This window comes from Thermothielavioides terrestris, chromosome 3 (assembly GCF_000226115.1).
Source record: "Thermothielavioides terrestris NRRL 8126 chromosome 3, complete sequence".
In the NCBI taxonomy this organism is placed as follows: domain Eukaryota; kingdom Fungi; phylum Ascomycota; class Sordariomycetes; order Sordariales; family Chaetomiaceae; genus Thermothielavioides; species Thermothielavioides terrestris.
Window position 1 is genome coordinate 3,367,209 of NC_016459.1, and position 134,987 is coordinate 3,502,195.

At 47.1% G+C, this 134,987-nt stretch overlaps 29 protein-coding genes across 29 annotated transcripts in view; 16 read left to right on the top strand and 13 right to left on the bottom strand.

The window, feature by feature from the left end:
- Positions 1-12,169: 12,169 nt before the first annotated feature.
- Positions 12,170-15,222, top strand: THITE_117524 (uncharacterized protein; the record flags this gene model as incomplete). Its single annotated transcript, XM_003654506.1, has 6 exons — positions 12,170-12,220; positions 12,495-12,572; positions 12,629-12,751; positions 12,818-13,330; positions 13,512-13,597; positions 13,680-15,222. The coding sequence occupies 6 exons, from the start codon at positions 12,170-12,172 to the stop codon at positions 15,220-15,222; spliced, it is 2,394 nt and encodes a 797-aa protein (XP_003654554.1).
- A 1,687-nt stretch (positions 15,223-16,909) lies between these two features.
- Positions 16,910-17,991, top strand: THITE_2170708 (uncharacterized protein). The gene has a single exon (XM_003654507.1). The coding sequence runs from the start codon at positions 17,030-17,032 to the stop codon at positions 17,465-17,467; it is 438 nt and encodes a 145-aa protein (XP_003654555.1). The 5' UTR covers positions 16,910-17,029; the 3' UTR covers positions 17,468-17,991.
- Positions 17,992-19,463: 1,472 nt separating this feature from the next.
- Positions 19,464-20,025, bottom strand: THITE_2022876 (uncharacterized protein; the record flags this gene model as incomplete). The annotated part of the gene is made up of 2 exons (XM_003654508.1): positions 19,464-19,654; positions 19,776-20,025. Coding segments are annotated over 2 exons (441 nt in total), but the record flags the coding sequence as incomplete, so codon positions are not given.
- A 2,343-nt stretch (positions 20,026-22,368) lies between these two features.
- THITE_2117644 (uncharacterized protein) lies at positions 22,369-24,657 on the top strand. The gene is made up of 9 exons (XM_003654509.1): positions 22,369-22,606; positions 22,721-22,931; positions 23,033-23,139; positions 23,216-23,375; positions 23,431-23,543; positions 23,601-23,784; positions 23,837-23,998; positions 24,074-24,263; positions 24,339-24,657. The coding sequence occupies exons 2-9, from the start codon at positions 22,737-22,739 to the stop codon at positions 24,449-24,451; spliced, it is 1,224 nt and encodes a 407-aa protein (XP_003654557.1). The 5' UTR covers positions 22,369-22,606; positions 22,721-22,736; the 3' UTR covers positions 24,452-24,657.
- Positions 24,658-25,465: 808 nt separating this feature from the next.
- THITE_2117649 (glycoside hydrolase family 10 protein) lies at positions 25,466-27,121 on the top strand. Its single transcript, XM_003654510.1, has one exon. It carries the CDS (start codon positions 25,628-25,630, stop codon positions 26,813-26,815), a length of 1,188 nt encoding a protein of 395 aa, XP_003654558.1. The 5' UTR covers positions 25,466-25,627; the 3' UTR covers positions 26,816-27,121.
- A 1,182-nt stretch (positions 27,122-28,303) lies between these two features.
- THITE_2051428 (uncharacterized protein) lies at positions 28,304-29,383 on the bottom strand (the record flags this gene model as incomplete). Its single annotated transcript, XM_003654511.1, has 1 exon — positions 28,304-29,383. One exon carries the CDS (start codon positions 29,381-29,383, stop codon positions 28,304-28,306), a length of 1,080 nt encoding a protein of 359 aa, XP_003654559.1.
- A 535-nt stretch (positions 29,384-29,918) lies between these two features.
- THITE_2050675 (uncharacterized protein) lies at positions 29,919-31,052 on the bottom strand (the record flags this gene model as incomplete). Its single annotated transcript, XM_003654512.1, has 1 exon — positions 29,919-31,052. One exon carries the CDS (start codon positions 31,050-31,052, stop codon positions 29,919-29,921), a length of 1,134 nt encoding a protein of 377 aa, XP_003654560.1.
- A 721-nt stretch (positions 31,053-31,773) lies between these two features.
- Positions 31,774-33,027, top strand: THITE_2050626 (uncharacterized protein; the record flags this gene model as incomplete). Its single annotated transcript, XM_003654513.1, has 2 exons — positions 31,774-32,084; positions 32,157-33,027. The coding sequence occupies 2 exons, from the start codon at positions 31,774-31,776 to the stop codon at positions 33,025-33,027; spliced, it is 1,182 nt and encodes a 393-aa protein (XP_003654561.1).
- A 134-nt stretch (positions 33,028-33,161) lies between these two features.
- THITE_160123 (uncharacterized protein) lies at positions 33,162-33,504 on the bottom strand (the record flags this gene model as incomplete). The annotated part of the gene is made up of 2 exons (XM_003654514.1): positions 33,162-33,291; positions 33,359-33,504. 2 exons carry the CDS (start codon positions 33,502-33,504, stop codon positions 33,162-33,164), a joined length of 276 nt encoding a protein of 91 aa, XP_003654562.1.
- Positions 33,505-34,589: 1,085 nt separating this feature from the next.
- Positions 34,590-36,155, top strand: THITE_2117654 (uncharacterized protein). The gene is made up of 4 exons (XM_003654515.1): positions 34,590-34,942; positions 35,012-35,352; positions 35,416-35,942; positions 35,999-36,155. The coding sequence occupies exons 1-4, from the start codon at positions 34,668-34,670 to the stop codon at positions 36,008-36,010; spliced, it is 1,155 nt and encodes a 384-aa protein (XP_003654563.1). The 5' UTR covers positions 34,590-34,667; the 3' UTR covers positions 36,011-36,155.
- Positions 36,156-37,367: 1,212 nt separating this feature from the next.
- Positions 37,368-39,129, top strand: THITE_2117656 (uncharacterized protein). Its single transcript, XM_003654516.1, has 5 exons — positions 37,368-38,028; positions 38,092-38,188; positions 38,251-38,453; positions 38,550-38,953; positions 39,050-39,129. Exons 1-5 carry the CDS (start codon positions 37,682-37,684, stop codon positions 39,079-39,081), a joined length of 1,083 nt encoding a protein of 360 aa, XP_003654564.1. The 5' UTR covers positions 37,368-37,681; the 3' UTR covers positions 39,082-39,129.
- A 294-nt stretch (positions 39,130-39,423) lies between these two features.
- Positions 39,424-43,031, bottom strand: THITE_2117659 (uncharacterized protein). Its single transcript, XM_003654517.1, has 3 exons — positions 40,565-43,031; positions 40,256-40,515; positions 39,424-40,193 (listed from the first exon to the last, which is right to left on the bottom strand). Exons 1-3 carry the CDS (start codon positions 42,748-42,750, stop codon positions 39,592-39,594), a joined length of 3,048 nt encoding a protein of 1,015 aa, XP_003654565.1. The 5' UTR covers positions 42,751-43,031; the 3' UTR covers positions 39,424-39,591.
- A 1,084-nt stretch (positions 43,032-44,115) lies between these two features.
- THITE_2117664 (uncharacterized protein) lies at positions 44,116-46,106 on the top strand. Its single transcript, XM_003654518.1, has 2 exons — positions 44,116-44,464; positions 44,567-46,106. The coding sequence occupies exons 1-2, from the start codon at positions 44,295-44,297 to the stop codon at positions 45,975-45,977; spliced, it is 1,581 nt and encodes a 526-aa protein (XP_003654566.1). The 5' UTR covers positions 44,116-44,294; the 3' UTR covers positions 45,978-46,106.
- A 97-nt stretch (positions 46,107-46,203) lies between these two features.
- THITE_2117667 (uncharacterized protein) lies at positions 46,204-48,006 on the bottom strand. The gene is made up of 3 exons (XM_003654519.1): positions 47,256-48,006; positions 46,740-47,190; positions 46,204-46,662 (listed from the first exon to the last, which is right to left on the bottom strand). Exons 1-3 carry the CDS (start codon positions 47,897-47,899, stop codon positions 46,441-46,443), a joined length of 1,317 nt encoding a protein of 438 aa, XP_003654567.1. The 5' UTR covers positions 47,900-48,006; the 3' UTR covers positions 46,204-46,440.
- Positions 48,007-48,314: 308 nt separating this feature from the next.
- THITE_2117669 (uncharacterized protein) lies at positions 48,315-49,127 on the top strand. The gene is made up of 4 exons (XM_003654520.1): positions 48,315-48,546; positions 48,600-48,670; positions 48,729-48,853; positions 48,923-49,127. Exons 1-4 carry the CDS (start codon positions 48,486-48,488, stop codon positions 49,038-49,040), a joined length of 375 nt encoding a protein of 124 aa, XP_003654568.1. The 5' UTR covers positions 48,315-48,485; the 3' UTR covers positions 49,041-49,127.
- An 86-nt stretch (positions 49,128-49,213) lies between these two features.
- Positions 49,214-49,949, bottom strand: THITE_2089728 (uncharacterized protein; the record flags this gene model as incomplete). Its single annotated transcript, XM_003654521.1, has 2 exons — positions 49,214-49,839; positions 49,928-49,949. The coding sequence occupies 2 exons, from the start codon at positions 49,947-49,949 to the stop codon at positions 49,214-49,216; spliced, it is 648 nt and encodes a 215-aa protein (XP_003654569.1).
- Positions 49,950-50,720: 771 nt separating this feature from the next.
- On the top strand, positions 50,721-53,143 carry THITE_2117672 (uncharacterized protein). Its single transcript, XM_003654522.1, has 3 exons — positions 50,721-51,133; positions 51,214-52,577; positions 52,647-53,143. The coding sequence occupies exons 1-3, from the start codon at positions 50,996-50,998 to the stop codon at positions 52,828-52,830; spliced, it is 1,686 nt and encodes a 561-aa protein (XP_003654570.1). The 5' UTR covers positions 50,721-50,995; the 3' UTR covers positions 52,831-53,143.
- A 332-nt stretch (positions 53,144-53,475) lies between these two features.
- On the bottom strand, positions 53,476-54,447 carry THITE_52270 (uncharacterized protein; the record flags this gene model as incomplete). Its single annotated transcript, XM_003654523.1, has 4 exons — positions 53,476-53,690; positions 53,783-53,941; positions 54,192-54,328; positions 54,377-54,447. The coding sequence occupies 4 exons, from the start codon at positions 54,445-54,447 to the stop codon at positions 53,476-53,478; spliced, it is 582 nt and encodes a 193-aa protein (XP_003654571.1).
- Positions 54,448-55,302: 855 nt separating this feature from the next.
- Positions 55,303-59,122, top strand: THITE_125079 (uncharacterized protein; the record flags this gene model as incomplete). Its single annotated transcript, XM_003654524.1, has 3 exons — positions 55,303-57,960; positions 58,000-58,838; positions 58,978-59,122. 3 exons carry the CDS (start codon positions 55,303-55,305, stop codon positions 59,120-59,122), a joined length of 3,642 nt encoding a protein of 1,213 aa, XP_003654572.1.
- Positions 59,123-72,407: 13,285 nt separating this feature from the next.
- Positions 72,408-75,172, bottom strand: THITE_2117674 (uncharacterized protein). The gene is made up of 5 exons (XM_003654525.1): positions 74,624-75,172; positions 73,500-74,568; positions 73,364-73,448; positions 73,216-73,301; positions 72,408-73,155 (listed from the first exon to the last, which is right to left on the bottom strand). Exons 1-5 carry the CDS (start codon positions 75,013-75,015, stop codon positions 72,502-72,504), a joined length of 2,286 nt encoding a protein of 761 aa, XP_003654573.1. The 5' UTR covers positions 75,016-75,172; the 3' UTR covers positions 72,408-72,501.
- Positions 75,173-76,433: 1,261 nt separating this feature from the next.
- Positions 76,434-79,201, top strand: THITE_2089733 (uncharacterized protein; the record flags this gene model as incomplete). Its single annotated transcript, XM_003654526.1, has 7 exons — positions 76,434-76,450; positions 76,529-76,756; positions 76,851-76,908; positions 77,099-77,173; positions 78,608-78,755; positions 78,822-78,950; positions 79,041-79,201. The coding sequence occupies 7 exons, from the start codon at positions 76,434-76,436 to the stop codon at positions 79,199-79,201; spliced, it is 816 nt and encodes a 271-aa protein (XP_003654574.1).
- A 490-nt stretch (positions 79,202-79,691) lies between these two features.
- THITE_2117683 (uncharacterized protein) lies at positions 79,692-83,094 on the top strand. The gene is made up of 11 exons (XM_003654527.1): positions 79,692-80,004; positions 80,057-80,190; positions 80,254-80,412; positions 80,491-80,913; positions 80,987-81,162; positions 81,224-81,685; positions 81,754-81,971; positions 82,047-82,228; positions 82,296-82,413; positions 82,464-82,550; positions 82,609-83,094. Exons 1-11 carry the CDS (start codon positions 79,758-79,760, stop codon positions 82,800-82,802), a joined length of 2,400 nt encoding a protein of 799 aa, XP_003654575.1. The 5' UTR covers positions 79,692-79,757; the 3' UTR covers positions 82,803-83,094.
- A 319-nt stretch (positions 83,095-83,413) lies between these two features.
- THITE_2145439 (uncharacterized protein) lies at positions 83,414-84,517 on the bottom strand (the record flags this gene model as incomplete). Its single annotated transcript, XM_003654528.1, has 2 exons — positions 83,414-83,531; positions 83,640-84,517. 2 exons carry the CDS (start codon positions 84,515-84,517, stop codon positions 83,414-83,416), a joined length of 996 nt encoding a protein of 331 aa, XP_003654576.1.
- A 20,916-nt stretch (positions 84,518-105,433) lies between these two features.
- Positions 105,434-106,910, top strand: THITE_2117688 (uncharacterized protein). Its single transcript, XM_003654529.1, has 2 exons — positions 105,434-106,379; positions 106,446-106,910. Exons 1-2 carry the CDS (start codon positions 105,707-105,709, stop codon positions 106,616-106,618), a joined length of 846 nt encoding a protein of 281 aa, XP_003654577.1. The 5' UTR covers positions 105,434-105,706; the 3' UTR covers positions 106,619-106,910.
- Positions 106,911-107,401: 491 nt separating this feature from the next.
- Positions 107,402-108,426, bottom strand: THITE_125074 (uncharacterized protein; the record flags this gene model as incomplete). Its single annotated transcript, XM_003654530.1, has 4 exons — positions 107,402-107,574; positions 107,656-107,930; positions 108,009-108,323; positions 108,365-108,426. 4 exons carry the CDS (start codon positions 108,424-108,426, stop codon positions 107,402-107,404), a joined length of 825 nt encoding a protein of 274 aa, XP_003654578.1.
- Positions 108,427-122,252: 13,826 nt separating this feature from the next.
- Positions 122,253-122,489, bottom strand: THITE_2050392 (uncharacterized protein; the record flags this gene model as incomplete). The annotated part of the gene is made up of 2 exons (XM_003654531.1): positions 122,253-122,357; positions 122,403-122,489. Coding segments are annotated over 2 exons (192 nt in total), but the record flags the coding sequence as incomplete, so codon positions are not given.
- A 2,732-nt stretch (positions 122,490-125,221) lies between these two features.
- Positions 125,222-125,611, bottom strand: THITE_2015448 (uncharacterized protein; the record flags this gene model as incomplete). Its single annotated transcript, XM_003654532.1, is given in 3 exon segments — positions 125,222-125,343; positions 125,399-125,424; positions 125,436-125,611. Coding segments are annotated over 3 exon segments (324 nt in total), but the record flags the coding sequence as incomplete, so codon positions are not given.
- A 7,407-nt stretch (positions 125,612-133,018) lies between these two features.
- Positions 133,019-134,301, top strand: THITE_2150998 (uncharacterized protein). Its single transcript, XM_003654533.1, has 4 exons — positions 133,019-133,311; positions 133,341-133,650; positions 133,937-133,992; positions 134,091-134,301. Exons 1-4 carry the CDS (start codon positions 133,204-133,206, stop codon positions 134,103-134,105), a joined length of 489 nt encoding a protein of 162 aa, XP_003654581.1. The 5' UTR covers positions 133,019-133,203; the 3' UTR covers positions 134,106-134,301.
- Positions 134,302-134,893: 592 nt separating this feature from the next.
- THITE_160100 (uncharacterized protein) overlaps positions 134,894-134,987 on the top strand; it is a gene marked incomplete at both ends in the record, with an annotated part of 1,660 nt that continues 1,566 nt past the window's right edge. Inside the window, one exon of the mRNA XM_003654534.1 lies at positions 134,894-134,987. This exon is cut by the window's right edge and continues 226 nt beyond it. Coding sequence (XP_003654582.1) covers positions 134,894-134,987 — 94 coding nt within the window.

The following is a 134,987-nucleotide window of genomic DNA, read 5'->3' on the forward strand; positions in this document are numbered from 1 at the left end:
ATTATAAGCGAGGTTATATTATAAGCCGATAGCCACACCTTCTTCGGGGATTGGGTATATAGTCTAAATAGTGGCCAGCTATATAGGTTAGTAAAGCTATACCGGCTAGTAAGGCTAGTTGACCAAATACATAGGTCCTTACTAACATAGGTCTAGGCCAATATACGATACAACTAGTATAGCTATAGCTAACTATACTAGAGATATTTATATAAGTCGGTCGACTAGCGAGGCCTAGGTTGGCTAGGCCTACCTATAGTAGTCCTCTGTTACTATACACTATCTTAGTATACGTTGTAGGCTATTTAGCGTTAAATTGTCGAGGCCTAGAATAGTAGGCTAAGGTTAACTAGGTGCTATTCTAGCGTATAGGCGATCTATAGCTTCTTAATAGACTTGTCGAGATACCTAGGAATTAGTCTTTATAGAGCAAGCTACAGATTAGCCTTCGAAATATATAATATAGGCATCTATCTTATATATAGTTTAGTTTAGCTCTTTTATATTCGTCTAGATCACTTTAGCTATTCGAGCTATTAGTATATCCATTAGCTAGATCTAACTATATTCTAGGCAGTCGATACGTCGATCTATATACTCTATTGTCTACTTATTTCAACTAAGTCTTATAGACTTCGAGGTTGTTACACACAACTATAGCAAGGGCACCTATGACCATACCGCGGTCAGGGGTGACGAGCGTTCCCTTAAAAAGGGGAACCTTGCCTATAACCCCTTTATAGAATAGCAGACTATATCAATATACTTTTATAATATATACTAGTGTTCAGGAGTGCCGCCTTATTAGCTAACGAGGCTAAGAGGCATTGATCTTTCTCACCTTTATACGTTTACCGCTAGATGGTCACCGAGTACTATTTACGTATAATAAGTAGTGCCTACTAACGATTCGAACCTATTCGCTTCCTATCGAAGGGAGCTAAGTTTAGATTAGGAGATATTACGAGTTACGCCTAGCAAGTTATATAGAGCAACGCCTAAAGCAGATAATACTCCTTTATAAAGGAGTAAACTTCGGAGTATATAATCTATAACGAACTAGTTTATAACCTAGCTACTATTATTCTAATACTAAGCACTTATAAGGAGTTAGAAGCTAGATAGATTTAAGCCTTATAAACGCCAATGTCTATAGGGATATACAATAGACATTTAAGTTTATTAAAGACTTCGAGGTTACCTACAACGTCTAGTAGGTAACCGCTATTAATCCCTAAGAACTCTAATACCTAGAAGCTATAGTATTACTCGAAGAGGCACTAGAAGAAGACGTCTATACCCAATAGTATATCGAAACATTGTATATTGTAGAGTATTCTCTCTCTTAGATATTCGACAATTATATTCTTTATATCTACCTTATAACTATTAGATATAAAGTCTAAGTAGCTGTTAGTAAGAACCTTATCCTAGACCCTAGGATCGAAGACGTTGCTTTAGAGACTGAGGACTCAACCTAAGAAACGCTAGAGACTTTAGTACTAGAGAGTTAGGGACCGCTAAAGACCCTAAAGCCTTAGGGGACTAACGATTAGTAACTAGGACTAGCTATACTACTAGAAACATTAGTAAGAACTAGATATAATCCAACTAAGAACTAGCTAGCAACTCTACTAAGTTTAATCTTTTAGGAGCAACTAGAAATCTAAAATATATTAACTATTCCTTAATAGGGATATAAAACCTATATTGTTAATAGCTACAATCTCAATAGATACTACTAAGGACTATAAAGAGGATTGTAGAATCTATTACTTTAGAATCGACAACCTAAAGAGGAAGACCTATTATCTCTAATAGCTTAGCTAATCAACGTTTTCAACTAGATTCCCTAGCTACCGCTATAGACGCCTAGCCAACTATCCTAGTACCTATCTAGGCTTCCTTAACTAAGTATAGTTATTTAGAACCTTAGAATAGAATATATAGATAGTTTGATCGATTCTAATGTCTCTTTACTATTCTAAGAGATGCTGAGCCTACTATATAGACAAGTAGCTAGACCCTCTAGACAAGGAGCTAGACCCTTTAGACAAGTAGCTAGAGCTATAGATATCTAAGCCGCTTTCGCTATATAGGACTTTCTTACCTAGATAGCTAGAATGATAGAGAACCTAAACATTATAATCGAAAGGGCGAACAAGGCTATAGGTATAGAAGACTATTAGCCTAAAACCAAGGACGGAAGTACTATATCTTTACAACTATCTATACCTATATCGAAATAAAAGATTTAGGACACCAATCTCTTCTAGCTAAATATAGAGAACGAGGCTAAAGAACCCTAGGACCTATAGTATAATAAATAGCAACTATACTATAGGGACGTTAACCTTTAGATTAAATAGGTAGATTAGGTCATTAGATACTATTTAGCGAGAGAAAAGACCCTATATATAGAGATATAGACCCTACTTCGAGGATTAGCGCTATAATAGTATAAATAGTAGCTCTCTACTATAGAAAAGACAGTATTGACTATATCTATAAAAGTATAGACTAAACATTTAAAAAAGGAGTTCGGTACTAAGAGATATAAAGTAGAGAAATAGCTAAATAAAAACCAATATACTATAAAAAACAACTACGAAGATAAGCTAGTCTAGAAATTCGCTATAGAATACTTTAAATATATATATATTTAGGGAGATACTACTAAAGAGCAATATCTAATATATCTATATAATTGTCTCTATCTAGAACTTCGCTAGCTATACTTTAAACTAGATATAACTATAGAGATAGATATATTCTTTAGTATTCTTAATACTAAAGTATATATCGTTAGAGATAAGCTCTGCTAGGACGTCGCCGAAGGCTATATTATTGGCTATAGTCCTATTGCCAACAACGTAGATATAGAGTACAACGACGAAGGACGAGGAGACGACTAGGAAGATAGTAGAGCCTTCTAAATAAAAAGAGGTAGAAAAGGATATTATAATCTTTAAAGAAGAGATAAGGATAAACCTTAGTGACTTAGAAATAATTAGTATAGAAATAGTAACTAAGTACAACTATTTAGTGACTAAAACTTCTATAGTATAACTAGATATAGAAGAGGATACTAACTATTTAATAATTATAGAGGAGGACTTAGACTATTCAATGGCTAGAGAAGAGGCGACAACGGCAACTAGGGAAGACCGCCTTGACCTCGACGACTCTAACGGATTCGGATATATATATATAAGAAGCAGTTTAAAGATAGTATCTTCTTATACTATAGTAAGATTATAGTAATAGAAGACGACGAAGACGTTAACCTTTACTATAAAATGCTAAAGAAGACTAAGTATATTCTTGTCGACGAATACAATATCGAAGCTAAGGACAAGGAATTAAAAGACGAGGAAGTCGACAATTCTTATTACTTATATTACACCTTTCGCTAGCTTAGACTAAGCTAGAACAAACTACTATAACAACTTCTATAGATTTAGCAATGTACCGCCTATAGCAAAGTCTTTGTAATATATTATAAGCTTTTTAAGTATATAGCCAACGATAGCGATAAAGATAAGTATAAACCTATATAACCTTGAATAGACCGTTAGTACAACCTTAGTAACAACGAAGATAAGCTTAATAGTAAGGATATAAACTTTATACTAACCGAAGGACAGATTATAGAAGTATAGCTATATATACCGCTATTAAAAGCATTGGATAAGCAAGCTATATACCTTATAATTAACATTAGTATAAACCTAAGCGAGCTAGGCACTAAAGTTTACTTCGATATAGATAGCAATACTAACCTCGTTGATAAGGAGTTCATCTCCAAGTAGGCTAAGAACCTACGTTAGATTAATATAAAGCTATACTTTATTAAAGGCGTTGGAGCCTATACCAAAGTTAAGAAGTAAGTTGAGTTTGACTTCTATATCTAAGGAATCGTCTATAATACCAATGTAGACGGTCACTTCACTATAATAGCCAACGTTATTAAAGGTTTAGAAGCGAAACTATTGATTAGAACTAACTTTATACTCTATAATAGAGTAAAGATTAACCTTAATACGTCTATCTATTACTTCTAGTCCATCTATAATATAAAGGTAAGGGTATATATAAAATGGAAAAGAACAATCTAGAAGATGAAAGTCGTAAACACTATAATAGTCGTACCTATAATGGAATACCTAATTAAGACTATATTCAAGTATATAGATACTAATAACGACAATCTAGGTAGCTAGAAATATAAGCTCTACTTCGCTTTATACGTCGAGGGTATACTGGATATCGTTATAGACGTAAAAAGCGTATATTAGGCCGTTATAAGGAACAACACTGTTTACCTAATTACTATTGTCGAAGGACAGTGTATTAGACACCTTCTTTAATATAGCCTAGAGGAGGATATCTAGACGATAGTATAGAACCTTATATAGTAGACCTAGGATAATATTATAGACGACAAATATATATAGATAACGACGATTATATAATAGGAGTCTAGCGATAAAGAACCGATAACAAAGACACTAATAGAGAATAAGTATAAGCTACCTACTAAGTAGGAGTTCTATACACTATCTTATAGTATCGAGAAACTAGACGACATCCTATATATTAAGTTAGTAGCAAAGGTGAACATCTATAGTAGGGACAAACGGTATATAAAAGAGATAAAGGCATTGCTAGACAAGTATAACGTCTTCTATAACTATAGCATTGTCCCTATACCAAAGGATTAGAAGATAAGAATTTTACTTATCGACGGATACTAGAATTAGCTTAAGCCTATTTAGATTTACTCGCTAAACACTAAAGACTAAGCGATCGTCGACGAAGAATATAATAAACTATATATATAAAGAAAGATAGACTTTATAGACTAGCTAACCCCTATCGTTTACCTAGTCTTTATAGTCTATTATATAGTTGCTAGAAAAACAAAAGGCAGAGCTATAGTAGACCTCTAGCCCTTAAATATATTGGTAGTACCAGATATATACCCGTTGCCTAACTAAGACGACATTATAAATATAATGATAGGCAATACAATCTTTATAGTATTCGACACTTCTAGATTCTTCTTTTAACTTCTAGTCGTAGAAGAATACTATAACTATATAGTAGTCATTAGTCCTAGAGGTTTAGAACGTTTAAACATTATATTAATAGGATTTAAAAACTTACTAGCTTTTATATAGTACTTTATAGACCGTTTATTCTATAAGTATAAGCACTTTATATATACCTATATCGACGATATTATTATCGCTAATAAGAATATAAAGGAGTACCTCAAGTACATTGAGATAGTTCTCGATATTCTTGACAAGGTATATATTTATATTTCAGTAGAAAAATCCTTCGTAGCCTACCTATCAATGAAACTGCTTAGCTATATAGTCAATGGCGAAGGAGTAGCTAAGACGGACAATAGGATCGCTATATTTAAGAAACTTAAGTTCCCTAATACCCTCGAGACTTTAGAGCAATACCTTAGTATAGTCGAATAGCTATATAAGGGTATCCTATAGTATATAGCGAAAGTATAGCCTCTATAGGATTGTAAAACTAAGCTCTTTACCTAAGGGAGAGTAAGTAGAGACCTTCCTATCGCTAAATCGAAGAACGCTAGGAAAGTATTTACTTTGAACGTTAAATTCGAGCCTATACTAATAGAACTAAAGTCCTTTAAGTTACTATAGGAATATCTATATAAGTAGTACTTCCTATATCATTATTGTTTTAACAAACTACTGTTTATCAAGCTTAATATAAATAACAAGGGATATAGAGTAATTGTCTTTCAACTCTATTGCGAATAGGACAATACTAGTATCCTTAGCTAAGATATTCTAAATAGCGAGATCTAGCCTATTATATTCTTGTCTCGCCTAACTTCCAACGTAGAAAGGAAATATAGGAGTATAGAAGTAGAAGTCGCCACTGTCGTATAGGCAGTTAGGAAGCTCTAAAAAATAGTATAGTCAAACTAATACCCTATAAATATTCTAATAGACTATATAGTAACTAAAGGCATTGTAAAATATATATCTCTTACTACTATAGACCTTATAAAGGCTAACCTAAAGCTCGCCAACGCTATAAACTAGCTATCTTAGTTCGACCTCAACATTTTCTATATACTAAGAAAGCTCAACGTTGTACTAGACGCTCTATTATACCTACTGACCTTCGAGGAGGACGCCCCTAACGAAACCTAAAATACTACCAACGAACTAGAGGACATTTAGTCCATTATTTAGATCGATACTAAGGAATACTACGCTATAGACACTAGTACCTTTAAACTAGTTATCAATAATAAGTTTAAAGCTAAGCTAACTATAGTTTATCCTAACAACTGCTAGTACAATAAGATTATTAGGAGTCTTTATAATATAGAAGAATAAGCTAAGAAGATCGCTAAGTAGAGAGAACGTAAAGAGTAAGAAGAAAAGTTACGAAGAAAGCAGTACTAAAAGCTATAGCTTAGACCCTATAAACTAAAGGATAGTCTCCTCTACTACGTCGACTATAAAGGAACGAGGAAGCTTTATATCCCTAGTAGCTATATTAAGGACATTTTTGCCATTGTATACGACAATACTTACCACTTTAGGATAGACAATATAATAGCGAACCTCTTAGCATTTACGTTTAACTAAAAGCATTAGATAGTATATAAATACGTTTAGCACTATCCTATATATAGAGAGAACTAGACTTTAAGAGAACTAAAGCCTAGAGACCTTTAGCCAATTTAGATATCGCTATAGCCTTTCTATACTATTACTATAGATTTTATTGTCGGTTTACCTACTATACCTTCTAAAAGGATACTATAGTCAATGAAAAAGTACCTAATCCTCAACGCTATATACACTATTATCTATAAGTTTAGTAAGAAGAAGCTTCTTATAGCTAGAAACGATAAAATGTTAGTAGAGGAATAGGCTATTATAATTTTTAGAGTACTAACGTATATAGATTAAGGACTTCTAATATAAATCATTAGCAACCGAGATACTAAGTTCACCTCTAACCTATAGAAGGAAATCTTTTGTATCCTAGGCGTTAGCCTCCTTTTCTCGATAGCCTATTATCCCTAGATAGACGATTAGTTAAAGAGGATAAACCAAACAATAGAAATCATTATCTATATAGAAGCTATAGAAAAACTAGGAACGCTATAGCCTCTACTTCTCTCTACGTTGTAGTACAACTTTAATAATATGTTTGTAGTCACTATCGGAAGATCGTTAAACAAATTAATATATAGCTTTAAACTACACTCTATCTTAGATATACTTTACTATAAGAAGGGTACTATTGCCTTTACTAAAGCTATCAATGTCCTAAGACAGTAGTATTAAAAAGAAGTAGTAGAACAGATCGATTATATAGGCGCTATTACAAAGATATATTACAACAATAAGTATATACCTACCGAGTTCAAAGTAGGAGATACCGTTTACCTATAATTGTATAATAGATACCATCTTCTAGGAAAGCTTAAACGAAAGTGGTCGCTATAGCGGGCAAGACTATTTAAGATTGTCTATAAAATCAATAAGAACGCCTATAAGCTTAACTTCCTAGCTAGTTGGAAAGTCTATCCTATAGTTTTAGTTTCCTAGTTATAGAAACTAGATTAAGGGAAAGACCTCTTTAACTATAATATAGAGCCCCCTAGCCCTATAATCGTTAACGGAGATAAGTATTAGGAAATCGAGAGAATTATATAACGACGTATTATCTAAAAGAACTAAAGACCTAAGGTCAAGTATCTAGTATAATAGAAAGGATTTACCGTTAAAGACGACTAGTAGATCCTATATATCTAGCTTATTAACGATACTAAGGAACTTGTTAAAGAGTATAAAGAGATATATCCTATCGACTAGGAGAAGGAACACTGTAATAAGGGTATCGCTACTAAGGAATAGAAGGAAGTAAAGGAGATTCCTTGATCCTAGAAACGAGTTGTCGTCGAGCTACTATAGAGGAAGGGTAGCGACTACTAATAGCTATACTATTATTGACTTTCCCTTTCCTTCTTTCCTATTTCCCTTTTTTCCTTTTATTCGTTTATACTTTCCTTATTAGAATACATTTACTTTAGTATATCTATTACCGCTATATTGCTATTAGATGTATAAGCGTTGTCCTCTATCTTATAGATCTTCTAGTTTTTCCTCTCTTTACCTTTTACTTAGATATCACCAACGCTTTTAGTTATAAAACTATAGTTATTTAGTTCGTTAAGCACTTTGCTTATCCTAGTTTTCCTATATATAGATTTACTATTGACTTTAACCTATAAATGGTTAGGGAAAGCCATCTTATCGCTATAAAGGCATAGGGCTTCGAGCCTCAAGGGTATAATGTTCTATTCTCTAGCTGCTACTAGATAGTAATATTGTTTATTGGCTATAGGTACTATACTATTATTTTTATTTACTTCTAAAATAGCTTAATGTAGGCTACTATAATTTCCTTTCTCTTTATATATCAACTTCAATGTATCTATCTTCTTTAACAATTCCTTATTGCAATCATTTATATTCGCTATACGATCGATCGTTAGACCTTTTTATCACTGAGCTATATACATTTATATAAGCTACTATTAGTCGATATATATTTACACTATATTTGTAAATTGAGATAATTCGCTATATATTCTCGTAGTACCTATATTAACGATAGAGGCGACTATATAGTCGATTCTCTTAGCTCGCTAACGTTATCGAATAGCGAAGTGCTCGAGTACAATTATATCGATATTATAGAGGGAGATACTCGACTAGTCTTCGTTGTTTATAAGATGTCTCCCTATATAAGAAAGACGCCTACTAAAGGCTATACTACCAATATCTAGAAGAGGGAGAGCGCCCAACTCGTAGCTAAGTAAATAGGAGGAGTAAAGAAAATCGACAATATGCCTAACGTTCCTTTATATATCTTAGGAGCTTCTACGTCCTACTAAGCTATTACTAAAGACGTCGCTACTAGAACTACTTATAACAACGAAATAATAGCTATTAAAGAAGCTAATATAGCTAAAGTAATCTAAAACAGCTTAGAGACTGCTTATAAAAAGCGATAGTAGAATGTTACTATAGACCTTATTATAGTGTCCAACAACGAATAGGAAGTCTATAAGGACTATAACAAAGCGTTAGACAACGACACTATATAAGAGCATTTAGAAACTCTCTTAACTTATAAGTATATAGAAGGGGAGTAGCCCCTACAATGTACACTAGGGATCAAGTATCTAGAAACTAGTAACGTCTCCTCTACTAGCGTATAGCGCTAGGAAGTCTAGTAAGCTCTATATATTGTATTAGAAGATAAGGCTACTACAACTAACGACGACCTAGACGTCTCTAACGACGATAGTACTAATTACATTAATAATAAAGAGGATATAGCGACTAAGCTATATTATATCCTAGAGCTTTAGGAAACCTATATATTATATAGGTACTCTCAGCGTCTAACTAGAGCTATAAACAAGTATATCGCTACTATAAGCAAAGCACTTGCTTATATATATATAGATTTTAGTTATAATAACGAATATATAGCTAAGCTAGCGATACAATTCACTAGGTTCTACTATATAGTCCTAAAGAAGGATTTCAGTAATAAGCCTACTAGCTTTATATATAACTTATATATTTAGAGGATCAAAGGCACGATTAAAAGAGTCTTTAAAGAGTTCTAAAAGACAGATATAGTTATAGTAAGCTATATATCGACTATAATAAAAATCTTTGTATTACATTATATCTCGCCTAAAGGCGAGGGCAACCCTTTTATAAACGTGATATTAGTAGAGCTTGGACTAGCCTATTACAACAACGCTTAAGCTATAGATATAGCGAGTAGTACTAGCTATACGATTACTACGAATAATAATACTATTAAATCTCTACAAATAGATATAAAAGTAGTATAAACGCTAACTAAGGATCTACTCCAATTTGCCTAGAAGTACTAAGTCTATATTAAAGAAGTCGAAAAAACTATAGTAGAATTAGCAAAGTTCATTAGTATATCAAAAGTAAATAGCAAAGCTAGTAACCTAGATCCTAGTAGTCTTACCTTCTAGGGCGACCTTAATAATATATACTATCATTGGATAGTAAAGATTAGCGACTTATAGCTAGTGTACGATAAGACCGTGATAGATCTCTGTTATAAAAACAACGCTCTTCTAAAGAAGATCGACCTCGCTATTTAAACGACAATAAACTTATACAATAGCATTTATATAGGACTGGCATAGCGTATATAAGACGTTGAGCGCTATTTAGTAGCTATCGAGACCTAAGCTACTACAATAGATTTACCTACTATAAAGGCAGCTATTACAAAATAAGCTAGAATATCCATTTAGACTACTAGCTACTATAAAGCAGTACCTAAGATCGTTTACGCTATAACTATAACTACAATGTATATTGTTAAAGCTATATAGTTACCTATATAGAAGATACTAAGCAAGACACCTATAGCCAAAGCTACGCTATTGGTTGTACTAGCAACGCTAGCTAAGACGCTATAAAGTCAGTATAATAACGATACCTAATCGACATTAGAAGCTAAAATTGTCGAGGTTATAGGCAATAAGCGCTAAAGAAAAGTAATAATCGACGACAAGGTATAGAAGACGCTAATACATCCTCCTAAGAAAGTTAAGAAGATACTTATATCCATTGAATATAGAGTAGCTACAAAGACGTCGAAGGCAGCTAGGGACGACCTATATACTAGCAATAGCACCGTCGACCTAGACAAGTAGAACAAATGAACAAGTAAATTACAACGGAGAACCTTACTATAGACCGGAATAACAGATATAGAAATCCTATATAGGGTATAATATAGATTAGTTTTCTTCCTTTTTATATACTCCTTTATCCTATATTAAGTTCTATAATGATGGCGAGGACGCCATCTTTTTCTTCTTATCCCTAGGCACTTATCACATATAACTATAGCAAAGGCACCTATAACCGTACCGTGGTCAAGGGTGACGAGCATTCCCTTAAAAAAGGGAACCTCGCCTATAACCCCTTTGTAGAATAGTAGACTGTATCAATATACTTTTGTAACATATACTAGTGTTTAGGAGTACCGCCTTATCAGCTGACGAGGCTAAGAGGCATTGATCTTTCTCACCCTCACACGTTTACCGCTAGATGGTCACTGAGCACTATTTGCGTATAACAGAGGTCGATGCTTCATCATTAGGATAGCCGTCTTTATCTTTATCAAATTCCTTAGACAAATTTTACCTAGTAACAAAGGATATCTTAGCTTTCTATAGATTACGGTCGAGGGTAGTAGAGTCTTAGGTATTATAAAGGCTACAATTCAAATTAGCTAGAAGGACTAGGTATTTGGCCTAGGTATACTAGGTATTATAGGCCTTAGCTACCTAGTATTCCCTACTAAGATTACGCTCCTTAACTTACTCTATTAGAGGTATAGTCAAAGCTATAGAGGATCGAGCCATTGCTAATAGGTTCAGTTTAAGAAAGTCACTTAGTATACTCGACGTATCTTTCAAAGGATTCTATAGCCTAGAGGGCTTTTCTAGGCCTTTCGCTACTTTAGGAGGTATATTTTCTACGTTAGCCAACGTAACCAATAGACCAACTAAGCATTAGTATAGTAAAGTAGATATAGATCGGAACAAAGTAGCCACTAGCTATATAGAACACAGTAATAGCTTAGGATACTAGCTATATACTAGCTAGGGGACTCTATAGCATCGAGGGTGTCACTAAGTATAAGTAGGATATAAGCCCTAACGAGCCTTAGATTAGGAGGGTATAGAGTTACTAAGATATAGCCTTCTAGACCGTATAGAATATAGGGGCTATAGCGCTCAACGAGAAAGAGGGGAGGGTATAGTAGCCGTCGAAATCCTTATTGGACCCAACTGCTTAGTAGAGATAGTTGCAGTTGACTTCTATATAGTATATAGAGGCCTCCTATAGGTAAGCCGTCGCGATTTGCGGATACTCGAATAGTTCGATTCAAATAGATTCGATCGATCAAATAGATTGAATAAGATAGCGGTTAGCACGATCGTAAGTCGCAGCTACCATTTGATACAGTAGCACGCAAAATGCAATATATAGGAAGATTAATAGTAAGTGTGATAATGGATTCTAAGTGGGGAGGCTCCTACCACTACCAAGATATTCTTGGCAATGTGTGTAGGGCGTATAAGCCATGCAGGGCAAACCCTGTATAGAGCAACCCTAACCCAGAGCCTGACCCAGATGGGGTCATCATCTATTTATATACACAGGAGCATCCGGTATCACTCGCCATTGTCCAGACGTGAGTCGCGCTCTCATGGCATTTCTTGCCACGTTCCAGAAACTGACAACTTAACTCGGCCGTGTAGACGTCTACAAACGCTGAATCACTCGACAATTGGTCGAGTTGCCGTCGCTCAAGCTGCTTTACTACCCGCCTTACAGGCTGCGTCGTTCCAAGTGCAATCATATATTCAGACCAGTTCCATTGAACACGAGACCACTCGACACGTTGTTAAGGAGGTACGGCACTTGCGCCCATCACTTAACCACTGCACTGTACATTGACAATTTGATAGTCCTCGGACCTCGTCCGGAAGGATATCCATGCCCTTGGTGCGGCCCAGCAGGCTTTGGTTCAAAGCTCCAACGAGCACACGGTTATACTCCAGGCCCTCCTCCACGCAATGACTAGGATACAGGTGGGTGTATGCGTAGGACTCTTTTCTTTTCACGTCCGCCTCGCTAACTACCTATCGCCACTTTAGACACCGCCGGAGACGGAGCCTTGTACGAGTGCCGTCAGAAACTGCAATGCCCGGCACTCCGCCGTGCCCACTGTATCCGATGACCCCGTCGACATGGAGAGGATCGAACGGGCTCGATATCACCACCAGGTGGTAGCCGAACACTCCTGGTCTTTTAGTGCTGGAGACACCCCCTCAACCCTCCCCTCCGGCTTGGTGGCGTGGCATGGCACTTCCGCGAGGGTTAAACTGCAGCGAAAACGCCACGAAAAGACACTCCGAGCAAAAGTCCGAGCGTGGGTCACACTCTTTGGGCCAAAGGTGGTTGAGTTCGAGTTTGCGGTTCGCCTTCGATCCATGGCTTGGCTGTCGCCATTGGTGCAGTGCCGCGTCGTCGCGGCCAACGTAAGGTCGCAATTCTCCCCAATCTTCCAAGCCTGCAAATACGGAGACCTCAAGCGCATCAAGCTACTGTTGGAGAGCGGCGAAGCCAGCATCAACGACAGAAACATCATTGGTGACGGGCTATTATGGGTGAGTGCTAGGGTTTTCTTTCCTTCTCGACCTAGTAACACGCTAAGAGCTTTACCGCTGGCCCCGACAGAGCCAGCGCCTGGCTCTCCTTCTTGGAATTGCCACCTCGTCCACACATCATCGGCGATGTCTCAGAGCATATTAACATTTGACTCTCTAGTATGCTGTTCAGTGCCATCAGGAACCCCGGCCGACCCTGAGCAGTCCGGCGTCGACAGTCGTGCAGTACCTCCTAGACTGCGGCTGCGATCCTAACCTCGAGTCCAGGTAAGTTTCAGCACTGAATGCAGATCGGCTGCGCACTAAGTCATTAGCGGACTTGCATCTCTGATTTTCTCCCGTTTTATAGGCCCGCTCTGAACCTCGCTCTGCGGAGTGGGCAGGTTCAAGTTGCTCGGGCGCTGATCCGGGGTGGCGCTGACCTATACTCAGCGGTTCATCCCCCTCCGCATGATATGCTCGGCGCTCCCAACGAGGGGATCCTCCGAGCCGAAATAAACCTGCTCAATAGCGAGGACTATTGGCAGTGGCAAGTGCCCCTTTCTGAAACGAGCACGCTGGATGAGTGGTTGAATCTGTTAGCGGCTGCCAGTGACGCGGGAAGTATGGAATATGTAATGAAGGCCGTTGACGTTCTGAGATTCCCGATTTCTTTGTCAAAGATTGCTGCCTACAGGGCGGTTACAAAGGCTAACATCGAGACGCTGGCCATCCTCCTGCGTCTCCGTGCGGAGGATGGCATCTCCCGAGCATCCATCGAGCTTGACTTGTTTCAACGCGTCATAGAGAGAGGCAGACTCTTCATGATGCACTATTTTCTATTTCGCGCAGCGGATGAGACGGGAAGAAAGGAAACGAGCCTCGTCTCGCACACCACGTGGTCAATCCTTTGGACGAGGCTTTTGGGGGACTGCAATTGGGAATTTCAGGAGGTGGAGGGTATTCTGCTTCATTTTCTACTGCACACCGGGACTGATATGACGGGGATACGTGATAAGTTCTCATTGTTTGCCACTCTCTCGCTGTACCGGAGGGCACCTAGGTGGCTTGACCAGTTATTTCCACACGAGATGCTCAACGGCCTCGACGCAGCTCAGGTGTGGAGCCTGTGCCGTCTCGGCGAGTTGTTCTGGAACTACCCTGAGCCGAACCACATCGTCCACCCCAGCCTCGCCGGCGAGTTGAAGGAGGCTCGATCAGTAGTCAAGATGGACTGGTCACTCCGAGGGTTCGTCAGCAAGGAGCCCTATATTGACCCGGACTTCGAACTGGGACCCCGCTATCGGTATTTAGACGAGGAGAGCGATGGATCACTGTCATCAAAACCGTGGCTCCTTGAAACGGAGCGAATCAGCCAGCCTTTCGACAACAGAGCTTCACTCAATGCCACCGACGTTATCCACGGCTGTCCTAACGTGGACGCGATCAAGGCAGCGGCTAGGCGCTCGGAGGGCAGGAGATATTTTCTGCGCTATAATACGGGCCGGAATCCTCCTCCCCTCAGGGAGTACCCTCATGTGCCGGACGAGATCCTGTTCAATGACAGCACACTATTCTACGACAACATCTCCACCGAGCAGGGCAGGCAACAGCTGTCCAGGTATCCACTGAGCCGGGCTCTGTGCAACGCCCTGCAGCTCGCCGGATACCGTGCAGACATGGACGCCGACGGGGACATCTGGTTTGAGGATGATGACGGAGACCGTTACTACGACGCAAGGGAATACCAGCCCGGCCCTGATCAAGATGATGACGTGGTGGAGAACTGCCCTGTCTGCCAGAACCCGGATAAATACGGGCTGGGGTTCATTATCCGTCGCGCTAAGATGGGAGAGGCGTTCGTTGACGAGTTCAGGGCGAGGAGGAAGGAGGGAAAGTATGCGACTCTCTGAATTTGCCGTTCGCTCATGCCTGGCGTTCGGCGTACTATGTTATGACGCACTCGGGCTCTCTGGGATTCGCAATGATATGCTACTTACGTTGACCTGGCACCAGTGGCGTTCCGCCAGCGATTGTAGAAGCTTGAGAGTCGGGCTGTTTGTGTCATGGTAAGCCAGCTACCTCGGTCCCGCATACAGCGAGTGCCTCCGTAGCACGGAAACTGCCAGGTCTAAGTAGGTCGGTGACGATGATGTACTCCACTGGTGAGAATGGAAAGTTGGTGGGAGAACACGAGATTACGATGGCCTAGTAAGCCGGGCAAGCAGCGGAAATCCGGCAGGGTGCTGTCCGGGCAGTCATAGCCCATCGCGATGCGCGAGAGCGTGCTCCAGAAGAAATGCAAACCGCCCAGTTCATCAAATTATGAGAAAGGGAGGTACTTATCGCCGTCATCGTCAAGTCTCGCGAAGAACTCGACTTCAGCGGCGTAGAGACCGCAAATATGGAGTCGGAGTGGACTGGATAGGCACCGGAATCCCGAGCCTGAATCGACTGAGTCGTTCAAACGTCAGAGCTGGGGCGCCATCTCGGCAACTCCTTCCTGGTTGGAGGACAGACTGGAGCCGTTTGCCTACCAGGCCCTACGGTTTGCGGGTCTTCGACCCGAGTTACTGAGAGGTAGAGCTCTCTGCATACTCTCGGAGCTGGCGACGTCGCCGCAAAGCACCAGCCGTGGCTGATGAGGGTTGAAGCCGAGTCAGGCATGCTCCTCCAGTCGGAGCTCAGAAAAGCTGTCGCTTCGCCTGTGCAACTGACATTTCTTAATGAGCTCACAATGGCGTGGCGGTTCCTCTACACAAATTGCTGTCAGCAGGAGTAAGCCTCCAACTGTTCGTGAACCACAATTGGTCTGCCAAGACCGGCCGATCCTCCGTTGGGAGCCGCTCCGACCGCCGTCGGCTCGCCTGCTCGGCCATCAGTGGCAGAACACGGCCCACCGCGGTACCGCGGTGAACATTTCAATTGGGGGCCGGGGATGACACGGAGAGTCTTCGCCCCGCCATGTCAGCCGCCGCGGGGTATGTGGATCTTTTGGCTGGCGTTTCTGGATTCCCGAGCACTTGGGCTGACGGGCCAAGAAGACGATGCTAAAAATAAATTTCCCTCGTATTTGGCAAAGCCCGTGGGCTGACGGGTGGGAGCCGAGCTTGCGGTGAGAGAGGATGTTCGTGTCCAAGGTGGCCCTTGCCCTCCACGTGTATAGCCACAGGGAGGACTCATGCTTGGGTCTTTAGATCTTTTGCCGTGATAGGCTGGACGGCGTCCTCATTACGTACGGGGCTGTGGTTGAGCCAATGGTGCACCTGCGGGACGAGTTGGCCCCTCTGAAAGCCAAGCCGCGTAGTCTGAGTCTTTCAGTTGTTCTTTGCTCGTGTTACCCAGTGATTGTCGTGTCGTGACCAGATTTGGTACTTCGGTGGTGCTGACTTCTTCGTATCAAGCTCCAGTAGCGGCGAACTCACGAATCGGGACCAGCCTCATGGCAATGCTGCTGGCAGCGGCCTGGCATGCGGACTGTGCCGAAGCAGGCGCAGACTCAGCCTTGAAGCGCCTGACTGTGTGAGCATCATTGCCGAAGCCCAGGTATAAGATGGCTTGATGTTCGCGCCTCTGAAACCTCGGTCTTTGGATCATCATCGCAACATTCAGCACTTGCATCACAACATCCAAGCCAACTCGACAACATCACAAAACCCAACAAGCAAAAGTCAACCCCACCAGTCAGCTTGCACCGGCAACCTCCAATCCACATTCAAAATGAAGTACATCACCGCCGCCCTCGCCCTGGCCGCCTCGGTCCTCGCCGCTCCCGCCGAGAAGCGCGACACCTGCCAGTTCGGCACGTACCGGTGCACGACGCCTAACACGGGCATCGAGATCTGCGACATCCAGGGCAACTGGGAGCTGGTCGGGCCCTGCCCGGACGGCACGTCCTGCAACGACCTGCCGCAGAACGGGTTCGACCTGCCCTTCTGCACCGCCAACACCACCGCCACCAACACCGTCAAGGCCCGCAACGGCCGCGGCCCGAGCCCCGGCGACAAGTGCGACACGCCCGGCAAGTATCAGTGCTTCGGCGCCTACGCGATCCAGGTCTGCGACACGCAGAACAAGCTCGAGTTCGTCGGCAACTGCCCCGAGAAGTCGCACTGCGACTACATCAACAACATTCCCTACTGCGTGGCCAGCGTCTGAGCGGCGTTCTGGATTGGGTTTGGGGGATCTGGATGAATGACCTGCATATGACTGTTCTGGGACCGCATGGGATGGAAGGAGCATAGATTGTTTGGTTCTTTTCTTGTCACTCCTTTTGGGCATAGCGGGTTCATTTGTAATCTTGGCTTTGGCGTCCACGACAGATTAATGACGGTCAATATGAGCTTGGATTAGGTCCAACTTTTGAGTTCAAAGTACCTTCGCATCCATGGATAAACTCCTTTGCGTCTCGCATAAGTCCGGGGCATTGAGATGTCTTGATGGCGTGCCCAGCCCCCCATTAGGGCATCAGCTTCTTAAAACGAAGCTTCGATAACGATCTTTTAAATGTGCACGATGTACACGGAGCTAGCCACGAAGGAGCGCTTTGCTTCATTTATCGGACTTTTTCTTCCAATATTTATTTCACTATCTTCATGTCTTCATGGAGAGATTTGGCCGCAGCACCTGGCCATGACTTGGCATCAAGCTTGTGTCGGAGGCCCAAGAGCCACGATGCCACGGTTACGACTACATCAGGCGCTTAAAGACCTTACGAGCTGGAAGATAGAGGTGGAGAAAGCGTGGACGTCGTGGTTCAGGGGACCCACCCTCCTTGTTGTTGGACAACCTGTAGGCTGGTCTCTCTGTAGCACAACGAAGGCAGTGTCACCAACGTGACGTCATGCGCACTTCTCGGGTATTTTGGGTATCGTGAACTATGGGGGGACAACATTCAAATGTTTGATTGAACCCTTTGAAAACGACCTCAGTCCATAAATAGACGTGTGTCCTGCCTTCCCGTCATCGTCATCGGCCCCGCCGCCGCCGCCGCCGCCAGCGCAACGCGCTCGGCACTGAAGAAGAGCGGCTGAAAGGCTTGAATTGATTGACCGACTCCCGGTGGGTTGGTGGGATGGTTGCTTGACTGCCTGAACCAGCCAATGGTGGCCTGAAATCCCCATTCTCCACTGTAGCCCACCGTGCCTTCCAACAGCACCCGATCGCCGCGTTGTCCCGGGAAAACCCGAATCAAACAGCGCGCCCTGAGTTGTTGAAGCCATCCAAATCCGACTGCAACACTGATCAGGTCCGTTGACTTTTTTGGGAAAACAAAGTCGATTCGACAAAAGCGGCGCCAAAGCAGGCAGTTTTCGTGGGCGGTGAGGATCAGAAGCAAGGCTCGCAACAACTCAAATCCAGCCAACTCAACTCAATCAAATCCAATCCAACGCAATTTAACTCAATTCGGCCATGTTGGCAATCAAATATGGGCCTGGATTTGAGTTGTTTGGATTGTCTATTTGCCAAGACTTCACATTACCTGGCACCTCGCAAGATGCCTCCCAGCCCAGAGTACCTAGTCAGCCACCACAGCCACCACCAACAGCCCTGTTTTGCCCCACTCTCGAGGCGTAGCGATGCTCTCGCAAGCCACGGAGCAACTGATATGGCGAATGTGGTGTGTTCAATCTGTGTGGTGTGTGTATCTACAGGAAGAAAAGAAGGAAAAACTCTGCATGCAGGATGATCCATCAGGGGGGGTTGTCTGGAGAGCACGGGCCACATACAGTGGGCCCTGCAACAGATGTAAACGGAGCCAGTCATTTAAACGCATCATAGCACAACGACAAGGAGGTCTACGTAGCACTGGGCACTCTCGATTCTATTGTACTTTCAAGCGATTTAACTATTCCATGCGCCATCGAGAGTTGGGGAGCTGGGTAGGCAAATCACAAGTCAACTCAAATGTCACTTCGATATATACAATTCAACTCAAATAGAGCCGTGTATTTTTTTTTTTTTTTTATTTTTCTAACTTTTAACTTTTTTTTTTCTGGTTGCGACCCTTGATCAGATGTCTTCGCCCCGTTGCCTGTTCAACGAGTTAGCTCTTCCCTCATCGGCACCTGGGGTGGGGGAGGGGGGGGGGAAGGGGGGCAGTCTCGGAGCCCACAAAGAGCTACGCGGACTCATGATCGGAAGAAAGGAACTCGGGATTGACGAACCAGCTCTGGATCAGCCGGGACAGATATTCCAGCAAGACGATGATGGTCTCGCGGGTCGTCCACGGGCGCGTCGACAGCAGGTCGCAGGTCATTTCCCTGCGGATCGCTTCGCGCAGGAGGTACGTGTCGTCCGCCATCACCCGGACGACGAACTCCTTGTAGTGGTCGATGGTTCGCCCTGGCCGCACGTGGTCAGCGCATGTGCAGATGTTGCAACCACCCCGGTGTTGGCCCCGTGGCGGTGGGGACATTGAGGGAGGGAGGGAGGAGAGGGGAGAGGAGAAAAGGAAAAAACTCACACTTGCTCTTGTCCGGAGGCATGGCGAACCTGGAGCTGTGCTCCCACATGATCTTGACCCTCTCCTCGACCGATCGGCGAAGGTCGACGAAATCCTCGAATCGGCGGATGTCGACGGCGAAGGCGGGGTAGCGAGGGCGGCAGTCCCGGACGAAAATGGCGAAGTGGTCGCGGGAGAGGGAGCGTTCCCAGATCTCAAACTTTTCGACGCTGGAGAAGCCCAGCAAATAGGCCATCTCCAGGCTGCGGCGCTCCCAACCGTCAAAGGTGGCGAGGACTCTTCCAGACAGGGTGTTGCGAGTGGAATTTCGCTGTGTTCTGTCGTAGGAAGATGGGAAGACTCGCTCCAACGCAGTGTCCGGCGTTGAACTGCGAGATGTTTGGTCGTCGTTGGAAGGTCGGAAGACTTGTTGCAAAAACATGGTTCCCCGGTTGGTGAGGTCCTTGAGAGATTGAAAGATTCGTCCGAACATAATGTTTTGGGTTGAGTTATGAGACGGGTTTGGTTGTTGGAAGATGGAAAGACCCGGTAAAACACTCTCTTCTACGTTGAGCTTCGATGTGCTTGGTTGTTGGAAGACGGAGAAGGGAAATCTTCGCGGGCGATGCGTCCCCTTTTATTTATACCTCGGGGCGCGGACGCGGGACTGTTTCAGCTCTGGCGACGCTCGATGCTGCAGCGTCAATTCCATCTTTTCTCCGTCATTCGTGACGCTGAATGCATATGCGATGCAAGAGACGATCCCATGAAGAGGACAGTGCATCTAGGTTTTCCGTCGCGGTGGCAAAACCAACTGTGGAAAATGCAGCCATCGTGCATCAAGTTTGCTGCAGAGCGTACTATCGCCCGCGCGTAGACGGAGTGGCAATCTGGCATACATGATATATTCGTCATATCTGGTCCATGTTAGCTGGCGCGCGTTGCGGCGATATGTTTACGCCATCCCCTGTGTCATCGGCCGGGGCATGCAGCTGCACCCGCTGCAATAGCACCGACGCATGCGTAGCTTTTGCCTCGCGGTATGCTTTCAAAACTTCCAGCTTTTCAAGATCACGGGACCCCTGGGGCGGTTCGCTGGGCAACGAGTGCATCTTGGCCAGCAATGACGCCGGACTGACACCGGACCAGTCTGGCTATGGGAATTTGGGCTGTGGCGGTACAGATATTTAAGTAATCAGGGATAAACATTGTAGATATTCCGGAGCGAAGAGAACATTTTGGCTAGAACCGGAGCTAACGTGTTGGTTGAGGTCCAACGTCTCACCCTCTGAGTTGAAGAACGGCAGAGTGCCTGAGCCAGAATCTGCATGGAACCATTACGGAACCCGAAACAATAGCCAATAACCTGGAGGTGGCTCAGCTCAGGACGCAAGAACCGGACCCTCGCTCAACCACCTCCGTCTGTACTCAGGCGCAGTTGGCGAGTGACCCAGGAGTCCCAATGGCCCAGGCTAGGCGTTCCGACGACGGCATGTTGCCTAGTTGAGTGCACGCCACTGGGTGCTCAATGAAGACGATTGGCTATGGGGCTGTCGGCTGGGATAGATAAAACGCACCAGCTGTGAACCAGTTTACAGCAGGCTTCTTGAAGCTCTAGTTTGTATCAGTTTTTGTCATCGTTGGGATATATGTACAGAGTGGTTGTCTTGCTCTCGTCGGTGGACCGGGGCTTGTCATGGCGTCCTCGGAAGTTCCATCTTGAGCGTGGCTCAATGGATGTCTTCCACAACCTCGCGCATCACTCAACGTCATAAATAAGGATTCCAATATGATGGGCTGCCTGTAAGCAGTGAACGCGGTGCAAGCCAAGCAAGCCGTGAGGAAGCACGAAAGAGAACTTCCATCTGGACTTTAGGGCAGAATTCAAACTACATTGTTAACACACGAAGCCACAAGGCCATGGACATTGCCTACTACCAGCAGGCTTTGTACGTGAGTGCGTTTCAGCAGGCCGCCGGAGCTTCTAGGTAATTTTGTTGGTCTTTTCGTTCATAGTTTGTTTTGACTCTGTTGCGCAACACAACAACAGCCCCACGCAAATCGAAATATCATACGGCGTAGTGTATGTCTAGGGACATCCGTTGTAGGGGCCGTCTCATGGTACCTCTAGGACGTTCTTTAAGTGACCGCTTGCAATCTTTCAAAAAGAGACCTCATGGCGTCCCTCGCAAGAGCGCTGAGCGTTAATAGTTCTTATATATGCTGCGAGTGTTTCAAGGCTTCTGTTCACTCTTCTCCGCGGAAACGCGGCTTCGCCGGCAAAGGAGCACAGCTCCATCACGAGATTCCTGGAAGAACTCGGAGAGGTCTGATTAGAGTTGGCGTGGCAACTGATGAAGCGGGGGAATCAGCCCACTCCTGCAGCTTCCCCAGAGGAAACGGGGTGTCACGAGCAAGAAGGCAAGCAACGAACCGAAGAGCTGGAAATGCATTGCGAGACTGGTGATTGGAGAATTGCATTCCCGGAGGGTCCACCAACGCCCCTTTTTGGCAAACGAGCGAGCGCTCCTCGAAAGCGAAGCTCCAGACCTCCGAGGACCGTGGAACAAGCGGTTGGACCGCGCCATGATGGAGTCGTGACGTGACTAAGGGACGGATCCAAAATGCCCCGCAAGTCGGGGCCGATAGATAGATCGCACCCTATTTAGACGGCCGTGATGATTAACCTTCCGGAAGCATTTCGCTTCACACCTGCCACGTGGAACAGAAGAACAGAATTTATACGAGCCACATCATCCCGCCGCTCACAAAGGACCAAGCTGCACAACCTTCTAGCCAGGTTGTAACTCCTCCCTTCCAGTACCACCTGCCTGCAGATCCAGCAGCACGATGTCCGCAGCTCCCATCCTCCGTCTCTCCTGCCCCTCCGCCCTCCCATCCTCCTCCTCATTCACTACCCCCTTCCTCCGGCGCACTAGAACACTCACAGTTTTCCGCGCCCTCAGCACCACGTCGCGCACCATGGCTTCCGCCTCCAGCGAGATGCCCAGCTTCCCGTTCGCGCGGGCGTCCGGCCTGGACCCGCCGGCCGAGTTTGCGCGCCTGCGCAAGACCGACCCCGTCTCCAAGGTCAAGCTGTACGACGGCTCGGCCGCCTGGCTGGTCACCAAGTACCGCGACTTGTGCCAGGTCGCCACGGATCCGCGGCTGTCGAAGGTGCGTTGCCTCTTCTCTCCAAGTTGCGTTGGGTTGGGTGTCGGGGCGTATAATGGATCAGTGGCTGACTGTGGGTGCTGGGGGGGTTGGTTGGGTAACAGGAACGCAGACGGCCCGGATTCCCCGAGTTTAGTGACGGCGGCAAGCAGGCGGCGAAGCAGCGGCCGACGTTTGTGGATATGGACCCGCCGGAGCACATGAGGCATAGGTGAGATACAGGAATAGGGACGAGGGTTGCGTGGGTTTGTGCTGGCCGGTTGCTGACGGCGCTGGCTTGTGGACAGGAGCATGGTCGAGTCGTGGTTTACCCCTGAGAAGGTCAAGTCGATGCGGCCGTACATCGACAAGACGGTCAACGACCTGCTGGAGCGGCTCAAGGCGAAGGGATGCGCCAACGGGCCGGTCGATCTGGTCGAGGAGTTTGCGCTGCCCGTTCCGTCATATGTACGTTTGTCCGTTGTCCCCAAGCGGATGAGCGGAGAGCTGACAGCGCCCTCAGATTATCTACACCATCTTGGGTGTGCCGTTTGAGGACCTCGAATTCCTGACGCGGCAGAATGCGATCCGCACCAACGGAAGCTCGACTGCTCGAGAGGCGTCCGCGGCCGCGGAGTAAGTCACCCAGAGCAGGATGCAAGACGTGAGGGATATACTGACGGCTGCCGGTAGTGAGCTGCTCCGCTATCTCACCCGGCTCGCCGAGCAGCGTGCCAAGGAGCCTAAGGACGACCTGGTCAGCCAGTTGATGATTGAGCAAGTGAAGAAGGGGAACCTCGAGCAGGCCGATGCTGTGCAGATGGCTTTCCTCCTGCTGGTTGCTGGTAATGCCACGATGGTAAACATGATTGCGCTGGTACGTGCCTCAGCCGGCCTCAGCCATTTTCAATCCACTAACGTCGGTACAGGGCGCCGTAACCCTGGCGCAGCATCCCGAGCAGATGGCCGAGCTGAAGGCCGATCCAGCGAAGTGGGCCCCGGCATTTGTGGAGGAGCTGTGCCGATACCACACGGCGTCGGCCATGGCCATCAAGCGCACCGCCAAGGAGGATCTCGAGATCGGCGGGAAGGTAAGTCTGTTGTGCTAGCGCAGTCACTGTCCCATCCTAGTTAGTAACCGACACTTGACTGACCTTTCCTGGCAGCTCATCAAGGCGCACGAGGGCATCATCGCATCCAACCAGTCTGCCAACCGCGATGAGGAAATCTTCGAGGACCCAGACACCTTCAACATGCATCGCAAGTGGCCCAAGGAGGATCCGCTGGGCTTCGGCTTCGGCGACCACCGTTGCATCGCCGAGCACCTGGCCAAAGCCGAGCTGACGAGCGTGTTCAGTAAGCCAAACCCAACTCGAAGGCGTGCCTTGAGTGTGAAAAGCGTGATGGTAGCTGACCGCTGTGAACCATTAGCACACCTCTACAGCAAGCTGCCCAACCTGAAGCTGGCCACGTCGATCAATGATATTCAATACTCCCCGCTGGATCGGGATGTCGGCATCGAGAAGCTTCTAGTGACGTTCTAATAGACTGTGGGACGGCCTGGTTGAGTAGGAACTGTGGCTGAAACCGGAGATTAGTACACTGGCTCCCGATCAGGGTCGCCTGCTGTTTGCTTGCGTAGTTTCGGGGCTGCTTTTCTCAGTAGGCATCTAGGTCTAGCAATACTCCACTCTCAACATGTGCAACATCTGCTGCGAGATCGGCTCGGTCAACTTGCACCTACGACTTCCTACGGACAGTGCTGTGTGTGGGGCAAGTTAGGACACCAACTATCCCGACCAACAGCACCACGTTCACGCTATATTTAACGTATGCTTGGAAGCAAGCGTGTACTCGTATCGCTACCGGCGTTCAATCCCGGAGCTGGACGGTCAGAGAAGGGACCTGTGAGTGGATCAGGTGTCCCAGGTCGCTGGGTTGCACGAAACAACTCTGCATGGACCAAACCCGGGTTCCAAGCGATGGCCGATTGCCTGCACTTTCGGCTAAATAGATTAACGTTTCATCGCCCCAGTCTACTTACTCACAAGCATCCTTGGACATCGCTCCTGAAGCCAACGTCCTGAGGGGAAACTTCGCTCGAGCATACACACAGGACACCCCAGCTGCTGATAGAGCTGACCGAGGTAAGTTCTAGTGTGATGATGCTCAGACATACCATGACCGTTTTTCGGAAGCGTACCTTGGAGGGAGGTGATTTCGCCGAATCCGGTGTCACAGCATCCAGTTACATTCAAAGCTAAACCGGGTTCTTGGATCTCGGAGCTTCCAAGCCAGCTCCGTTGCAAAAGGAGATGTCGGTTCAGCTGCGGAGCGTATCAGGCAAGGCTTCGCGCTGGATGTCACTTCGGCCATTTTAGGCCCATCCCAAACGACATGGCCGGCCCTTTGAGGAGGAGAGACACCTCCACGAGCTCTTTGCGCCCCAATAGAAAGGCACGTCTTCCCTCCCAATACTACGTAAAACGGCAACATCAAAAAATGCCAAGAATCCAGGACCTTTGGGTCGAACGGTGTCCCAACTCTCGAATCAGGAAACCCGGAGATCATGAGGACCGATGTTGTGAAGGCTGGAACAGGTAGGAGGAATACCGGAGCTCCATAATCCAGATATAAAAAAGGGGCTACGGAGTGTCGACTTTTCCAGGACCGAGAGCTCGCCAGCGCCATCCTGCCACTCGTCCTGCAGCTTTGAAGTCATGGCCCTCAAATCGCTCCTGTTGACCTCGCTGGCAACGGCCGGCCTTGTGGTCGCCGATGGCCTCAACGTCCGGGCTAAGGCCGCTGGGAAGAAGTATTTTGGCACTGAGATCAGCACGACCGTCATGAACGACGCGAACGCCAACAACATCGCCAAGAACTCGCAGGACTTCGGCCAGTACACATGCGAGAACGAGATGAAGTTCGACGCGCTCGAGCCGTCCCGCGGCACCTTCAACTACGCCAATGCGGACCGGATAGTGGCCCAGGCGCAAGCCAACGGCATGCTCATGCGCTGCCACAACCTCGTCTGGCACAACCAAGTGCCGTCGTGGGTGACCAATGGCCACTTCGACAACGCGACGCTGATCAGCATCATGAAGAACCACATCGCCAACGTGGTGGGCCACTACAAGGGCAAGTGCTACGCCTGGGATGTGGTCAACGAGGCCCTGAACGAGGACGGCACGTACCGCACGTCGGGCTCCGTCTGGGGCTCGACCATCGGCCCGGCCTACATCCCGATCGCCTTCGCGGCGGCGGCGGAGGCCGACCCAGACGCGAAGCTCTACTACAACGACTACAACTGCGACCGCGCTGGCGCCAAGGCCACGGGCGCGCAGAACCTGATCAAGATGGTCAAGCAGTACGGCGCGCCGATCCACGGCTTCGGCATGCAGGGCCACCTGACGACGGGACAGGTGGGCTCGGCGTCGCAGTACGTGAGCAACATGCAGGCGTTCGCGGCGCTCGGCGTCGAGGTGGCCTTCACGGAGCTGGACATCGCGACGCCGTCCAGCAACCCCAACTTCCAGCAGCAGGCGACCGACTACGCGACCATCGTGTCGGCGTGCAAGCAGGTCGACGCCTGCGTCGGAATCACCACCTGGGGCTTCACCGACAAATACACCTGGATCAGCAACTCGGACCCGCTGCCCTGGGACTCCAACCTGCAGAAGAAGCCGGCGTACACCGCGATCCTGAACGCCTGGGGCTCGTCGCCGCCGCCTTCGACGACGACGACCACGGCCGCGACGACCACAACGCCGCCGAGCGGGGGTGGCGGCAACGGATGCACCGCGCCGCACTGGGCCCAGTGCGGTGGCATCGGCTACTCGGGCTGCACCACCTGCGAGGCTCCCTACACGTGCAAGTACTCCAACGACTGGTACTCTCAGTGCTTGTAATGGGTGGATGAACCGCGCGAATTGTAGGGTGGCAGTCCAAGGGTAGGGGTCCGAGGCATCACTGCGAGGCGAGGCTCGGTGCAGTTCGTCCGACTCGCCAACATCCTTTCTTTCTACCTTCCAAGTACATAGCTATCTAGGTACATAACTTTGTCCCAATCTACTGTTGACTCTGAGTTCGTCTTGAGGCAGAAGTGTCAGAGTCAAGGCAGTGCCGAGAGAAACAACGCCTCTCATTGGGGCGCATCACGCCCTCATGGGTACCACAATTATCGACGGTTATTAACGTAGCATCCCGAAGTCGTTGTCATGGGCATGGGTGCGGGCGGAACAGGCGCGGATGCAACAATGCCTTGCCGTACCCCATGCTGCTGGGTCTCCGACTGCCCGGTTTTGGAGATGTCCTCTCATTTCGACACAAGGACGCACTTGGCCCCTTGTACTGTGATCCATAATTTGTATCCATGTACGTGGTTTCCTCTATGATGCCTTCAGCCGAGCAATCTGATGCTCCGATTTTACCCTTGGGGGGTTCAGGCTAGAGGAACTGAGCATTTCCGCTGAGCTGCGGATTTATATACGATAGACAGTCAAGTTAACTCTAATTACATCCCATCTTTCTCCAATGATGCCCGTATAACTTTCGTCCAAGCTCATTAACCTCCTAGCCCACCTACGCTGCACCTCCCACCCGTCCTACCAATACATGCCAGCCTACTACACCAACAGCGCCTTCAGCGCATCAGCTAGCGTACGAGTCGGCGCAGCGAGCTCAAGCACCTGCTTGCTCGTGGTAGATACCGTGCACTTCCCTTCTTCGGTAGTGTCCAGGGCATCCTTGACAGGCATGATGACGTTCCTCGACTCCAGCGCAGCCGCACCCGCGGCCTCGAGGAACGATAAGTCTCAGAGCTGCTGCGCTCCGGGGCTCTGGGGTTTGCCAGTCCCGGCCCGGAACGCCTCACTTGTTGTCAGAACGCTAGTGACCCAGCTCAGTGATCTGAGAGTCTTAACAGATTGGAGATATGGTTCCAACGGTTTGAGCTGAGCACTCGTTTCGCTCCATACACTCGTCACTTTTCCACCTCGATGCGCCTAGGACCTATGAGTGGGTATCAACATTTGTCTTCGTGATCATGCGGCCAGAAACATCCACCGCCGTGCATGGCTCTCCAGCAAGAAAATGTAAAAGAAACCAAGCGTGCTAAGATGTACCCCAATCCACGGTAGATCGTCAACAGTCCCGCTTTGACTGACGCTGGTGGCTCAGCATCTGGTGCACACTGGCCGTCAAGCCCTCCGGCTTGGGCCTTTCAACAAAGGCGCAGCGAGGATCATGAGACATCCATGGTGGCAAGGCAACCGTCACCCTCCACCCGTCGCCGTTGCTTGGCTGAACAACACAGCATATCCCGTGCTACACTTGTTGACTCCAAACCAGCGCCGAGACGTAGCTCTCCACCGCCGGATCTACCTACCCAGACCAGATCACTCCAGAAACTCCCGCACCCTCTCCTCGCACCACTCAAAGCACTCGCGCGCCTGGCCGGTACCGCCCTCCTCCTCCCCCCGCAACGCGAGCAGCAGATCCTTGCGCGGCGCGGGGTGCCAGCGCCCGTCGCAGATGGCGTACCGGCCGGCCGCCGCATCCGCCAGCGTGACCGAATCGGAGCAGCCCATGAACAGGTTCGTCTCGGCGCCGTGCACGGGGTGGCGCAGCGTGGGCCGCAGGAGCCAGACCACCAGCGCCGGCGTATGCCGCCAGATGCTGGTGTTGTAGTTGCCCGGGTTGCCGGCGATGTGCAGCACCGCGCCCCCGCCGCTGCCGCCGTCGCCGTCGTCGCCGTTCTCGTCGTCTCCGTCGGGCTGCCGCCGCGCGAACTCAGCCGCCACGAACCAATTCGCCGCCTTGGACGCGCTGTAGATCGCGAACGGGCGCATGCGCGTGGCGGTGGCGGCCGGATCGCGCAGGAAGTCGCGGCGGACGCCGCCCTTGGGAGAGAACATGTCCACGGCGAGCGAGGCGGACCACACGACGCGGACGCTGCCGGGGGCGGATTGCTTAGCTGTTTTGGAGAGGATCGGGCTGAGCAGCCGCGCCAGCAGGAAGGGCCCGATGATGTTGGTGCCGAAGTGGTATTCGTGGCCCTGGCGGGTGGGCGGTGCCTTCTTGCGCGCGCCCGTGCCGGCGTTGTTGAACAGGACGTCGAGGCGCCCGTCCGGGCCCTCAAGCTTGAGGAATTCCTGCGCGGCGGCCTTGACGGAGGCCAGGTCGCTCAGGTCCATGGATATGAAGGCCAAGCTGCCTCGCTGCTTCTCCGCATGACCGCGCCGGTCGTAGAACGCCTTGATGCGGGCGATCGCGTCGTCGGCGTGCTCTTTCGAGCGCGTGAGGATGTAGACTTTACCGCCGGCACCGTAGAGGATACGGGCTAGCTCGTATCCGATGCCGGACGAGCCGCCGGTTACGATGAACACTTTGCCGCTCTGGCTCGGCAGGTTGGCCTCGGTGATTGGGGCGCCGTGGCGTGGCGGGAACCATTGCGTCCAGGTTGCATAGAACGGCATCTTGCGAGCGGGATGCGATCATACGTGGAGTGGTGTGTCTTCCGCTTGGAGCCAAGCAGGAATCAACATCCAGCTGGTCTTCCCCAGCCCCAACCTGAGCGGTCGAAAGCGGTGCGGGGCGGGGGAAGGCTCGGACCGCGAGGGTGCAGGTTTGGGTGCCGAATGTGACCTAGAGAATCCTGCAGGGTGGACGAGCCGTTCAAGCCCCTGGCCGCCGTGGGGACGCATCGCCAAAAACCCCCCTTGTGAAGGTGTGGGCAACCCCACTCCGAATCCGACGACCACATGGATCCTGCAGCAGATTCGGCGTGAATGGTTCGCTAACGAGTCAACGAGGACAGACACTGCGCCGGAGTGCATTAGCGTCGACATGCGCGCTTGTGCTCGTTCTAACTTGTTCTCGGAGGCCCACGCAAGCCATGAACGGATCCTTCGGAACTCAACCAAGGTAAGGTAGGTCTCTCAGAGAACGAAGTTCTTGACATCACAAGCGTAGCCGTTATCTGGAACGCCTCCGACCTCCGTGACCGAAATGTTACTTGCCCTCGGCAATCTCCAACACCGCCTTTTGGAATTCCACGTGCAGCGCTAGGATGGGAGGATACATAGGGGGGAGAATTTGACAGAAAACCGTGCCGTAGGTGCCGGCCTCGTGGTCCATGAACCAGATGACACCTGGAAGACCGGCCCAGTACGTAGTGCCTTTCTTGCTTCGCCCTTCCTGATCGCTCAGGGTCACCATGCCGGCAAATGAAAAGGTCTTCCTGACGGTAGACGGGATGCCGAGCGCTAGGAACTCTGTGTTCTGAGCCGAGCTGTCTAGGTAATCGTTGAAGGCTTGCTCGGTCGTCGAATTGAGCTGCGGGCGGAACAGCTCCGCGTACGAGTCTGGCTTCATCAGCCGGCCGTCGCGACGAAAGACGGCCGAGAGGAAAGTGTAAAACGCCGCGGGCGAAATGAAGATGCCGGCCCCACCGAGACAGTCGGTTGCTCCAAGCCGGATATCGAAGTCGGAGACGTCGGTAGCCGGGGGCTTCCCTTCGTCGCTGAGAGTGCTCATATCCGCTAGCCGGTCCTTCATATTTTCCTTCTTCTCGGGAAAGAAAGACACGTCGTTCTCGATGCCTAGCGGCTCCCAAATGTGCTGGCGCATGAACTCCTCGAGGGTTATGCCCGTAGCAATCTCCACTGCCTTGCCGGCCCAGTCGTGACCCGCGCCGTAGGCGAACCCGGTTCCCGGGGTAAAGACGAGAGGCACGGCCAACTTGTCTGCTACGGTCCGCCCGCCCCAGGGCTCTTCACCGCGCGAGGCGCGCCATTTCTCGAGCAGCGGGTTGAACCACTCATACTCATGGCCCGACGTGTGCGAAAGGAGCATTCGAAGTGTGATCGGGGTGTCGTTGGGAGCGAAGGTGGCCTGGTTAGTCCTATCATCGAAGCCGCTGATAATGCCGTACCGGCCCATCTCGGGAAACATGGGTCTGACATCTTGGTCTAGATCCAGTTTCCCCTGTTCCACGCATTGCACGACGGCCACGGAGGTCATAAGCTTTGTCATCGACGCGATAATGCAGATGGTCGAGTCCGTGAACGGCAGGTCCCGGCCCTCCTTCATGCTAGCCTTGCCAATCGACTTGGAATACAGCAGGTTTCCTGAGCAATGAATCATCAACACAAAGCTCATCAAGGCTCTGACACGTGGTGCTGACCATTTTTGTCTCCTGCGAATATGGAGACGCCGGGTAGGAGCCCCGAGGCAACAGCGTCCCCATAGAGCTTGTCAATCTTGTGCGCCATGACAACTTGTGCTGATTGGAACCTGGAGACTAACGCCTTAAGATCGGGCGTTTCGACGGGTGCGTCGCTTTCGGGAGGGAAAGGAAAGGTTCGGTCGTTCGGGAGGCTCCGCGACGTGAGTTCTTGTACCCCACGCAAATGCGCCCTGGCCGGCGACGACGGAGAGCCCAAGAACGATACACGGTGCGGAGCAGACCAACGTGCATTTCCTGTGCCGTATTCGTACATCGACGCTGCAGAGTACTGTGCAAGCAGCACATAACCATCCTACAATCTTGCGCTGTCGCAGAGAGTGACGTGCTCGGTAAGGTGAAAAGAGACATAATCCGTACCGCATAGCAACACTACTCTATTCGAATTGACTAGGCAGGAAAGGCTGCGAGGGACGAAAATGACCATGGGGTTCGAAGTACCCCTGGGGGAAATATTTGCTGTGTAACCAGAGACGGGGTGATAGCATTGGGACCCCGAGTTCCCCAACCCCGAGTGTCGCCACCAGTTTTTCGGACATCACATCAAAACCGACTCTCCGGTGACCCAGTGTCTAACGCAACACAAAACGACCGCCGTGCATACACAAGTTGCCAAACAGTATGGGACGCACCAAGCCATCATCCGGCCTCCCGCCAGCCGCATTCCGCAAGGACGCGCGGGCGAAGAAGGCCAAAGCCACCATCAACAAGGTGATCCCCGCGCTGCTGTCTGCCCACCCGCGGGCGCGCGAAGGGATCAACCGCTCCGAACTCATCACGCCCGACCTTTTGCCTCCGAGACCCCTCAAACCCGCACCCACACGCCCGGGCCCCGACACCCCGGCCCGCAACCCGCCGGTGCCACGCATCACCCTCCGCATCACCGACACCCTCACAGCCGCGCACTCCCTTCTCCGCATCGCCACCCCGCCGTCCCCCACCCCAGCCCCCACTCCCACTCCCACCATCACCCCCAACCCCAACCCCAATACCCACACCAGCAGCGCCCGCCGCCCCGCCCGCTACCTGGGCCTGGACCTGGACCTCACCAACCGCCGCGCCCGCGTCGCCATCCTCAACATGGCCTCCCCGCTCTGCCCCGGCGGCGGCTTCCTCCGCGGCGCCGCCAGCCAGGAGGAGTCGCTGTGCATGCGCACCACGCTGCTGCCCGCGCTGCGCGACGCCTTCTACCGCCTGCCCGAGCTGGGCGCCGTGTACACGCCCGACGTGCTGGTTTTTCGGGCTGCGGGGGAGGGCGGTGGGGAGGGGGGTGGCGGTGGTGGTGGTGGTGATGATGGTGGTGAGGGTCACGGTGATGGTGGTGGTGGTGGCGGGGAGCTGGCTAAGCGGGATCGCTGGTTTGTGGACTGTGTTAGTGCGGCCATGTTGCGGTTGCCTGAGGTGGAGGTGGATGAGGATGGCCGGGCGAAGGCGTATGCGAGTGGGAAGGATCGGGTGCTGGTGCGGCGGAAGATGGAGTTGGTGATGAGGGTCTTTCAGGCGAAGGGGGCGAAGCGGGTTGTCTTGGGCGCGTGGGGCTGCGGTGCGTATGGGAATCCCGTGGGCGAGGTGGCTGCTGCGTGGAGGGAGGTGTTGTTGGGTTCGAAGAGGGGCGCGAAGGCTGACGCGGGCGCTGGCTGGGAGGGGATTGAGGAGATTGTGTTTGCCATCAAGGATGCGAGTCTGGCAGAACGGTTTGCCGAGGCATTCGGTGATGGTTTGGTGAGGGAGCAAGAAGAAGGTGATGCGGCGCCCGAAAACGAGGAGGAAGAGGAGGATCCTGAGACTGCGCGAGTCAAGGCGCTGCAAGACAAGACCAAGGAGACAGAGCTGTCTGCCGAGCAAGCAAAGTCTCCTCAGCTCATATGCGGCTGAACAGAAGAAGCTGTCTGTTACACGATGCCCAGATATCTAACCGCCAAATACCATGGAGTTCAAACTATGTGGCCTAACGCGTCCGACTAAGCAAAACAAAATTACTCCTTGACTCCGAGTCCACCCTCCCCAACTTAACACGCGTTTCCGTTTCTGTCAATGTGCTTGGTGGTGACGTGATTCCCATTGCGGTCTTTGTACTCGACAGTCAAGTGCTCAGGAGCATTCGGGTCGCTCCCGCCAGTGTGCCACGTGTTCCCACCGCTGTGAACTAGTTAACAGTGGTTCTCATGGTCGATGCTCAAGCGAAAGGACCTGTGCCGAAACCTACACATGAGCCGGGGTGCATCGGACTACAGCACTCGACAAATCTCTGGTGTCCTGCTGCGAGTAGGCAATGACGGCTTCCTCGGCAGAACGGGTTCTTTTGAGTTCATCCGTGAAGGCGACATCGTTGACATCAGTTATCGGCGCCATCTGTGCTTCGAACAAGCCAGTTGAAGGAGATACGATCGGCGAGGAAAGAAGGACGGAACGGGCTGTGATGGGAAGAGCGAACGAGAATCAAGAGTCGCAAAACAGGAGAAATGGAGATTTATATAATCGTCCTGCACGATGAGAGCGTTCGAGTATGATGCTCGAGACGCCTGATGCACAGCCGCTGTTGGTAAGGTAGGTAACCTCAGGTCATGCCTCCCTCGGCGCGTCCTGGCGTGCATGATGCATCCCTACCCAGGGAGTTGAAACCTAAACGATCGACTAGTTGCCTTCATCTGCAAGGCAAGAGGTCATGCACGAGACGCTCCCCAGGTCTCGGCCCAAAAGCGCAGCCTCCCTTCGTGACGACAGCCGCCCACCAGCGCCTAGGCGCCTACAAACCCCTGCCTCGTCGCGTCTCGCGAAAGACGAGGGAACAGCCATGCAGTGCGCTCCAATCAATTTTGGTCGCCTTAGGCGGCTAACATCCACGCTAACCCTGCTTCTTAGTGCAGGGCCCGTTGAAAATGCGGCGTTCCCAAAAGCGGGGGACGAGGCACCTAGTTTTTCCGCCCGTATCTTTCAAAAAGGGTATGCATGTTAGGCTGATTCGCCGTACCCGCCTACCCGGCGGGTCGTCGTTAAAGAGGTCCCGCCAAGACTAATTTCGGAGACTGCCGCTTACAAGTATTTACAATCGCCATAGGGTAAGCGGGGCCGCAACGACTTCGAGCAACATCAACAACGAACAATCGCAAAGACTCGTCGCAACAATTTTATACAACTTCACAAAACCTCAACCAAATCGAAAAAAAAAAGAAAACCAAGGTAACCTATACCCTAACTATAACCCGTATCCTAACTATACCCCGAACCCTAACCAACGGGGAGCTAGCGCTACCCCCTATACCCCTAGCGAACTAACCGCTTAAACGCCTTGGCGATAGTGTAAACGCCTTGGCGATCGGGGTTGTGTAAAAACGTTGTAAAAACATTGCCGACAATTGGCCGAAATTAGTCTTGGCGGGACCTCTTTAACGTCTACCATTCGGCGGCTGCTGATTGTGCAGCTTCGAAATTGGCAGCGTCGAACTTGGCAGTCTCAACTTGAAAGGCCGATTGGATCTGTCCGAAATTCCACCAGCTTCTCCACCACCTTCGATATGGCGCCCACCGGGACCGACGATCATCATGCTCCTGTCGCTCCGGAGAAGGATCCGTCTCCCGAACATGCTGCTGCTCACGGAGATGGGACGGCCGAAACGTCCCGTGACCAAACGGGCATCAAAGACATCGAAGAGGGCAGTCGCGCATATCGACCTGGTGGATTCCATCCGGTTTACATTGGAGACGTGTACGCCAGTCGATACAAGATTTTGAACAAGATCGGATACGGGGCCTACTCGACTGTTTGGTTGGTCAGGGACCTGTCTAAGCCGTGAGTCAACAGCTGCCTTTAAACCGCTGTTCTCCTGAGGATGCTAATCTTTGCCGAATTCGTTTGCAGTGATGATGATGAGCACAAATTCCGCGCTCTCAAGGTGCTCAGTGCTGAGGCTTACAGCCCCGACAAGCCCATCTTTGAGAGGGAGATCCTCACTCATCTACGCGACGGAGACCGTCGTCAGCTCGGCTACCGCTACGTTTGCCACCTCGTTGACGATTTTGAGCACAATGGCCCCAACGGTACCCACGTCTGCCTTGTGTTTGAGCTCATGGGGGAAACGCTGCGAAGCTTCGGCGCCTGGTTCAAAGAAAGCATGATCCCGTACCCGGTCATGCGCAGGTTCGCCATCCAGCTGCTCCTGGCCCTTGATTTTGCTCATGAGCATAACGTCATCCACACAGGTGGGCTTTGATCAGTCCTTTACGCTTTTTTTCCTGACGCCTTTTGACCATTGGCTGCGGCAGATATCAAGCCGGATAATATCTTTGTCAAGTTCCGGGATCCTTCCCTCATCGAGTCAAAGTACCTCGCTAGCGTCCCCGTTCCACAGCAGAACAAAGCGGAAGAGAGGTATTCTCCGATCCCGTCCCGGCCACTCCGCTACTTCTACTTCAATGAGGAAGACTCGCGGCGCGTCGTCGAATTTGACATTGCCCTGGGAGACTGGGGTGTCTCGAGCTGGATCACGCATCACCTAACCGAGCGCATCCAGCCAGTGGCTCTCCGGGCCCCCGAGGTCCTGATCGGGGCCCCCTGGGACCAGAGTACTGACTTGTGGAACCTCGGTGCTCTGCTTCTCGAGCTCTACCGCGCTGTGCGCATGTTTGACGGCAGAGTCCCCCCCGACGGACATTACGAAGTCAAGCAACACATAGCCGAAATCGTGGACCTTTTTGGGCCGTTTCCGAAAGAGCTGCTGGAAAAGGGGAACCAGGAAATCGTCAAAGACATCTTTGATGAGGACGGAAAGCCCAGGGGCTTTCAGCCACTGGTTCGCCCACCCCTCGCATCAGAAGCCTTCATGCCCAAGCTCAATGAGGAGGCCAGGGCCGAGTTTGATTCCTTTCTCAGGACTATGATGAAGATCAATCCTGCGGAACGCCCCTCAACGGAGGACCTGTTGAGGCACCCTTGGTTGGCCGCGATGCGGTAAGCCCCGAGTCAAAATTCGGACAGAAAGGGTGGGTCTTGGGGGTCTTGGGAATGAGCCCGGGTCAGCGAGCGCAGAGACATGCATCAAGCTTGGTGCTTCCTGCGGCGGAGGGAGAATTAAGCCGCTATGGCCGGATGTCAGAATCCAGGTTCGTCTGCGGGGAGAAGGAAAAGGGCTAGGTGCTTTTTCACTCTGCTACTGAGCTGTCCATGTCGTCGGGAATGAGTACAGGATGAGCTTTCTCGTAATCAGGGCAGACGACCAGGAACCAGACGCTGAGCCGAGCTGCCACCAATGAGTCCACCCGCCACATTCCACTGCAATATCCGACTCCTCCCACCCCCATTCTTCTGGTCTATGACAAAGCGACGAGCACGGTGCTGCAGATCGACCCGGACAACTCTGAAGCTTCCAACCCGGCACTACCTCGGGAGCTTGGCATCGGCGTCTGTCTCTTGCCCTCTCCCCCCCACCCCGCCCCCTACCCCCGGTAGTCCGCCAAAGCATGGAAGCCGGCGGCGGCGATCGACTTCAGTGTTGATCCCGGGAGCCCTAGCCACCTCCGGAACTTCTTTTACGACGAGGATTGATGGATGAACGACCACAGTGCTGGCCAAGGGTGGCCAAGGCTCAAGAGCGATGATGGAGGGGGGGAGGCAAGACGCTCATGAACCTGGGCGAGCACTATAGCTAGATAGTGATCCTTTCACCCGCTCCTGTCTAGCCCGTCTCACAGATTAATTCCCCAACGCGTATGGCTGGCTTCCGCAGCTCGGGCGCGACACAACCCTCGTCGCATTCCAGGTCTACCCGGAGCAAAGTGCCACGACGCACGCTTCGCCACGAGGAGTAGGGATCGTGGAATGTTCGATGCAATGGAAACATGCTGGCTGAAAGTCAGCGACTCACGGGATCAGAATCTCCGGCGCCAACTAGCTCTTAGGGTTGCTCACCTTGTATGGGGATGCAATCCAGATGGTGTCCTCGTCCATATTATTACCCTGGGTCTGTCAAACCACCCCCTGACAGGTCAAAATGTCAGCTCGCCACCCGGACGCTGTTGCTCGGTGTTTATTTCATGGAGCCGTCCTATCACGGATCTGCCGCACTATTTACACGTACAAGGCCGCAGCCCCCATGACGTCGCGCCGGCATTTTTACCTGCCCGATGCGGACTGTGCCGTCGCGGTGGCCATATCATCCCCCCTACCCGTTGTATTTACCCCACCGAATCCCAAGCAAGCTTGGCCACCGCTCCAATGACTCCGATAGGCCATAGTGGGAAGCAACAATATCCAAATGGATATTGTCCATGTACCGCCCACTGTTCTCATGAACTCGGCATTTCAGCCATCCGTGCCACGACGGCAGTTGACGCCGAAAGGGGGAAACTCTGGGGGCGCCCCGTGGGGTCGGATGCGTGTCCTCCTGGCTGTATAAGACGAAGCCACGGTCGCATCCTAAGCCTCGACCGCCAGCTGCTAGTTGTCCTCCTGCTGCCTTCCTACCGTTACATCCCTGGCCCCGTCTGAGCGTTACTGCCATTCCCCCGAGAGAGCAGCACTCGAGAACTCACAATGAAGTGGACTACTCAGTCTGCGATCCTCGCCCTCTCGGCTCTTGCCGAGGCAGCGCCCCAGTTCGGCTTCGGCGGCGGCGTGACCATGCTGCGGTTCGGCTGCCCCCAAGTCGTCATCGACCGGATAGACCCCTTGGTCAACCCGGGGCAGCTGCCGTCGCCGCACGTTCACCAGGTCGTCGGCGGCAACGCGTTCAACGTCACCATGCCCACCGACGACGTCTCCAAGCATGCCACCTGCACCACCTGCCAGTTCGCCGACGACTTCTCCAACTACTGGACCGCGAACGTCTTCTTCAAGGCTCGCAACGGGAGCTACAAGCGCGTTCCCCAGGGTGGCGCTGCGTACGTGGCCTGGCATTCCGAAGCAGTTTGCATCTTGGAGATCCCATGCTGACCATTTCACAGTTACCAGTTCAACGACAGGTTCTCCACGCAGATTGGCGGAGGCATCCTGATCTACTACGTTTCGGCCCAGCCGGGCAAGATCACCGCCTTCAAGCCAGTCCGTCAGAGCTCCGTCCGCTGTCCGCTCTGCCGCCGCAGATAACTGACCATACCATCTAGGGTTTCCGCATGCTCGTCGGCGACCCGAACATGCGCTCGCGCCCCGACACCAAGCTGAAGCGCCAGATCTGCTACCGCTGCTACACGGGCCCCAACTTCGGCGGTGACACGGGTGCGCCCTGCATGGACGACAACGTCGACAGCGAGGCCTTCCCCAACAAGGTCTGCCCCGGCGGCATCCGCTCCAACATTCTCTTCCCGACGTAAGATCCTCCTCTCCTCTCGCAGTCTCATTCCCGTATCCCCCCCAATCCCAAAATCCTCCTCTCAAAACTAACCAACCTCCCCACGTCACACAGCTGCTGGGACGGCAAGAACCTGGACACGCCGAACCACCAAGACCACGTGGCCTACCCAACCACCGGGCCGGCCAACTTCCTGAGCCTGGGCGGCAACTGCCCGTCGACGCACCCGGTGCGGATCCCGCAGCTGATGTACGAGGTCGTGTGGGACACGACCGGGTTCAACAACAAGGACGAGTGGCCCGAGGACGGGTCGCAGCCGTTCGTGCTGAGCACGGGCGACCCGACGGGCCTGGGCCAGCACGCCGACTACGTGTTCGGCTGGCGCGACAACGCGCTGCAGAAGGCCATGGACACCAGCGGCTGCATGGGCGCCTCGTGCGCCAACCTCGCCCGCCAGGACATCAACACCGCCAAGTCCTGCACCGTGCGCCAGACCGTGCGGGAGGACTACAATGTTTGTAAGTACTCACCCTTCCTCGTTCTGCTTCGGTCCTTCTCTTTCTCTTTTTTTCCCCGGAGGGGACAAGGCTTTGGCTGACGAGTTGGTGTCGTAGGGCTCGAGAAGCTCCCGGGCATGAACATGTAAAGGGGCTGGCTCGCCGGAGAGCTGGCAGGACACGAGTGAGCGGGAGTGGAAGGGAGGTAATTGGTGTCGCACATGTACGTCTTTCACCGCTGCTCATCAACCGAAATCCAGACCTTCCTTCCGACAGGACGGGCGGAGGTGTGGAAAGCCCTGGTCGTGGTGCCGGAGAGGGCATGCTAGGGAAAGAACTTTATTCACTTCCCAAGAGGTGTCGTTATTGTTGCCCCTGACAAGTTGTTCGCAAGCTATACAGTTTGGTAGTCTATAGCATGGCTGTAAGAAAGAGACCATCATCAGTATCGTGAGCTGTTGCGCGTGGAAATCGTAGGGTAGGAATGCTGGAGCAAGGGAACAGATACGTGGACATGATCTATTTGCACCTGCACTGTGTTACTCTTGATCTTTCTGCCAGCGGCAAGGTCCGAGCCCCGCCTCATCCCACCTCAACTTCCCTGGGCGTCAAACCGGCACGCACCATGGCTGGGCCGCACCTGGAGTTACAGGTGCTTGTCAACGGTTTGGAAACCCCCGGAACTGACCTGCCAAATTCGAGTCAACCTGGAACACGTCCTCGCCCAAGAGAGACAGGCTTGCTTCCCAGGGGCTTCTTTCATATTGAGGGGCGAAAGTGTTAAAGTCCACTGGCGGTCCCGAGCTGAAGAAGTGGCCATCCGCGAATCCCGAATCATCTGCGTGTGATGTGTGCGCGACCTCGGGCGTGAAGCCCGGGGTCGGGAAGTTGACATGAGGGAAGCTCTGGCCCATCGAAACCGCGGCTTGGGCTGGTTGGTATGAAGTAGACTGCGCCAACGTGTACGTGACGGAGGATGGAGTCTCCGGCATAAAACTCATCGAGGCCACCGAGGCTTCCCGCGTAAGCAGCTCGCTGCCTTGCGTCTGCCACAGCCGGAATGCCTTTTGAAGAGCGTCCTCGATGATCCGCGGTATTGCCTCCATCGGCAGTCCTTCGTGCGCTTGGAGGTGACGTCCGGCATGCTCTTCGGCTGTCCTGGTGAAGAGACCGGGCATTTGTGTCAAGAGGAAGTGTTGGAAGTTTAGGCTGACGTGAGGCTCGGAGGCCGCCGGAGCAAGATCCTCTGCAGGCTCAGGGTCTGAACTAGAATCAGCGGGCGGCTCCCCATCAACCGGCTTAGGACTTGACAAAAGAACATACAAGGGGAGGGGATGTCCTCATTGGGAAAGAGGATCTGGTATATGTCCCTCCATTTCTCTTCGTCTGTCTGACGCCGCGTTGTGTGCTTCCTGGACTTGAGTTGCTTCTCCTGGTACGTCGTAATGTCTCCGGGGTGGACCACGTCCAGAACCTCGCAGCCCACGACGGACATCTCATGTTCAGCAAGCGCCTTGGCATCGCTAAAAGTCTGCTTGCACCTTGGACAGTGCGTCTTGTAATGTCGGCGATACAGATGCTCCCTGCTCTCCTGATTAGCCTTGGCCAAACCAGGTGGTGGTCAACACGCACTTCAACCTCGAGATCGTCGACCACGATCTAATCGTGCATACTTCATGGGCGTGAACGTTGTACTTGTGGGGATCATGCTTCCGGAAGGGACACGCGAATCTCTTCGCAGACCCCGAACTGCGTTTAGACAGCGAGGATGGCGGCCGGCATCCGTCGCCCTCCTCCTCCTCCTCCTCGTCTTCATCCCCGTGACCAAGCGAACGTGCATTGGGACGCAGGCCCTGGCCGAATCCATGGCGCGACGGTGCGGGTTTGCGTACCTTTCCTGAAGAGTCGTGGTATTGCGAAGAGTCGATGCCCCTGCTTCCCACGCATTGTCTGATCAGCGTATCCCAGTCGTGGTTGTATCGGGTCCAAAGCCGCAGCATGCCTCGATCCAGAGCCTGTTGGAAGGAAGACCTCCATTTCTTGGTCGCAGTTGGGATGTCGCCAAACCCCGGCCAGGAATCGGGCTCTGAAAAGCTGTCGTCTGACATCTGTTCGCTGGTGCTATCGTCCAATCGTTGGGAGCCATCCCCAGTGCGAGTGGACAGGGTGCTTGAGCTTGCGTGTGGTCTGACCGATGATGCTGTGGCCGGACTTAGAACTGATAGCCCCCTCGAGTCACCTCTCGGCGAAGGGGGTTCAGGGGGTGTCCTAGAGACACACGCATACTGCTTGGCTGCCAGCGTGGCCGAGATAAGAGGGGAAGGGGCGTCGACAAAAGGCACTCGTGGCATCGCGTTTCCTGGCCGGTCTATATCCGGAAAGAGGCCAGCATGACGAGAAGTCGCCAGGTTCCGGGCGCTTTCAATACGGCGAAGGGCGCTCTTCTTTGGGGGGAGGGTTGCCTGAGGGTCCGCGGCATCGCGTGGTTCGGGCCCCGCAGAAGTCAGTGGCAATCGTGGTGGCTGCGGAGTCTCCCTTCCTGCTACTGGAGCAGCTCTGGACGTTGGGTTACCAGCGCCCATTGCCTGGGTCGTGTGCAGGCGGGAGGATGCGTGAAGCAAAGGAATCTGCGGGCTCAGAATTCGGGGAGGCGCTGTAGGTGGCCGAAGCGGGGCAGGCAAGGGCGAAATGGGGGAAACAACATCGTCCTCTGCTTGAACCGAGGCGGGTCGCAAATCCGGAGAAAGCTGGGGAGGGCTCTGGCTGAGGCTCTGCAATCTCGGCTCCACCGTCCGTAAGTGAAGTTTGCTGATGAGGCTACTGACGTTGCCCTCTGGTCTGACATGAGCGCTGCGGAAGGCCACGGCCGCCACTTCCTCAGCGTTCCTGGTTCCTGTCGCAAAGAACTCAAGTAGATTCTGCAAAGAGGAGGAGGACTCGGTGGCATCGTCCGCCCGGCCTGTCGTATTTGGGTCCCAGAAAAGGCGCAGCTTCGTGCCCCGTGCTTGCTCCTCCTGGTTGATCAAGGCTCTCCAGGCTGCTTCCAGCCGGGGCTGATGAAGCAGTCCATCAATGACACGGGTGTGCTGCCACTCCGACTTCTCTTTGCCCTCATCGTAGTGCCTGCCGACGTGCTCCAGGTAGTCGTTGCGGGACGGGATGGAGGCCGCGCAGAACCCACAGCCCCATGCGCTTCGGATGGGAGAGTACTGAACGCGGTTGGAGGAACCCGTGGCAGGGTCGAGGCCGTGTTCACTCTTGAGATGCTCGGCCAACAGCGCAGGCCGCGGGAAGTGGGCTGCGCAGCTCCGGCATGGGTATCGTTCCCGTCGGTCATGGAACTCGAGCTCGTGGAGCTTCCACTCCGTCTTCGAGTCGAAAGCTGCTTCGCAGAAGGTACACCAATAGCGAGGGCGCTGCGGAAAGCTGCCTTTGCGGTGCTCCTGATGCAAGGGACTCGTAGCGGAGACAGGAGACTCAATTGACGACTGACGGGCCGAGTACCGTGTCGAGGCGGACGCTGTTGATGCTCTGACCGAAAAGATGCTAGGAGCGACCGAATCCCTGCTACCGGCCGTCGAGGCAAGCGAGGCCCACGAGTCCCGGATCATGCCATCTTCAGGCCCCAGTTCCGGCAGGTGGGCATCGAGTACGGTGGCTTTGGCCACTGCGGACATGGAAACTTGAGCAGGAGGAACGCCGGCGGCACCGGCTCGGTTGACGGCGGCTCCTGAGTCCTGAGCACTGGTGTGGGCCGTTGTCATGTCATTGACCGGAGTTGGAGCACCAGGTCGGCCGAGCGGATGTCGCGAGTCCATGACGAATGAAGAGTCGAACGGGGCCAACGTCTCCAGCGCCGAGTTGTCCAGAGGGCTTTGGAAACTGCGATCCAGACCCAAAACGCCGAGAGCAAGGGGTTCGAGGCGGGCTTATCAAGGGAGCAACTGCGGCGCGTCCCGCTGCGCGGCCGCCAAGAGGCCAATCCAACGTCGCGCAAGGGATGCACCGAGCCAGGCGTTCAAGCCGGCAGTCTCGCGACAGTCTTGGTGTAACAGTGGGCGGCCGAGGCGTGATTGTGCGTCGATGATGACCCGGCCAAAAGGTTCAACGTGGCCATTCGCGCCATCGTTTGCGGTTGTTGGTTATATGACGTAGAGAAAGATGGTGTCCTGGACAAGGCTGCCAGGGGTCGGTGAGGGCTCGCTCATCGCAGCTGCGCACAACGTCTTGGGAAAAAGATTGGCCTTTGCCTATCGCGGAACGGCTGACCGATCAGAGTAGGAAAGGTGCCGAACCACTGGTAAGTGTTTCAAGCGTCCTTTGGCCTGCTGATTGGCCGGACGTGCCATTTCACCAATTACAGCCAATTACAGCAGCATCCATGTTGCCAGCCTGTCGCTGGCTGACCGTTCGCCATAGGGGAAGGAATTCTCCTTTTTCGTGCTTTGGGGTCATCTTAAGCCCCGGTTTGGGTTGCACCTCGGCCCACGCCTTGGCACTCCGGCGCGCCGGAAACCGAATGTTGGGATCGTCAGCTCGATGCTTCCGAGCAGGGGAGCAGGGGGCAGGACCGAGAAGGACGGGCCAGCTTTCCGAGATGGTGTCGAGGCCAGCGGCGTATCCGGACGCAGAGACAAACATGGGTCAGACAAAACTCATCCCGTCGCGGAAGGGCCGGAACAAGTGCAAAGCGGCCGCAAAGGGCGTTCGGCTGTCGTTGAGCGACGATTCGGTGGGCTGCATCAACGGGCATCGTTGGACCTTGGAGGCCATTCGAGGTAGCAACGGGCATTGTTGGACCTCGGAGGCCCTTCGAGGTAGAGAAGAACCGCACATGAGGTGGGCGCAGAACGATTGGCGATCGGGGCCCGGCAGCCGAGCATCACGGCCAATGACAGCATCCTTAAGCACACGCATTACGGTGATGCGGCAGGGACTTGAGTGGTAGGGCTGAAACTTGGTCTGGCGAAAGCCGATCTGAACTCTGGAGCCACGGCACGCTGCATGACGGGCCCACGGAGCGGCCGCTGCCACTTCCCAGCTCGGTTGGTCCGAGGTTTCGGATGATGACTGCTGCCGACAAATGAAAATGGTCACACACGTGACCGAGGCCCCACCAAGTGAGGAAAGGCTCGTTAATGGGCCTCGACTGACCTCTGCCAAGCCATTCGCACCGCGCATGGCTCGTGCGCAAACCTGAGCTTGCCGGAAAAATTTCCCAACCTGAACTCGAAGGGCACGGGAAAAAAAAGTATCGCCTGTGGAAGCAAGTTGTTGCGCAGGCTCGACAACACGCCGCCAGCGCCTCGGCCAACTCAATTCGCCGCCCTCTCCGTGCTTGATCCAGCGACTGGCCGAAAAAATGGTGGTGGTCAACTATCTGCTCTTTGAGAGCGCCGTCGGCTTTTCGCTGTTCGAGGTCGTGCACCAGGCCGATACCGTCGGCCTGGAGCTGCCCGAGGTCAAGGATGCGATGAAAAGCCTCGACAAGTTTGGCAAGATGGTGCATTTGCGTAGTTTCAACCCGTGGACGTGAGTACATGGAACCTCAACTGCCAGCGGACGCGCCGATGCGGGCTTCCCTCCCGGCAGCGTCCCGGTGGACGTCCACCTCAACTAATAACTCTCCCTTAGCTCTGCCGCCCATGGCTTGGAAGCGATCAACCTCATCTCCGAGGGTATCATGCCCGAGCATCTCAAAAACACCCTCGAACTCAACCTGCCGCAGACCAGCGGAAAGAAGAGCAAGATCGTGCTGGGAGTTGCCGACAAGAGGCTAGCCGGCGAGATTACCGCGAACTTCCCCGGCGTTCAGTGCGAGGCTGCCGACACCTCCGAGGTCGTTGCGGCGCTCCTGCGTGGCATTCGTCTCCACGCCAACAAGCTGCTCAAAGGTCTCCAAGATGGCGACATCAAGCGCGCACAGCTCGGTCTCGGCCACGCCTATTCCCGCGCCAAGGTCAAGTTCAGCGTCCACAAGAACGACAACCACATCATCCAGGGTATCGCTACCCTCGATGCTCTTGACAAGGGCATCAATCAGGGCGCGATGCGTGTGAGGGAGTGGTATGGCTGGCACTTCCCCGAGCTCATCCGGATCGTGTCCGACAACAGCACCTACGTCAAGCTCGTTCTGGCTGTCGGCGACAAGAGGACACTCACCGACGAAAGCGTGGACGATCTCGCAAACGTTCTCAACCAGGACCTGGACAAGGCTCAGGCCATCGTTCAAGCTGCCAAAGTCTCCATGGGACAGGACATTAGCGAGACCGACCTAGCAATGGTGAGGGACCTTGCGTCCAATGTCTCCAAGATGGCCGAATACAGACGCATCCTCGCCGAGTCACTCGACAAGAAGATGGGCGTCGTCGCCCCCAACCTTCAGGTCATCCTAGGCACCTCTGTTGCGGCTCGCCTCATCTCGCACGCCGGTTCCCTGACCAATCTCGCCAAGTACCCCGCCTCGACCCTCCAGATCCTCGGCGCCGAGAAGGCCCTCTTCCGGGCGCTCAAGACCAAGGGCGCGACGCCCAAGTACGGCCTGCTTTACCAAAGCTCCTTCATTGGGCGTGCCGGCCCCAAGGTCAAGGGCCGCATCTCGAGGTACCTGGCCAACAAGTGCTCCATTGCCAGCCGCATCGACAACTTCTCGGAACATCCGACGAAGCGATTCGGCGAGGTCATGCGTGAGCAGTTGGAGCAACGGCTCGAGTGGTACGCCAAGGGCACGAAGCCGATGAGGAACACCGAGGCGATGGAGAAGGCTATCAAGGCAGTCCTTGCGGATGGTGACGACATGGACATCGACGACGAAATGATCGACCACCCACACCCCAAGGAGGCGAAGGACAAGAAGGAGAAGGAAGGCAAGGAGGAGAAGAAGGAAAAGAAGGAGAAGGAGGGCAAGGAGGAGAAGAAGGGAAAAAAGGAGAAAAAGGATAAGAAGCGCAAGAGCGTTGGCGGGGAGGACGTCGAGATGGTGGACGTCAATGGTGACGGCTCGCATAAGAAGAAGAAGAAGAGAAAGTCGGGGGCAGCCGAGTAGTCGGCCCACCGTCTTTGTCTTGGGTATTCTTGGCACATTTTTTGCTCGGTCTTTGCTCTACTTTCCTCGGAGTTCTTATGCGGGTTCGGGGTCGGGCAAATGGAGTTATTGGGTTGTGGGCTTAGATGCCTTATTTTCCAATGGGATGTATCATACCATGGCACAGAATCGGAAAGATGGCTATGGCAGAATCTGCCTGATCTTGACTTCCCTTTGCCCGCGCAGGGCAGACTCTATGGCCCTGCCGAACAGGGAACATGCATTGCGAAGGAGGCTCAAGATCACCCTGTCTTATCATCGTGCTCAATCTGCAAGAGGACCCGGAAGGTCCTATCCGTGCCATACGCCAAGCCGTTGGATCTCTACTGAACGCCACACGCCAACACTTAATGACCTCGTGTGCGAGAAGCCCTCGTTTCTCGCGAAAACCAACCAGCTCCCAGCGCTCCATCGCTTCAGGCAATCACGCCCCTTCACTGCCAAATTCTCTTGTCCACTCCTCGTTCTTCTCGAGGTCCACTTGCGACACAGTGGGCCGACTCGCCTTGATGGCCCTGATGAAGTCCTTCTTCTCCACCACCGGCTCGAGCAGCTCTTCTGACGACACCATCTCCCAGGTCATCTCCTCCGCCTGAGGGTCGCCCGGCGAGCATGGTGTGACCTTCGGCTTGCCGTCGACCATTACCTAACAGATCCCCATAGTTAGTACGTACAGCAAGGAGATCATATGAAGGGGGCAAAGGGCGGCGGCGCCCGGCATACCCTCTTGAAGTGCGTTGCTTGCTGGATCTTGCGCACGGGCTGCATCAGCGCGTCCTGCACCACGATGCTGATGTCCGACCCGGAGTAGCCTTCGGCCGCGCGGGCCAGCTCGCGGAAGTCCTCGGGCCGGAGCGCCGTCTTGGTGTCGCCGACCGCGAGCTTGAACATGGTCGTGCGGGCGGCGAGGTCGGGCAGGCCGATGTGCACGCGCCGCTGGAAGCGCCGCCGGATGGCCGCGTCCAGCTGCCAGGGGATGTTGGTCGCGCCGAGGATCAGCACGCCCTTGGTGTCCTTGCCGACGCCGTCCATCTGCACGAGCATCTCCGTCTTTATTCGCCGCGACGCTTCCGACTCGCCTTCCCCGCGCGGCCCGCACAGCGCGTCGATCTCGTCGATGAAGATGATCGACGGCTTGTTCTCGCGCGCCATGGCGAAGAGTTGGCGGACTAGCCTGTCGGGAGCGCTTCGTCAGCAGGGCTGCCGATGACGTTGAAGCGGGCGGATATTGCTGCCTACCTTTCGCTCTCGCCCATCCACTTGCTCACCAGATCCGAGCTACTCACGCTGAAGAACGTGCTCTTCGCCTCTGTCGCGACGGCCTTGGCCAGATAACTCTTGCCTGTTCCTGGCGGTCCGTACAGCAAGATACCCTTCCACGGCTGCCTCTTGCCATGGAACAGGTGGGGGAACTTGATCGGCAGCAGAACCGCCTCCTTGAGCGCCTCCTTCGCTCCCTCCAGCCCAGCAACGTCGTCCCATCTAACGTTGGGCCGCTCCTGCAAGATGGCGCCCGCGAGCGCATTGCGCAGCTTCTTGCTGTCCTCATCGAGCGAGTCTCCGCCGTCCTCGCCCGCCTCCTTCCCTTTCCCTGTGCCGCCGGTCGTGGTGCCGTTAACACCCACCATCCCAGGCTTTTTGCGCTTCGCTTCGGCGTCGGCGAGGTGCGCTTTGAGCTTCTCGGCGCGGTCCATGTACTCTCCTGTCTTGGCGCGGATCATCTCCTTGGACTTTGGGTTCTTCTCCCATTTTAGGGCTAGCATGAAGAGTTCGAGGGATTGGTAGTAGAGCTGGTAGGCTTTCTCGTACTGGGCGGCATTGTCGGCGTCGATGGCTAGGCGGACCTGCTTGATTGCGCGGTCGAGGAAGTCTGTGTTCGACATGGCGGGCGAGTTTCGTCAGGCGCGCGGGGGCTTGGTCGAGTGATCGCGAATTGCGGAGTTGTTTAGGTGCAGGTTGCCACAGAGGAGATTCAACACCCGTCCGTGGCAATCGGCGAGAAGGGCCGGGGAGCAGGAAAGAATGCTGACGCCGGCCGGACGAATCTTGAATTCGCGTGGCGCGTGGCCGGGGTTTTAAAGTCAGGCCGGGCGGACAATGTTTAGTTCGCCTCGAGGACGTTGTTTCCAGAGCTGGGAAGCCAACCAGATGTCAGCGCTGGGAATGGTTGCTGGCCAGGGAGCCAAGCATGCAGTTAGGACGCGGGGCCCACGGATGGCGGGGCCTCGGCTCGGTGTTAGCAAATTGTATGCGAACCCATACTCAACGATAACAAGCGAAAGCTCCGGGCAGGCTCCCAGAAAATCGACAACTTGACTGTCGCTTCTGGACCAGGCCGAACTCACCACAACAGTTGCTGCCTAAATCGGGTCAAGACTGGGCAAAGCCTGAATTCTGAGCGGCGTGTTCAGCTGACGAAGTTTCTCATCTTTTGACTATTGCAGCCACATTACCACATCACTCGGTATAATGGCCGACATCCAAGCCAAGCTGCAAACTCTCTCTGAGGAGTTCACCAAACTCCAACAAGGTACTGCTTCTCCCGGAAGATGCTGCTGCCTCCCTGCTGACCAGGCCTCCTAGACCTCCAAGACGCAGTTCAGTCGAGACAAAGGCTTGAAGCCCAGAAACAGGAGAATCTGGGAGTTCAAAAGGTTCGCCCTTTACCACGTCAAACACTGTTGAAGTTGCATGACTGAACGTACTTCAAAGGAGTTCGTCAAGTTAAAGGAAGGCGAGACCATCTACAAGCTTATCGGCCCTGTGCTACTTAAGCAGGAGAAGACCGAGGCTGAGAGCACCGTCAAGGGGCGGTTAGAGTTCATCGACAAGGAGATGTGAGCTTTAGCATTGCACCCCTCCTCTCGCCTCGAAGTAGAACCTGCTAACTCGTTGCTTATCTGAAGCTCTCGGCTGGAGAAACATATTAAGGAGACGCAAGGCAAGATCGAGAAGAAGAAGGGCGATATCATCCAGGCGCAGACCAGCGCTCAAGCTGCGGGAGCACAGGCGGCCAATGCCTAATGATAGGGTGGCCTCGCCTCAGCGTCGCCTCAGCCAGCCCGCTGACGGAACGATGCGTTGATAGAGCCACAGCTGGCTTAACGATAATAAAAGATACCCCCAACGCCACGCTATGCTCTAAGAAGAATGGAGATGATGACGCTATTCGTACAGATACGTGTCCACCAACCATCTCAGTTCAACGTCATTATCGTGAAACCCCACGGCAGCCCCATGTTCTTGCAAGGCCGGTCGCTCACCCAAGCGACAGCATCGCTCAAGAGATCCTCCCCTGCGTTGCTTAGAGGCAGGCGGTCACGGCGGACGACCTCCTGTTCCTCGATAGCGGCCATCACAAAGTCGACGATGGAGCTTTTGGTGTAGCAGGAGCTGAACAGCGAACTGCCGCCGATCTTCTCAAGCATCAACCGTCGGTGCTCGCTCTCGGCAAACCGCTGCAGCTCCCGAGAAAAGATCGCATCAGACAGCACCGAGCCAACGGAGCTCAGACGCCGGAAGAGCAAAGTCATGCCTGCCACGGCCTGCACGAACAGACAGGACTTGTCGTGGTCGTCGAGTCCCGCGAGAATCCTCACCGTCCTTTCCGTGACGAAGGCGAGAGAGGTCGTGTCGAAGATGGCGCTCAGAATCCTCTCCAGGGCAGAAGACTGGGCAAGGATGCCGTCGGGGTCGTACAGGTTGAAGATGGCCCGGATCTTGGAGAAACATTCGCTCAGAAGACTGAAGAGACAAGCCTCTGCTGGGATGGCTACCCTGCCTAGGTCCAGGCTGAGGCAGTCTATGGAAGCCTCAATGCTTGCTGGAGGGAGTTAGCTCAATGGTCTGAGCAGGCTTGGGTGCCGAAAGTGCGCAATCACCTTGGCATCTGAGGCGTCCGGAGCTCGTACGCGATTGATGGGCCGAAGGCATTTTCTGGAAGGCAAAGCACAAACGTTTAACTACGGAGAGGCAGAAAACGGAGTCCAAGTTTCACAGGGGAACGAGGGGAGAGAGCGAAGGTGGTGGCTAAGAAAGCTGTATCAGGCGATGTTATACCCAGCCGCCCCGGGCCACCTGACCGCCTCGTGATCAGAACAAGGGAAGGCTGAGATCTGGGCCAGGACTCGTGGCATGGCGTGGTTTGTGCCATTCGGGGACCAGGGTGAGAGGCACCCATGACCCGGTTCATCCCGAGTAAAGCCATCTCAGCAAATCAACAGACTGAAGCAGGTCCATCAATGTTTGCCAGCCGTGGTAGCAGGACAGGGAGAGGCGAGATTTGTGTTTCTGGGAGCCCTGCCCACGATTCCGATTCATCGCGGCAGGCAAGGAGCAACAACGAACAACACACCGCAACTATCCGAACGTTACAGGCACAGGTACACAGGGATGTCAGTGTGCGTTGTCGGGTGTGGACGGGACAAGGACTGTATGTGCAAATGTAGATACAGCATGTTCCCTAGATATCTTTCCTCTTCTGCATGATGAGAGACGGTGATGTGGTCACCAGCCTGAACCGGGATCGCGTAGGATTTCAGACGTAAGCTTTCTGCTTCCAGACAAGTAAAATTTTTGGCGTGTTCTCTCGAGAGTTCGGGCGGCTCAGGCGGAGTGACGCAAACCAGTGGCTGACTCAGCTGCCCCGCGTAACCATTCACCTCGCAGCGCGTCCGGGAAGCAACGCGGCAGGCATCCGTGCGATAGCGGGGTCAGATGCCACCTGCCGTTGTTACGCGGCCAGCAACAAGGCAACTTTCTGCACATGCTTCGTTCGTCAATTCTCCAAGGTGTGCCTGTGCACACGGATGATTTGGTGCTCCAGGCAGCCACTCTACCTACCGTCTCTGCTCTGAAGTTCGCGATGACCGCGACCACTCTCCGGTGCACTGTGCGGTAGCCTTTCATCCGATCACAGCTCCTTCCCGCGCGATCACTTCCTCACCTGCTCGTTCTGCCGCTCGCCTTCAGATTACAAGATGAACAGCACCGACTTGAGCCTGGGCAGCAGGCCCATGAGCGCAAAAGAGCTGACAGAGAAGGCGAAGGCATTTGACTGGAACCCGCGCATAGGCTTCAAGTACTGGGCTCGCGCCGCCGAAACCATTCATCATGAGGTTCGCTCTTTCCCCGGGAATCAACAGCTGCCATCCCCCACACCTCAGTTCATACCTGAGCTAATCTTTGGCTTCCCCAGGGTCAAGTCTACTTGCGCGAAGCAAACATTCCCCAGGCGTACCTCGTTCTCTATCGCTACTCCGTCCTTGTTCTGGATTACCTTCCCAAACATCCCGAAGCTAAGGAACCCGAGGCAAAGAAAGCCGTCCGCCCACTACGGAAGCGCCTCCCCCGGGTAATCGGGATTCTGGAGGCGCTGCGACCGGACATTGATGAGATGCACCAGAGATGGGTTGAGATCTCTAAGGTTGGTGCCTCGGACGCACCACATCACATACCGACCTCGCCCTACGCACGACATGCTGCGAACGACCCGGCTCTGGCCTGGAACTACGCCTCGCCGGCGAACATACTCGACGCGAGCGACTATCAAGATCTCGCCGTCGATCTGGCCAGAAAGGAAATGCGCAGGCGGAGGCGCGAAGCCGCTTCGCCAGAAGAGGACATAGCACGAAAGCGCCCCACGTATCTGGGAGACAAGGACGCCGCAAACGGGAGGCACGCGACGCAATACATGGACGATGATGAGCTTCGGAGACAAATGGAGGAAACACGGCGTCAATTAGATCGAGCACACGATTATAGAAGCCGAGAACCCGATGACGTTGGAGATGTTGTTCAGCCTTCCACCTACTACTACCCATCGATCAGCAGATCCTCGCCACTGCACTACGAGCGTCCACCTTCGCGCGACTACGAGCGTCCAATTTCGCGCGGACGCGTAGAAGGCCCGAGACCACTGCCGCCCCGACCGCCCAAAGAACCTCGAGCCGATCGGTCCCCTGTCAGGCCGACACCGCGACCGCGACCGGAGAGGGAGGAGGAGTATCTTGAGCGATCCGCCTCCCCGCTGCCGCCGCCACCTCGGCCGGAGAAGGAGCCGTTGCCTTCCGAGTTGCTCCAAGATCTTGGACCAGGACCTGATGGCGCACCTGTCCCCCCTCCGAAAGCCCCAACTGAGGTCCCCAGGCCAAAGAGAATCACCTTCCGGCCCGCCGCCTATCTCGAGAACGGTGACCCCATCCGACCCGTCTTCTTACCAAGCGCATTGCGGCAGCGGTTCTTGCGGATCGCGGAGGACAACACCCGCCAAGGGCTCGAGATGTGCGGCATGCTCTGCGGCACCACGGTCAACAACGCGCTCTTCATCTCGCACCTGGTCATCCCCGAGCAGAGATCCACGTCTGACACATGCGAGACGGAGAACGAGTCGGCCATGCTCGATTTCTGCATCGAAAACGACCTGATCGTCATCGGCTGGATCCACACCCACCCGACCCAGACCTGTTTCATGAGCTCTCGCGACCTGCACACCCAGGCCGGCTACCAGGTGATGATGCCCGAGAGCATCGCCATCGTGTGCGCGCCGCGCCACGAGCCCTCGTGAGTTCCCGCTCCCTCCTCGAGGCCTGTTCGTGTCCGTCTAGCCACTAACACTAACCTTCCGTCTAGATGGGGCATCTTCCGTCTGACCAACCCGCCCGGCCTCCCGCACATCCTCTCCTGCCAGCGGACCGAGACCTTCCACAGCCACTCGGTCGACAACCTCTACGTCGAGGCAGGGCACCCGCAGGGCCACGTTTATGAGTCGAAGACCCTCGAGTTCGAAGTGTGCGACCTGCGGCCGGGGCATTAGCGTCGCTTCGACGAGGACGATGCTGCGGTAGCAGACCCCGCCCCGCTTCCGCCGCCTGCACGGTTTTTGCTGAGCGGCTGGTGGGCGGGAGCGGCTGATTTTTTTTTGGACCGCTGGAATTTGCACTTGCGAATCGATGCTTATATTCCGCGTGGAGTCATGAGGCCCTTGGTTGTGGTGTTCTTTGCGATGTGGTTGCTGTTTCGGGGCTGATGGTGTGACTCCTTGCGGTGGAACCTCGCGAACAAAGCTGCATGGCGATGGCGTCTGGGTCATACTTGGGAGATTAGGGCTGGGGGTCCTGCTTGCATTTACTTGCTTTGTTTTTACACTCTCGGCCACAGAAATCTGGGGTTGATCGCTTTTCATTTAATTCTTTTGCGCTCCGTTCGGACGCCTGGGATGGGGGAAGAGTCATGGATGCCAACGGCAGCTACTCCAACCTTGCAAGGGAAGACAAAACCCGCGAATGATTAGCTGTAATCTAGCGCAAGCATTAGTGGGTTAAAGGCATGCAACTGTCCTCACGCATCGGGTCCCTCGGCTGTGGCGTGCGTGCTGTCGAGATATATCCCTAGTTCTTTGCTCTCGCCACAGTCTTCTGGAGCATCTAATTCTACTGATGCTAGCTTCTCTTCCCGTTGATCATGCCCGCTCTCCAGTTAGAGCCAGGTTCTTCGATCCCTTGCCGCCAGCGAGCCCATCCAGGTACTTGGACGTCACGTCTCCCAGCACTGAACCGCCGTAGGTCTTGCCGATGATCATTCCCATCAGCTCGGCGTGGGTGATGATTCCCAGCCGGACGGCGTCGTGGATCTGGTCGTACAAGCCGTGCTGGGTGACGCCGCGGCGGATGCGCTCTGCAAATCAAAAGGTGGTCGGACGTGTCAGCCGCTAGTTGAGGGCCGCTGGGTACGGTATGCATTGCCCTTGACCGGAGAATGCAACGTACTCTTCATCACTGTGTCCCGACCCTTGTACAGCTTGATGTCGTACCGCTGCAGCGACGAGGAGGCGTACTTGGTTTTGAGGCTGACCGGGTGGCCGAGACTGGTGATTCTGTAGTCGAGTCCGCCCTTCACGCTCTCGAAGTTGAAGTATCTCGGCAGTTCTGTGTTTTGACGGGGGTGGTCAGGTTCCGTTCATCTTTGGATACTTTAGAGATGACGACATGGGGATCAAGGGAACAAAATCATTGCCTTCGCCCTGCTCGGCTTTGGCTTTGTTCACGACTTCAAGGCCAATCGCTGCAGCGTCGATCTTGGCCTCTTGCAGCGTGGTGCGGATAGCATCGTCGTCCTCTTCTTGGTGTTAGCAAACCCCTGATAATCATGACCCGGCCGAAGGGGGACAAGACGGACTGTACACCACGATGCCGTGTTCGAATCTCGACACTCCCGAGTAGCAAATGAGGTAGAACGAGTCGACAAAGCCCACCAGCCGAACCTTGCCAGCCCATCGCTTGCCGTTGATCATGATGTCCCAGGGGTGGATGTCACTGTGCCGTGTAAGCCCTCTCTTCTCAACTGCTGGTGCATCCACCTACTAATCGCATTCGACACTCTTTTGGTTGACCGATCGACCATGCACTTGGAGAACTCGGTGGTACGAAGCCATCGCGTTATCAGAACCAAGCTGACCAGGGGAAAGGGGGCTGCCAGAGGGCACAGAACTGTGATACCGCCACGGATGCTGGACTGCGTGTCGGCGAGGGGAAAGTGAGAGTCTGCTGGGCCTGAAACGTTGATCAAGGGTCAAGAGCAAAGTTTACAGATCAGCCGAAGAGACCGGCTGCGTGCTTTCCTGCTTGATGCTCGCGGCTCATCGGCACCTGGGCTCTCTTGCCAGCGCCTGCTCCTGAGCTAGCCACGTCGCAAACCGCGGAAACGCTGAATTTCCATTGCTTGGGAGGTTTTCAAGTGCAATCTCACGCGGGCGTAAGGCGTCAACGCCATTCCGAATCCAGTAGTTGACATACGCTGCGCCCTTGAGTCATTGGGTCAGGCCTTGCACGATGGCAGCTGAAAAACCACCGTGGAGAGGGGCATGGCCCAATGGCTGGTAGAACAAAAACACCGATCGCCGTCGGTGATATGCCAGCTGCGGACTTGCAGTGCGCTAGGGAGGCTGTACATTATTTGGTTTGTGTGATGGTATGTACTGCGTTGGAGGCATTGGGAGCCTACACTCGGCCCAACCGCTTCGGGCGTCAACACGGATCCCCCGTGTGCCAGGCGGCGACTCAACATTGCTTGATAACACCTTTTGACTGCTGAACTTGTCTTCCTCTTGAACTGCAGTTCTCTTGATGGTTGACGACTCGGCGCCCCTGAACCATCTCTGAGTGACTCTTGATTCTCCAAAGACACACTTCCATTTTTTTTTATTGCTGTTCTTTGACACTGCAGCAACATGGCCTTCCCCTTGGGCGCCATCAAGGCGCAGAGCAATGTGCTTGGCAAAGCGTTTGAGATGCTGGAGGAGAAAGATGTGACGCCTGCCATGCTCGCCAAGGTCTTCAAGGACATCGGCGAGAGTCCACAGAAGCTCCAATCCCTGTTGAAGCTCTTTTTTGTGCCTTGGGTCAAGCCGGAGTTTGTGCCTGACCAGGACAATGCCGTCGCCGGCTTATCGGACGTCGAGTTCCTGGGAACTGCCGACCTCCCTGCGGACCAAATGCCCTTTCGCATGTTCGACGTCGAAACTGGCAACCTCGTGGAGTTCCCGGCCATCGGCGTGCGGGGCCAGTATTGCATGCTGTCTCACCGGTGGAAGGGAGAAGAGTTCACGCTCAGCTACATCAAAGATGCGCGCGCAAAGGAGCTCGAGCGCGCCAGGGAGGCCACCCGAGACGGTCGCGGTGCAGAGGACTCCAGCAGAAAGAGCGACATGGAGTTGGTCTTGGAGCAATGCAAGCTCGACCTTGAGGAACAGGAGCGTTTGATACGAGAACTCGGCGTCAAGGACGGAGTGGCCCACGCGGGCCAGGATGTCGACATCGGCGGCCTTCTTGACCGCCGTCTTCAGGCCCAGGCTGCTGAAAACAGACTCGGATGGGCAATTGAAGCCGAACATTCGGCTAGATCCAAGCTGCATTTTGCCCGGATGGAGTGCAAGTTATTCAGCGACCTCCTCGCAGAGATGCGGGAACAAGTTGAGGAGAAGATGGAGCAGCACCTGGGCAAGAATGCAGTGGATCTTTCCACCGAGCCGCTATCGCGGAACGATGTCGGCAGCGACGTCGTCAAGATGGCTCAGACCGCACTCGAGCGGGCCCTGGCGAAGAGTCAGGCCGCGCAGACGGCGCACAACCAAGCGGAGGTCGACATCGAGTTCTTCCGGAAACATCGTCACCTGCGAGATGCGCTCGACGAGCTGGTTCGCCGCATCCAAAGATGGAAATCGGCCATCAAGATCCAGCGGGCAATCCAGCATGCGGACCACATCTTCAAGACCAAACTTTTCCACCGGCGGGAGCGATGCTACTTGTGGACGGACACGTGCTGCATCGACAAGACCAACGGCGACGAGACCTCCCAATCGCTGTCCCTGATGGGCGACTGGTACGCCAAAGCCGAGTACACGCTGGTGCTGCTGGACACTCCCTCCAACGCTTTGGACGCCGTGCAGGATTGGCGTTGTTTCGAGGCTGGGAGGTGCGCACCCGAGGTGGCCGGTCCGCAGCAGTCGATGGCAAACATCGCGGACTTTGCGGCCATCAAGGGGTCCGGGTTGGAGTGGTCCACACGGGCTTGGACGCTCCAGGAGCTGGTGATGAGCAAGACGACTTTCTATGCCAACTCCAACTGGGAACCCCTGAGCCGACCGGTGGAGAACCTGGGATACTTTTACTACCTGATCCCTTTCATCTCTTTGCACACCCGGGGGGACAGCGGGAACATCTTCATGCCATCGACCGCCGCCCACAACTTGCAAGGATTCTTGGACGCTGCCAGTCTAAAGACCATCCTGGGCGAGCACGAGGTTGCGAGGGTGGCGCAACGGCTCCAACAGCCCACGGAAAGGAAGGAAACCGCAGGCGATGGAACCGAAAATATCGAGAGGGCCATCCAGCTCATCGCTCTCCTCCAGGGCCTCGGGGTTAACATTCCCGGCGACCTCACCACGGAGACGGCGACATCCGAGCTGGCTCGGGCGGTCTACCTCGCCTCGGCAGACTTGACTCAGGGCGAGATAAGGGACAATGAGAACGGCCAGCTGCTTCTCAGACTGATAGAAACCCTCCTTCTCCGATTGAAGGAATACCTCCCAGAACCAGACATCGCGTTGCTCCGTGCGCACCTCAGTGAGGAGGGCAGGAAGGAAGAAGTCGCACAGCACGCGATCAACCTCGTCCTTCAGTGTCTGGTCGCGGAGACTCGGGAACTCGTCCTCGCTGACCGGAAGTACGTCGCCGAGTTCGGGCAGATCCAACAGCTCGAGGCCTGGCAGACAGGAACGTGCAGAACCGGCTTCCCAGCCCAGAGCGTTTTGGAAGTGTCGGGAAGTCGGTATGCTACGGTTCCGACCGACAGAGCGTACGCGCTGATGGGCATCCTGGACGTCCGCTTCCGCACCTTTCCAGCGGAGGGCTACACCAAAGCGCTGTCTCGACTGCTCGATGAGGTGGTCATTACCCGCAACGACGTCTCGGTGTTCAACTGGACCGGGATGGAGATGGGCAGTCCGATCCGCGGGAGGTCGATGTATCCCGTCTCGCACACGGCCTACGGGAACCAGGAGGATCGGAGCAGACGGTACAATCTCCTCCTCTCCGCCAAGGTCCAGGACAACATGGACGAGGTGTTGGCGACCTACAACAGCGTCATTCAAACACTGCGCAGCGCCATCAAGCTCGCCAAGGAAAAGGAGCACAAGAGCCTTCCCTTGAGATGGATTGAGCGGATCGTGCAGCTAATCCAGTTCAACACCTACAAAGAGCTCAAGCCGCAGCTGGATGCCTTTGGCAAGATCATCGGGTACGTCCGAGAGCTCTGCATAAAGGAGCAGAGGGAGAGAGAAGAGCGGGCCGCGCGGAAAAAGGAGGGGGCGCAGGAGCCAGGAGGTGCGGGCTCTGCCTCATCTTCTGGGCCCTCCGGCAGCGGGTCATCCCGTTTCAAGCTGCCTTCAGTGGCATCGACGCGGCAGAACACTTCCTTCAGTCTGAAGGAGAAAAAGGTCTCTTTAACACGGCCCTCTCTGGGCGCGGGGGGCGAGGCTTCGGAAACCTCTGCCAAGAAGACATCGAAAACTTCGCTTGGAAGTACCATGAAAAAAGCCTCCTTCGGGCTCTCCAGGAAGGGCTCCAACCCCGTCGAGAACGAGCCAGTTGAAGAGCTCCCGGATCCAGAGCCTGCGGATGTCTCCCCCGCTCCGCCACCGCCCTACGAGGAGGCCGCGACTCTGCCAGCGCAGCCGTCATGGCACGCCCTCGATCGCGCAGTGATGGATTACCTGTCCAGCCCAACAGAGCAGCGCATTAAGCAGAAACTTCCTCCGGAGATCGAATCCATCACCGTCGAGCAATCCATCGACGCGTCTGACGGCGGCCCTCCCAGCGATACCTTCAAACCCCAACAACCCTTACTCCAGCAGCAGCACAACCAAGACACCATCTCGCCCAACCCCATCATCGTCACCAACTCGGGCATCGAAGGCCTCTTGGACATCCAGCGCGTCATCGTGACCATGATCGACGCGGACAAGCTGCGGCGGCAGATCGCGGCGGCCCCCGGCCCGGACGCGCGCATCTCCGGGTGGTGCTCCATCAGCACGGGCTTCGCGCGCGTCGTGACCAGCTTCGCGTGCGCGCGGCGCATCCTCGAGCAGGAGCTCGACGTGATCGAGTCGATCGAGGCGCGCGTGCTGCACGAGCAGGACCGCGACGCGGGCGAGAAGCGCTTCGAGAGGCTGCGCAAGGACCTGACTGTAAAGACCACCGCCAGCACCGCCGGCGCCGGCGGCCCGGGTGGTGGGACGGGGACCCAGCCGGGTAAGCCGGCCACGGAGTCGAAGAAGGGGAAAGGCGCTGGCGGCGCGGAGCAGAAGGAGGAGGTGGTGGCGGTGGCTCAGAACCCGGCCGACGACGAAGGTGAGAGCAACACGGCCGAGGAACGCCACGTCAGCCGGATGATCGATTTCATCCAGGAGCCGCAGCTCGAGCTGGTCGCGGGCGAGTGGGTGCTGGCGCGTTTCTCGGGCGCGCCGGGCGCCAACTGGTTCCTCTGCCATCTGGAGCTGGGTCCCGGGCGCGGGCAGTTCTACGGGCACCGCATCGCCACCGGCGCCATAAACTTCCACGAGGCGGCCCCCGAGCCGGGCTTGGTCAATGCCTGGCAGACGTACATGGATCGGAAGAAGCGCAAGATGTGCTATATCCTGAGGGATTATATCACGAGCAGGGCAATGAATAGGGAAGGGGAGGAGAAGTTGATCGCGGGGAGTGAACTGGCGAGGCAGGGCTTGGATATAGCTGCGAAAGGAGTGGGATCCGTCCTGGGAGGCAAGCCGTCAGGGGGGCCGGCGGGAGAGAAAGAAGGCGAGCATGATGCAAAGGGTGCTGACGAGGAGAGTGATGATTCGGACGATGAGAAGGGAAAATCAGACCATCCCCTAGCAAAGGTCCTGGAGCATGGCAAGTTGGCTGCCAAGGCACTCGGCGAGTTCACGCTTCTGGCTGCCATGGAGAAGTTCCTCGAGATGCGGGCCGACCACCTGGACAAGACTCTGGCGACCGCGGTGCTCAAGCGGACGCCAAAGAGCCTGCGGGCGGCAGTGGAGAACATGAACGACAACAGGAACTTCCTGCCGGCCATGTTCCATTCGGCGACGAGGGTGCACATGTTTTGAGGATACGGGGCGGGCCGGGATTCATGGCACAGTGAGCTTGAAAATTGCAAGAACAAGGAATCAAGGTAGTTAGGCAAATGGGAGGACCTAGCTAAAGTAGACCGAATAATTACACAGTTACACACTGTCACGTCAGGGGTAGGGGGCTCAGAGCTTGGCATAGCGCACTAGCCATAGTTTCCCCACTCCTGGGTATATATATACCATACTCTGTTCAGTCTTTAGCTCTCTTTTGTACTGGAACAACGTACTCTCTTTGCATTCCAATGCTCTACTATAATCCTACCGTTGTATCTATACCTCGCAGCTCGCTATAGTATATTAGTTATAAGCCTAGACGCTCTATAATTGTATATAGCTAGTAACCTATAGTAAGCTCTCTCTCACTCTCTCCTTTTCTTATACCCTATATCTCAATATAATAACCACTAAGAGCAGCTCAACTATTATACTCTAGTCCTATATAGATTAGACTAAGTAGTTTATAGAGCTTAAGCATATAGCTATAAGCAATAGCATCTAGGACGAATATAATCTAGATACTCCTAACAAGCCTTAGAATAAACGACTAAAAGTTCCTTTAGAGGATAAAGCAGTCGAAAAGCTTTATAAAAAGTATACTAAGGAATTAGATATTCTTATAGGCTAAGCCCTAGCTTCTACTAAATAAGAGGTTACTACTAAGCTTAAAGCTATATATAAGGAATATCTTATACTCTTAGCTATCTAGGAGAGTAAAAGAAAGTTATATTCCCCTAGAGCCTAACCTAGCCGACCACTCTCGACCACCCAATGGCGCTATGACTATACAGATCCTATCGTCGAATACTCAGGGCAGCAAAGAGGCGATTAAGTTCCTGCTTAAGGAGTCCGATTTCGATATCCTAGCTATCCAAGAACTGTGGATCAACCCATTTACTAAGTCGACCTACTGCCCTCGAAGCTCCCGATACTACTTGGCCTACAAGCCTAAGGCCTAGGCAGCCCTATATATCACCAAGCGCTATAGGGTTAGCCAATGGGACTATAGTATAGAGGATCTCTAGTGCTAGGTCCGGCTAGAGCAGGGCCTTAAGGTCTAGTCGGTCTACAACCCTCTAGACTCTAAGGAGGTGCTAGGCAGGCTCCTGTAGCTGCCTGCCTCTATAGTGCCTATAGTCCTAGCGGGGGACTTCAACTTCTACCACCCCTATTGGGACCAGTATAGCTAGCTAGATCGAAGGGCTAACGAGCTGCTTAATCTAGCTATCTAGTAGGATCTTGAGCTCTATACGCCCTATAAAGCTATAACTTAGGCCCCCTAAGGCCGTTGGCTAGCTCGGCTATCGACTATTGACTATATTTAGGCCTCTATAGGCCTATAAAGCACCTACTATAGCCTAGATACTATAGGGCGGTCTAACCACTACCTCTAGGCCTTCGAAGCCCTAGTGTCTAGGCCTAGAGGGTACTAGGATCGCTATCCAATAGGGTAGGCCTAGGGTATAATGCGGAAGGACGAGGTAGAAGCCGAAGCGAAGACCTTGCCTATTACAATAGGGCTTACCTTAGATGAGCTTGCTAAATAGGCTATAACGGCCTAAGGCTTATAGGAAGCCTTCGACAAGTTAATAGCTGAGATATAGGCTATTGCAAACTATACTACCTCCTAGAAGCGGCTCTACTAAGGCTTCTAAGCCCTATAGTAGTCCCTAGAGATCTAAGATCTTCGAAAGTAAGCTAGGCAGGCTAAGAGAGCCTATAAGGCAGTTCTCACCCCTGAACACTAGACAAGCTACAATAGGGCCACTAAGGCGTTGTCGAGGGCTATTAAGGCCTCTAAAATAGCCAACTAGAGGGCTACTCTCTAGGAGGCTAGCGACAACTAGGCTCTGCTATAGAGGCTAGAAAAGTGGGCTTAGCTTAAGAGCTATGCCCCTATCGACCCCCCTAAGCTCCTAGCCCTCTAAGTAGCCTAGGGGGCCCCTAGCCTAACCACCTTCGAGGCCAAGGCCTAAGCCCTTATAGACTAGTTTTTCCTAAACCTACCTATCGACCTCTCTGATATCTAGGACCCTAGCCTTGCCTAGGACTAGCCTAGCTAGTTTACTATCGAATAGAAGGTAATACCTAAGGACATTAGCCGAGCCCTATAAGGCATTGCTTTATAGAAGGCCCTAGGAGAAGACCTCCTACCTACTAGCTAGCTCAAGGCCTGTGGCTAACCACTGGCCTAGATCCTAGCTATATTGGCCACTAGATATTTATAGGTAGGGTAGTTCCCCCTACGTTTCAAAGTAGCTAAAACGGTAGTACTATAGAAGCCTAGCAAGCCTCTAGCAGCCTACTAGACCCTCGCTAGCTATAGGCTTATCGCTCTATTGCCTACTATTAGCAAGGTTATAAAGGAAGTAGTAGCGAAGAGGGTTGTAGAGGCTGCTAAAGCCAACGGCCTACTCTCTAAAGAACAAATAGGCAATAGAGCCTATAGGTCTATAGAGCTAGCAATATAGCTAGTAGTAGCCTAGGTCTAAGAGGCCTAGAGGCAACGAGCAGCGGCCTCGCTTCTATAGCTCGATATCTCTAGGGCCTTCGATATAGTCAACTATCCTAGGCTCCTAGCTACCCTTTCAGACCTTAGCTACCTAAGGTAGCTAGTCTTATAGACTAAGGCTTAGCTAACCGACCGATTAGCTATCCTCTATTTCGATAGGAAGGCTATAGGGCCTATCCCAATAGTGGTAGGGGTCCCCTAAAGCTCCTCTCTATCCCTAGTGTAATTCCTACTCTATATTAGTACCTTATATAGAGTACTAAAAGAGAGGTACCTATATCTAGGCTTAGTAGGGTTTACTAACGATACTAACCTACTTGCCTTCAGTAGAACCCTAGAAGCTAACGTTTAGTAGTTGGAAAAAGCCTAGGATATATGCCTATAGTAGGCTAAAACCTAGGGTATAGCCTTTATAGCTAAAAAAAGCGAACTAGTGCACTTTAACAAAGGCTATCGGCAATAGGCTATCCTAGTGCATATAGCTCTACTATAGGGGGGGGGGGGAACTAGGCCTATATAGCTTACCTAGTTGGCTAGGTTCCTAGGAGCTTAGCTAGACTAGAGGTTACAGTGGGGGGCCTATAGAACGGCTATAGAGTGTAAGCTATAAACCTAGGAGTACGCTCTAACTAGGATTACTATAAAGACTAAAGGCCCTAGCCTAGCCTAGGCTAGGGAAATCTATATTAAGTGTATACGTAGTGCTATAGCCTATAGTGCCTCTATTGCCTATACTCCTACCCCCCTCTAGGGCTAGCCCTAAGGCATTGCTAAGAGCCTAGCTAAGGCCTAGAACTATAGCCTTCGAGTAGTCACTAGGGCCTACTAGGCTATACCTACCTATACCTTCGAGACCAAAGCCTAGGTCCCCCCTCTAGACCTATACTTTAATAAAAGGCTAGTAGACTTTAAGAGGCGAATTCGACAACCGGTCTTTACAGAGGGCCAAAGGCCTATCGACATTATAAATAGGGCTTGCCTTAAGCTCTATAAAAGGTTTAGAAAGCCTAGAGGCTAGAGGAGGCCCTAGAGGGTATAGGGGCTGTAAAAGCTTACAACAGTAGAAAAGCAAGCACTAGCGGCGCTATAGTGGGCTAATTGTAGGCCTACTAGGCAGGCGCTCAGAGAGGCCTAGGAGGAGCGGTGGAAGCAAAGGGTTTAGGTGTAGGGTAGGAAGCCTAGGAGGCTAGTCGACTAGGACCCCTCTAATTACCTCTTTACCAATAGGGCCTTAGCCTAGCATTAAGGCCTAACTAAGGCCTAGAGCTCTCTACTAACCTAGGCTAGGGTAGGGGCTATAGGCCTCCGAGGCTTCCTTTTTAAGGCCTAGGTCCTAGACGTCAATACCCCCCTCTACGCCTATGGTGAAAGTATAGAAACGGTGGAGCACTTAGTAGTCTAGTATAGGTATCCCCCAAGGCCTAGACCCTAGGCACTATAGGCTATACGGACCTACTTAGACCTCTACTACGTACTGTATAGTAGAGGAGCCTAGGCCTACAAGCTTATAAAGGGGGTAGTTAACTAGCTTCTATAGTTAGGCTAGCTTCTAGAGTATAGGCTAGCCGCAAGGCTAGACCTTGCTTAGGAGCCTAGCCTAGGCTAACCCTAGGCTACTGGGCCTACTTAGGTCGGCTACTCTTTTTCCCTTTTCCTTATAGTATTGGGACTCAGACTTAGACTCGTTCGTTTTGTTTTTCCTTGATTTTAAAGGTCGGATATATTAATATATAACAATATAAATAACTAATACTAAGCATTTTCTAATAAACCCCCTTTTTCTAAAGGTTCTTTAACAATATAACTACTGCAGTACTATAACTTATACTTTGGCAGTTGTAGATAGCTAACAACAGCTATTGATAACTGATAACAACTGTTAAAGGCTGTTGACCTTAACGTTTGACAGCGACTAAGAGCAAATCTAGATAAATGGGTCTGAGCTGTCGGAGATCCGAGTTTAAGCCGTTAGATCCGAGTTAAGCCGTTAGATCCGAACAACGTTGGATCTAAACGTTTATATCCAAACGTTATACTCTGGATCTAAACGTTATACTCTTATAACTTAACCGAATATAGCTAATTCGATCCCGATAGGATACTCGGATCTAGCTCTAAGCGTTCGTAACTACGTTGGAGCATTCGGAGTATTCAGAGCATTCGAGTAACCTAAACAAAGCTGAAGATACGTACTACAGTTCTTCGTCTATATAGTAATGCAATGCCTCCTGGCTTTGCGAGATAGAACCTATTGTTGAATAGATCCTTTTGCAAGTTGAACTCGCAGCCTCTGTTTTTTCAATCTATTTTTGCATATACTATAATCACCACCTGTGCTACGCTATCTCTGTGACGAAGCACACTAGTACTAGGGTCCAAAGACCTTATATCCTTGCGATCAACCTCCTTGTTCCGAACCATCCTCCTGCCCTCCAGTGCCAACCTTCTCCTCTAGCATAACAACAATCTGTCTCTTTGACAGGATATAGGTTTTTCATCTGGCCTTTGGGGCACGGTTTTCCTATATATAAGCGGTAGAAGGACTGGCGAGCCCTAGCTAAGGGTATATCGGGGTAGGAAATAATAATAATAAAAAGCTTATATACAACTAGTATATTAAGAAGATTATAAAGAAGTATAGTCTCTCTAATATTATAAGCGTTCTAGATATCCCTCTTCTTATAAAGGAGCTTTGTAAGTTCGAAGGAGAGGCGTCCCTTAAGTAGATCAAACTATACTAAGAGCTTATAGGCTTAATCCTCTACTCTATAGTTATAATCCGACTAGACATCACATTTATAGCTATGAAGCTTTCCTAGTTCCTTATAAATCTAGGACTAGAGTATTTTTTTTATTATTATTATTATTTCCTACCCCGATATGCCCTTGGCCAAGGCTCGCTAGTCCTTCTACCGCTTATATATAAGAAAACTATACTCCGAGGGCTGGATAAAAAACCTGTATCCGACCTTTAGAATTAAGGAAAAACAAAACGAACGAACAAGTCTGAGTCCTAATACTATAAGGAAAAGGGAAAAAGAGTAGCCGACCTAAGTAGGCCCAATAGCCTAGGGTTAGCCTAGGCTAGGCTCCTAAGCAAGGTCTAGCCTTGTAGCTAGCCTATACTCTAGAAGCTAGCCTAACTATAGAAGCTAGTTAACTACCCCCTTTACAAGCTTGTAGGCCTAGGCTCCTCTACTATACAGTACGTAGTAGAGGTCTAGGTAGATCCGTATAGCCTATAGTGCCTAGGGTCTAGGCCTTGGGGGATACCTATACTAGACTACTAAGTGCTCCACTGTTTCTATACTTTCACCGTAGACGTAGAGGGGGGTATTGACGTCTAGGACCTAGGCCTTAAAAAGGAAGCCTTGGAGGCCTATAGCCCCTACCCTAGCCTAGGTTAGTAGAGAGCTCTAGGCCTTAGTTAGGCCTTAATGCTAGGCTAAGGCCCTATTGGTAAAGAGGTAATTAGGGGGGTCCTAGTCGACTAGCCTCCTAGGCTTCCTACCCTACACCTAAACCCTTTGCTTCCACCGCTCCTCCTAGGCCTCTCTGAGCGCCTGCCTAGTAGGCCTACAATTAGCCTACTATAGCGCCGCTAGTGCTTACTTTTCTACTGTTGTAAGCTTTTACGGCCCCTATACCCTCTAGGGCCCCCTCTAGCCTCTAGGCTTTCTAAACCTTTTATAGAGCTTAAGGCAAGCCCTGTTTATAATGTCGATAGGCCTTTGGCCCTCTGTAAAGACCGGTTGTCGAATTCGCCTCTTAAAGTCTACTAGCCTTTTATTAAAGTATAGGTCTAGAGGGGGGACCTAGGCTTTGGTCTCGAGGGTATAGGTAGGTATAGCCTAGTAGGCCTTAGTGACTACTCGAAGGCTACGGTTCTAGGCCTTAGCTAGGCTCTTAGCAATGCCTTAGGGCTAGCCCTAGAGGGGGGTAGGAGTATAGGCAGTGGAGGCACTATAGGCTATAGTACTATATATACACTTAGTATAGATTTCCCTAGCCTAGGCTAGGCTAGGGCCTTTAGTCTTTATAGTAATCCTAGTTAGAGCGTACTCCTAGGTTTATAGCTTATACTCTATAGCCGTTCTATAGGCCCCTCACTATAACCTCTAGTCTAGCTAAGCTCCTAGGAACCTAGCCAACTAGGTAAGCTATATAGGCCTAGTTCCCCCCCCCCCTATAGTAGAGCTATGTGCACTAGGATAGCCTATTGCCGATAGCCTTTGTTAAAGTGTACTAGTTCGCTTTTTTTAGCTACAATGGCTATGTCCTAGGTTTTAGCCCACTATAAGTATATATCCTAAGCTTTTTCCAACTACTAAACGTTGGATTCTAGGGTTCTACTAAAGGTAAGTAGGTTAGTATCGTTAGTAAACCCTACTAAGCCTAGATATAGGTACCTCTCTTTTAGTACTCTATATAGGGTGCTAATATAGAGTAGGAATTGCACTAGGGATAGAGGGGAGCCTTAGGGGACCCTTGCCACTATTGGGATAGGCCCTATAGCCTTCCTATCGAAATAGAGGATAGCTAATCAGTCGGTTAGCTAAGCCTTAGTCTATAAGACTAGCTACCTTAGGTAGCTAAGGTCTGAAAGGGTGGCTAGGAGCCTAGGATAGTTGACTATATCGAAGGCCCTAGAGATATCGAGCTATAGGAGCGAGGCCGCTGCCCATTGCCTCTAGGCCTCTTAGACCTAGGCTACTACTAGCCGTATTGCTAGCTCTATAGACCTATAGACTCTATTGCCCATTTGTTCTTTAGAGAGTAGGCCATTAGCTTTAGCAGCCTTTACAACCCTTTTCGCTACTACTTCCTTTATAACCTTACTAATAGTAGGCAATAGAGCGATAGGCCTATAGCTAGTAGGGGTTTAGTAGGCTACTAGAGGCTTGCTAGGCTTCTATAGCACTACCGTTTTAGCTACTTTAAAGTGTAGGGGGAACTACCCCACTTATAGGCATCTAGTGGCCAATATAGCTAGGATCTAGGCTAGCGGTTGGCTATAGGCCTTAAGTAGGCCAGTGGGTAGAAGGTCTTCTCCTAGGGCCTTCTATATAGTAGTGCCCTACAAGGCTTAGCTAATATCTTTAGATGTCACCCTCTGTTCGATAATAAACTAGCTAAGCTAGTCCTAGGCAAGGCTAGGGTCTTGAATATCAGAGGGGTCGATGGGTAGGTTTAGGAAAAACTAGTCTACAAAGGCTTAGGCCTTAGCCTCGAAAGTGGTTAGGCTAGGGGCCCCCTAGGCCACTTGGAGGGCTAGGAGCTTAGGGGGGTCGACAAGGGTATAGCTCTTAAGCTAGGCCCACTTTTCTAGCCTCTATAGCAGAGCCTAGTTGTCACTAGCCTCCTAGAGGGTAGCCCTCTAGTTAACTGTTTTAGAGGCCTTAATAGCCTTCGATAGCGCCTTAGTAGCCCTGTTGTAGCTTATTTGGTATTTAGGGGTAGAGACTGCCTTATAGGCCTTCTTAGCTTGCCTAGCCTGTTTTCAAAGGTCTTAGATCTCTAGGGACTACTATAGGGCTTAGAAGCCTTAGTAAGGCTATTTCTAAGGGGTAGTATAGTTTATAATAGCCTATAGCTCGGCTATTAACTTATCGAAGGCCTCCTATAGGCCTTAGGCCATTGTAGCCTACTTAGTAAGCTCACTTGAGGCAAGCCCTATTGTAATAGGTAGGGTCTTCGCTTTAGCTTCTACCTTGTCCTTCCGCATTATACCCTAGGCCTACCCTATTAGATAGCTATCTTAGTACCCTCTAAGCCTAGATACTAGGGCTTCAAGGGCCTAGGGGTAGTGGTCGGACCGCCCCCTAGTGTTTAGGCTATAGTAGGTGCCTTATAGGCCTATAGAGGCCTAAATATAGTCAATGGTCGATGGCCAAGCTAGCCAATAGCCTTAGAGGGCCTAAGTTATAGCTCTATAGGGCGTATAGAGCTTAAGATCCTACTAGATAGCTAGATTAAATAGCTTATTAGCCCTTTGATCTAGCCGGCTATACTAGTCCCAACAGGGGTAGTAGAGGTTGAAGTCCCCCGCTAGGACTATAGGCACTGTAGGAGCAGGCAGCTATAGGAGCCTACCTAGCACCTCCTTAGAGTCTAGAGGGTTATAAACCGACTAGACTTCAAGGCTTTGCTCTAGCCGGACCTAGCACTAGAGATCCTCTATACTATAGTCCCATTGGCTAACCCTATAGCGCTTAGTGATATATAAGGCTGCCTAGGCCTTAGGCTTATAGACCAAGTAGTATCGGGAGCTTTGAGGGCAGTAGGTCGACTTAGTAAACGGGTTGATCTACGGTTCTTAGATAGCTAGGATATCGAAATCGGACTCCTTAAGTAGGGACTTAATCGCCTCTTTGCTACCCTAGGTATTCTACAATAGGATCTATATAGTTATAGCGCTATTAAGCGGTCGAAAGTAGTCGGCTAGGTTAGGCTCTAGGCCTCTAGTTGGCTAGGTGGTTAGCTAGGTGGCTAGCTAGGCTAGCTAGTCTAAAAAGCGAAGCCCTAGGTGGGAATCGAACTTGCGAAGTTGTAGTTGAGCTAGCGCTATATTGGGTCCTAAGCTATATCCTAGGTTACAACTGCTATACCGCTAGGCCTACTGTAGAGCCGTTTTAATAGCTGGGCTAAGCTAGGGCTATTAGGTTCAACTAGGTCGAGGGCAAAGATTCGACTATTATCTTGAGATTGGTAACTAGGCCTAGTAGCTAGGGCCTAGGCAAAGGTCTAGAGTCGGTAGGCGTAGGCCTCCTAGGCCTTAGCTTTGACCTAGACCTAGGCTAGGCAGCCTCTATCCTAGGCCGAGTGCTTTCCCCTATAGGCTAGGCAATAGGGTAGCCGAAGGCCTTTGCAAGTAGGGCAGTCTGTTTTAGCCTACCCACCTTCCTAGCTATAGGCCTTAGTTCTATAGCTAGGGCATAGGGCTTCCTTGCGGCAATAGCGTTGGATATACCCCCACTTCCAATATTTAAAGCACTAGGTAGGGTTTAAGGTTGGCTAGTATAGCTCGTAGTCGAATAGCTAGGCCCTCTAAAGCAGGCCTTCTTCGTAAGCCTTTGTAGCCTCAGATTGGTTAGCCAAGGCAATAAGGATTGTAGCCCTAGTATAGCTCTTGGCCACTAGAAGCCTGAATTTGACCTTGTCAACGCTTTAGAGGCTAATCTCTTATTGGAAAGTAGCCTCTAAGACCCCTTCTAGGTCTTTACAGTGCACCCCTTTAACTAGGATTATAAAGGTCCTTATAGCCTCTCGAGCCTATAGGCTAAAGGCCTTTGGGACCCACTTTTCCCGGTTGGCCAAATACTATTCCTTAGTAGCTAGGTCCTTAAAAGTTAGAATAATATCTCTACTAGGGAGCTTCTAGGCTGCTATAGCCCCATTAGACCTTTCTAAAGCTTGGTTAACGGCTTAGATCACCTAGGCTAGGGTCCTCTTAGCTAGTTCAGCTAGTATACCGGCCCTATATATCGTAAGCTCTCTAGCAGCCTTGGGTAGGACTACCTTTTAGGGGGCAACAGAGTCCCCTAGAGGGGCTCCCACGGCTATATCAGCCTAGGTTCGGGCCTATATCTTCTATAAGTTGGTTTCTACAATGGCCTTTTTAACCTCTTCAGCTATAAGCTTCTATAGGCCTTGTTCAAGCAGGTTCGTAGGCCCTAAGGCAGGGCCTTCGGCTTGACCGCTAGCCTAGTAAGCCTCCTTTAGCTTACTTATAATACCCTAGGCCTAGGCCTTTGCTTCGGCTAGTACTAGGGCTAGCAGGCTACTCTAGAGGCTCTAAATTTCCTTCTAGGCCTAGTGGGCCTTTGGCTAGGCCTATATGGTTGGGGGGGGGCTAGCCTAGGCTAGCCTTCCTTCTTTAGGCGTTATAGGGGTGGGGTTGTTGGCGCCTATCGCTTAGCGGCTATAAACGGCGTTGCTAGCCGTTAGGTGTCGGCCTAGTGGGGCAGGTAGGTTACGTGAGGGCGAAAAGTCTGACCGCTAGTCGGCCGTTGCTAGATTGCCCTGTTTCCCACTACCTCCCACACTTGCGCAATGGACTGTGCGCAGTGGTGGTTGGCACGGCTGGATAGGGCTCGGCAAGAGCTTTCGAACGGTGGTGGTTTTGAAGAGTTTGCTAGCATTGCAGCTAGGATGCAAGTAAGTAGAAAGAAGAGAAAGGTTAGGACTAGAGTATATTAAAGCGGTAAAACGAGTTATTTAGTATCTATATACTATACGCTTCCTTAGCATATAGTATAGGGGTTAGAGCGTTTACTAAATGCTCTAGATTATATCTAACGTATTATATAGCGATAATCTAGATATACAACGCTCTTTATAGAGCTATATTATAATGCTTTTTAGAGGGTTAATCTCCTAGAAGGCTATATAGCAAAATATCGTTACTATATCTTCTACTAAAGCGGAGTTAAAAGCTTTGTCGTTTACTATAGCTAAGATAATTACTTTGAAGCGCTTGTTCAAGGACCTTACGTTCAAGATTAGAGAGCTCTAGAAGATCTTCTATAACAATTAGTAAACAATTCGCCTTATAGTAGAAGAGTATATAAAGATCAATACTCGTCTATACTATATAGATATCTATAATATATAGCTTCGCTAAGAGTATTAAAACAAGTAGTTCGATATACTCTACTTCTCTACTATATAAATATCTATAGACGGTTTAGCGAAATAGCTCTTAAAGTAGAAGTTTAAGCATTTCTATACTCTATTAAACCTTTAAAATATATATTAGGTAAGAAAAAAGCAAGGAAGTTAACTATCTTCTTTATAAAGACTATCTACTACTACTGTTCTATACTCTTGCCCTATATATTCTAGTAATTAATAAGCTCCATTATCGCTACCTTTCCCTAAAGCTAAAGGATCCTTGCCTATATCTCTAACTACTCTATTAGCTCTATTGTCTATACAATGACCTGCTCTAGCTCCTAGTTATTAACTAATTTATTACTCTCTACCGACTTAAAGAGCACCTTCTACACCTTACTCTCTATTAACGCTATAGGTATAAAACTAAGGGAGTTATCTAGGGCTCTACCCTAGGCGACTATAGGGACCTCCTATATCTACTCCTATACCTACTACTAAGGCTACTACTCTATTAGCTCTACTATCTCTATATCCTTTTACTCTCCCTTCTCCTTAACCTTTTAAAGATCGTTTAAAAGTATACAAAGTATAGGGCAAATCTTCTTTATAGCCTATCTAGTGTTAGATAGGGGGTATAGAGTAGCGGATAGTAGAGACTTACCTTCTAGTCAAGGTTGTTGATAGCTATAGTCAAAGCTTATACCTTCTCTATAGTAGTAGGTAGGATCGGCTTATAGCTATAGTTGAAGCATTTATAGTATTAGCAATATACGCTATAGCTATTATAGTTATAGTAGATTCTATTATAAAAGCCTATAAAAGTAGCGTATATCTAACCTAGGTATAGAATCTTATACTCTATAGTCATTTATAGCGTATAACTAGGGGATATATTAGAGCGATATAGCAGTGAGCTAGAAGGAAGAGTATATAACTTATTTAACTAGGGGACTACGACGTTGGTTAGAAGAAGGTGTAGTAGGCTCTTTAGAAGCGGTATACAAGGTGGTAGGCTCTACTATAAGCTCTTTAGCGTTGTTACCCTCCTTTAAAGGAGTAGGCGAAGATATAGGCGATTTGTCTAAGAAGATATTAAAGTATAGAGGTATAGTAGTCTTATACGCTCTAGGGAGCTAGGAATAGTAATAGTAGTAGTAGCTACTATATATATAAACAAGAGGATATATATAGGAAAAAGGAAGCTTAAGCTCCTATAGGTAGGAATTTATACTTGCCCCTAGATCTAAGCGCTCTAATTAGCTAGAATCGCACTTTAGAGTTTCTTATAGCCTTGTACAACCTACTTCTATACAACCTACTATTTACAAGGTTTTCCTATATTCTAGTTTTTTTTTTTATAGTTCAGTTGTTCAACTGATATATATTTAGGCGCTCTATTAAACAACTAGGGGGTATGTTATATCAGGGGTAGGGGGCTTAGAGCTTGGTATAGCGTACTGGCCATGGTTTCCCCACTCCTAGGTATATATATACCACGCTCTGTTCAGTCTTTAGCTCTCTTTTGTACTGGAACAACGCACTCTCTTTGCATTCCGATGCTCTACTACGATCCCACCGTTGCATCCACACCTCGCAGCTCGCTGTAGCGTGTCACACACCATATGCAGCACCACTCACAGACACCTCGAGGCCGTCGTGCAACCTTGGAATCGTCACAGCCTCGCCGCAACCCCCTCCCCCCGTAGATCCTCACACAGCCCCATGGCGATCCAGTCCGCAATGGCCATAGTCGTCACCATCGGATTCACCCCGCTGGCGCTCGGGAACACGCTCGCATCCGCCACATACAGCCCCTTGGTCCCCCACACCCTGCCCCTGGAATCCACCACGCCATCCTTGGCGCGCGCGCTCATCCGGCACGAGCCCATCTGGTGCGCCGACGCAAACGGCGTGACGGGCGGCTTGTTGCCCAGCGCCCTTACCCCGGCCAGCCATCTCTCGAACTCCTTGGCCTCCTCCCCCTGCTCTCCGTCCGCATTCTCCGGGGTACTCCCTTCCCCGCTCCTCCTCCTGGCCGCCGAGCGGATGAAGGGCGGGCACCCGGCGATGGACGGGTGGATCTCGCGCGCGCCGTGCGCGTGCAGGATGCGGCACAGCTCGAGCACGCCGCGCAGGTTGTGCGCGCGGTCGAAGTCGGAGGGGGTGTAAGCGACGCGCGGCGCGCCGGTGGAGGGGTCGCGGTGGACGGACCCCGAGTCGCGGTCGCGGCAGATCGCGATGAAGGTGTTCAGGTGCCGGTAGTGCGCGGCGCGGAGCTTGTATTCGATACCGGTGGTCCAGGGAAGGAAGGGGAGGCAGAAGGAGGGCTGTGGCGAAGGTTAGATAGATCATAGGGTGGGGCGGGAAGGGGAGGCGGGTGGACGCACCATCATCGTCATGGCCTCGAGTTTGACTCCGTGGCCCTTGGAATCGAGATTCTCGAATGAGGTCACTACCGACGTGAGGGAGCCGCCTGGATGAGGGGAGTGAGAGAGTCAGCAGTGGAGAGCAAGACGCAGGCAATATGCTACGCACCTTCCCATGGCCGAACATCCTCATCAAAGATCCCAGACACGAAGTTTGTCGGGTGGAGGTGCAGATTCTTGCCAATATGGGGATTCTGCCGGCGGTTAGTGTGACACAGGGAATGAGGTGGCTCAAGTGCTCTCACCTTCAACCCGCTGTTCAGCAGAACGACAGGGCTCCAAAGGGTGCCGCAGCTGATGACGACCTTCTTTGCCCTGACAATGACTTCCACCTTCTCGCCCTCTCTGGACGTCCACACGCCCTTGACGCCCGTCGCCACTTTTGCACCCTTCTTCTGCTCAAACAGCACCTTCTCCACTTTCATCCCCTCCGCAAACTTGACCCCCTGTCTCGCGGCCTCCGGGAACCAGCCATTCACCGGCCCCATCTTCTCGCCCCTCCAGCATCCCAGCGCACAATACCCATCATCGTGCTCCTTGCCGCCACAGTTCTGCGGCACAGCCTTCGCCTGGTACCCCAGCTTCCGCGCGCCCTCCAGCAGCACCCGGTTGGCATGATTGGGGGGCACTTCGGCGACGCCCATGACGTGGCAGACGCGATCCAGACAGGCCTGGAACTCGTCGCTCTCGAAGAAGGGCAGGCCGCGCTCGCGCGCCCACTCGGCGCGCACGAAGTCCTGCGTCTGCAGGCTGGCGCTCCAGTTGATGGTGCCGCCGCCGCCGAAGCAGGCGCCCGCGGTGACGGTCATGGACCCGTCGTCCGTCTCGATCACGCCGCCGGCCTCGAACAGCGTCGCCAGCCCGGCCGCCTGCGACAGCGGGAAGTGCCGCGCGTCCACGTGCCGGCCCTTCTCGAGCACGAGCACGGACAGCGCAGGCCCGAACTCGCGCGCCAGTCGGTGCGCAACCACGCCGGCGCCGCAGCCGGAGCCGACGATGGCGACGTCGGTGGTGACTTCTACGGGTGTTTTGCGGGAGTTGGAGGAGGGGTGGAATTGGAGGAAGGTGAAAGGGTGGGAGGTGGAGGTGGCGGCCCAGGCGGTAGGCACCGCCGGGAAGCCGGTGAGGACGGGGAAGGCGGCGCTGCTGCGGATGTAGACCAGCTTGCCGACCGTGCTCAGGCTTTTGAAGAGGGATCTGAGCGCCCAGAGGGGGGAGGTGCTCCAGCTGCGGAGGATCTTGAGCCGGTCGGTTATGGGGAGGGCGGGCAGTGGTTTCGCGTGTGAGGTGAGCAGGAGACTGCCTGGACGGGTGCTGCCAGGAGGTCAGCGGGAGTGAGAAAGAGGAGGCGGCGCAAGGGTGATACTACTTGAGGATGGACAGCAGGACTCGCATATCGCGCTGTTTGCTGGGTGGGAGGTTGCTGAGCACGCATTTGAGAACCTGGGTGAACAGGGGGTTGTCCGATGGTCGCTCGGCAAGGTACGCCTCGAGCGTATCGGATGGGTGGTCGAGAGGGGAGACGGCGTTCCTCAGCTTGATCGCCGCCTCGGAATACTGGCCGCTGGGAAGATAGAAAACTGATGGGTCGTGGTTGGGCTTGCTGGGCTGGGACGCGTCTTCCATACGGATAGCGGGTATCACGGCGTCCATGACAGCCATGAGTACCTTCCACTGACTCTCACTCAAGAATTCCACTGCGTCGGGGAGGTCGACGGGCACTGGCGCCGTGAGCGGCGCGACTTCGGTTGTCGTCGACATCTTGTCCTTGGTTCACCGTCCAGAGATGGGACCATGTCAAGACATTGAGAAGACGGGAGTCAGCGGCGTCCAGCGGCTGCAGACGTACATGCACTTATTAGAAGGGGGCTAGTCAGGACGATAAATAACACGTCCTGTACCCCAGCGTTTCCCCCTGGTCCCGTGAAAGAGCTGGGGTTGATCCGATGTGGGGTTGCTCCCGTCAGGATCATTACCCTGTGCGGCATGGTATCCGAGCCTTGGTTTCCCCCGCAACATCCAGCCCCTGTGCCTCGGGTTGATTCCGGACAGTGCGGACACCAAGCCCATTCAAAACACAGAATTGCGGGGTTGACCGCCGTGAAAACCGAGCTCATGCATGGGAACTACCCAGGAGCGAACTGTCAGGAGCTGTGACACGTGCCGCAGGCACAAGATGGGGTCGGCAAGAAGAGTTACGGCCGTAACACCCCTTATTATACGAACGGATGGCCCCTGAACAAATTGCTGGCATCTTCTTTTGAATCCAAGCTACGTGAAATATCTTGCTCACCTACAACGACGTACGGCTCTCTAGCCGCCTTCTCAACCCTCAGGATACTTAAATGCCGCATAGCTCACCACATTCCGGCGTTACCCTCATACTGATTTGCCAGATTGGCTTCCTCGCCCCGCTTGCCGCCTTCGGCAGGTGGGCTGTGAGGGCGGAACTGGAGAACTGGAAAGGAGATAGGACAGTTGGGTGAGACTCGATCGGATTCGATCTTGTAAGTCGAGAGTTGAAGAGCAGGCCCAGCTTCCGGGAAATGAGCCCAATTGACTTGGCAGTGGCAGACGCATGGCGCAGTCTTGTCCCCAGGCCCAATTCGGCGTGGCGCTGGGGTTTTCAGCTGTGATTGGGCCGGTGGATAGAGAAGAGTAGTGGACGGTAATGCTCCGTCGAGGGAGACACAAGATAACCAAATCCTTCGTTGGGGCGGCACTCCTTCTTCACGAGCGTGAGTTGGCTCAACAGCGCAGCGGGCCCGGCTTCGCACGTTGGGGACTGCATGATTTCTTAAGTAGGTGCCTCAGAGGTCAGCCCACCGGCCCGCTCCGCTCTTCACAATATTCGGATTCACGCTAGCGCCCTTTCCCAAGAGAGTCGCGCTATCGATTATAGCCTTTCATCTCATATTCGGCGCCCTCGCTGATTCGACGCCTTGTTCTGGATACTGAGACAAGTTCGACTCACTATTGACCTGATCCCTTCATCTGGCTAGTCCATGAGCATTAACCTCGGTGCCCACTGTGGCATGGCTCCCCGATATATCTTCATCGTTCCTCCTCACATATACGACAATAGTCTTCGCCGTCAAAGCGTTTGCGCCAAGGCGGAATATCTTGTGCCACTGACAGGTGTTGCACCATTCAGTGTGTCAACTCGCGTCTTAGTGGCCATGGCCACGCGCCGGAAGTACGACGGTTCCTCATCGATGCGCTCGCACGTACCCTTCGCAAGACGCTTCTGAACGCGTATCTCGCACTGGGACAGTGAGATCGTCGTCGTCACGGGCGCCAGCAGCGGCATCGGCGCGCACATCGTCCATGGCCTGCTCGCGCGCAACCGGTGTGCCATCGTCGTCATTATCTGCGTCGCGTTGCTCGCCTGGACCCTGCCCGCCAGCGCGCTTGGCGCCAACCCGCGCTACTACCCGACCGGCCCTAGCCAGCTCGACGCGATCCGCGCCCTGTCCGCGCTCTCGCGCGCGTGTGGGTCGAGGTGGGGCATCCGACCGTACTGTACTGGTCAACAACGCCGGCCCGGTGCGCGGCTTCTCGGTGGTGGAGGGTTTATACGCCGACGTTATGGCGAGGCTTAAGACGAACCCGATCGCGCCGTTCCTGCTGGTCAAGGAGTTCCTGCCAGAAATGGTGCGTAATGACCACTGCCACATGGTCGGCCTGTGCTCGACCAGCGAGCTCATGCCGCTGCCCAACATTGCCGACTACATAGCTAGCCAAGCTAGGGGTCTAGGCGCTATCCAAGGGCCTAGGCATAAAAGCTGCGCTACTGGCACTGTACAACGTTCTTCACGCCAGGCTGACGAACAGTGTCTTCAAGTTCATCTGCACGCCGATGGTCCGCGGGAACCTATCGCAGCCGCAGTTTCTGGCGCCCATCCTCCACCTCAAGACAGTAAGCAAGGCGATCGTAGGTACGCTATATGGCGGAGACGGTGGTGTCATCTATCTGGCCAGTATTGTAAAGCAGATTGCGATGCTTGTAAGTGACTTCAAGCTCTGTTTCCGAATACCTCCCTCTTAGCAACATACGGTACTGATAGTCAACGCACCGAGTGGTTTATCCAGCTTGCTATTAGAAACGCAACGGGCTCAACTGATTGTAGAGTTGAAGGGACGCCAGCACATTGATGAGACGGGCGGGATCTATCCAGTCACTAAAGCATACTGTATCCCTTGGGAGACGTTTTGCAAGCTCATCTGATGGGAATTCGAGAATCTGAGTGACGCTAGCGGACAGAGCTTGCTCTCACCTACGCACACGCCGACACCTCGGACCCTAAATGAACAGCAATAACCCGGCTTCCCCCGCATTTTCTTGTTCGCTACCGGGCCGCTCTCGAGGTGGCGCATACCTGTCACTGTGCCCAAGACAGGGTTGCTCTTAACACAGCCTGACTACCGGCCCAGAGGTAATTCCGTGATCTGGTAAGCCGAGGCAGGAAGACCAGACCGAGGAGGAAGGGATAATACGGCGTCGTCCACCTGCGTTCAGACCGCGTTTCTAATGTATTGGAACCTCGAAACCCGACCGCCGCGACGTGATTCATGGTAGGCATGGACGCATGATACCCGGAGACTGACCTGTCGTAGCTTTACTACCGAAATGTCGGTTCTCACGAACTTGATCCAGTTAAAAGGCAGACAACTGTAAACGAGAACCACCTGTCAACAGAGCTCTACCGTATCTCGACTGATACGGGCATCGTCTTTGGCGGTAAGCCATCATTGAAGCGAAGCTTCAATGACGAGTCTTGCGCTAAGTACTGTGTACACAATGTAAGCAAAGTCAGAAGCTTTGCTTCATTTACCAGGCAAATCCTCCAGAGTTTTTCGGGGAGCGATTGGATACCATAGTTCGCTAGACTATATTAGGACCAAGCTTTCCCTTTTTCGGCCGTCTCCAACACAGTGTCAATCCTATATCTATATAAAGGAGGTAGTATCTACCTTCTAAAGTTGTTGACGACTTTTTATATATATTGGAATATCAATTCCGCCTTGACTTCTCTTGGAGATGTAGTGTAGTAGGTATTGTCGAGGGTAGCGATGACGTCATAATATTTGTGGCGTTGTGGCTGAGCCACCGCAAACCAGTTTGACCACCGTAAGCCAGTTCGACCACCGTAAGTAGGTTCAACTACTGCAGCAAGCAGGTTCAACCACTGCAAGCTAGTCGACTACCGCAAGCCAGCTCAACCACCTAGGTTAAGTAGCTAGGGCTCGGGTTAACGGTTAGGGTTACCCTTTTTTTTTTTTTTTTTTTTTTTTTTTTTTTTTTTTTTTTTTTTTTTTTTTTTTTTTTTTTGACGGTCGTCGGCTACAGTAGGCCGCGGGTGGCGATCGCATCGGCCTCGGCCCTATCGAGCTTCGCTTCACCACTTACTGGGGCGTGGCACAGTCAAGGGTCTTGTATGTCCTCAATCCTGAGATAACCGATGCCGATGGTCCTGTCTGTAGGGGCAAACCGTCCTCCTGTATGTATAGTGGGAGCTTCTGCAACCCGATGAATGATGAGACTGATCCAAGCTTTACCTGCCCAGACGTCGAGGGCGAGTCCATCCGTAGCCACCTGGTCGATGTCCGAGTAGGCGTTCCGCTCTACATGGACATCCAGACCACCGACGTGAAGATCTGCCCGCCGACCGAGGGCATCTACGTCGAGATATGGAGTAAACATTTCCGCAGAGTTCAGACCGAGCACGCCATCTCTTGTCCGCTGACATAGGCCTTCAAACGCGAGACGCTACCGGAGTGTACAGTGGTGCCATTAGCTCAAGATGTGGCAACCCTGGCGACAAGGGCAACCTCAACAAGGCTTTTTTACTGGGTACTCAGAAGGGAAGGCGACCAGGTCGTCACCATCAACCCCAAGCTGTCCGGCTTCTCGCAGATGTTTCCCGGTAAGTTCTCCACCGCTTGACAGCCCGGCTTCAAGCCGTCGCCGACCATGATGCCTGTTGCGAAGGTCACTGGGTGAACGTAGGGCTCTCAACGGCGGCGGAAACCCTGCATTTAAGTGGAACAAATAGTCGCTTGAATGAGGGTACGTGGACGAGCCAGATGTCCAGAATAGGAAATGCACAGCTCCTCTGTCAATGACAGCCGTGAGCACTTGCCCTACGCCATTCCTTTCTGTACATGTCGCCGTAGTATTCTTCCCTGCCCGGTTACCTAAGAAGACAATCCTTCGAGCGAGTTAGGAAGGTAGTTGAGCCAACAGCGAAGTCGAGATAAGAAGGGAGGGCAGGTCGCACGAAGCGGACCGATTCTAAGACACAACGGATTCCCCCATTGGCCGGATAACGTGAACGCCATAGCAGGGGAACCTGCACGCCATCACAATTTTGGACGCAAACCTCGGAGATCCGCAGACGCCATCATTCCCTATTTCTGGCGCTTATTCGTGCTTGGCGATCTCTTGGTTTTCTTGGTACAGTCTAGCTGCCATACGATCGAGCACGTCCTATTCGGCACCCATGGACACGATACACCCTGCCGAGCCCAAAGCTCTCGGGTTCCAGCACACCGCTGCCGCGGCGGACTGCGAGCTTGAAAAGAACGCGGCGGTGTCGCCGGCCGGAACCGACATCGAGGCGGTTGCTTCGTCCAACGAGGGTGACGCCGGGGCAGAGCACGACAAGACACCCCTTCGTCGGCCAGACGAGACCGAGCTGACACCGAATGAGGCCTTCAAATGGAACGTGGATGGCGACCAATCTCCTTGTAAGTCCCTCCTTAGACGGCCGGGCTGACAGAATGTGGCTAACAAGGCCAGTCCCGGAGGTGGCGGCCTGTGTCCCGAACACAGATGATCCCACTATGAAGTGTAACACAGCACGAGCGTGGATACTCACCACCGTGTTTGTGGTACTGTTCTCGGGCGTCAACCAATTCTTCAGTCTGCGTTATGTTAGTTCTCCGTCTGAGCCAAGATTGAAGACTCAAGGCTAACCCGGGCAATACCGAACCTAGCCGTCGCTCTCCATTGGCTATGTGGTTGCACAGCTTCTTGTCTACCCCATCGGCAAAGCATGGGAGCGCCTCCCTCGGTGGCGTGTTCCTCTTGGCCGCTTCAGCTTCGACATCAACCCGGGCCCCTTCACTGTGAAGGAGCATGCCTTGATCGTGATCGTGAGCTGAATCCCACTTCCCCTGGCTGCTACTTGCCGCACCTTCACTCTGTGGTCTGACCAAATTGCACCTAATTAGTGTGTTAGCATCAGCGCAACCACCCCCGGGGGTGCTTATGCTGCTGGCTCCCTCGTCGCCATCACCAGCCCTGTCTTCTGGAACCGCGACTTTGGCGCAGGGTTCTCCTTTCTCTACTTGCTGACGACACAGATGATCGGGTTTGGCCTTGCTGGGCTGTGCCGACGGTGGCTGGTGTATCCTGCCGCGCTTATCTGGCCGTCGTCGTTGTCTTCCACGGTCTTGTTCCGCACCCTCCACGAGCCACAAGACCACTCTCCCGCAAACGGGTGGACGCTTACGCGATACCGCTTCTTTGCTTACTTTACCATCTTTGCCTTCGTCCTCTTCTGGTTCCCGGATTATATCTGGACGAGTCTCGGCACCTTCGCTTTTATTACCTGGATCGTACCGCACAACCAGAAAGTCAATGCTCTCTTTGGGGTGAGTGCGCCAATGAGTCCTCGAAAACTCGACGCTACACATGAGACTGGAAGTCTGAACACTTTCCGGGCAGATGAACTCGGGACTTGGCCTGCTGCCCATCAGCATCGACTGGACTCAGATCAACTACGCTGGATTCCCGCTGATGACACCGTTCTATATTACCTGCAACGCCTTCGCTGTGGTCGTGCTCTTCTACTTCATCCTGGCGCCCATCTTGTACTACACTAATGCGTGGCAGAGTGCCTAGTAAGTTCTCCAGCCTGGACTCCGCCCCGAGCGCGCACTGCTAACGACATGCCTCGCGCAGTCTTCCTCTCCTGTCGTCCAACACATTTGACAACACCGGGAAGGTGTACAACATATCCCGCGTGGTCGACTCCAACCTGCGCTTCGATTTGGCGAAGTACCAAGCATACTCACCTATGTACATATCCACATCGTACTCACTCACGTATGCGCTCTCGTTCGCTGCGGTTACCGCCATCATCGTCCACACATACCTTTACAACGGCGCCGAGATCTGGGCGAAGTTCAAAGACGCACGCCACGGCGGGGAAGACATCCACAAGCGGCTGATGCGCAGTTACAAGGAGGTCCCAGACTGGTGGTACCTGGCGCTTACCGTCGTCGTTCTCGGGCTCGGCATCCTAACCGTGAGATACTGGGACACGGGCCTGCCAGTGTGGGGCTTCATCGTCGTCTGCTTTGGCATCGGCGTCGTAATGATCATCCCGGAAGGCATCTTGGAAGGCACCACTAATCAGAGAATGTGAGCTCAGCCCGATCCAGCCGAGATACGCAGCTGTTCCCCTCGCTGACGAAGAATTACACACGCAGATTCCTCAACATCATCACCGAGCTCATCGCCGGATACGCCTGGCCTGGCAACGCAATTGCCAACATGCTTGTCAAGTGCTACGGGTACAACTCCGTTAAGCACGGGATGGACTTTGCCCAGGACTTGAAGCTGGGCCAGTACATGAAGATCCCCCCACGTGTCTTGTTTGTGGGACAGATCTACGCGACGATTCTGGCGACCATGACACAAGTCGGTGGTGAGTGCCCCCAGCCCTGCCGAGACAACGGTGACCGTGACGTGACGTGCTTGGCAAACTGAAACTCGGCCGCAGTGCTGCGTTGGATGCTGGGACATATCGAGGGTCTTTGCGAACCGACGAATACCAACAGGTTCACCTGCGCCGGTGCGCGCGTTTACTATAACGCGAGCCTAATCTGGGGCACAATCGGGCCGCAGCGCATGTTCCAGCTTGGGCAGGTCTACAACGCGACCGTCTACTTTTTCATCATAGGGGTAAGTCTAATTATCCATCCTACCGCCGGCGAACGCGAGCTCAGCTGATGATGCATGTCCCGCATAGCCTGTCGTCACCGTGCTCGTGTACATGCTGTACCGCCGGTACCCTAACAGCTGGATCCGATATGTCAACGTCCCGATCTTTTTCAACGCCGCCGGCAACATACCACCTGCCAACACCAGTAAGCCAGGACCTCCCGACATCCAACCCGCCAATGCTAACTCCTTGCAGCTCAATACTCCCTCTGGTTCATCTTCGGGTTCCTGTTCAACTATCTAATCCGGAAGCGGGCTTTTGCCTGGTGGAAACGATACAACTGTGAGTTCAGCTCCTGATCAATGATTTGCTCTTTCACCTTGCTAAGTGATCTCCGCAGACCTGCTCCAAGCCGCGATGGACACGGGGACGGCCCTGGCAACGATCATCATCTTCTTTTGCCTCAGTTACACCAACACCACGCTGAAGTGGTGGGGTAACACTGTTGGGTCAAACACAGATGACGCGAATTCGGTGCCGTGGCTTAAGGTCCCCGAAGGAGGCCATTTTGGCCCGGGCCCGGGAGAGTTTTGAAGAGACAGCGTTTGTTTGGGGAGGGACCTATCCTTAGGGAGAGGCAGAGTGGCTGTGAGGCACTCAACACACGTTAGGCTACACCCCGTAGCTCTAGCATCTAGCAATAGTGTTTAACGTAGCATGAAGTGCTTTACCTGTTCGTCCCTTATAACGTACGGAGAAGGGGAAAAATACTCGCTACGGAATGTCTTTGAAGAGACGGCCTTTTACCGTACCCCCTGGCTTCCCATACCGTACCAGGTAACCGCACCCACACATAACTCTCCCTCGATTCCACAGTCGGGCTCTCTCGCTCTCCGGCTCCAGGGCTCCCAGGCATTGGAATTGGCTGAATCGTTCAAAAAGACAATAAAATCTCGAGAGCTGGATTTCGCAGTCTGGACTAATAATTAAGGCTAACTAGGCTATGGTCTCCCTGTCCTGGCCATCCACATTGCTCTGCCCCCTGGTCCAAGTGCCTGTAAGCGGTCCCTTCCCCTTTTTGCTATCTAGCGGTCCCAGGTCAACCTCGTCCAATGCCGAAGGGCAGCGGCCCATGGACGGTCATAACCTTGTCACCTGCAAGGCCTGAGACCGTGTATGCTCATGTACTGTACGCCGGCGCAACATCACACGTAGTCCTTGACCTGTTCCTCATTCCACTCCCAGAACTTTACCGCGTTCCCATTGCCGCCCTCGTCCTCTGGCTTTGTAGCTTTGGGCAGATCGGCTCGAAGCGGGGCAAATCTTCCCCACGGAATGACTATGCAAGAAGGATTTTGGTGTCAGCCTCGATACCGTGAAGAGTAGATGGAAAAAAGTCGTTCTCGTTTTCAAAAGGGCATAGTCACTTACTCCAGTCTCGGGTCCAGTCTGCCTTCTCGATGGTAATGTCGGGCGAAAAAGCCCGCGTAGAGCTGCGTATATACGCCGTACATCACCTTATGTACGACAGTGTGAGCGATCAGTTTCAAACCGATCGTCTGGTCCCTGGCTAGCGACGTCTGGACGTTGCCCGGGTTCATGGGAACGCTGACGATGCCATCGGCCTTGTAGCGGCGCGCGCACTCGACGGCAAGCAGCCAGACGCCGCACTTGCTTATGCCGTAGCGCGTGATGGCGTCCTCTGGCTTGTGAAAATCAAGGTTGTCCATATCGACCCCGCGCTCGGGCGGCGCAAACTGCAGTAGGCCGAACGACGATGGCCACACGATGCGCACGGTATTGGGCGGCTCCGCTTTGGCCGTGGCTACTAGCGTTGGCGTGAGCAGCTTTGTTAGCAAGAACGTGCCTACGCAGTTGACGCCCAGCGCCAGCTCGTAGCCCTGCACCGTCCTGGGGATTGGCCGGGCCGGTCCCACCATGACGCCGGCGTTGTTGAACAGGACATGCAGCTTGCTCTCGCGCGCCAGGAAGGCCTCGGCGCAGCTCTTCACCTTGGTCAGGTCCGCCAGATCCAGTTCCAGGAAGATCAGCTCGCCCTTGGACTGGGGCGCGGCCTTCTTGATTTCGGCAATCGCCTGGTTGGCTTTAGGCTCCGACCGGCACGCCACGTACACCTTAGCGTTGCGCGCGTATAGCACACGAGACAGTTCCTTGCCCATGCCGGAGCTGGCCCCCGTCACGACGGACACCTTGCCCGTCAGGTCGTCGGGTATGTTCTTTTCGGTGAAGCGGGGCTTGGGCGGGAAGAATTGCGTCCAGACGCTCTTGAGGCTGGGCTTGGCCGCCATCGTTGCGAGGTCGGATGGACGGCAACGTAAGCGAGTAGGTAGCAAGTGTCAACTGAACGAAAAGGAGGTCTTGGATTTGAGAACATCTTCCAGGTTGCTGGAGGTTGCCGATAGAAGATATGGTCAAGAGAGTCTTAATCGCCGGGAAATTCCCCTCCGCCGGCTCCCCAACTTGCCTGTCCCTTCTTGTTTGCACTGATACAATTCGGGAGCAGAATGTACACAGTACATCTCTCCGTCTCGGACCCAATGTAAGCGAACATGATCAACATGATCACCAACAACAGGTTGGGTCAGGGCCGACCCCGCATTCAGAAAGCAGCCATTCGGCTGCTAAGCACACCAGTGGGGGCCAAAAACAACGGTGGAAATGCGGGTTGGATCGCCAAAGTGTGGTAGCGATCAGAGATGCCTACCACAACTGGTATGTGCATACGACTCTAGTGCTGACTAAGATCCATGATTCTTCCTTGTGGCCTTGTGCTGAATGCACCCTTCAGGGCCGAGCAATCAGGCTAGCTCGGATTCTCGGGCCAGCTCGGAGTCCGGCTCGCAAAGGTTGTACATTGTACATCATACCTGACCTACATGGGTTGGGATCTGGAAGTGACACGCTACAGCGAGCTGCGAGGTGTGGATGCAATGGTGGGATCGTAGTAGAGCATCGGAATACAAAGAAAGTACGTTGTTCCAGTACAAAGGAGAGCTAAAGACTGAATAGAGCGTGGTATATATACATCTAGGAGTAGGGAAGCCATAGCCAGTACGCTATGCCAAGCTCTAAGCCCTTTACCCCTGACATAATATACCCCCTAGTTGTTCAACAGAGCGTTTGAATATATATAATTTAAACAACTGAACTATAGAAAACTAGAATATAGGAAATCTTTATAAACAGTAGGTTATATAGGAGTAGGTTGTATAAAGCTATAAGAAATTCTAAAGTACGATTCTAGCTAATTAGAGCACTTAGATCTAGGAGAGGTATAAATTCTTGCCTATAGGAGCTTAAGCTTCCTTCTTCCTATATATATCCTCTTGTTTATATATATTGAAGTAGTGCAAAACCTCTACACCAACCTGCCCCACCACACCTAGAACTAGGTGTACAAGATAGCTTCTAAAGGAATACAGTGTCCCTCTAGACGGATAAAGATAGTACGTATCGAGTAGTGGAAAGGCTGTCTTCCGAGAGGAAGACATATAGCTCAGGTGCGTCTAGTAGGATATAGCGGAAATATAAGAAAGGACAACAAGAATGCGGTTAGAGCTCAATAGCTCGAATACCTATCGTCTAGACAAAGGTAGAACAATAGAAGGAGAGGCTCAACAGCCTTTCTAAAAGAAGGGGGACTACCAACGTAGTATCAACGAACGTATATTGACAACTACTTAATATCTTACTTTATAATAAAGAAGATAGGCTTAGCCCACTTAAATATATATAACTAGAGGGTTAGATCTCCTTTAGTAACGAATATAACGCTCTAAGATAAATAGAAAAATAGAAAAACTAGGTCCTCTATACCTAGGTAGTCTATTACCCTAATTTATACTTCCTTTTCAAGCTTACTATACGCTCCTATAGGCAAGCTTACACCTTAAAAGCTCTCTAATATACGCCTCTCATCGTCGCTACTCCTTAAGCTGCTCTTTATATATAGCTCTCTCGGCTTACGAAGGTCTAGCTAGCTATAGTAGTTGATTATACTAGTTCTCGTACTCTTCTACCTCTTTAATATACATATCCTAGCCTTGCTACTATACTAGATACTTATACTTATAGGCAAAGGCACAGTTATATAGGTCGTATAGTAGTAGACGAAGTAGATATCTAGGCTTCGTAGGCTCCTTATAAAAGCGTTTACTATAGTGCTATACTAAGGGTAATGTTTAGCTAGATAATATAGATGATCCTTATACCTAAAGATATTTCTATACTAGAGTATAAGGCATCTTAAGGTAGTCTAGCCTTCTTATAAGTATATAGACAAGCATCTCCTCTTCCTAGAAGTAAAGATTAAGTACTATCTTTTTAAAGACTACTTATACTAGTGCCCTAAGGTTCTTAACTAGGTTACTACTAAGAAGGCGCTTATAGTCTATCTTGTCTATAGGAGTATCGACAAGCCTTTATATTATAATTGCTTATAGTATAGTAATCTCTATAATCTTAGCTTCGATATTTCACTAAGTCGATATATTGTTAAGATCCTCTATAAATGCTGCTAGTGGACCTAAAGCAACTGGCTAGTCCTCTAGTTAGAAGGGCGGAACGGCGCTAGGTACTAGAAACGTACTTTATAGCTATTGTCTAAGGTTATCTATAGGGTCTTATAAGGGTAGTACGCTATTAAACTGTCCGTCTAATAGGAGTCTCGTGACCCTACGATAGTATACCTAGTACGCTATGTCCTTCTTTGACTAGGGTATAAAGATAATTTAGATAGTGGCGATTACTCCTTCTTTACTCTAGCTAGGGAGCTAGGCTTCCTTAAACGCCACTAAGTACGTAGCTAGGATCCTAAGTTCTATATTATTAAAGTAGTTATAGAGATATATAGGTAGGTTATTAAATTTAAAGGCATTAAGCGTAAATACGTTGTTAGCTTAGAGGACTTCGATTACTTTGTCTTTATTGTACTCTAAGAGCATAGGCTATATAGGTCCTTAGGTTAGAGACAATAGGTCTAGAGGGAGCTTATACGTCTTCTCTTTGTTCTACTATAACGAAGAGATTCCTTTAGCGTAGAGCAGGTAATCCTTAAAGGTACTAAGAGCATTCCTATAAGCTCTTAACTATAAGTGCAATATATACTGCTATACAACTATCTTACTATCTCCCTAGTATAGCCAAAGCTAGAGTAGCCTAAACTACGTCTATCTATCTAGAAGGTAGGGCTAGAGCTCTTAAAGAAAGGCCTATATAAACTTGAGGGCGAACTATCTATACTCCTATTCTAAATTTTACTAAAGATAGTAGAAAATGACCTCCTTATATAGCTACGACTAAGGAAACTTATAGATAGACTAGAAAGCAATCCAGACCTCTAATAAGATATTGGTATATATCTCTATACTCTTGAGTATAGAGTCGAAGTAGTAAAGCTAGTCTACAACTTAATCGAAGATCGCGATAGCCTAATACCTTCTATCAACAAAGCAAAGGAAGACCTAGAAACGACAATAGTTGGCAATGACTTTCTAGCTAGACCAATAGAACTCCTTTAACGTAGGACTAGTATCTAAGACGGGCTATAGGTAGAACTAGAGATAGTCCTTATAAGGATAAAAGAAAAACTATATAACGTCTAGGATTATCTAGCCTTCTAGCTATTCCTTAGCGAGTAGTATACCTTCTATATCGAAGAGCGAAACACCTATATCTATAAAACTGACTTTAAAAAACCGATCTATTATATACCTTCCCTCTAGCTAGCTTAGGAATAGGTAACTTACAATTTTAGGGTTTACGCTAAGCCAAGGGCTCTAAATCTAATTGGGCCGCTAGTTAATTATATCTTATAGATATTTCTTTAGAGTCTATAGAAATAGAAAAAGCTTAGGACTAGTCTCCCTAAGGTAACTTAGTATCTTTAAGTCTAGCTCTTGCTCTATAAGGGAAGTATAATGCCTCGCTTAATCGCTATCTCCTATAAGCTTCTACGAACCTAGTAGCATATAAAACTTAAGCTCTCTAAGCAACTACTTCTATCCTAGGGCGACAGTTATATTAGCCTAAGGTTGTATAGGCTCTATAAAATTGGGAATCTTACAACGACCTATAGCAATGTTTATAATAGTATATAAAAATTTAGCTTAATAGAAAAGTTGCTCTCTAGGTAAAAAGATCTAGACCGATTAAAGCGATTATAAGAAAATCCAAGGTATAGTAGGCGAGGCGAAAGAAATGGTTGATTGTAAGAGAGCTAGTAGGAGAATTAAGAAAAAGGGGTAAGTAAGCCTTCGAAGGTAGGAAAGCTACTTAGCTCTTTTCTAAACTAGATAAAAGAAAACGGATAAGGCTTATAGCGCCTACTAATTAGCTAGAAATAAGTGTTCGCCCCTTGATTTCTTAAGGCTTTCCTCTCTTCCTTACTATCCTAGAAGCATTTTCTTCCTCTAACCTTCTTACTACTTTATTCTAGTACCTTCGTCTCTCTAGGCAGATTAGGTTCTTAGTAGTTAGGTCTTCCACTTCCTTTTCGAATTTATATATAGCTCTTATATACGAATTTATAACCTAGAAACTATAATATCGAGTAGCTAGCGTATTTACAATATATTGTAGGAAATTACTAATAAAGTAAGTAACTAGAGGCTACTATTGTATAGGATTATAAACTGCTAGATCGATCTCTCGCTAATATTAAAAACAACGATCTTCGTAGCTTAGAAGTACGTCTAGGTAGTCTAAAGTAAAATAAAGGATTCGCTAATACTAAAAGATAAGCGCTATACTAACGAATATACTATAATCTTAGTTAAATATAAGGCTATCTATAGTATAATCAAGATCTCTTAACTAAACGTTAGATTACTATATATCTAATAGGTCTTGCTAAGTAATTAGTAAAATTAGTATAGGATATAGCGATTAGTTTATATCGACGATAGGCTAGTTAACGTAATTGAATAGTATTGTAATACCTTAGTTCTTTGTCTAGTGTTTATAGAGTATTATAATAGCGGACTACTTAGGCGTTAAATATATTATCTTACTATACGCTTAAACCGAGCTTCGGCTCTCTTAATCTAGGTATAGGGTCGTAAGTAAGTGCTATACTTCCCTTTTGTACTCGCTCTCTAGGCAAAGGAAGATTGACACTCCTATAGTAACAAAGTTCTTTGCCAAAGCTATGAACTTTCGTACTAGTGTTTAACAACTCCTTTTAGCGAAGACGGGGATATCTATATAACTTAGCCCTTTAATAGCTACGCTTCTTTTACTCTTCTCTTTACTAATAAATGTACTAACTATATCTAGTTAGAGAAGGAATATACCTAGACTCGTATCTATAAGAACAATTAGAAGTACCTAGCTTAGGACTTGATCTTATAGGGCTACCTTCTATATAATCTAAAGAACAATCCTAGGCTAAAGCTATACCTAGAAGAGGTAGGCCAAAAGTGGTTTATCCTACTAGAGGATACTATTAGAGAGCAAATAGTGTAGTACTAGGCTAACTATAAGAGCTTACGTCGCTAAGGGACAGAGACAATAGATAGAGATAGGCAAAGGGTAAGATATAGTCTAAGAGCTTAGCCTATAGATAGTAGATTAAGAGATTGTATACTCTAATTATAGATTTTTCTTAGCCTTAGTTTTTAGCTCTAAGAAACTTAGTCCTATATAATAGAAACCATTTATCTAGAGGGCAGAAGTGAAAAGAAAAAGGTATAAATGACTATAAGGCTCCTAAGAGTAGGGTCACCCTTTAGAAAGAAAACTTAGGTACTAGCAAAAAAGAATAAGGTCTTAAAGGCTAAAAATAAACGAAGGATAGTAGATAGACAAAGACTAAGTAAGATATAGCTAATAGAGACATTACTAGCGAGTAAGAGGCTAATATAACAATAGGTATTAAGAAAGAAACGTAGCTAAACACTAGTAAAACTATTAGAGGTAGTAGCTTTCGCGCCCTTTCCCCCTTCTAGAACGTATATCCCTATACGTCTAGAGGGCTAGTATTAAAAACTAGGTAGCTTTCTATAAAGGATTTCGATAATAAGCTTCTAACGAGGTTGCTCTTTCTTTACCCCCTTTATAGTCGAGCGAGTCTAGCTAGTCTAAGGCATTGTAGTATAACTAGGGGTTTCTTCCTTAAGGACCTCTTCCTCTACTATAATTGCAATGTCCTTTACAACTGTTTATATAGTTTCCTCCCTTAGTAGGCTATCGCTATAAATACAATAAGGATCGTTAAAGCGGTACTATCGACTAGTTAAAGCGCTATATAGTTCGCTACTATAAAGAAGCCTAACTAGTTAGCTACTATTGGAATTCTTAGCTAGTTAATAGGGGTAACAACTTATAGTCTAGTCGCTAGTATTCTAGTTGTCTTTAATAGCGTTAGACCCCCCTTTACTATCTTTATAGAGCTTTAAGCGACCGTCGAGGCGGTAGCGTTCTCTTTAGAAGTGTCTAGTATACATCTCTCTATTGTAGCGAGAGCTTAAGCGACTATTAAGTCGATATATCTCGTTGTTGTAGCATACCGAAGTAGCTAAGCCTTAGCTAGTACTAGGGTTAGGATTAGCTCTCCTATTGTCCTACACTTCACTATAGCGATCGTCGTAGCGGTGCTCGTCGTTGGTATACCCCTCTAAGCAGAGGAATAGGTTTATATTATCTACTTCTAGCTAGACGTTATCTAGCTTAAAGAACTTCTTTATATAGTTTAGAGGATATAGTGTCTAAATAGATATATTGTCTAAAGTCTCTAGGAAGTAAGTGTCCTAGTCTTTGATTATCCAAATATAGAACAGGCTGAACTAACGATACTCTAGCTTCTAGACTAAGCTTATATCTAGCTATCGAATATTGTTGTAGACGAGGACGAGATTGTTAATAAATATTATTGCGTTTTCTAGGCGAAATTTACGTTTATAGGCCTTATTATAGCGTTCGACTAGCTTTTTATAAGCTATAGCAACTTATTTAGTAGTAATTTTATAGTTATACTTAGCTTCCTAGAGGATATAAGTATAGAGGGCAATAAGCTTTGTATAGCGTCTAGTAGGATCCTCTCCCTTTGTCTAGGTGTAGATAGAGTCCTAGATAAGAATTCGCTAGGTAAGAACATTAAACTCGACTAGACTAATAGGCTTATAGTGGTAGGCAAGAAAGAAGGAAGATATTCTATAAGAGCCTCTAATAGTTGTACAATCTATATATAAAATATATAGAAGGAGCTCCCTCTACCTCTTTCTTATACTATTAGTCATCTTTATAAGTAAGGTAGTAATTGGGATATAGCTAGCCTTATTTACTCTATTTATACGCAAATTGTATAGCGAGATAATAACTCTCTTAATCTATAGTTTATAGAGGATCTCTTTAACTTCGCCTTTAAACTTAGAGCCTCCGTCGACAACTACAACAATAAAGTAGCCCTAGCAACAAAGGATATACTATATAATAAAGGACTTAATAGCTTTAGAGGACTTGTTTAGTAGGATCTTAGCTTCGATATATCCTATAAGATTGTTATAAGCCTCGATAAGGAAATACTTCTTCTCCCTATAGCTAGATAGTATATATTAGATATCAAAGTGCCATTTAGTAAAAGGAAAAGGCAGAGGCACTATCCAACTTGCTACTTCTTTAAACCTCTAGGCATTGTACACTTAACACAGTGTATAAGCCTAAATCTACTTTGCAATATCTTTGTATATCTTACGCTAATAGTAGTAGTTTATTACTTATTGATACATTACCTTTCTTCTACAATAGCCAACCTCACTATAGCACTAGTCGAAGATTAAACGCCTCTCTTTAGGGGTATTAACAACGTACCTATAGCACTATATATAATTTATACTTTGGAGGAAAAGGTGACGATCTTTAACAAAGTATTTTAACGCTTCCCTTTTAAGCTAATGTCGCTTCTAGTATAGACCGTAGCTAGGTAGAGCTTCTATCGTCGATAGGAAGTAGACAATATCCTAGGAGCGCTAGGAGTAACTATTCTAAAGGCAGATAAGTTCTAGTCTCCCCTTTGAATATAAAGTCTCTTTGCCTATATAGTTGACAAAGATTTAGGCGTCGACCTAGTCGTCGATATCCTTCTCCAACTCCTTTTCTATATAGTTAGAGGGCCTAGGCGGCTTATAGGACAATGTATTGGCTACAACGTTCTTAGGGCCTAGGATATACTTGACCTTAAAGTCGAATAAATGGATCTAGGCAATCTAGTATATTATAAGAGCATCTAGAACATTGCTTATAGTACTATTGAGCTAATAGACTAGAACTAGAGTATTAGTCTCTATAGTGAAATATATACTAAAAAGGTAGTAGCGAAAACGCTTTAGAAGGAAGAGTAGCCCCTTTAGCTCCCTCTTTATAGTATTATACTACTTCTCTACCTTTGACTAGATGCTATTTTTAAACCTATATAGGTGTCTTTTGCTATTAGGACTAACCTATTTAAGTATATCTCCCTAGCTAAGGATACTAGCGTTGTAAACTAGGAAGATTATACTATACTATAGATCGCTATAGACGAGTATTGTAAAGACTAGAGCAGTAGTGATTTTCTCCTTTAGCTCGTCTATCGCCTTCTACTTAGTAGGCCTCTAAGTCTATTTAGTATCCTTCTTTATTAGGGTATAAAGAGGAATCGCGATAATTGTAAAGCCTTTGATCTAGATCTAGTAGTATCCAACTATTCCAACGAAGGTATATACCTTCTTAATATTAGAATAGGTCTTCTACTCTTTTATCTTAATTACCTTTACTTTTTTAAGAAGATGTTTATTAGATATATAAAGATAACTAAGTAAAACCGCTTTTAGCTATACCTACTTTGACTTTACTATAGCGATAGTTGTATTTGCTAGCTCTACGTTTAGTAATACTATATTAATATTCTTAAGATACTTAACAATAAATTTACAACGTCCTCCTCTATCTAGATAGCTATTATAATTAGATCAAGGGCCTTTTATTGTAATATCGTCTAGGTAGACTCGACAAATATCTAGGATAAAGTTATTAAAGATCGTCGTTATAGCTTGCTAGAACTAGGCAATAGAATTTATACCCCTTATTAGCAGTGTATATATATAGAAGAGACTAATTAGCGTCGAAAAGGTTGTTAAATCGCAGCTTTACTTATCGAGATTGACCTAGTTATAACTAGAGAAGAGATCTAGAAGAGACATTAGCTTATAGCTACCGAAGTCTTTACTAAATTCCTCTATAGTAGGTAGAACGAAAGCGTTGTAGATCGTTATAGCATTAGCCTTTTAAATATCATTGATAAACTATAATCTATTGTCTTTCTTAAGAATAAAGAACTAGTTATTATAGTAGCTTATATAGCTATATTTAATAATCCTATATATCTGCCTCTCTCTAAGTAGATCAATGACCTTCTATATTAGCAGTTTTAGAATTGGAATAGACTTGCTTTGCTAGGCCTTATATAAGATAGTTTTAATATACTAGGGTAGGACAATATCCTTATAGATACGCCTATACTTAGTGAAATCCTATATAAACGTAGCTTCCTAGTTTTATAAGATCTTAGTAAACATCTCCTTTTCTAGCTTATTAAGGAACTTGTCTATAGTAGTAAGCATCGTTTAAAGACGCTCCTTAGTAAGCCTTGAGCCTAGCTTAAGATCTAAGAAATAGGGGACTATAAGATCGTCCTATTCCTTCTTAAACTATATCTTTGCCTTAGCCTTTGTAAACTACTTTTCTCGTTGTAATAGGTCTCCCTCCGGTATAGAGCTATCTAATAGTACTAAATCGACTAGTCGAACCTTATTTATAATATTTTTCTAAAGTATAAACGTCTTTAAGGTACGTCTAACCTTACGCTCGAATCCCTACCTTAGCCTCTAGTTGGAAAAGGAGCTTCTAACTAGGGTCCTCCTCTTCTCTTTTAAATAAGACAACAATTCGATCTCTATCTATTTAGATAGAGAAGATAAAGAATAAGAACATATAATATGAAAAAGAGTGCTAAGGAATAGTATATAGGACTTCTATAAAACGAGATAAAAAACCGCTTTACCTATATTATCGTCGAGGAAACTAAGGGCAGTCTCGCCTTCCTTTATCTCTATCTAGTCAAAGATTCTTTTAGGACTCTTCGTCAATCCCTAGAATTGTTTTTAAATAGCTAGTTATATTAGAGATAGTAGGCGGCTCCGCTAAGTAATCTTCTTAGAGACGATATATATCTAGACTATCTTTCTTTCTATAAGTAGATTAGTAGTAATTAGATTGCTATTATAATAATTGAAGGTTAGAGTAGTATCCTTAATAAACAGTATACTAAGGATTGCTTTATACTCGCTAACGGTATCCTTGGTTATAAAGAAGTAAAGGTTAATATCGACTCTATCTAGGTAAAGAGCAACCTAGGTCTCCTTAAAGAACAGTGCTAAGCTGTAAAGACCCTTTGAAACGACTTTAGTAAGCTAGTATAGTAGTATATATTTCTCGACAACGCTTATTGAGATATAGTTATACTTTGAACTAAAGTCGATTAAAGCGAGATACTTATTATAATAACCTTTCTTGAACTAGATATATAGAGTAGGTAGCGACTATACTCTTATTATTATACTGAGTTCTATATACTCTAAGACCGAAAGCGTTAAGATAGATTTCTAGAGCAAAGTATAGATATAATCGTCAACGTCTCTAGGTAGACCTTTATAAATTTAGTACTCCTAGAGACTTCCTATATAAATGCCCTATATACTATTCTTAGTAACTCCGAAGATTACTAGAACTATCTCGGTCTAGCTAGAGCGAAAGCTACTAAGTGTATTTACATTAGTATATAAAGCCTATATATAGACCCCTATATCTTTTAGTATAGTAGCTAGCCTATTAGGCTTAGGAACACTAAACCCTTTGTAGTCGATGACTTCGATATCGACGGAAATACTTTACAGATATACGATTAGAGCGTCTTTGTACTTAGGCGAGATATAGACCAAGTCGTCAAAGGTTAAACTAGTCTTCGCTTTCATCGTAGTATAGATCATATCCTTTATATATAGAGGTAATATAGTAACCTTTAGTGTAGGCGGCTCAGACTATAGCTCCTCTTTCTTTATACGATTCGCTATAGCTAGGTTCTTAAGGATAGTTATACGAGGAGGCTCTACTAGAGGCGTAGGAGTATCGCCTATCTAGATATTGTCTTCTCTTTTATCCTTAGCGAACTAACACTTAGTAGACGGTATACCCTAAAATATAGTCTCCGCTTCCTTGTCTACTTCCCCCTTGGCTTCCCCCTTAGTCTAGCTAGAGAAAGGAAGAGGTAGTTGGCGGAATTCGTTAGCCTTTAGTGTAGATTATAGGATAACCTTCTAAGTTAAGATACGACCTCTCTTTAATAGGACTATATAAAACGACAACTAATTAGACGTTATATAATGGAAGGCGGAGATGAGCTTAGGCTCCCCTTTGTATATAAGACGATTAATCGTTGTTTAGACGGTCGTAGGCTCCTAATATAGTTTAGGCTACTAGAGGTAGTGCTTGTTTAGTATTAGGGATATATCTAGCTTAAATAGGCGATTATTTAAACGTTTATACTCGTAATAGTACGTTTAGTATATAAGATAGCTGTTATATCGTAGGCAATAGGCTATATATATAAAAACGAGCTAGCTAATCTTATTAACCTCTTATATACTATTAACATTCGCCTTTATAAAGGTAATCGTCTTAGCTAGTGTATAGCCCTTTTTACTCCTATTACTAAGGCAGTAATCTATACCTTTACGATATATTAGACCTATAGCTATAGCTTTTATAGCCTTTATATACTTGAGAACTATATAGTTAAAGTTATTATAGTAGTAGTAATAGCTAGAACTTATAGGTCTACTATAGCTAGGGGGACGACTGTCAATATATAGACTAGTGACGAAGCTAATATATCTCTCTTATAAGCGACTCTACTACTACTAGAAATGCGTTTAGAGAACCTTGATCTCGTTAAAAGTAGGATCGATTCTATATAAACGGAGGGCTTTGATCTTCTATTTGAACTACTCGACGATCTTCTGCTTCTAGATACGTAGACGTTAGAGCTAATTAGCTAGATCGTTGATATCGTTGGGCATAGGTATAAGAGCTTTCTTCAACTCCTCTTCTTCCTACTTCTATGACTTAGGAGTCGTCTTAATAGTAAGTGTAGCTAGAGGCGAATAGTACTTTTATAGATCGATCTTACGCTCGTAGGTCTTAAGGAAGAGGTCTTCTACGTTGAGACCCTTCTAAAGAGTATCCTAAATGAACTTAAGGAAGTCTATCTACTTCGTAGTGTAGATAGAGTCTTTGTCGTCCTTCTTTAGAGTATACTAGCGGTCCTTAAGAGCTACCTAGATCCGCTAATCAAGTATTTGCTATATCGTTAGAACGATTATATACTATAGCTCTTTACGAACTTTAGTAGAGGCGATAGCGTATATATAGTTAATCAACTTAAAGTGGTTGTAGATAACTTTACTAACTAGTTAGTATCTCCTTTTAATTAGATTATAAAGGTAATCTCTGTTACTATACTACTTAAGATCGTTGCCTTTCTAACGTTTTAAGAACTTAGCCTTAAAAGTAGCCTAGGTGTCTTAGTTCTTTTTCTTTTAGTAATAGATAATAGGCTAGATCGTAGTATTACACTAAAGCTCGAACAAGTATATATAGATCTTGTTATTAGTAACCTAATAAGCCTTATATATCTCCTTAAAGATCTTAATCTATTGTATAGCATTTTAACTAGAGAAGTGGCCTTAAAGGCTAGCCTTCGCTAGGGTTAGAAAGGTCGTACTAAGCATAGTAGTAAGAATATACTTAGCTATTCTCTTTAGAGCTTCGGCTTTAGATTGACTAGAAGGTATTACTATAGGTACCTCTGTATAGATAGGTAGAGTAGAGGTATCTAGCGAAGACGGAAAGAGTGTCTACGCCGCTTTAGCTAGGTCTTTTTCGCTTAGTATACCTTAGAAAGGCTACGAGATAGATATATTCTTAGACTCTCCCTTAGAGGTTAGCGTTAGAATTAACGATATTATAGAGGTCAATAGGATTCCTAGAGCTTCTATAGACAGTATATATATATATTGCTAGAGTCTAGTCATTAGGCGCTTAGCTATCGTCTTTAAGAAAGGCAACGATTATATCGATAGACTATAAAAAGACTAATGTATATACTTCTATAAGAATATCGACTCCTTCGACGTTTATCTAGAGGAAGAAAACCTCTTAAGTAGCTAAATTCCTTTAGAATATATAGTCTAAAGGCCCTAAAGGATAACTATAGGTTTTTTATAGATTACCTAGACACCCCTAGCAACCAATATACTAAACCCAACTAGCGTAATAGCAGTAAAAGCATAGCTTTTAAAAAGAAAAGTAAACGTCTATACTAAGACCTTGTATCCAATATAAAATAGTGCTAGATATACTGTTAAAAGGAGCTAAATGTCGTAAAGGTGTAGTCCTAAGCTTAGAAGCTTGTAAGTAGCTACTACGTTTAACCACTTTTATAACTAGTTTAGCTAGACTGGAGAAGAAAATAACGATCGATAAAAATTCTACCTTTGTCTCTACTTAAGAGGATAGAACTATCGTCTTTTAATTAGGTTAGCGTTTTACAACTACTATATCGATAATAACGAAGCCTTAATAGGTCTTCGAAGTATTAAGGATAATAGGATATCTTTTCGATACTCTACGCCGTCTAGGCAAAGGAAGGTCTCCTAGGACAAGGTCTCAATAGACCCATGGAACGTATATACCTCAATAGGTCTCTACGTCTCCTAGAGATGCTAGTATCGGTGTATTGGAGCCTCAATAGGTCGACTATATCGTTGTTATATAGCTATCAATATAGCATTGTATAGTTCTACGATCTTAGAAAACTTCGTGGTCTATACTATCCTATTTAGATATAGAGCTAAGCTCCTCCCCAATTAAGCCCCCATTTGAAGTAGTATAAAACCTCTATACCAACCTGCTCTACTATACCTAGAACTAGGTATATAAGATAGCTTCTAAAGGAATATAGTATCTCTCTAGACAGATAAAGATAGTGTATATCGAGTGGTAGGAAGGCTATCTTCTAAGAGGAAGACATATAGCTTAGGTACGTCTAATAGGATATAGCAGAAATATAAGAAAGGACAATAAGAATGTAGTCAGAGCTTAATAGCTTGAATGCCTATCGTCTAGACAAAGGTAGAACAACAGAAGGAGAGGCTCAATAGCCTTCCTAGAAGAAGGGGGACTACCAACGTAGTATCAACGAACGTGTATTGACAACTATTTAATGTCTTGCTTTATAATAAAGAAGATAGGCTTAGCTTACTTAAATATATATGACTAGAGGGTTAGACCTCCCCTAGCAATAAATGCAATGCTCTAAGACAAATAGAAAAACAGAAAAACTAGGTCCCCTATGCCTAGGTAGTCTATCACCCTAATTCAATATAGTAGCTACCACTACTACTATTCTTAGCTCCCTAGAGCATATAAGACTACTATACCTCTATACTTCGATATCTTCTTAGACGAATTGCCTATACCTTCGCCTACCCCTTTAGAGGAGGGTAACAGTACTAAAGAGCTTATAATAGAACCTACTACCTTATATACTGCTTTTAAAGAGCCTACTATACCTTCTTCTAACTAGCGCTATAGTCCCCTAGTCGAGTAAGTTATATGCTCTTCCTTCTAGCTTACTACTATATCGCTCTAATATACCCCCTAGTTATATACTATAAATAACTATAGAGCGTAAAATCCTATACCTAGGTTGTATATACACCGCTCTCGCAAACTTCTACAATAGAACCTGCTATAACTATAATAGCTATAGCATATACTATTAGTACTATAAACGCTTAAACTATAGCTATAAGGCCGATCCTACCTACTACTATAGAGAAGGTACAAGCTCTAACTATAGCTATTAACGACTTTGACTAGAAGGTGAGTCTCTACTATCTACTACTTTATACCCCTTATCTAACACTGAATAGGCTATAAAGAAGATTTGTCCTACGCTTTATACGCTCTTAAACAATCCCTAAGAGGTTAAAAAGGAGGGAGAGCAAGAGGATATAGATATAGTAGAGCTAGTAGAGGAGCAGCCTTAGTAGCAGACGTAGGAGGTCCCTATAGTCGTCTAGGGTAGAGCCCTAGATAACCCCTTCGGTTTCACACCTATAGCGTTAATAGAGAGTAAGGCGTAGAAGATGCTCTCTAAATAAATAGAGAGCAACAAATTGGTTAATAACTAGGAACTAAAGTAGGTCATTGTATAGACAATAGAGCTAGTAAAGTAGTTAGAGATATAGGCAAGGATCCTTCAGCTTTAGGGAAAGGTAGTAATAACAGAGCTTATTAATTGCTAGAATATATAGGGCGAGAGTATAGAATAGTAGCAGTAGATAGTCCTTATAAAGAAGATAGTTAACTCCCCTACTCTTTTTTTACCTAATATATATTTTAAAGGTTTAATAAAGTATAGAAGTACTTGAACTTTTACCTTAAAAGCTATTTCGTTAAACCGTCTATAGGCATTTATATAGTAGGGAGGTAGAGTATATCGAACTATTTATTCTAATACTCCTAGTAAAGCTATATATTATAAATATCTATATAGTATAGACGAGTATTGATCTTTATATACTCTTCTACTATAAGCTAAATTGTTTACTAATTATTATAGAAGATCCTCTAAGGCTCTCTAATCTTAAATGTAAAGTCCCTAAACAAGTGCTTTAGGGCAATTGTCTTAGCTATAGTAAGCGATAAAGCTTTCAACTCTACTTTAGTAGAAGATATAGTAATAGTATCTTGCTATATAGCTTTCTAGAAGATCAACCCTCTAAAGAGTATTATAATATAGCTCTATAAAGAGCGTTATATATCTAGATTATCGCTATATAATATATTAGATATAATCTAGAGCACTTAGTAAATGCCTTTACTCCTATACTATATACCAAAGAAGTATATAGTATATAGATACTAAATAACTTATTTCGCTACTTTAATATACTCTAGTCCTAGATTTGTTAAGAACTAAGAGAGCTTCGTAGCTACGAACGCAACGTCTAGTCGGATTATAACTATAGAATAGAGGATCAAGCCTATAAGCTCTTAGTATAGTTTAACCTATTTAGAGGACGCTTCTCTTTCGAATTTATAAAACTCCTTTATAAAAAGAGGGATAGCTAAAGTACTTGTAATATCGGAGAGACTGTACTTCTTTGCGATCTTCTCAATATATTGGTTGTATATAAGCTAGATCTTATATGCTCTATAGTTATAGATAACTCTAATCCTAAGGAAGTGCTCGACATTGCTCTACTTATATATCTTATACTTCGCTTTAATACCCTTTATAATATACTCTATAGCTATAGCGTTATCTCAATAGTAAACTACTAAGAAGTTATCGATATAGAAGATAAAGATTATCTTCTTCTTAAGGTTAAGGAATAGGCAAGGTTCTTCTATAGAGGGTTGTAAGCTAAGCTCTTTAAGAGTATTATAGAACTTATTATATTATAAGAGCAGTAAATCCTTTAGCCTATAGAGAGCTTTCAAGAGCTCTATACAGATCCTTAGTTTCTTAAATCTATCTAGAAGCTTATAAGTCACTTGCTCTATATCTAGCCTCCTTACATTTAGGAACGCCTTTTTAACATTGAACTACTTCACTTCAAGGTCGAAGTGCATTGTAAACGCTATAATAGTGTAAAAAGAGTATATAGCAAGAGTAGCTATATATATCTTTACGATATTAGTAGTGTCTTATAGATCGCCTTATATATAGATATACGCTTTACACTTCTTAAGGTTACTATCTTTGTTAAGCTTATAGTCGAATACCTATTTTAGGGGTAGAGGCTACGTTTTTATATACTCTCGCTTAATCTCTTACTATATTCCCTTGCTCGTTAGATTATAGATCTCCTTGTATATAGCTACTGTAAACTCCTTCCTATATTTATAGTTCTCTAAGTCTCTCTAGCTCTTTAGGAGAGGGGGGAGCTTAGTATTATAACGTATTGTTAGTATCTAGCTAACGACGATAGTAAATACTATATATAGAGTTTAAAACGACTCTAGGAAGAGCGTCTTAATACCCTTCTAAAACGTAGGGAAAAGCGTCTTATTGCTATTGTAGGCTTCCTAGGGAGTAGAATCTAGGTAATTAGTCTAGAACCTTAACCCTAGGTTTTCCTATATTTCTAACAACCTAATAAAGAAAATATATATATACTCTAAAGCTATACTTAGAGCTATATTCTTATACGCTTTTATAGAAGGCTTCTAAATTCATATACTCCTTTTTATAGGTATAAGGGGCTCCTTAGGTTTATATTGTAGTTTTAATATACTTAGTGCTAGTTTATTGGTTGAAGGTTACATTTATAGAGCTTTGTACTTTATAGGCTAAGCTTCCTACTCTACTATATATTCCACTATATCGTAGAATATATCCTCTTCCTTACTTTATAGAGCTAGAGGCTCTATAGGCGGAGATACCTTATAGTCGCTTTATAAAGCTAGGTACTCTATAGACAAAGAAGCCTTATATTCGCTCCTAGGGGTAGCGCCTTATAGGATAGCCACTACTAGCCCAAGGTCCTTAGATATTCCACTAGTCTCTAGAAAAGCACTAGAATTATCGACTAGACCTCTATTTCTATTATCACTTCTATTTATAAGCTCTTTCTATAGCTAAGCCTATAGTTCTAGTAATATTTCAGGGGTTAAGAGTCCACTTTACATCTACACTTCCCCTATCCCTAAGTCTTAACCTAGTAGTATACTTTTATACTTAGGAACTATAGTAATAGACTTTAGCGTTAGTCCTCTATACTTAAGTTTATAGAACGTTTAAAGAATCGACTTAGCGTCCTAGGTCTCTTTAACCCCCTTATCCAAATGCTTTACTATATTCTTAACAATAGCAACTTTATAAGTTAGAAGCTCTTCTTTACCTAGACGGTAAAAGGTCCTTTCGTTGAATGTTATATTCCTTATTATAATAACCTTATTGAGCTTAGGCACTTAGATATAGTAAATATTAGATACTTTATATCTAACTAAGTACTTAATTCGCCTATATAGCTATACTTTGAATTCTCTCTTCTAATACCTAGCTTTATACTCTTTATCTAAGGGGTATACTCTATAGCTATATACAAAGATCCTAGACTAGTTGGGGTATAGATCTGCCGTTAACGCTTAGTAGAAGGTCGGTTCCTACTAGCGAAAGTAGTTCTTAAACTAGGAGTAGAGCACTTTGTTAAAGCTCTAAAGACTATAAGTATAGCTAGGCAAGATGGTATATAACAAGGCTACTACCTTTACTCCCTCTAGCTAAAGCTTTATAGACAAGTTTATATTAGTAAATATCTTTATACTCTTTAGCTATAAGACTTATCCTATATACTCTAAAGCTCTATTTAGCTATAGTATATATATTAGTGTAAGCTCTAAGTCGATACCTTTGTTATATACCTAGAGCTAGTAAACTATTGGTTAGCGATCTTCTAGTATAATGACTCTTATATCGTTGTCCTAGCGGATCTTATAGACGTTAAGTCCCTATTGCCGTTTAACCTAGCGTTTAAAAGCTCTAATAATGTTAAAGAGCTTAGTTTAACCTTTGTTGAAGAGTGTAAAAGCCTAGATCCGTCTACTAAATTCGTCTTTAATTATAAGGAGGTACTAGGATCTATTAAACCTAGAAAGGAATAAGAAGAGGTCTTAGGAGATACACTAAAATAGCTATAAGGCGCAATGCTCTATCTTATAAAGCGTATTGTACTCCCTAGTATACAACAGAGTATATACCTTATATTCGATCGTTAACGTTCCTTAGATTTTAACGTTCTTTGCGCTCTATACCAATGTCTAAAGAGCTCTTTAACCTAAATGTCTAGATCTCTTATACTAAAGCTCCTTAGTATCTTCTCTCTCTTAAGACGTATATAATATATATAACCTCGTATTATCCTTATAAACAACTATATTCATTGTCACTAGGACTATAAAGCTCTATAAAGGTTAGAGAATATAAAAGTAAAAGGAAAGGTTCTTCGATTCGAGGAAAACTATATTAAACTTATAAACTAACTACTTGACCTTTATACTCTTCTTAAGTATTCTATACTATAGAGAGTAGTCTAGACCTAAATACTAGATACTAGCTATATATAAAGCGGTCTCTAATATAATATTAGTATAAAAGCCCTTTATTATAGTAACGTTCTTTAAGTAGAGGTCTATAGTTCCTTTCCTCTACTCTTTATCTAGTATACCTTTTATAATACGCTCTCCTCTTTCTAAAATAGAAAAAGTAGTAGTACCTACTTCTATATAGTTACTATCTTCTAATAGTATAAAGGTACTAGGAACTAGGAGCTTCTTGTCGTTAACAATATATAGAGTAGTATAGTTGTTAAAGAGAGTACTCTAAGAGAGCTAGTAGGTAATAGTAGTCGAGAATATAAATAGGTAGTAAACTCCTTTGCCTAGGAGGTTTAAGTCAATAATAGTATAGATAATCTTATTAGAAGAAGCTAACCTAGAGTTCCTTTACTCTATAAAGCTAGAGCTATACCGCTTTTAGAGGCTTTCCTAAAGGGAATTCTACTTTAGTTCGTTAAAGCGCTTTCTAATCTTAGTAATCTATACTTCTAAGAGCTTATAGTAGCCCTTCTCTACCTTAGTAATTACTATCTAGAGAAACTAATACTCTACTAGCTTCTACCTATATTTACTATTAGCTTTGCAAAGGTATAAGTAGAGCTTTAAGCTATAAAAGCCTATACTATCTATAGAACTATTGCCTTAAGCTATTCCTAAAGAGGTAAATATACTATAGCTAAGCCCCTTAGTAGCGATATTATCGATTTGAATACCAAGGCGAGCGCCTAGCTCTTTAAGAGTAGGAATTAGGTACCTCTAGGCCTTAAGTGCCTTAATCTTAGAGAGCTAGTAACAAGCCTAGTCTAGGGCGATCTAGTAATCGACTACCTTAATAAGGTGTTTAGATACTCTAGGTCTAACTACTTTAGGGATATTGAAGCTCTTTATATATAGGTACACTTTGTTCTAAGAGTAGTACTACTTATATAGGTTAATACCTACTCTATATACCTTTTACAATACTATTATATATTGTCGAATAGCTAAATCTTTAATAAGAGCATTAGAAGGTATAAACTATTTCTAAAGCTTATAAATAAGAGCTTAGAGACTACTAAGTCTAATATTCGAAATAACAATATATATAGTATTAAATAAAGGTTAGTAAATAGAGTATATAATCTATTAGAGGATAAACGAATATAACTTTATCCTATTCTTCTAGATAACTATAAATATAAAGTATTCCTTATATATAGCTTTGAGCTTAGTAGTAACCTCTTATTTAATAGAAGCTAAGGCTTAGCCTATAAGGATACCTAATTCCTTAGTGTATTTCTTATAAAGCTCTTCGACTACTTTATCCTCTAAAGGAACTTTTAGTTATTTATCCTAAGGCTTGTTAGGAATATCTAGATTATATTCGTCCTAGATACTATTACTTATAGCTATAAGCTTAAGCTCTATAAACTATTTAGTCTAATCTATATAGGACTAGAGCATAATAATTAAATTGCTCTTAATAGTCGTTATACTAAGGTATAAAGCATAAGAAAAGGAGAGAGAGAGAGAGCTTACTATAGGTTACTAGCTATATACAATTATAGAGCGCCTAGGCTTATAATTGACACGTTATAGCGAGCTACAAGGTGTAGATACAATGGTAGGATTGTAGTAGAGTATCGGAATGCAAAGAGAGTACGTTGTTCTAGTACAAAGGAGAGCTAAAGACTGAACAGAGCGTGGTATATATATATCCAGGAGTGGGGAAGCCATGGCCAGTGCGCTGTGCCAAGCTCTGAGCCCCTTACCCCTGACGTGACAGGAAGTACACTACCAAAGTGACGCTGCCTGGCAACCAGGTATCTACCTTGACCTTAGTTGTGAGAGGTAAGTTAGAACCCCTGCTCGGTTCTAGCCGGGGACATTGCAGGGGGGTGGGCGTATTTTGTGGAGCGAAAACATGACTTTGCAGCTGTAATGACAGGGGGTTGAAGTCTTGCTCGAAACCGCAGGATCACAGGAAGAGCTTCTCCACCTTCAAAGTTTAAATCCTAAAGGATGCATTCCTGAAGAACGGAGGATATGGTTGAGCTGACCGGACCCTCCTCTTCATACGGGATGCATTAACGGTTATATAGAAGAGGACCCTGCAGCTCTCAGCTGCTTCTCACACTCTCAGCATCTGCCATCAGTCATTCTGTTTGTCGTCCACAATATCCCGCTGCATAATTTACTACTACTAGTTAGAGCGGCAGAACCAGCAACGACACTGTGGTAAAATCCGAGTCGCGCCAACAATCACCGCATGTACAATGGAGCAAGCGATCTCTGCGCAATCCCCGGGGGCCACACCGTGCTCGGTGCTACACGAGATGCGTACCCTTGAGAACAGCGGTGCCTACTTCCTTCCCAAGTTGCATGCGCTGCGGGAGCTGAACCCGACGCTGAAGGTGCTTGACGTCGGCTGCGGCTGCGGAAGCGTGACGGCAAGCTTCGCCAAGACGATCGGGCCGCAGGGCCGCGTGGTGGGCGTGGACGTGGACCCCGCGAAAGTGCAGCACGCGAAGAACGTGGCGGCGCGCGAGGGCCTCGCCGACCAGGTCGAGGTGCTCGAGGCCGACGCCTACAAGCTCCCGTTCGCCGACGCAGAATTCGACGTCGTCCATACCCACCAGGTCCTCGCCCACACCGCCCGTCCCTGGGACGTACTCGCCGAGATGCTTCGCGTCACCAAGCCCGGCGGCATCGTCGTCGCGCGCGAGGGCGACCTCGACTCAGAGGTCGTGTGGCCCGTCACCCCTGGCCTCGAGAAGTTTCATAAGCTCATCGCCACGGCTATGAATGCCCGCGGCAAAGGGGGCGGTGGATCGAATGCCGGACGCCAGCTCCTCCCGTGGGCCCTGAAGATCGGCGTGCCCAGGAGCAAGATAAACTTCAGCTTTGGAACTTGGTGGTTTGACACGGCAGAGCATAAGGAGATATGGGGTACGTTTTGTGAAAGGCGAATTTTCTGCCTTGCAGTAACTGGACGATTCTAACTTCGCTATTCAGCCAATGCTATGGCAGATCAGGTGCGAAGTGGTCAGGTTCGCGAGGTCGCCGTGAAGTCGGGTCTTGTCACCGAAGCCGATCTCGACGAAATGGCGGAGGCTTGGGAGCATTGGGCTGCGAGGGAGGATTCTAGTGTGGCCATGATGCATGGAGAAATCATCATCGCCAAGTAGCGAACCTGATGACAAGAGCAGCGACCACTCCAACGGCGGGTGGGGGTGATGGACCTGGCTCTGTCGGATTGCTTCCCGGCGATGGCTCGGCCTGGACTGGCTCGGCCCGGTCGTCGGCATGGCGGCTCGGTCCGCCCGCCTGCTCACCACTTACTGTCTCGCAATCCAGTGTCTCCAACCAAACCAAACAAATCGCATATATAGCATCGCAACTGAGCAGAATTGAGATCCAACCCAGTCAAGCTCGCACTAAGCATATAGGAAAAGGATTTCGTTGTATAGAGATCTTTCAATGTCAGGATAAACGGAAGAAATCAATAGGAATCCGTCTCTATGAGGTAGTTTTTGAATAATTCAGCCAGTTCCAATGCCAGAGAGCCATGGGGCCAGAGAGCCATAGAACCCGACTGTGGAATCGAGGGAGAGTTTTGCGTGGGTGCGGTCACCTAGTACGGTATGGGAAGCCAGGGTGTACGGTCCGAAACGGCCGTCTCTCTAAACGATGGAACAGGGCTGGGGTTGCGGATGGTCCATGGATGGCTAGGTCAACCGACTCTGTACTGTATTGATGCGGAGGGCATCTTGGAGCACAGGGTGGAGGACGCCGATAATGCACAAGTTGGTGGTTCAGGCCGTCGCTAGGGCTGCGAAGCATGAGCCCCCAGACTCGCCTCCTTTCCGAACAAGCCAGCCACGTCCATGGCAAGGTCGAGACATCAAACAGCCACCGCTTCTCAGCCGGCTTTGCTAACCCGGCGGCGAAGTACGCGAAGTTTAACTGCTTCACTCCCCCGGAAACCTCCCGGCGTGGAAGTCCCGCACCTTAATCTTTCGCGTGATGTTTGCCAGCGCCCCAGTGGCGTTGATAACCCGGTTCGTCAGTTGGTCGAGGTCCGAGTTTGAAATGACCTCCTTCGCCCGCCGCCAGCCAAGTTCCAGCGGCAGGCGTTCGTTCTCTGGCAAAATTTGGAATCCACTGTCAGACACAAGCACTGCCAAGACAACGACGCAGATCAAGCAGCCAGCAGCAAACTAACCGAAGAGATACTCGACCCACTGCCGGGGCACCGTCCCGGACACGCGGTCGCCCAGCGCGAGGATGTACGCGGCCGTCTCGCCGAAGCTGAACGCCTCGCCGATCTGGGAGAGCACGAAGGTGGGGTTGGTCGCGTTGGAGGTCAGCACGCGCGCCAGGCGGGCGTTGGCCGCCTGCTGGACGTCGATGATGGGGGTCTTCCAGTAGGACTTGGTCTGGTCGAAGACAGTTTGGTTGAACGTGTGGTCGTCGTGACCGAAGTAGTAGTCCGCGCGGCTGCAGTGTGGATTTGAACATCAGTATGAAGGCGGTTTTCGGCCTGTCGGCGCGTGACCCAAGAGCAGGAGCACTCACCTCAAGCTGGCGTCGTGCTCCAGAATGTTGTGGCGGCTGAGATGGTCGAGGTCGAAGAAGGTCGCGTTGGGCTGGGGGTTGGTGGTTACCGCGAAGTTGAACAGGAGCTCGCCGAGCGTCTTATTAACGTTCAGGGCGGAGTTGAGAGCATTCACCGTGATCTCCTTGGTGATGTTGCGCCCGTTGTGTGGCAGAAAGCCGTGGTTGGCCAATGTGTTCAGCATCGGACAGGGCCCGCGCCGATCTTTCGGATGAGGAGAATGGTTAGCATAAGCCGAAGGAGCTTGGTACACCAGGATCACAACCCACCATCGCCTGGAGCAGGAGGATGCCAGCTCCAGAACTCGGGACTGGACCAGTCCGGCGAACTCAAAGCCAGTTGGCCTGATGCCAGGGTCAGGAGGATCGAGAGCTTCATGTTGCGGTAATGATGCTGAGAAGGTTTCTGGACCGAGGTTTGATAGTTGTAGCCAACGGAGAGTGATGGGGTAGGCAGGCTCTCGGTCCTTTACTATTATATACAAGTCGAGGCGGTAACAATCTGTTAGAGACAAACGCTCCACGGACACACAGAGCTGCCTTGACACACCGGTCATGCCCCCTCACCGACTCAGGTATCCTCCAATACGACGTCGTCCAATATTGCTGACATGAAATGCCGCGTCATATCCGCGGGCTAGGCGCTGTCGCGAGGCAGTGTTCTCGAATTGCCATGCAGCGCGTTGACAGGGTTGCATCCTCGCCCGGGCTGTTTTGATTGTGATGCGACCACAGGTCCGACGCGATTCGTGCGTCGCCCCCTCGGTTGTTTGGAATTCGCAACCCGCGTGTTCAGGTCCCGGCACAGCCCCAACCGCTAGCCCGGTTCTTCCGGTCCCGCCGGGCCAGCTCGGAGCTTGAATCAGCAGCTACAGGGCAATCCCCGAGATGAGGATAGAGGTGTTCACTGCTAGTTATGCATGGCCCACATCCCGTCCAATGCACATAGAGTGTACACAGGAAGCCTTGGCATCTTGTAAAACTGCTATGATACAACCATGTTCTCCCTGGGTCGCTGAGACTACTTAGTTCGGACAACAGGGGTGCCAATGTATTCCATACATACCCAAGCTCAAACGTGCTTTGCCGTCCCTTAGTGTGGCCAACAGAGTACGTGTCAGAACCTGGGCCTCAATACCGGGGGCTCGGCACCCACAGGCCGTACTACCGTAATTAGGATCTACTAGAGCTACAGATCTGGATACCTAGAGTAGCCCTCTTCTACATACACTTTGATCAATATAATAAGCAACACCATCATTGATCACCATCTCTATATATCAGGCACTTCGTAATAGCTTCATTGCTTCTATCCTACATAGTAGCTTTATTAATTAAGAGTCTTATTTACTTCGAAAACCCATTAAACAATACTATATAGCTCTATATACAACGACTAATAAAATCCCTTAGCAATACCCCTAAAAACGATTATTAGAATAGCTACTATATCTTCGAAGGCCAATACGAAGGTTGACATTATCTTAGCGAGCCCTAATAACTAGGTGCCCTAGCATCGCTAGTTCGTCAACAAGGCTATATACTATAAACTTATAGACTACTTTGAGGATAAGGAGGATCGCCTCCGCCCCGCCTTAGAGAGCGTTGACGCCTACGATATAGCCTAGGAGCGTATTAATCAGAAGCTCTAAGCCTACATTATAGAACTGAAGGACACCAAGGATACCAAGGCCCGCTATATAGCTCGTATCGTAGCTTATAGTATACCTTGCAACGATCCCTAAAATGAACTTTACGACAAAGCCTATAATCGTACTTCTAGTATAGAAGTTAGCGATTAAGGCGATCAACTACTTTGTAACGAAGACTACTAATCCGTTACTACGCCTAGCTACTACGATTATAGCGACGATAGCTACTTTGACGATAGACAGTACTACCGATCTTTATCTATTGTTAAGTCGTTCAACGTAGCCTACTAGGAGGTATATAGGGCCCTTAAGAAGGAGCTTAGAAGCAACTTTACTACGTTCGTCGCAATGATCTATAAAGAGTATAATAACTATAACTAGAAGTATAAGCTCTAGTGCCAACGGCTTAATTAGATAAAGCACTTTATAACTACTACCGTATTAGCGAACTACTATACTATATACTTCTCGAAGGGCTACTCCCTTCGAATATAGTATTATAACCTTAAGAAGATTATAGAACCTACTATAGAAACTAAACTCGAGCTTCGAATATACCTCCGAACCTACCTCGATACGCTTAAGCACCCTAGGAATATATATATAAGGGCTATTGAGTTTGAGAGGTAGATCGTTAAGTAGAAGAACTTAATAGATAAATCGACTACCTAAGGGCTTATTAAAGCTAAGGATCTAGGCATCTAGTTCACTGAACTAATATAGGCCCTTATAAACCCTATCCTAATATTCGTTTCGTACTACTAGACAAACTAGATAGACTAGATTAAGAAGCTTAGGTTTAGAGATATCGCCGTTGTAGTCTATAAAGGCGTTGAACTGTTCTTTGAGAAAGCTCTTAGCTATATTAGCAAAGGCTCCTTTGCAATATATAGAGTCTAGGAGAAAGAAAACAATACTACTGACTACTAAGAACAATAGGGTGACTATGCCTATTAGGGCCCCCGTAAGGAGGGCGCTAAAGGCGGAAGATTATAGGCCAAACAGAAGCTTAGTACAGCTTCTACATCTACTATTCCTACAATATAGTCTCTAGATATACCTTAGTGCTATACCTATAACCATTTCTATATAACTGAGCTATATTACTATCTATATTTAGAGAATATACTAGAGGGATAGGAGGCAAGACCTTATGTTAAGGCGTGTATAGAAGCGAATTTAAAGAGCGATTTATTTCTATAAGCTAAAGCGAATAGGCTCTATATAAAGAGATCTAGGACTATAATCAACTACAACGCTAAAAGCAATAGAGGCGATAAATTACATTGACTAGCCGTAGTTTAGATAGTATAACCTTCGAAGGCACTATAGCTATTGAACTAAGTAGCATTACACTAATAGGTATAAAATATAGGCATTGAACACTAGGATCAAGATTATACCAATAGGTATAATACTAGCCTAGGCATTAAACACTATACTAATAGGCGTAGTGCCAACTAGGCCGCCTAGGAGCCTAGCGTTGCTTTTAAATACTAGATTAAGGGGCGTAATGCCAACTAGGCCGCCTAGGAGCCAAATATAGCCTTGAATAGATTGAACAACAACGCTACTCCTCTAAGTAGACTAAACAATATCGCTCTATTTAGCTATCGAATAGCTTGTAGATACGTATAGCGAGCTATAGGCAAATACTTAGTAAGCTTTATAGCGATCTAAGCAATATACTAAGTAGGAGAATTATATCCTTTAATCAACTCGGTGATCCTAGATTTAAGGTCAACTATTTATATCGCTAATTACCTTAGTAGGTTTAAAAGGCCTTTTAAACTAGTAGTACCTAACGACTATATCTAGGTAGGCGAATACCCTATTTAGATCAAGGGATATAGCAAGATAGATGTTAAACTATAGAACAACAAAGGTATCGCGATTATTACATTATATAACGTTGTATACTACCCAACTTTTGTTTATAACATTGTATCGCTAGAACAACTCAACTAGCAAGGGATCTAGTAGGACAACAGCTTATAAAGCGTATTAAAATACCCTCTTAGACAGTACGATCACTCCCTCCTTAGATATACTACCAAGCTTTTCCAACAATATGTCCTTAAGTATATGCTAGAGGACTATACGCCTATAGCCTTTGCGATTAGAATATAGAAGCTTAAACGCTTTGTAAGGCGTGTAGAGAGCATAGCAGATACTATAATATAGCACTTGCGCCTTAGTGTAACAGGAGTCTTCGAGTGCTACTGGTGAGATACCTTAAGGCAGAGAAGTACAACAGTACTATAGTAGTGACCAGGGCGAGTAATTGCAGTTTCTAAGGTGACACTGTCTAAATACGTCTCCTATTGTAATTAGAGGCTGATCCTTAGAGGATTAGGAATCTTCCTCCGCCTCGGTAGGCGACTACCTACCCTTTTAGCTACGATTCCTAGGCTCCAAATATATACGTTATATTATACATTATAGATATAAGCTTCTAGGTTCTAGGTGCTTACTCTGTCTTAGAACTGTACTAGCTCCTACTCGATAGCAGTTTATATATATACTATAACAGTTTGTCCTCCCCTCTATAGAACCTATCTTTAGGTTTAGACTTCGTAGTCGATAGCGTACTATATTGCCTAATCTCTAAAAAAGGTCCGTCTACCTATATAGACTCGCTAACCAACGGTGCAAAGGGTAATGGGTTGTCTACCTAATTACGAGCTTTATCTAGGATTTAGTAGAGTATCTTTATAGAGTTAGACTAGTTGCTAGGGCAATATATATAGCGCGCTTTGCCCTTTTTATAATAATTTATATTTTACTATTGTATATAGACTACTTATACCCTACTTTAAATTCGTATTATAGTAGCTACGCTTTATACTTTGTATTTTCTTTTCTTTATATATTATCAATCTATTAGTTATAGCGCCCTCCTTCTCTCTACCTTCTCGCCTTATATTCCTATCTTTATTACTACCTATATATCGTTGTTTTCCTTTATCTCGTCTCTACTACCTATTCTTTGTCAACTCGTTATAGATTTAAAGGAGTTTCTTATACTTCTAGCTTACGAAAAGTCGCCTTGCCTTAAGTGTTTATATACTATATATAAGAACCTTCTATATAATTTGCTAATACCTATTATTCCTAAATACGGTATTACTAAGTTGTCGTCGAGTCGTTGCGATTAATATATAAAGAGAAAGGATATTTATATATTAATAAGTAGCTTAGGACCAATGTTAGATAATAGCTTACCTACTAACCTAGTTAAGCTATTAGTATAATATCTAGAGATTTAATTAATTTAATAATTAGTTTATATATTGTACAACTCCTCTATAAAGCTAAAGAGAGTCAAATTTTATCCGATTAGAAGTCCTTCGACGGTTAGAAGGACAATAAGGAGTACACCCTTTTAGATGATACTCGCTATAGTATTGTACGCCTATCAAAGAAGTTGGTCAACACTTTCTACGCTATAGACGAGGTATACCGCTACGTTTATAGTATTACGTTGAATAAACGCTTTATAACCGACTAGCAATTAGCCTTTAAGGCTATAGTTGTTAAGTATATAGAACTCAACGTTTCCCTCTTTCTATAGCCTAAGCACTTAGATAATATATCTTTATTAGCGGTAGGTCACTCCTATCTATCCCTCGGGTTGGTTACTAAGAATATTAATAGCGATTTAGTATCAACGTAAGCTAGAAGTATAGGATTTAAAGAGGGCTTGCCGCCTTCGTCCTAACGATATAGGCTATCTTACCTACATATAGGCGAAATATAATTTCGCTAAAGAGTTAATCTTATTGTTCGCCAATGAAATTAGCGATTATAAAAATGCCTTAGACCTAATAGAGCAGGTCTACCTATTCTATAAGTCGTTAACCTAGCGTTCTCTTATAGTTTAATCAGGGTTTTAGAGAAAAGGTCTAGCTGTTTTATCTATATATAACTATATAAATTAATTTATATATATTGGTCTCTAGCTACAACTAAGCCAACCTAATATCGCTATATTGTATATTGTTTAATACGCTTTAAACGTCTTCCCTTCGCTTCCTTTTAGCAGTAGCTTTATATATTTGTCGAAACTAGTGGATTATCTACTATATATTTGCTATATCGTCTTTATAGACCTATTAGTTGTACTTTGATAGCCAACCTACCTACTTTACCTAAAAGAATGTTTCACCTTTGATTCGCTATTTAGCTTATACTTCTTCGACTTTCTATTCTTTATTATCCTCTAGGTCTAGTATTAGTATCTAAGTTTCTTTAGCTATAGTTTATATATACTAAGGCTCTAACAGAGCTATTAGAAATATATTATATAGCTTTATATACTTATATAGCAGGGCCAACCGATATACTAGTGACCCTACTTAGTCTAATACTTAGAATAGCCTAACGAACTAGGGCTTTAGCTTCTTATTAATCTTAAGTCTTAGGTTCTAAGTAGACAACTTGACTAAGGCTCCCTTCTAGAACTCTATTAGCTTATATTTTTCATTGTAGTACTATTTCTAACTCGCTATAGCGTTGGCCTAGTGTTGTTTTAGCTATCGATGCAACTTCTTAAGCTTCTTAATCCGTTCTACTACATTAGGGTATAGTACCCTCCTCTATTGAGCATTGTCCTCGATATAGTAGGAAATCGTAGAGTTGTAACCTATAAGTGCTTAAAAAGGGGTAACGCTAGTAGTTGTATTAACGAAATTGTTATAAACGAATTTAGCTTTAGAAAGGAGTATTGCCTAAGTGATAGGATTTAAAGAGGTGAAATATCGGAGGTATTGGATAAAGGTTTAGTTTATTCGTTTGGTCTAGCTATCGATTTAGGGGTAAAATGCTATTGAACGTCTATAGTTTACTCGGTTCAAGTAGCAAAGATTGTTTTATAATTAGGAGGTAAAGACTAAGCCTCGATTGCTAAGGTATTCGTAAAGTACTCTATACTTAAGCTTAATCTCTTAATAGAGGAGTTCTATTAACTCTTAGCTATAAATAGAGGTCGAGATAGGGAAGAATCGACTTATCTTCGTATACTAGTCGACTATAACTAGGATTATATCCTTTTCGCTATTTGGTTGTTCTACTATAGGGAAACCTATAATAAAATCTATAGTGATCTCGCTCTAAGGTTACGTTGGTATTAGTAGTGATTGAAGGTTACTATAAGGTCGATACTTCGATAGTTTCTAGTACTAATATATTAGGTAGATATCGTAGTATTCGTTTATTTCTCTATTGATACCTAGCTAATAGTACTTCCGTTATACCAACTCCTTAGTTCGGTTATAACTAAAATATCCTACTAGAGGATCATTATAATATTGCCTAAGGAGCTCTTGCTTTATAGCCTCTTTAGTAGAGATATAAAGCTTAGCTTAATATAATAGCTCGTTATCAAGTCTTAATTTCTATTTAAAGGTAACGTTAATTCTTCGCTATAGAGTCTATAAATGGTCTTTAATTCTTTACGTTATCGGATCTAAGTTCTATAACTCTAGGATCAACTCTCTTATTGTTTTAGAAGGTACTAAGTTATATAGGGCTTCGCCTTATATATAAGTAGCTACGACCTTTCTAGGTACAATTTGCTCCCAACTAAACAATTCTTTAAGTTCGTCTATACTAAGGGGCTTTTAAATACCCTACTTTACTAGCTAGGTAGTGACTATCTAACGTTTTATAGCTATCTCGGGGCTAATATATAGTTAGCTCTCTATACTATTAGGCATCTAGTATCCTATACCTATCTATATAATAGATTAAATATATAGAAGCCTCTCTTTAGTAAACACTTACTAGAGTCTAACTATCTTGTTCTATAGAGTTGGCAACTACGCTATACGTTCTAAAGCCGACCTTTCTTTATAGTCAAGTCTCCTCGATAGCCTATCGGCTAGGTTTCGCTTACCTACCTAGTGCTTAATAATAAAATTGTACTCTATAAAGTATATATACTACCTAGCTTAGCGCTTATTTAGGTACATCTACTTTATAAAGCTCTATAGATTATTGTAGTTAAAGAGGATAGTAATTAGAAAGTTACTCCCTTTAATATAATAGTACTAATATTTAAAGGCTTCGATAATCGCTATTATTTCCTTATTAGATGTCCTATAATTCTTAGGCAATCTAGAGAACTTAGCTAACTAAAAGGCTATAGATCGTCTTATCCTATTGTCTTCTTCTTAAAACAGGACTACTCCTATAGCGAAGTCAAAGGCATTAGTCTCGATAGTTACCTTCCTCTATAGGTTATAGTAGTACAATGTTGGTACTTCTATAAAAGCTCGTTTAAGTCGTTTAAAAGCCGTTTATTCTTCGCTAGCGAATTGGAGGGATCCTAGTTTCCTCCTTTTTTCCAATCCCTTTAGTAAGGCAATTAGAGGCAACGCTAATTCTAAATAGTAGGAGATAAACCGCTAATAAAAATTGTAGAACCTAAAGAAGACTTAAATGTCCTAGTAAATAGTAGGCTCTAGCTATTCTTAAATAGTTTAAATTCGAGTTTAATCTATAGTAATTCCTTTAGGAGTTACTAGGTATCTAAGGAACTCGACTTTACGTTGATAAAACTAATATTTACTTAGCTTATAATATAATTGTATAGCTTATAGCTTCTTAAGGACTTGCCGAATATAGGAAATATAAATATTATAGTCCTTTGAAAAGATTAGGACGTTATTAAGGAAAGCTATATAGAAATCGTCTATAAGTCGCCCTAGTGTCTAATAGATATAACTTTGGAAGGTTGCTAAAGCGTTAGTTAACCTAAAGGGTATAACCAAGTATTTAAATAGGCTATATTGGATATAAAAGGCTATCTTCTATTCGTCCCTGTAATGTACTAGCCTTATAGCGTCTGTAGATAAGCGTACGATGTTCTATTCAACTACTTTAAAGAAGGAAAAGGAGAAGTACAGGCTACAGTCCCTATATATAGAGTTTTTCAGAGGCTCGCGAAGTAGGTTTAGACCGACATTATTCTAAGTATAAGGCGGGCCTGCTATAGGTCTATCCTAGGGCTGCTATAGATCCTAGGTATAGCCCTATATACCTAGCCTAAGTATAGCCTAGTCTATAATATACTCCCCTACCCCGTTGGGCAATTGAATTAGAGTATATATAACGCTATATCGAGTATAGTTTAGGTCTAGTATAGCGCTAGTCGTAATATACGCTAGTACCTACTACTTGGTTGTATAGTATCTACCTCGTTATTAAAGTAGCTTAGCGTAGTTGCCTACTAAGGCCTTGCTACTCGTGGTCGTCCTACTGTCTAGGCTTGAGTTGTTTGTTTATATTGCCCTAGCAAGTTGCTAATTAGCCCTTCCTTGTGTCGTATATTCGTATATCGCAACTACGTTGTACTAGGCATATCTACTAATTATATACGACCTAGCCCCCTTTTATACTATTAAAACCCCTTTCTCCTCTATGAACTTCGTGCCCTATATTTTCTTCTCGCTCCTATTGTATACCCCTATCACTCCTTTGTATTCCTATCTTCTATCCTCTCTATATATTGGCTCTTCCTACCTCGTCTCTATCTTATACCCGTTTCTCAACCTTCTTATATACGGCAACGCCTATATCGCCTACGCTATTTTCGTTATACGTTTGTTCTACGCCCTATTAGCAATATTCGTCGTTTCCTTATACGACTGTTCTATATCTACGACGCTACTACTTCAACTTTAATATAAACTTGATAAGGACTTGCTATATACCTAGTTCATTCTTACAACTCTTTCTCTTTATATACTAGATTAGGGTAATAGACTACCTAGATATAGGGGGACTTAGTTTTTCTACTTTTCTATTTGTCTTAGAGCGTTATATTCGTTATTAGGGGGTCTAGCCCTCTGATTATATATATTTAAGTGGACTAAGCCCATCTTCTTTATCATCAAGCAAGACATCAAGCAGTTGTCAATATACGTTCGTTGATACTACGTTGGTGGTCCTCCTTCTTCTAGGAAGGCTATTGAGCCTCTCCTTTCGTTGTTCTACCTCTGTCTAGACAGTAGGTATTCGAGCTATTGAGCTCTGACCACATTCTTATTGTCTTTTGTCTTTCTGCTATATCCCACTAGACGTACCTAAGCTACGTATCTTCCTCTTAGGAGACATCCTTTCTACTATTCGATATGTACTATCTTTATCCGTCCAGAGGTACACTACATTCCTTTAGAAGCTATCTCGCGCGCCTGATCCTGGGTGTGGTAGGGTAGGTTGGTGTAGAGGTTTTATACTATTTCAATACGCTTAGCTTCCTACTACTTCCTTTATATATACGTCCTATATATATTTTGTCTATTCGCTCTAACCTCTATAGCAACTTTCTATTCTCTTTATAATAGCGATATATTCTTAAAACTTATTTACTTCGTTCTTGTTTATACCCTCTAAAATGTTGACTATAGTTGTTTCGTTTAATAGTAACGGAGAGGGATGTCGTCTTAGAAGAGACGATAACCAAGACCACAATATATATTATCCCTTATTAGGCCTGCTTTAGCCCTAGGCTAGAAGCTAACAGTATCTTAGATAGAACTATAACAATTGTAACAACTCCTTTTGCTACGCTATTGGCGGCTATATTATTGAAAGCGACTTAGACAATAAGAATAATGCTCTTCCTAAAGAGGAAGGGGACATCTATTTGAACTATGTTGAGCAGCTTATATATAGTAACTTCGTTAAATACGTCTAAGGATGTAGACAGAGCTATATAGAATATACTAAGTTATATACTAAATGTCGCTAGGATTTAGTACTCTAGGCGATTAACTTCTCTCTATATACTAGCTTAAAACGCCTAATCAAATTCTATATCGACAATAAAGCCGTTGTAGAGCCTACTTATAAGAAAACTAAAACTAAGCTAGCTTACTATATTATTTTAAAAGCGCTATTTATCGTTTTTATATATAGCTTCTATAGTACAATTAGTATAGCCCTTATATACTGATCCCTAGTACGTTCCGCTTTTGCCTCTAACGTACTCCTAGTTACCTCCCCTATACCTTTGACCCTAAGTTAGCGAAGAGCCCTAGTTCTATACTAGGCCCCTTAGGACAATCTCGCTATATAGTACTATAGTCGCTTTGTCGAATATATAGTGTAATATCTTAATTCCTTCTAATAGGAGAATTAGCGTATCGCGAAGGTTGTTTATACTATAGTATAGTCTTAAGTAACTGTCCTTAAGACGAATTTATACTTTACAAAGTATATTATTACATTTACCTCCCCTTTACCCGTCTATACCCCTTGGGGGTCCTACCCCCGCTATTCACCCTATATATATACGTCCCTCTACGACTTTTACTATAGACGACGCCTATCCTCCCCTATAGAGGACGTTTTATACGCTCGTTAAACATATATATTGCCCCTGCCCTATACCCTTTGTACGCCTATTCTACCCTTGTATATACCTACCCTACCTATATACTCGTTTAAAGATAAAGAGGAGGACCTACCGGATATAGGACCTGTTATAGAGCTAGAGTAGGTAGCGCCATTTATATATCTTATTGTCTTTTTATATATAGCTATATTCTATTTAGTTTTAAGAGGATAACTGGATTTAGATATATCGTAGTTTCCCTATGTCCAAGTAGTTATATTTATCTAAGTTATTAGTCTTTATAAGGTAGTTTATATATAAATATAACGTTTCCCCTTCCTTCTTTAGTTCGACATTGGCCTATTGTTGTACTATACATCTCTCTATTCCTACTCAAACTCGTTAAGCATAGTAGTATCTAAGAAGTTCTCTAAGGGCTTCTATATTAGTTTATTATAATCTATCTACTTAATGTATATGTCGTAGTTGTTTCCTCTCCCCTTTACGTTCTAAGCTTTAAAGATCGCCTCTACCCTATACTTTTACTAGGGAATACCCTCCTCTAATATAATCTATATAGGGTCTAGTCGCTTATCTATAACTTTCTACAAAGGGAGTAGGTTAGAGGCTGCTCGCTCTACTAGGTCAATATAGAAGGTCGAGTATAGGCCGCTTAGTATATCGAGCGTTATCATTAGGGGAGTAGGCATTACGACTACCTTGTACTTAGCATTTAGCTAGTCGAGCTTCTTACTAGGGCGGTTCGTCTTTATATTATATAGGGAGAGCTATACCTTGTCCCTAACCTAGAACTGCTTAGCTAAGCGACGAGAGTGGTTTATATTCGCCTATTGCTACTACTATATATATACAATAGCTATTTAAATCTACTCTATTCTTTCCTTTAGATAGCGGAGGAACCTAGTAGTATAGCCTTCTAGGGAGGCTATAAGCATCGTCGAGATTGTAATAAGTTGTATAGGATTGGCCTATCGTTGTACTATACGTCTCCCTATTCCTACTTAAACTCGTTAAGCGTAGTAGTATCTAAGAAGTTCTCTAAGGGCTTCTATATTAGTTTATTATAATCTATCTACTTAACGTATACGTCGTAGTTGTTTCCTTTCCCCTTTATGTTCTAAGCTTTAAGGATCGCCTCTACCCTATACTTTTACTAGGGAATACCCTCCTCTAATATAACCTATATAGGGTCTAGTCGCTTATTTATAACTTTCTATAAAGGGAGTAGGTTGGAGGTTGCTTACTCGACTAGGTTAATATAGAAGGTCGAGTATAGGCTACTTAGTATATTAAGCGTTATCGTTAGGGAAGTAGGTATTACAACCACCTTATATTTAGCATTTAGCTAGTCGAGCTTCTTACTAGGGCGGTTCGTCTTTATATTATATAGGGAGAGCTATACCTTGTCCCTAACTTAGAACTGCTTAGCTAAGCGACGAGAGTAGTTTATATTCGTCTATTGCTACTACTATATATATACAATAGCTACTTAGGTCTACTCTATTCCCTCCTTTAGATAGCGGAGGAACCTAGCAGTATAGCCTTCTAAGGAGGCTATAAGTATCGTCGAGATTGTAATAAGTTGTATAGGACTTATATTAAACCTATAGAGAAGGTAGTTCGGACTTACTCTGGTTATAGACAAGTCCCTATTGTTGAGTATAAACTAGTAGGCTAAGAGATATTTAGGCTAGTCGTACTATATAAAGGAAACGAAGATCTAGAGGATCGCCTATACCTCTTGATTAACCTGCTCTATCCTTCTATCCGTCTAAGGATAGTAAAATGTCGATAGGAGCTACTCTACCCCTACCGCCTTATATAGTACAGTCTAGAACCTACTTAGCTAGTCTAACCTATAATCGATTATAATTTAAATTGAGAACCTATAGAAGCGCTACTATACGTTATAGAACCGAAGGGCATACTCTTCTACTCCTATTAAGTATATTGTCTTAAGCTATATATACTTAGAGAAGTGGTCGATAATCACTATAAAGTAGCTAGACGCCTCTTTATCCCTTATAGAGAGGTCGGTTATAAAGTCAATAGAGATCTACTTCTAGAAGCAATTAAAGATAGGCAAAGGTTATAAAAGCCTTTGATATAGCTATTGAAAGATCTTGCTCTAATAGCACTAATTACAGTTCCTAACAAACCGCTTTATATTAGACGATATAAGGTCCTAGTAGTAATCTCTCTAAAGTATTTTAAATAGTCTATTATACCTTAGGTATCTCGATATAGCTAAGTTATAGATCTACCAGATAATTATAGTGGTTAGGGGCTCCTATATAGGGAGCTAGAGACGGCTATAGAACTAGAGTACGCTTTACGTATTAAGGGAGTAGTCTATAATTTAGGTCTACGCTATATTCACCTCTTTTAGAAACTTCTAGGCTCTATTGTAAATAGCTTAGAGCTAGTGAATATAGTGCTTATTTTCGACAATATCCTTATCCTATAGGGCAGCGAGCTACTTATTCTTAAAGAGCGTCTTTCCTATAGGTAACCTAGCCTCCTCCTATATACTAGTCTAGTATACTTTGATTAGAAGGAGTAGCTAGACGATATACTAGCTATCTTTAGGCTCGTCCTATTTACATTAAAAGAGTGTATTAGGGTATAAAGCTTAGGATCTTAGCTAGTACTTTAGCTTAAAGTTAAATAGGGAGAGCGTCTCTACCTATTAGGCCTATTGTTTACTAATTAGATATAGCTAGGTAAAGTACTTAAGGTTCTTATAGTCGGTTAAGATAGTAAAGGGGGCTACTATACTCTAGAGTTCTATCAACTAGGCCTTAAGGTAAGAAATAATAGCTAGTAGCTCTTTATTGTAGATAGTATAGTTATATTTAATAGAGCTTAGCTTTATAGAGTAGTAGGCTATAGGGTAGAGAACCCTATCCTCTCCCTACTAAGATAAGTATTCGCTAAGCGCTATACTAGAATAGTCTACTTCTATAACTATCTTCCTCTTAGGGTCCTATTAAACAAAGATTAGCTCTGATATAAACGTAGCCTTAAGTATATCGAAGGCTTCCTATTCCTCTTTGCTTAGTAGAATAGGACATTCTTATAGATAAGGTATATCAGTAGGGCCACCTTTTTAAAGAAGTTGAAGATGAAGTTATAATAGAAATTAGTAAATCCTAGGAAACTCTATACTCCTTAGACCTTATAGGGCGCCTCCTATTTATAAATAGCCTTGATCTTCTTAGGGTCAAGACAAATATAGACCTCTGCTTCTACGATATACTCTAGATACTTAACTTTCTTTACTACGAATATATATTTCTTAAGGTCTAGGTTAAGGCCTATATTTCTTAGTCTTTAGAGGACCTTATATACCTTTTTTATATAGTCCTTTCGACTTCTATTTAAGTATACTAAGACGTCGTTAAGATATACTATTATATAGTCTTCTAGCGTTAGACCAAGGGCGTTGTTAATATATCTTTAAAACGTTATAGAAGTACCTATAAGCCTAAAGGGGTAGACTAGCTACTTAAATAGTCTAAACCTTATATAAAACGCTATAAGGTGCTTATCCTCCTTAGCTATCCGAATACAATAGAACGTAGCTCTAACGTCTAGCTTTGTAAGCTATTTGGCCTTAGCTAGGGACCAAAGAGTCTCCTTAATTAAGGGAAGTAGGTACCAGTCTTATTTAATAATCTTATTTAAAGCTCGATAGTCTATATAGAACCTTTATCCTCCTCCTAGCTTCTTTATAAAAAGGATTAGAGCAACTATCGATAAAGAGTTTACCTAGATCTATCCTTTATCTAATAGGTCTACAACCTACTTCTAAATCTCTAGGAGATAGTCCCTTAGTATATTGTATAAAGGTCCCTATAGAAGCTTAGGAGGTTTTCTATCTAGGCTTATCTTAAGACGGATATAATAGTTGGCCTCCCTTTGATAAAGGGGTAGGCTATTCGTCTTCTCTTTATCGAAGAGGTCAACAAAGTTATATAGCTCCTTTAGCAGAGCAACCTTTGGGTCTAGGTCGATATTAGGCTAGGAGACGGCTACTCCTAATATAGTAGTTATCTTATAGATACTAGTAACAAGGAATATATCTTATACCCCTTTAGACTTTTTCCTTTATACCCTATAGGCTATACTTATAAACATTGTACCTATAACTAAGGTAGTATTAGTTTCTTTCCACTATAAAGAGTATTTATATATCTATAGGCCACTTTACAAATTGATAATAAGGACCTTATTAGCTAGGTCTAGTACAATTCTATAGTAGTTCATCTAAGGGAGCCCTAATATAACGTTATAGGCTAGCTCTAAGACTATATAAAATATAATAATATTGATCTACCTATCGATATCTATTATAATATAGGCGATATATATAATTTTCTTTATAATTTATATCCTCTTAACTATAACGCCTAGGGTATAGGGAATTAGTAAGCTTATCTACTTAATCCCTAACCTCTAATATACTCTCTTACTAATAGCTCTATAGCTCTAGTACCTATTATCTACTTATACATTTATAAAACTAGAGGAGTTTAGAAAAATAAAGATAAGAAAAGAGGGCTTATCTATTCTCTCTTTAATCTCTATAAACTCGTTCTATAAGTAGCTAGGTCCTTTTAGCCCCTATATAAGACTTTATATAGGGGCTACTCTTTTCTCTCTTTCTCTTTAGAAGGGGAGTCCTCCTCTATCTATTCCTTAGCCTCTAACTTGTTAATATCGACTTAAGAAGCTAGTCTCTTAGCTAAGGCAAAGGGATAGATAGCTATAAAGTAGCTCTAGCGCCTACAATAGATATAGGCTCTAGCCTATTAACGTACTATATATACTTTGTCGTTTACCTACTTCGCCTATAGCGCGTTTACACTTTATTTTCCTCTATTCTACTACTACTTTCCTCTACGACCTTTATTAGTTCCCCTCTAGGCTAGGGCAATATAGGTTGTATTAATCCTAGTTATCGGTATATCTCTATCTATATCCTTCTCTACGTTTATATTAGGCCTAGGTCGCTTACTCTAGGATCGTTAGTATTGTTCCTCTAGACAAAGGGCCTCTAGGTCGATAATTATCTTATAGTATCTTATAATAGCTATAGCATAGTCGTTCTATAGGACCCTCCGTCCTACTACAATATACTTCAACTTTAGGGAGAGGTATTATTGTAGTCTAATAAGTTGTACCTCGTCGCTTTAATTAAGTCCTCTAGCCTTCGATAGCTTCGCTTTAAAGTAAACAATAAAAGAGGAGAATAGCTTATTATCTCTTTAATAAAGTATATCTAGCTCCGTTAAGGCTATAACCTATTTATAGGGGTCTATATAGACTATTAAAAGATACTTAAGAAACGCTTTTAAGTCGTAGTTATAGCTAGGTTCTCCTAATTTGTAGAAGGCTACGACCTTGGTCTAGACTCCCTAGCTAAGGTTCCCTTAAATAAATATCTATTAGTCGTAGAGGCCTCTAATAAAGTCCTAGTCCGCTACTAGGATATATACTATCGTAGCCTTCTAGGCGGTAAAGAGCTCCTTTTTACCGTCGAAGGGTTGTCCTATAGGGAGGCGCTTCCGCTATATCTAAGGAGCTGCTAGAGCTATATATAGCATTAGTTGTTAGAGCTAGGGCATTAGCTACTATAAAGGCGTTTATAGTCTAAGCTATAGTAATCTAGGTTATATAAAATTCCTTAATAGTTATATTCTAATATATAATCGTCTTTTATAGGAGTTAGAAATGTTCGTAGACCTAATCTAAGTCTAGGACCTATAGGACGCCTAGGTTGTTTACAGTGACGTTTAGTCTACTTAGTACCAACGTCGAAACGCCTAGCGTACTATTCTCGTCTACGCCTAAAAGCAATAGCTACTCTATTTATATAAAGGTAGTTGAACTATAATATACTAGCCTTATAGCGTTTATAGATAAGTGTATAATATTCTATTTAACTACTTTAAAGAAGGAAAAAGGAGAAGTATAGGCTACGGTCCTTGTGTATAGAGTTTTTTAGAGGCTCGCGAAGTAGGTTCGGACCAACGTTATTCTAGGCGTAAAGCGGGCCCGCTATAGGTCCGTCCCAGGGCCGCTACAGATCCTAGGCGCAGCCCTATATACCTAGCCTAGGTACAGCCCGGTCTATAACAATCCCCCTCCTTAATATAGATTCGGTAATAGGCCTCTTTAACATCTAACTTACTAAAGTACTTAATACCAATTATATAGTTTAAGATCTCTAAGATTAAGGGCAATAGATAGCAGTTCTTCCTTATAATTTTATTAAGCCCTCGATAATCCTTATAAAGTTGGAGGGTATTATCCTTTTTAAGTATAAATAAAACTAGGCTCGTAGCTAGGCTCTAAGATTCTTAGATATACCCTTTCGCTAAGTTTTTATAAAGGTATTCCTTAAAGATATTTAACTCCTTTCGAGCTAATAGGTAAATAAGCCCTACTAGTAGTGTTGTACCTAGTAATAGCTCGATAGTATAATCGGTCTTACGATATAGCGGTAGAATATTGGCCTTAGTAGAGTCTAAGACATCGATAAAGTCTTAAAGCTCCTTAGGGATTTTGTCCTTACCTTAGGACAGTTTCGCCTATATCTCTTTGTCCTCCTCCTCCTTAGGGAATAGAGCTTATAGTATATCGGGGTATATAAATAGAGTGTAAACGCAGAGCTTTTAGTACAACGTTTTAGTAAATTGTTTTAGACGTTTAAAATAAACTTTAGTAGTCTTAGGTATAAACTACTATTCTTTAGCTACTAGAAATAGTAAGATATATTCTTCTACTATTGTAGATATCCTTAGAATAACGGCTAACCCTCCTTCGATCAAAGGGCGGTCAATAGCTATATAGAAGACGTTGAGCCTCTATATTACGCCTTTTCAATCTAATAGCTCTAGGGGTATAGAGAATACTCTATACGACTAGGATACCTAAGCGTCTACTATATAAGTTTATAGTAAAGAGGGCTTTACTATAGGAAGATGATACCGCCTTATAAACTCGAGGCTAACTATATTAATCTTAGTATAGGTGTCTAAATCTACTATAATCTCCTAGGGTTTCTTAGTATATAGGGTAGTAGTAGCTTAGAAGTATTCTATAACTTAGTCCTTATATAGGAAGAGTACGTTAGTAGTACTAGGGTCTACTACTAAGTATAAGCTTTTCCCTCCTTTTCGCTATCGTCTTATAAGTAACTAGGGCTCGTTTTACACTTGGTTCTTAGGGTATAACGAGTACCTCTATAGCCTTAACGTCTTATACCTCTAACCTTGCCTATACCTTTAGGCTTCTTAGGGTAGTTGTAGGAGAAGTGACCTATCTTACTATAGGTCTAATAGGTAAAGAAATTGTTACTCCTATCCTTTACCTCTTTGTCGTTATAGCTTCGCTTTTCCTTCCCTACTATATCGTTAGAGCAGGGCCGACTATAACGATCCTAATATATAAATTGCCTTCGACCTTGCTATTTACAATTAGAGAACTGCCTAGATCTTCAATCGACTTTCAAAGGTCTCTAGCAAATGTTATACTATTTAATATTCTAGATCTAGGTTGCTAGCTAAACTATAGCTTTATAGGTTTTAGGTTTTTCAAAGAAATATTAGTTGATATATAACTAAATCTATAGCAATAACTTAGAGTAGAATAGGAGAGCTCGTTTCTTATTGTCTTAGCGTTTAGTTTAAGCCTCTAAGGAATCAAGGTATTAATAAAAGTTCAAAAGGCTCTAGCCCTTTCGTTACTTCGCCTAGTTAATAGCCTTAGCGATTTCCAACTAACTATTAGCAAAGTCTTTAATATATAAAGTAGTCTAGTCTTTAAAGACCCTCTATATCGACTCTACTACTATTTGTTCTTCTTTTAGTAAATTGTTATAGTAGCTATACTAATAGGTATATAGCGTTTACTTTATTTTGTTAATAGCGAAGAGGATTCGATTCTTTTCCGTTTTAAAATGTTTAAAGTTACCTTTAAAGGCTTAATAAAGATCTTAGAGCTAAATCTAGTGTTTTCAAAAGGTAACATTCTCTTCTAATAGTATAATGTTCTTAACTTTAATAGCTTAGCGATTTTGCCCTTTGTCTTTACTATCGTCGGTTAATTCGGCACTATTCCTTTTCCATTTACTAGGCGGCTCGTCTATTCTTAACGACTAAAGCAATTCCTACTCCTAGTCTTTAAGCTCTTTTAGAGCCTAAAGCTAAGTAATATAGGCCTATACCTTCTATAGTAGGTCCTTTATAGAGAGCGTCTCTCCCTATAGTAGGATATTAGGAGATAAAGGAGATAGGTAGCGAAAGCTAGGAAGAGACTTCATTTTAAAATTATAAAGTTATACTAGATTCGTAGATAAATTAACAGTAACTAATAGCAATAAGTAGGACAAAGATATAGGTATCTAAGTCGAAATACTATAAATAGATAGTATCTTAGCTAGTAGAGGAAGAAGGATTAGAATCTATAATAGGAGTCTTCGAGTACTACTAGTAAAATACCTTAAGGTAGAGAAGTACAATAGTACTATAGTAGTGACTAGGGCAAGTAATTGCAGTTTCTAAGGCGACACTATCTAAATACGTCTCCTATTGTAATTAGAGGCTAATCCTTAGAGGATTAGGAATCTTCCTCCGCCTCGGTAGGCGACTACCTACCCTTTTAGCTACAGTTCCTAGGCTCTAAGCATATACTGAATTAGGGTGATAGACTACCTAGACATAGGGACCTAGTTTTTCTATTCGTTTCAGTACGTTATATTCGTTGCTAGGGGGTCTAGCCCTCTGATCATATATATTTAAGTAGGCTAAGTCCATCTTCTTCGTCATCAAGCAAGACATTAAGCAGTTGTCAATATACGTTCGTTGACACTACGTCGGTAGTTCTCCTTCTTCTAGGAAGGCTATTGAGCCTCTCCTCTTGTTGTTCTATCTCTGTCTAGACGATAGGCATTTGAGCTATTAAGCTCTAACCACATTCTTATCGTCTTTTATCTTTCTGTTGTATCCCACTAGACGTACCCAAGCTACGTGTCTTCCTCTTAGGAGACATCCTTCCTACTACTCGATATACACTATCTTCGTCCGTCTAGAGGGATACTACATTCCTTTAGGAGCTATCTTGCGCGCTTGGTCCTAGGTGTGGTGGGGTAGGTTGGTGTAGAGGTTTTGCACTATTTCAATACGTTATATCGCACGTCATAGATATAAGCTTCTAGGTTCTAGGTGCTCACTCCGTCTTAGAACTATGCTAGCTCCTACTCGATAGCGGTTCACGCATGTGCTGTGACACTTGGCTATATAGGCCCTAGAGCGCTAGAACACTTCGTCAACTATTTGAAAGGAGGTTGAATTAAGGGCATCCCAACTGTTGAGTGTAATAGCTATAGCCTTAGCAAGTTAAAACGCTGCCTTAGCCGAATACTAAGATCGTTTAACTTTGGCCTAGGCGATTAGATCGCCTTAGACCTTTATCCTTACAAGGAAGGCCAATAGGGTTTCAAATACCTACTCTTAGCGATAGACCGTTACTTAGATCTTATATAGGATTACTATCTATACGACTATAAGGCGGCTAGTATCTTAGTAGCTATTAAACACTTTATATAGTTCTTTAGAATATAATATAAATTGTAGATCAAAGTTCTAGAGTATAACAACGAATTCACCTAGGCGAGCATTATTACTAACTGGGCGTATAAGCAAGGTATTAAAATAGAGCCCTCTACGCCTAACACCCTTGCCTAGAATAGCGGCGCTAAGCGCTTAGGGGGTATAATTAAGGAGAAGGCTAGAGCGATAGCTAATAGCGTATAGTTGCTATAGCAACTGTAGCTAGAGATTACTAGAGCAGCAGTGTATCTATATAGTAGAACACCTCGTTTGACTACCGAATAGAGAATACTATTAAAGCGCTTTTATAGCTCTTTAGCTACTAGAGATAGCCTCAACGTATTAGAGTATAAGCTGTACTAAGGCTATTTAAAGGTGTATAGCTATAAGGCGTTTACAATAATAAATATTACGAAAAAGAAGTAGAAGCGCCTAGAGCGCCTCCGACTAAGAGTATAGGTTAGGTATTTTATTAGATACAATTTCTTAAACATCTATTGTATCTAGAACTTATCTACTAACTAGGTGGTTTATATCTATGATATTATCTTTAACGAAAAACAAGTGTTCTCTAGCAATAGGTAGGAAATCGCTTAGAGCTTTGCCTAGGTAGACCTCAAAGAGCTGAAGCACTGGCTTTAAGCTAGATATATAGATGATGCTAATTATAATAGCGACGACGAACTGTTGCCTATAGCGGAGGAAGAAGAAGAAGAAGAGGAGCCTACTATAACAATAGGCACGCTATTAGAGACTAAATAAGTAGAAGTGATCACTACTACTAAGGAAGCCCTAGATACTATTGTAGTAAAGGGCAATACCTTTAGAACCTTCTCTAAGTTTTTATACCTAATATTACCACTAATACTACTAGCTATACTTATAGCGGTAGCCTTCGTTGGCTTATTACTTTTACTATTACTACCTCCTTTTAAATAGAGGGAGAGCGCCCTTAGCGCACCTCGAACTAACTCTAAGTATAAGTTCGAACTATAGTAGGCAGCCTTCTATATAAGAACGCTAGGCCTAAAGGCGGAAGCTAGGCGCTTAATTAGAAAGATAACCTATCTAGCTAAATAGAAAGAAAAAGAAAGAAAGCTTATATATAAGAAGGTCGCCTAGCTAAAGCAAGCGAATAAGCTAAATACTATCTACTAGTTATAACTATTACTAAAGCCGAAATAGTATATAGATCTTAAGGACTATCTATTAGGAGAGCTTTTCCTAGAGGTTGAACGCAATTACTTATATAGCTATAAGATTAAACAATCCTAGGAGGAGGTTAGTCATTATAACAACTAAGTTAAGGGCAACTAGATCCTCGAGAATATATAGGTATATATCTATAAGTTTAATAAGATAGGGCACCTCGTTAAATATAAAGCGAGACTTATTGTTTATAGTAATTAATAATAGAAGACCTTAGTAGAAGAGAACTATATAGCAACACTAGCTATATAATTGTTTAGAATAGTCTTTACAACTATAGTACGATTTAACCTTAAACTAAAGTAGTTCGATATAGTCAACGCGTTTATAAACGTAGAGATCGACAAAGATATCTTTATATAGATGCCCTAGGGCTACTATAAACTTAGAATAGTATTGAAGTTAAAGAGGGCTTTATATAGTTTATAGTAGTCTCCCTTTCTATAATAGAGAGCACTTACTAGTACGCTAGGGAACCTAGGCTTTTGAGCAATGCCTTAGGAACCTTGTATTATAACGAATAAAGGCATTATTATCTTCTTCTATATCGATGACATTGTCTTTATATACTATAAGAGAGACTATAAACGTATAGAAGAACTGATCAATAGCTTAAGGGCTTGCTATAAACTTATAGGTGGCGATAACCTACACTAGTTCCTTGGAATAGAGGTCTATTGCAATTGAATAAAGCGACTAGTGTAGCTTAGCTAAATAGTATATATTAAAAAGATCTACTAGTTTATATAAGACTAGAAGAAAGAGAAAACACCTATAGATATAAAGGAACTACTCCTATACTTAGAGATTGTAACTAGCAGTTTAGTAGGCTTATATTAAAGGAAGATTAGCTTTATCCTATATATAGCTATCAACACTTGGCTAGATGTTGCCTTTATAACGTTATAGTTTATATAGTTTAATTAGAACCCTAGTTTAGAATACTATAAGGTAGCCAATAGAGTGCTATATTACCTTTATAAGACGTGGTTCCTAGTACTCTAACTAGGCAACGGCGATATCCTAATTGTAGCTAGCGATACTAGCTTCGCTAATAATAGCCTCGACTATAAGAGCTTATAAGGATACGCTATTATACTATTTAGTAGGCTTATTATATAGTACGCTAGTAAATAGGATACTATTACTATATCAACTATAGAGGTAGAACTCCTTACTTTAGTGTAGACAGCTAAAGAAGGTATATTCCTATAGCGCCTATTAAAGGAGCTATCGATTGAACTAGACAACTACTATCTTTTTATTCAGTATAATAATCGCTAGACGATCTAGCTAATTATAGCCAAAGTGGCTAACCTATAGACGAAGCTATAGTATATTAATATCTATAACTACTAGCTATATTAGGAAGTATAGAATAAGAGGATTAAAGTAGAATATATACCTTCTAAGGAAATGTTAGTAGATAGCCTAACAAAGGCACTGAACCTAGAGCCTTATAAGAGGTTCATTGCTAAGTGCAACCTAATCGACATTAAGTACCTAATTGAACTATATACCAACTAGGTATATAAGAAGGAACAAGTGGCGATCAAACTAGTAGCTATAGCTAAGAAGAGGGTTCGGTTTGCAACCTGAGCGTATAGAATTGAAATAGATAGGCATTTGGAAGGATCTAGGCGATAGAAGAACCTTAATACTATAGAATAACCGAACTAAGAAGATTATCTGGATGGCGATAGCATTAAGATTGCTAAATACAGTAAATAGGCTAGAGCTACAGCTTAACCTAAGGGGGTATGTTAGAACCTAGGCTTTAATACTAGGGGCTCGGCACCTATAGGCTATATTGCTATAATTAGGATCCACTAGAGCTATAGATCTAGATGCCTAGAGTAGCCCTCTTCTATATATACTTTGATCAATATAATAAGCAACACTATCATTGATCACTATCTCTGTATATTAGGCACTTCGTGATAGCTTCATTGCTTCTATCCTGTGTAGTAGCTCTGTCAGTACATAGTCTCCCTGTTCTCTGGTGTCTTTTCTTTCTTTCTTTCTTTCTTTCTTTCTTTTTTTTTAGAAGGTGGCCTGTACTTAGAGCGAGCTATCAGGATAATAACAGTAACCAGTTGAGAATAGAGCCCATTGAAGCGGCAGCCGAGGGTCGAACAAAGCAGGAAAGAACGAGCTGCGAGCAACTGGCAGGAAAACGGTTCGCACAGACAGCCAAGCAAGCGGGATGGTTCACCTTGTTCGTGGCTGTGCATAGAGCCCTCTTCGGGGATTGGGCTCGCTGGCTGCGTAATGCCGTGACCAAGGCCTCAGCCAGTCGTCAACGGATCCGAAGGCATCGGTCTCGGCCATGATTGGACAGGAATAGTGTATGGACCATCTACCGTCTTTTCCTCGGAGATTGGCATTACTCGAGTCTGCCAATGGCTGCCGGCTCCTCCTCCTAGCATCGAGAAACCGGGCTGTGAAGGCGACCATCGAGCTCTGGTCCGGCCGTTCAGAGCAAAGACGGCTTCCGTTTCCTATGAAAAATGTGATGTTACCGCCGCACTGACCAAGGAGAAACTGACAATACTGTTAGACTGAAATGCATTGCGTTCTAAGTACGCTCCGCTCTTCTTTAAGAGCTTCTAGGTGCAACGACGGGGTGGGTGTGTCACTCTGATCCCGATGCCCGGCATGGGTCTAGGGACATGGGCGCCAGACGTGCCTGAACGGTGGCTTACTGCTGCTCAGGGCCGGTGGGCTGAGGCCAGCATCAACTGGAACTGGTCCTAGAACTCCTTTGGCCGATGATCTTACACCTCAGTTAAGTGCAGTTAGCTGAGTTTGCGCTCCCCTCTGCACACCCAATATCTTCAGTCGGCCTTCGGCCTGCCCCTCCAACTCCATCCATATGACGTCCACGGGTCCCGCCCACTAACATGAGCTGAAAGCTTCTCAGCCTGAACCAACACACGCCAGTTAAAGAGCGCTTCGGGAAGCGCAATCCTGCATTCTAGAAGGCTCTAGAAACACCTCAAGCCAGGCCGGACAAGTCCCAATAGCCAACCCTTCCGCTCTTTCGGAGCGTGCGCATCTGCAGGCCGCCTTTCGACTGCTTCGAGCATTAAAAGCGAGAGCGACAACTTCTCCAATCCAGCCAGAACCGAAGACAGACGCTTGAGCAACGCGTCCAATTTCTCCTCCCGCACAGGATTCATCTAGGCCCGTAACATCTGCCGTCCGACCGCCCACAACTCGATCCTCCGTCGACCCGAGAGACGCGGTCGCCACAGGCAGTACAACTGACCTGATCGACTGCACCCGGCGCGGGTGCAGCATCCCGCGCGAGCGCAATGCCCGAGAAACGCCGCGTACTCGTGCGGTACAGCACCTCGACGCCCTCGAGACACCCCCGCTTACACGACGGCTGCCAGCCACAGACACCTATCTCGCCCCCAGGCGTCACCCGTCGGCCTCTTTCCTTTCACAGCCTCCCATCCAAGACCACTACCTCCCCACCCCTCGAACACCCGCCAGGCAGGAGAGCACAACCCTTCCACCCCGTCCCGCGGCCCCAGACACGACTGACGGCACCCGTCCTCGCACGCCCTCTTCCCCGGAGGCACCGCCCCGGCGGGCGTGCCACTCGCTCGCCCGCTACCACGCCCGCCGGTGGTACACGGAGCTGACGTACCACCAGCGCAGCGCGACGCGCGGGCGCTCCTCCAGGTCGGCCCCGGCGTTGCTGATGTTGCTGCTGCTGCTGCTGGCCCCCGTCGAGAGCCTTGACGCCGTGCCAGGTACGTGACAGGGCGGAGGTGGGTGGTCCGGCGCGGGCGGCCCCGAAGGGGGAGGGGTTTCGACGGAGTATGTGCTGTGTGAACGGGGGTTGATTTGGACGGCGTGGGTTGGTGGTGGTGGCCACGCGGCTGCGGTTGCTGCTCCGGCTCGAGGCGCAGGTCGGGGTGAACGGTGCGGTCGCCGAAGGCGGGGCGGAGGATGCGCTGGCGGAGTGCGGTCGGGAGGAAGGTGAAGAAGGGGCTTGTTGTTGGCGGAAGAGGGGATAGTGGGATGGGGAAATGGAAGGTCTCGGGGAGACGTGGGATGGGCCCGGGGCTGCCGTCGTCAAACCATTGTCCTGGGTGAGTGTCTTCTCAGGGGCATTTTAAGGCTAAAGCCGGAGCCGGGCTGGGGCAAGGGGGTGTGGTAGCGGAAATGCTGGGACAATGACGTGCGCAAGCTAAACCACGAGTGAAGTTGATGCACAGAGCAATTAGTCATGCAGCCGAGCGAGATTGGAAATTGGCCATGCTCTTGGGCTCCCAGATTGGTCCATTTGTAGATGGAATCATTTAGGAATACCCCATACGTGGTAGCATGCACGATCTCTACCGTCGGTTCGGGGTCATGACCTCTTTGTTGCTCAATGTTAGGTAACCCTGTTTGCTCTCACTCGGCTGAGTTCTTCACTGGGCAAGGATAAGTGATTCCCCTGCAGCTCTTGCACATGCATACATGGACCTTCTGCGTATCATTTGTTCAGCCCCCAATACCACCAAGTCTCACGGCTTCGGAACACTCCGCGGAGTTTCCCAATCTGACAATCACAATTGTCTGAAGCTACCTTACCTATGGACGCAACAGACAACACCTGCAGAATGCGGAAGGAGGAGACCTCGAACTGATAGTTGTGACATGTGGCAAACTGATAGGATTTAATCTAAGTTTGGGGGCGTGATGCGGACAGTGTTCTGAGTCGCCGTTCACGATACTCGGACCCCGGAGTGGGGGAGCCTTCTGACAAACTTTGAATAAGCCATCACAGATGTTCCAGGTTACATTGACGGCGGCCCCGTGATCCCGCTGCCCGGAATGATCCTTCCGCACAACACAACAATGTGAGCTCAATGGCACACAAGACGCGCCTGACGGAGTTTCCCAGCTATATAAACATCGCTCAGTTGTCTGCTCGAGGGACAACTGTGGGGAGGCATCCGTCAGAACTTCAACCCACAAAGTCTTCGCTAAGAGCAAGAGACGCTCATGAAACTCCTCCCAACCTTTGCCCTACTCTCGCTGGCTGGGGCCGCCATTCCCAGCCCTCCTGTGTGGCCGGCCAACGCTTGCACCGACAAGT

Excerpts from the sequence above, each read along its gene's own strand:
- THITE_2117688 (XM_003654529.1), top strand. The coding sequence starts at position 105,707 with ATGGAGCAAGCGATCTCTGCGCAATCCCCGGGGGCCACACCGTGCTCG. Across the intron at positions 106,380-106,445 it reads AGAGCATAAGGAGATATGGG|CCAATGCTATGGCAGATCAG; the intron begins GTACGTTTTGTG and ends TTCGCTATTCAG.
- THITE_2117654 (XM_003654515.1), top strand. The coding sequence starts at position 34,668 with ATGGCGCCCACCGGGACCGACGATCATCATGCTCCTGTCGCTCCGGAG. Across the intron at positions 34,943-35,011 it reads GTCAGGGACCTGTCTAAGCC|TGATGATGATGAGCACAAAT; the intron begins GTGAGTCAACAG and ends ATTCGTTTGCAG. Across the intron at positions 35,353-35,415 it reads GCATAACGTCATCCACACAG|ATATCAAGCCGGATAATATC; the intron begins GTGGGCTTTGAT and ends TGGCTGCGGCAG.
- THITE_2117644 (XM_003654509.1), top strand. The coding sequence starts at position 22,737 with ATGGCTTCCGCCTCCAGCGAGATGCCCAGCTTCCCGTTCGCGCGGGCG. Across the intron at positions 23,999-24,073 it reads ATCTCGAGATCGGCGGGAAG|CTCATCAAGGCGCACGAGGG; the intron begins GTAAGTCTGTTG and ends CTTTCCTGGCAG. Across the intron at positions 24,264-24,338 it reads CGAGCTGACGAGCGTGTTCA|CACACCTCTACAGCAAGCTG; the intron begins GTAAGCCAAACC and ends GTGAACCATTAG.
- THITE_2117669 (XM_003654520.1), top strand. The coding sequence starts at position 48,486 with ATGGCCGACATCCAAGCCAAGCTGCAAACTCTCTCTGAGGAGTTCACC. Across the intron at positions 48,547-48,599 it reads GTTCACCAAACTCCAACAAG|ACCTCCAAGACGCAGTTCAG; the intron begins GTACTGCTTCTC and ends CAGGCCTCCTAG. Across the intron at positions 48,854-48,922 it reads GAGTTCATCGACAAGGAGAT|CTCTCGGCTGGAGAAACATA; the intron begins GTGAGCTTTAGC and ends GCTTATCTGAAG.
- THITE_2117667 (XM_003654519.1), bottom strand. The coding sequence starts at position 47,899 with ATGTCGAACACAGACTTCCTCGACCGCGCAATCAAGCAGGTCCGCCTA. Across the intron at positions 47,191-47,255 it reads TGGATGGGCGAGAGCGAAAG|GCTAGTCCGCCAACTCTTCG; the intron begins GTAGGCAGCAAT and ends CGCTCCCGACAG. Across the intron at positions 46,663-46,739 it reads AAGCAACGCACTTCAAGAGG|GTAATGGTCGACGGCAAGCC; the intron begins GTATGCCGGGCG and ends GGGATCTGTTAG.
- THITE_2117674 (XM_003654525.1), bottom strand. The coding sequence starts at position 75,015 with ATGTCGACGACAACCGAAGTCGCGCCGCTCACGGCGCCAGTGCCCGTC. Across the intron at positions 73,449-73,499 it reads TGCTGAACAGCGGGTTGAAG|AATCCCCATATTGGCAAGAA; the intron begins GTGAGAGCACTT and ends AACCGCCGGCAG. Across the intron at positions 73,156-73,215 it reads TCGAGGCCATGACGATGATG|CCCTCCTTCTGCCTCCCCTT; the intron begins GTGCGTCCACCC and ends CCTTCGCCACAG.
- THITE_2117672 (XM_003654522.1), top strand. The coding sequence starts at position 50,996 with ATGAACAGCACCGACTTGAGCCTGGGCAGCAGGCCCATGAGCGCAAAA. Across the intron at positions 51,134-51,213 it reads CCGAAACCATTCATCATGAG|GGTCAAGTCTACTTGCGCGA; the intron begins GTTCGCTCTTTC and ends TGGCTTCCCCAG. Across the intron at positions 52,578-52,646 it reads GCGCCGCGCCACGAGCCCTC|ATGGGGCATCTTCCGTCTGA; the intron begins GTGAGTTCCCGC and ends CCTTCCGTCTAG.
- THITE_2117659 (XM_003654517.1), bottom strand. The coding sequence starts at position 42,750 with ATGGACTCGCGACATCCGCTCGGCCGACCTGGTGCTCCAACTCCGGTC. Across the intron at positions 40,516-40,564 it reads TCGACGATCTCGAGGTTGAA|GGAGCATCTGTATCGCCGAC; the intron begins GTGCGTGTTGAC and ends TCAGGAGAGCAG. Across the intron at positions 40,194-40,255 it reads TGAGGACATCCCCTCCCCTT|ACCCTGAGCCTGCAGAGGAT; the intron begins GTATGTTCTTTT and ends ATTCTAGTTCAG.
- THITE_2117656 (XM_003654516.1), top strand. The coding sequence starts at position 37,682 with ATGAAGTGGACTACTCAGTCTGCGATCCTCGCCCTCTCGGCTCTTGCC. Across the intron at positions 38,454-38,549 it reads TCCAACATTCTCTTCCCGAC|CTGCTGGGACGGCAAGAACC; the intron begins GTAAGATCCTCC and ends CACGTCACACAG. Across the intron at positions 38,954-39,049 it reads GCGGGAGGACTACAATGTTT|GGCTCGAGAAGCTCCCGGGC; the intron begins GTAAGTACTCAC and ends TTGGTGTCGTAG.
- THITE_2117683 (XM_003654527.1), top strand. The coding sequence starts at position 79,758 with ATGGACACGATACACCCTGCCGAGCCCAAAGCTCTCGGGTTCCAGCAC. Across the intron at positions 81,972-82,046 it reads GACCATGACACAAGTCGGTG|TGCTGCGTTGGATGCTGGGA; the intron begins GTGAGTGCCCCC and ends ACTCGGCCGCAG. Across the intron at positions 82,551-82,608 it reads CTGGTGGAAACGATACAACT|ACCTGCTCCAAGCCGCGATG; the intron begins GTGAGTTCAGCT and ends TGATCTCCGCAG.
- THITE_2117664 (XM_003654518.1), top strand. The coding sequence starts at position 44,295 with ATGGTGGTGGTCAACTATCTGCTCTTTGAGAGCGCCGTCGGCTTTTCG. Across the intron at positions 44,465-44,566 it reads CGTAGTTTCAACCCGTGGAC|CTCTGCCGCCCATGGCTTGG; the intron begins GTGAGTACATGG and ends ACTCTCCCTTAG.
- THITE_2117649 (XM_003654510.1), top strand. The coding sequence starts at position 25,628 with ATGGCCCTCAAATCGCTCCTGTTGACCTCGCTGGCAACGGCCGGCCTT.
- THITE_2150998 (XM_003654533.1), top strand. The coding sequence starts at position 133,204 with ATGCCCGAGAAACGCCGCGTACTCGTGCGGTACAGCACCTCGACGCCC. Across the intron at positions 133,312-133,340 it reads CACCTATCTCGCCCCCAGGC|CCTCCCATCCAAGACCACTA; the intron begins GTCACCCGTCGG and ends TTCCTTTCACAG. Across the intron at positions 133,651-133,936 it reads GAGCCTTGACGCCGTGCCAG|GTCTCGGGGAGACGTGGGAT; the intron begins GTACGTGACAGG and ends GGGAAATGGAAG.
- THITE_2170708 (XM_003654507.1), top strand. The coding sequence starts at position 17,030 with ATGAAGTACATCACCGCCGCCCTCGCCCTGGCCGCCTCGGTCCTCGCC.